The sequence below is a fragment of the Neolamprologus brichardi genome, chromosome 18, assembly GCF_056152115.1.
Source record: "Neolamprologus brichardi isolate AB-2024 chromosome 18, ASM5615211v1, whole genome shotgun sequence".
Taxonomy (NCBI): domain Eukaryota; kingdom Metazoa; phylum Chordata; class Actinopteri; order Cichliformes; family Cichlidae; genus Neolamprologus; species Neolamprologus brichardi.
In genome coordinates, this window is record NC_142121.1 from 20,680,052 (window position 1) to 20,824,230 (window position 144,179).

At 39.5% G+C, this 144,179-nt stretch overlaps 1 protein-coding gene across 2 annotated transcripts; it reads left to right on the forward strand.

Moving 5' to 3' along the window:
• The first annotated feature begins 1,078 nt into the window (after positions 1–1,078).
• On the forward strand, positions 1,079–63,008 carry cdh2 (cadherin 2, type 1, N-cadherin (neuronal)). Of its 2 annotated transcripts, none has more exons than XM_006786441.3 (16): positions 1,079–1,434; positions 3,102–3,210; positions 38,094–38,302; positions 42,806–42,973; positions 43,951–44,106; positions 46,984–47,128; positions 47,393–47,565; positions 48,569–48,706; positions 49,190–49,375; positions 50,100–50,353; positions 51,051–51,193; positions 52,202–52,435; positions 53,251–53,484; positions 53,719–53,858; positions 58,709–58,873; positions 61,429–63,008. In XM_006786441.3, the coding sequence occupies exons 1-16, from the start codon at positions 1,375–1,377 to the stop codon at positions 61,633–61,635; spliced, it is 2,721 nt and encodes a 906-aa protein (XP_006786504.1). In that variant the 5' UTR covers positions 1,079–1,374; the 3' UTR covers positions 61,636–63,008. The 2 variants fall into 2 exon arrangements, with proteins under 2 accessions (XP_006786504.1, XP_087688631.1); XM_087832505.1 differs by having other exon boundaries at positions 42,812–42,973.
• Positions 63,009–144,179: the final 81,171 nt, after the last annotated feature.

Consider the following 144,179-nt stretch of genomic DNA (forward strand, 5'->3'; position numbering starts at 1 on the left):
TTTGTTATTTGCAGGTGGAATAAGTATTTTTTTCCCCCTCTCCCTCATCTACAGAAATAAAATATCTCAGATGTGATCTCTTTTGTGGAGCTATCTCATGATAGTTAATTAGGTGTCAGCAGCACAACCCAGGCGACTTAACCTTCATCAGGCTCTATCACATGAGGAGGCAATTTAAGAGAATTATTCATTGTGTCTTTGAGTGGAACATGAAAAAAATATCTTTGCTTGCAAATTCTAAGCCGAGGAAAGATGAATAGACTGCAGAATTCCAAATTCCAGAACGAGCGAGCCATTTATGAAACAATGAGCTTGTTAGCTTTTGATGGGGTGCTCAGTGTATATGTGTATATGCATGCTCACATGTGTGTGTGTGTGTTAGAGAGAGAGAGAGATCAATAAAGGATAACCAAAGCAGATTCACACCCTAATCGCTGATAAATGATAATCCTTAGGATGTAACATGCAGCAAACAATATTTATCCGAGGGCTGGTGTGATCTGAATGTCACACCTAATGATTGGTAAAATCTGGGCTGTTTTTCATGCCAGCTGACAGACAGCTAACTGGTTTACTGATGCCCATGGCATTCAAAAAGCATTTTCTTTCTCAGAGGAGTCTAGAGCCAATGACCAAAGAGGTTGACTGGGAAACTATAAGGAAATACCAAAATGTTCCACTAAATGTGTGACAATCATCGGCTAAATAACTGTGATTTTTGGTTTGATACACTACTAAAACTTTTTAATACCTATGTATATGAAAACCATATACTGCGTTTGGAATCAGGACACTAATGTCCATTAGCAGTTTTGTAATCGTGTATCTTTTCAGGCTGGAAATGTAAACCTATAGTTATTTCTTCTACGTTTGAAAGCATACTTTCATTGGATGCATACTTTACCTATAAGACAGACAACAAGAACAACAGCAATAAAATGCCATGTCAATAGTCATTAGACGAGATAGCTAAAGAGAACCCGCTCCTTTCCAATAGTGAAATTGGCTGTGTCACCGGCAGGGAGAGACAGTGAGATGGGCGGTTTATAGACTAGTGGCCGGGGCTTTTCTCTTTTTTTTTCGTTTTCGTGTCGGACTGGATGGGAGGGCGCAGCAGCCTCAGTACCAGGCAGTGCTCTTCCCTCCGTCAGCTACGGGCTGGATAGATAGAGACAGAGGAGGAGGCTGCTACATGCTGCCGCCGCTCCTGCCGCTGCTCCTGCCTTTGTCGTAGAAGGATCTCTCTTTTTTTCTCCATCGAGGGCTGTACTTGAGTCAGCGGGATATTCTTTTTTTTTTTAATTTTTCAATTTCTTTTTTTTCTCCCTTTCTTTTCACGGATTCGGAGGGAATTAAGCATTCACGGGCGTCCAAATGTGTTCCTTACACGAGGGCAGCGGTCTGCTTCTGCTGCTGGTCTTGGCAGGACTGCAGGTAATGTACCGTGTAAAGCGGCTTCCAGCAGGAGTTACACCGGACAGTTTCGCAGCTTGTTTTCTTTAGTAGCGACGCTTTTAATGTTGAGTTTGGGGAACCCGGGCACGCTGCTTAGACCCTCCAGCGGCCACTTTACATTGCGTGCAGTTTGATAAAAACAGTACACAAAAATCCGCTGTAAAGTGGCTTTGACTTAAATGGCTTCTTTCTTTCTTTCTTTTCTTCTTTTTCAAGAGATGCTGCGTGCGCATTTTAGCCAAAAAGACAAAACAAAAAATAATCATTTAGATGATTTGCAATCATTTTGCAGGCTAATGTGTTCTCAGTTGGGCGATACAGGCCCACGTTAACCTAGTTATGACTTGGTTATATTTAGTTTGGTTTAATATTTATGTAGATTGCTGCAGCGTGTCCCTGTCCCCCCGGGCGAGTTAATTGCATCTGTGGTAGAAAAGAAAAGTCTTTAAGATTAACAATGAAAAGTAGCCGACTACATGTTATTGTGGTAATTTCACCTCAGTGATGGGATAATGATTGTTGTCCAGCCTTAAGGTTGGAACCCCTCTGTGTAATGGGGTGACTTGTGGAAATGTATTTATTCTCATTAGTCAGACACTTTGAGCAACAGGGAAAAAAGCAATCAGGCAGTTAAATGAAAGCTTTTTGGGATCTGAAAAAGCGGCAACTGTGATTTATATTAACATTTGTATCTAGAAATATACATCCCTTATATACCTCCCTTATTCTAACGTGCCAGACTTCCAGCTCTGCTCCTCCTCCTGCTCCCCCAACCCCTCCTCTCTGCGAGCATTTTCCATTTAAATTCCTCTGATTAAGAATGGCAAGTGGCACGGATACTCACAATGCTCTTTTTCAGCGGGGCTCCTCTCGTCTTACATTCTTTTGAGAGTGCACGCAAAGAAACAGGGCCAGGCCTCCCTTCCTAAGAGCTGTTAGTTGGCTACATTTGGGCATGCCTGGAGACCAGAGCATTTTTTTTCTTAATAAGTATACCTTGCGTGTGTTCTTCACAGTCGCTGTTTTCTTTGTTTCGCGCAAAACTCACTCTTTATGGAAACACAAGTGTCAGTGATTCACATAAGCTTTGTTTTCTTTCTTTACAACAGCCACATTACTCTCTAAATATCTTGTCCCCCCAACTATAGCTTTCTTCTTGAAATTAGGGGGGGGGATAAAAAGGAACATATTGACCAGTCACAACCTCGCAGAGTCTTTAGAAAAAGCTGTGGTTTGAGGGTGTTTATTCAGACATTCACACGTAAATGTTTATTCCCTCAACAGTGGATTGTTAGCATTTACTTTTTATTCCCTTGTTCCTGTACTTCAAAGTGAAGAGTGTTTGTCTAGAGTAGTGTGTTGATCAGAGGGGCTGGCCAAGAGTGTTGGCTATTACCCTGTGCCTGGGCCCCTACACAGAGACAAATGGAGCTTGTTCTTGCCTAGCCATGCTTTTTGGCTAATGCTTAACCCTTTTGGCCTCATTATCCTAATTGCGGTCCCTGCTCTAAAAACAACAGATGCTTTTGTACAACTGTAGGGACTTCAAAACGTGACCAAGGGGTTTCGGAGGCAACAGGAGTGCATTTCTGAAGGTTGATTTATGACATTGTTGCCCCTTTCCCACCCCCACCCCACTATTACAGATTGCAGCAGAGGGCAGGGGTGCCCCACCATGCAGGCCAGGCTTCTCTGAAGATGTGTACAAGGTTGTGGTGCCAGATATCACCGAGAAAGGACAGCCCCTTTTTAACGGTAAGTAGTGAAACATTCCTTGCCCTGTTATGTCTCTCCTTGAGGGTGCGAGTGTGTGCATGCATGCATATCAGTTGAGCGTGCTCACCTACTTCCATGTGGTACAATTCAGGGAGGAGCAGAACAAGCCTGACAGATTTAAACAATTAGCTTTAGTGCTGTTGTGTGGTATTGCAAGTCATGTAGTTTGCCTTGTAAACCAGCTTAAATGTGCCTCAGCTTTTTATGGCTCTTTTCCGCTTTGCTTGCATGGTGGTTTTTTTCTCATCTCAGAGCAAGTTGAAAACCAGGCACATTGTTAGCTGACTGCTGGGCAAACACTGTGGCTACATTAGTATTATTATTATTTTTTTTAGTTTAGCTTTTTAGCAACTAATATCTCTTGGATCAAAACTTGTTGAATCCAGTGAAGATATGACTCCTGTTGCAAAGCGTTGAAACCCAATTACTCACACATTCGAACACTTACACAACGTTAATCAAGCAAATAGTTTAGTTATTAAACATTCCCTGCCTTCCAATGAAGGGATGAATCATTTTCATTATCTTATGCCATTGCATTGCAATGTGTTGTCATAATTTATCATCACTTCTGTACAGATTTCAATCAAACTCGTCAAACACTCAAAAGTTCCTGCTACAATCATAGTGTTCTCAACTACAGGGTGACACTGCTAAGCCCACTCAATAGCAGTAATAACAGCAATTTAAATATCCTGGGGAATGTTTGTTACAGCAGTAGTCCTTCTTTGCTGAACACAGAAGTGGGTTTTATGTTTTTTTTTCCAGCATATAAACTGGTGCAAACAAGAAAGTAGCAGTTCATTACATTGCAGCAGGCATGACCAATACTGCTTCTTTGGAGTTTAATATTGGTGAAATGAGGATGCAGCTACTGTGAAATGGTACGCAGGTCTGGAGATGGTAATAAAAGTGGAATATATCACCGTTGCGCCATCAGAAGGGTTAGAGCCTTGAGGTCATTTGGACTAGTAAACATTCTCGATTTCACAGCGCGTGCCTAAAACTCGCACGCTGCTGTTGGTGTGAGTCTGTGGGGTGGAGGTGGCGGGGTAGCAGTGCCGAGGGAAGAAAGAAAGGAGCGAGGGAAGAGAGTGCTCCGATGGGTGGGTGCAGCTTTCACTGGGCTTTACCTTGTGCACAAGTTCCTGTTTGATCCAGCAGGTGATGGATTTCCCTCCGTTGGCTCGTGGATGAGCCGTGACTGGGGGTAATCAGGTTCTCTTTTGTTTGCCCCCACACTACCCCCCTTACCTCCTCTTTTCTCTGCCCTCCCCTCCCCCAGACACATTGCTGCTCTGTGGAGATTTCCTTGACAGAGTTGGGCACTCCTGTGTCATTGTAATGCAGCAGAGCTCAGCAGCGTGGGATGATGTTAATGAAACTGCATTCTCTAATGAAAATCTCCTGTGGCATGTTTTGAAAGACAAAGCCCCCACAGTGTGAAGAGTATTCCCAAAGTTTTACAACGTTGCTTTCACCATGCTGGTGTAGAATATTGCTTTTCACTAGCAAGCTTTTATTTTTTTTAACTAATGCTTCTTTAGCCACGCTGAGCAGGCTGACGCTTTATGTTTCCTCGCATTTCATTAACGTCGTCAATTGTGAGCCTGGAGGTTTTAAATAACGAATCGGAAAGACACTGGCTGAATTGTGGAGTAGCTGATTAACCAATGAAGGTTCATTTCAGTATGCAAAGTTTTCTCTTTAAGTTGTTGGTGAAGGGTCACCAGATGTCTGATGGTTTGATTAGCTTATTTGAAAGAGGATCTTCTGGAGTGGCCCATGTAATACTATCAGTGCATTGCGTCTGGTGTCAGTAACACGAGTCCTTTGATCATATGATTTTGCATTTGACCCCAGATGCATTAGACACCTCAGAGGTGAGTCGTCTGACATCTTTGTCCCATTTAATTGCAGCGTCGTCTTTGCCATTGAATGACAATACACATCCCGAGGCCTGTAAGAAACTGCTAACATTGTATGCACTAATTTAAAGACATCCTGTGGATTTAATGATAGGAACTGTGGCCAGCCAGTTAACAATGTGTATTTAGTAGTAAGCGTTAATCAGGTTTGTGTAAAGCAGACGTTAACTGTTTGCTAACCGTGTGAAAGCCCATTGATTTCCATTAGATTGGTAACAATTAATTGCATCAAAGTAACATGGCGGAGCAACACACATAAAAATCAGGGAGTACAACTATTCTTTTATTAGGATTCCTCTACAATGAGCCATTCAAGGGAGGCTGTGCTCATTGTTTGTAGATGCCAAACCAGATCAGGCATGGGCAGTTGGGCGCTATGTCTCCACTGGGCTGGATATGACCTTGCTTTTAGGCCGGAATATTTGCTTTGGCCTGATACTACCGAAGAGAAATGACCAAACATAGTTGTTTATTATCAGACCTTCACACACGTGAAGGCAGTGCTTCCCCCTTATCTAGTTTAGTTGTTTGACAAAGTGACTTTACTAAATTGCATTTAATTTCAGGTAGGTTGCGGCTGCGGGTGGTTTGCTCCTGGGTTTCTAATGGAATCCTTGCGGCTTTGGAGAGCTGACACACATTGTGCCGTTTTTTTTCTAGATGAAGCCTTTAAAGCAGGGTTGCAAAGCGAGTTTGTTGAAGCATTATTCAGCAGAGGTTTCCCTCCCTAAAAACTGGGTTAATGAAAAGCCCAAAAGCTTAATTGAGTTTAATACACTCTCTTATGCTGCTGTTCTGCTATCCCCACCCCCTCCCAACCTTCTATGCTGCTTTCATTTTTCTTTCCTCCACCCCTGAGCCCCGAGTTTCACTTATTTTCTTGACAATTATGGGAGCTCTGGTGATGAAAAAGAAGTATGTTTATAGTCAGCTTTGGCCTTGGTTCAAGTGCTTTTAATGTGCTGGTGTCAAGAGGGCCCAGTTGGCTGGCTGGCTCCACGCATGACTTGGAGGATGGATTTACAGTTGACCGGTTTAATGAAGGGATTGAAAAAAGCAGCATCAATATCAGCAAGTAGAATACATCAGGCAAATGTTTCCAGGCTAAATATATCTCAGAATTTGTAGTAAATGTATTATTATGAATAATTGCACCTCTTTGCTATGTTTGCAAACCTTTTAGACAAACCGATTTTACTCTTTTGGCAGAAGAACAAATCTGTTTGGAAATTCTAAGATTCTGAACCAGATGAACCCAGTATGTTGGTTTTTCTGTCTCTCTGCTCTGTGTTAACATTCTAATACAGCCGGGGCCACTCATATGTGTTCAAGGGGCCCCAGTGTTTGGTGAGACATGACCCTGCTCGACCTGCTCTGTAAACTGGACCTAGTGCTCAGCAACACACTCAACCTTTCTGCCTAGCCTCAAATTGGGAATGAGGTTGTCGGGGGTTTCCTGATGAAGTATAGATAAATGGAATACCAGCCAAAAAGGTCCTGACCCATCACCGGGGGAGGCCGCAAATGCATAGCACTTCTACCTTATGTTATTCTGACCTGCAGAGATGATCATTCATCACTTAGAGAGACAAACGCAAATTTAAAACCTAGGGTTTTTGAGATGTATGCAAGTTTCTAAGCATTTGCCCTCCAGCAGCATGATGGACAGTAGGTAACTATTATGGTTTTTGTTGAGTGGACCGAGAGTTGTATGGATCTGCCTTTGGAAAAATCTATAGAGCTCTTTTGTTTGTTGAAATATTTACTGATAACTCCGAAAAACAGGAGAAACAGGATATTTACTGAGCTGTTGAGTATCTGTTTTTGGGATGTGTGAGATAGATATATTTTTTTAAAACTCTGTGGCAGCACTTGGCATTTTAATTGCAAAAAATGACTTTATTGATATTCATATTCATTTTCGAGATGAGATCCATAGGCACAGAGTAACTACCATGCAGTAGATGGGAAAATTAGGAGCACTACGAGGAGACGCTCGTCCTTTTTATTATATTTCCTTTGTATTTCATGTATTTTCTTTGTCGCTGCGGAACAACGGGACCATGGCCATCTTTCTCTTTTTACCTCCCTCCATTTTTTTTAAGCTAAGGCAGCACTTTCACTATAACTTTGTTCAAAAGAGCAGTCCGCTGCCCCCGACTCCCTCTTTTTTTTTCTCAAAGTGAATCAATGAATTCAGGGTCTTTGTTTGCTGAGATCAATATGTTGTAATGAAGGCTGCGCTCCAATTCCCAGCTAAAGAATCACTGTCGGGTTCGGGTTGAATTTGTTTTATTCTTTATTGTTATCAGCCTGCATACATTTGCTTTCATCTGACTTCACTCTACCTTTTCTTTCCTGGGAGCAGCGTGGCCTAGATAACCACCACATATTGTGACGACAGATTGAATCTTGGCAGCAAATGGTTTTGGAGAGTAACCTCTTGTAAGTTGCCTGCAATATAACAGGGAAACAGAGTGACTGGAGTGCCATTGGTAATAACATTGCAGTCATTTGTCAGAACATTATAGCTCCATTGCAATCCTAAGGCTATACTGTAACAGTGAAATACTAGTAATGTTAGCGTATGAAAGCAAATACACCTATTTGTAGCTAAATTGTGTGCGCTTTCTGAGCCTGCTGTGCGGCATGATTTTATAGGATGCATTTTATTGGTATCTGAACTTAGCTGAAGTTTTTCTCCGAATTAAAGCTAGTAGCAAATTAATGCTCCATATTTGGAGGCAAATGGGTAACTTACACAGACACTGGCTTGAAGCTTCTTATCGCCTCAGTTCATGTCCCTCTTATCAGTTAAAGGCCCTGCCCTCTACAATGGGCACCTAACAGCGTACCACTGACACTTGGAAGTAGTTAAGTTGCCCTTCTGTCATGCCTGTGTGTGTGCGTAGGAAGTTCGACCTTGGCATATAATTAGCTTGTTCTGCCCAGAGAGGTCTCGGTGGAGGTGGAGGTGACGAAGTATAATGGTGACTGAAGCTTCTATAACCAGCTAGGTTTAAAGGCTCTGTTAACATAAGATTTGACAGAAAATCGGCTGTCAGGCCGTGCTGTATAATTTTGACCGTGACTGGTGTGTCGTAAATGGTCATTTGCCTCTCGCATAGTGTACACGTGGAACTCAATTTGCCAAATCACAATTTTAATGTCTGTTTTCAAAGCGCAGTGATTGAAGATGGATTTGAGGAGCAGGGATTTCACAGTAAAATTCCTTCACGCGATCATATGAAGGTTAAGGGAGTTTATGAGTTTTTATCTTGCCCCGTTTGCAGTTGGTAGTGACATGAAAAAGATCTGGAACATTCCTAGTTATTGTAATTACGAATGCCTGGCGCAGTGGTTCTGATATGTTTTATTTAATGTGATGAACACCCAGAACGTGCAATAGATGACCCCGCCGTGTAATGAGGCCATGTATAAATAGCTGTATTGACCTGACTTTCTGCATATATGTCTCTATATAACTGGGCTAGTATTATTTTTCATAAGTGAAATGCTAGAACCAGTGTGGAAAAAAAAGAAAATGCCAGCTTGCACCTAGAAGACAATACATCATCACTTTGGAGTGAATTGTTTTCTTTTCTAGGGTCTGATTTGTGGATTTCAGCGTCATTTTTCTTCTGTGGGAGAGCCTTTTTTTTGGCTGGTAGAGCAAACAACTCCACGTCTCTTTCACAGATTCTGTCTCTACAGAGAAAGCGCTCTTTGTAGTGTTTCTCCAGCTGTTTATTGTGCAATAACCCTGTTCGATTTTGCCCACAGTTTCTGTCTGTGCTGTGCTTGTTTTTCTCATTATGTTAAGCTACATGAGTGCACGGAGGACTCTGTCCTCACGTTTACGCTGGCAGGCATGTGAAAGGAAGCCCCTCCCACTAACCCCCGCTGCTTCTCACTCTTGTTAAATCTTTTGTTCGTAAGGCGTTACATGTAACTCCAGCCTTTTTTGCTTTCCACCAGAAAAGTAGGCATTCACTTACTGCTCAGGTGTAAAAGTCGTCGGCATTACCTGTCTTGCATAGCTACGAACGACAGACAGTGGGCAGACAATGCAGTCTTTGAGCGCAGGGTCAAACCAGGAAGCTAATACTCGAATGAATATATTAATGAGATAGTTTGTGCAAAATAAAGACTGAACAAGCCTTGTCTTTAGCCTTTTTTATGTATGCAAGTGACACACATATCTCACATATTTCAAGCCTCAAAATCAAGAGACTACAAGAATTGGCTTTGTATTATTCCTCTGACAAAAGCAAACAAGTGAAATTTGAAGCATGGATAGATTAATTGACCCACATACTGTCGCCGTGTTCACAAAGGCCCAGTATCCTGCTTAGGAAGAGGCCAGTCCAACTATTGTGTTCTGCTGCAAGCTGAAATTTCAATGCACCAGCATTTTTCTGGACACTAGCCTCTTATGACTTGCTAGGTTGTATCTTGTGACATTCTCCATGTTTGATCCAGTCCTCTATCACCTCCACCACTCGCCTGTTTTCCCTTCCCCCTCTGCGTCATGATGAGTGCTTTAAGATGGAGGAACTCCCCTGGCTCTATATAATGATTGATGTGCCTTAATTGGGTAATGCAAGGACAGTACTGCATTTAGTCCTTTTACTTTGTTTTTTTCTTTCTTTCTTGGTTGCAGTGACCTTGGTGTGTTCTTGGTTGAATACATATATATTATATATACATATATATATGCAAACTAGGTCCTAAAGCTTTCAGTTTAATATTGATTTGGACTGGCGATTGTAAATATTTCTTTACATTCTCTCCCCACAAACTGTTGGCTCATCATATGTAGCCCACAGTATTACTCGTCTCAAGTGATCTACTGTTACCAGGCCTTGCTGACACCAGTGTCTGCCAACCCCAGGGATATCATGATTGACCTACAGCAATTTCTTGCCTCCATTTGAGCATGCACTATAGCAGTAAGCAACATATCACTTTGCGGTCTGTGTTGTCTAAGTTTATATTAGCTCTGTCGATATTTACTAAGACGTTAAAGATCTCGGAGAATGTCACCGTTTCCCCCCCAGTTGCACTGCCTCCTCAGCAGAACAGGGTCTGCAAGGGTAATGTTTTTATTTTTTTTTCTAATTGGTTATGCAAACTGCAGGTCTGATAGTTCAAAGCATGTTTAACCAAGATATATGGTGCTTAGGTACGTAAGAACAAAGAACAGGCATGTTTGAATTTGATTTTGATTGGTATCGCTCTTGTTATGAATGTACCTTTTCTGACATTTGTGTGTTTCCTTGCTTTTGTTCTTCCTATTCTTTGTGAATTGAACAGCATTTGCTAGAAAACGTAAGCTAGCTATACAGTCAAGTAGCTACATTAGCAAAGCTTTGCTAGAAGTGGCTGTAAGATTTCTGAGATATAAATGTTACCACAAAACTTACTTATACTTTCATATGAGATCTTAGCTAACAGTGGTGTGGTTTGCACGGAAGAAAACTTGAACAAGGGAAGCTATATAACTCCTTGTTACAATGCAATGCCATACTCTTTGGATGCTGCGTGATTGGAGCTGGTTTCCTCCCACAACAGGACACTGACCCAAAGCAGAGCTTCAAACTTTGCAAAAACTAAAGTTTTAACAAAAGTAGCAGTCAGTTGTACATTGCCTGTAACAATGGCAGATCTCAAATTAATATTAATGAGATATGTTTTGCAAATGTGCAAAATAACGAACAGAGCAAGCCCTGTCTTTAGCCTTTTTATGTATGCAAGTGACACACACAGGTCACACATAGTTTAACCCAGATTTGAACCCCATTTTAAGCAGAGTGCACGAACTGGCGTAATGTATATTTTTTTCACAATACAAGTGAGATTTGAAGCAGAGGTATGTTAATCTGCATGAGTTCAAATCAGCTTTTAAGAATCTATCCATCCCCAGGCGGACTTGGTGATGGGTGTTTAACAAGATTCAGGTGAAATGTGTCTAAACAGGCAGAATTTGCAAGTCCTGCAAGCCTTTGACTTCTGCATTATTCTTCAAGATATTCAAATACAAAAAGCAAAAATATATTTTAGGTGAAACTTAAAACTTCTATTCAGCTACCCTAAAAACAACAACAGCATTGTGATGTAAATTATAGGGCATATTACACATGTCTGCCTATTCTCACCTGTCAAAGCAGCTCAGGTATTGTCACTATTTTAATGGCCACTTTCTTCCAAGTACTGGGCCATGCTTAGTGTCCTTAGTTCTTCCGTACTTGTTCATTTTCTTTATGGCTTTATATCATTTTATCCTGGGCAGATAGAATCTGCCTGTGTCAGAGAGCTGGCAGAAGCTGCCCATTAGATCTGCATGAGCACTAATATTAAAATCAATATTTACATTCCTAACTTTGAAATCTTATTCTGCATGTCAGTGGTTTTTTTTCTTTGTTTAAATTAGCAGGAAACCTGTTGGCACACTTGTCTAGATTCCAAGATGGTGGTGGTGGACAAAAACACATAGCTGGAAGAAGAAAATCATAGCTGCACTAGTGGAAGGTGAGATCAGATAATTTGCCCAATGCCACGAAGCAGTCAAGGCCATGAAACTACTATGAAATCCCAGCTGTTTCCATAGTTTAGTCTCTTGACGCCTGGAGCAGAAAAAGTAGTCTTAACAAAAGCCTTCGGGTCAGACGTTAGGCTGGTGCTGTGCTTTACAGCGTGCAGGTGCTGCTGTTTTCTGGTCACTCATACTGATCTTTTTTAGCCAAGGGAAATGCATGGCAAATACAGTGTATCTGTTTTCCCATACAGGGTGTTGTGTGATTCAAGGTTAAAAAAAAAACAACTCAATAAGGCCTTAAAGAAGTTTCAGAAATCACTCTGTACGCTGTGAATGTGGCTTCGAAAAAGTCAGAATTGGTCGAGGGACTTGCACATCTCTGCTCTTTATCTTTACCCCTTTGTGTATATTTCTAAAGATCAGAAAGTAATGAGTTGAACTATTGCTCAATAAAATTGACGAACTGAACATTCATTGAAAACACAATAGAAGCCCCTCAATAGCTTTTTAGATAGAGTACCAGAAGTTGTTACACTTTGTATGGCCTGGATTTGCTGAACAACATCCCACCTACCTTCCATCTGATTTCTCACAAATAGAATATGCTCGGTCTTACTGTATATAGGTCCTGTGTCAGTTCTTCGCTGTCACACTAAGTGATCTAAATGTTGTGACCTTTGAAGGAGATAAGCTTCCTTTGGCTGACTTGAAGAGTTTGGAATAACACCTTGAACCATTAATTCGCGGCACTGCTAACCATACGAGGGCTATGAGCCAAGGTTATTGACCTTTCACGCCTGTCACTAGTGATAGAGGGACCCACACCCAGAAGGGAAAATAAAATGTGCTTATTAAGGAGCCGAGCTTTGTATCAAACCGAGGGGGCAGCTTTATTCTCCAGATTTTTTTTATTACTTTTTTTGCTTTCATTTAAATCATTACTGTGTTTTTTTAACAGTGTTTCACCAATTGTTTTCAAATAAATTAGACAGCGAGAGCACATACAGCTAGAATTACACAAAATCACAGTGCTTCTATGAATATTTCTGGGAGAGATCGGGGTATGTAATGTGCAGACTCCATGGAGGATTAAAACTTGGAGCACAAAACACATTACAGCAGCCAATCTTAAACTGAGGTCATTATTATCTGATGGATTCAGAGCCACTTGCGAGCCTTTCTGCAAAGATAATTTGAAGGACCTTGGAGTTTTATTTCAATCACAAATCTTTCTTCTTTGTTTTTTTGTTTTTTGTCTTCACAATTCTTGCTTATGCTTTATTGTGGCTGAAAGACAATGGGGTAATCTAACAGGCAGAAAAACCATTTGAATAAAATGAAGCATGTAAAGAATGTTTGTGTGGACTGTGGTGAACCAGAGCTGTGAATAGAGAAGATTGAGTACATGTTATTTCAGCCCTGTCCTCCCTCTGAGCTCCCAGCCTGTAAAATCTTGGGGGAGGGATGCATTTATATTGGATCAACATGCTATGATGTTATTTTGTTTTACAGCCCCGCTGGTTTTGTGTTCATAATCATACCTGTTACCTTACGGGATTCAACTAAAACCGGTTTTATAGTGTGGAGAAGCTCTGTGATGCATTGTTTGTATATAGGTCTGCAATTACATCCCAGGGGAAAAGGAAATAGATAAAAACAAGAGACTTGTCCCATAAATGTATTTTAGTTATTAGACAACTTTCTCAGTGCGGTTTAAAATAAGGGCAATTTTAATATCGTGCATTTGTTTCGTTCACATATGTACCTCAGATATTGCGTGCGTGCTGCACTATAGTCCAATTTAGAGAATCAGTAAAATTATGCTACTTGCGCCATCCTCCAAGGAGGGCTGATATTTTTTCAAGTGTTTGTTTGTTTGTAGGAAGATAGATATAGGTTGAGGTAAAGGGACTAATGCATGAGAATTGCGTGCTTGAGCGTGCTGTCGGTGAGTGCAGTGCCTACTTATGCGTTACGCTGGTGGGGCTTGTTTTTGTGCTTAAATGGACTGTTTATCAAAATGTACAGTATAAAACTGGAAAAAAAATATTATCTTGGCCTGTGGGTAGCAGGGGTGGGTATGAGTGGGAGTGTGTATTTTGGACCTGAAAAGCTCCATATCGCAAGAGCTTATACGTCGAGCTGGTGCTGCAGACAAGTGGGTGGCAGCTGATGGAAAAACATGCACTTAGGGTATGATCACACTGTAGCTAAGCATGGCTGTCACCTAAATCTCAGGTTCACACACAGTTCAGTTACAAAAGAGGAGGAGCACAAAATGCTGGAAATGAAAAAGTAAAGCCCCAAAAAATATATCTGGCTGAATTTCAGCGTGTATTTATTTGAAATTTACAATGTGTGTTGAAAACACAGTGGCGAGAGAGTTTTGCAACATCACTCATAACCTTTTTACTTTCTCCTCATTTCTCTTGGAGGTGTGAGTTGCCTGTGCCCTTTCAGTCGCAGATACAGATATAGAGACGGGAATAAGCTGTAACATCCTAACATTTTCAATCCAGACGGCGTCTTTGCACAGGGGCCGCCTCAGAATGTGGGACATTTTGCAGTCTGTGACCGATTGCAGCACTTCTTTAAAGCATTTCTTCTTTAGAGCATTTCTTTAAAAAAAAAAAAAGCCATGAAATTTGTCAGAAAGAAGAGTCAGTACTGTGCAAAAGTCTTGAGCCACCCCTCATTTCTTTATATTTTACTTCTGATGTTTTAAAGTGGTTCTGAATAAGCATTTCTCAAGGTTTTCTCAAAGTCTTTTACATTTGGGTTTATTCAACTTTGGCTGCTGTTTCACTCATTTTCAGTCCAATCCTTTTACCTAACCTTTTTCAGATGACTGTTTTTTTAATTGTCCAGTTACTTAATACTGGATCGTTCATGGAAAAACAAAAGCCAGCAGCCTGTCACAGTATCTGATATTCATGTCCGTAAGAAATAGGAAAAATACAGCAAAGACCTGACACAGGACCTGAAAGATGCATTTGACCATTTAGTTACCCCCCACTTGCTCTTCACAGATTGTCTTAGTGAAAGAGTGGCTTACAAGAAGCTATTTCTAAGTAAGTGAAAGAGGAACAAAAAGGCTAAAGTATGCCAAATGGCACAAAAGCTGGGCTGAAAATTAGTGGCAACAGGTCTTATGAAAGTTTTTGGTTTAAATTGCCGTCAGTATGTACGAAGCAGGTCAAGAGAGAGGTACAACAGCGGGAGGTACAATCTTCTGTAAAACACGGCGTTGGAGATCTTGTCAAAACTGACGAATTATGAATGCAGAAAAGTACAGCGAGATTTTGATCCGCCATTCAGTACCACCTGGAAAGCGTCTGATTGGCTTCACTTTTCCGCATGACAATAATCCCAAATGCACTTCCAATGCAGTAAAGGCATAGCTGGATAGAAAAACCCACAATGGACCTCAGCGTTATTGAAGCAGTGTGGGGTCAACCTAACAAAGAACAGAACAAAAGGCAGCCAACATCCAGAGAAGAGCTCTTTGAATGTCATTCAGGAAGTTCGGAAAACTAGTCCCAAAGACTACTTAAGGAAAAAACAAAAGAGGTGCTTAAGATCAAGCTTGTGTTGAAGTAAAAAGGTGACCATACCAAACATTGACTTTCAAGCTCTGTAGATTTGTACACGCGCTGTTTTTGTTTTGTTTTTATGTTTTTTTTTCTCAGTAAATTGCAGCACCTATCTGACTTCAGACTTTTGCCCTGTATTGTAAATAATGTCGCTTTAATAAAATGAAAGCGATGTTTATTTGAACTATGCAGCCCTTGCGCTTTTGGCCGTTTGTAACCTTTTAACTTATCATGTTCTGCTCTCATGGAGTTTGCCATTTCTAATCTCGGTTGGCGGTTGATAGGGCTGTCAGTCAGAAACACACAGTCCGAACACTAGCTGGCCACCTTAGTCCATTTGTCATTATTAGTGTTTGAGTCAGGTTTTTACCGGAAATGAGAAATTAGCATTCACTCACATCACTCCTTTGTGGAGCAATGATGGTGAGGTGATTTTGCAAAAACACTGTTCCACTGATTATCCTTTCAAAGAGTAAACAAAGAACTTTTTTTAAACAACAGACAGCTGTTGATGATTTATCAAGAGCATAGAACATCAGGTTGACATGGCATATTAAGTCAGTACTTAGTGTTTGTTTAAAGCGGCTGTCTCCTTTCCCGCCCTTCTCCTCACAGGACACACACACACACACAGCTTGTCTTTTAAAGGAGATCTTATTGGATAAATAGCGGAAAAACAACTGCGGTGAACCCGTTTGAATGTTTCCCCTCTGTCCTACCAAGAATGTGTTGTCTTGGAGAGCTGAGGTCAGACACACAAACAAGGCTTTGTTCTGCATTTACCAGGCTTATTCTGTGCAGAGTGACTGTAGTGGGCGACACTGGCACACATTGTTCATTATGCATCCGCTGAATGATTGGGTAGTTAATTGGAGGAGAATATTTATTTATGAGTGTCAGTGCTGTGTATTAGTTTTATTTAATTTTGACTGTCAACACAGTGGCAAACATCTTCGGAATTACAATATATTGAAGTTTTGCACTCTGAGGCTTTTCCATAGACCAAAAAAAAAAAGCATTCAATTAAATGCACTTATGTTTATCAGAATTTAGACTGTGCATATAGTGCATGCAAGAATGCAGCTGCTATTAGGATATGAGAATTTAGATGTTTTATTTAGAGTGATGCCGTTTCTAAAGGAGAGCTGCATAAATGAATTGCCTGACGATGTCAGCAAATCACGGTGTTATAAAGAAGATTCGTACAAATTTCAGCAACACTTAGTCTCACAGCAACAGTGTGGCTGGTGTTGCTTTTTTACAGACAGAAAGACTAACAACCAAAGCATCTTTGTAGGTATTTAAAAACATCTATGAATCCCGGTCACAGAAAGCGTCCAGCCTTTGTGTCGCCTAAACCCTGGGTTTCATTTATACGTCCTTCATTTATACGATTTGTGTTGATTTGTATCTGTTTGAAACAAGGCAGTTGAGACACAGGTGGCATGCATTGATGTTAGTTTTTTCATTTCATATCAATGTCCATTTCACTGCTATCCACTTCTAGCAGATCCATTGCTAGCATGCCCCACAGGTGAAAACGGTGGTTCCTTAGTTGCTTATCATGCCCTCTACCAGACCAACAAGGGGTCTGAGCATGTGTATACATGCGCCTGTGCACCACCGTTAAATTCCATTCTGTGCTGGCTAAGTGGGGATTGGCATTTTCTCTGCCCGTCAGAGGTGGGTTTCATCTGCTGGAAAACGTGACAGCTGGGCAGAATTATTTCACTCTTCCCATATCAGAAAGAGAGACAGAAATGAGGAGAGTCACGCAGAGAGTGGGGTAGCCACAGTTTCCTGGCTGCGGCTTGAAACGTGGCAAACGTTGGCACATGTGGTATGAGTTAGCGCTAACATAACAGTTTTTTTAAGAGTGGCCTCAAACATAAAAGATGCGGAGCCAACTTCTGTTTTCTTTCGTTTGTCGTGATGCTCTAAACAGTGAGAAGTAATGGGAGGAAGGGTATAAGAAAAGTAATTTATGTGCGGACTAGAAGCATGCGATGAGCCCTCCCTTTGGGATTAATGGGAGTCTCTGTCTCTGTTCACAGGAAATATGAAAGGCCCTTTGTTGGTAAAGGGCTTGCTGCTGCCAGCAAATAACTACCCCCTGTCATATCAAAAAATCCCCCAACCTCTAAATTCATTGCGTCCTCTGCTGCTCATCCTTCACCCCCTTTTCTTTCTATAAGCCAATGCTGTTTTCTGTCAAAGTCGCTCATTTATGATTCTACTCTGCGCCTGCTGTACGGAGGCCAGTGAGACACAAGCTCGCATTGTTAGTATTCACTGTCACTTCCAGGGTTCCGGCCATTGGGTGAGCAGGGCGAAGAGTAGGAGCAATAGTCCTGTACAGGTGGTGATTTATACTTTCACCTGTGACACCCATGTTCACCCCTTTGTCTGTCCTTTTTCTGCCTGTGTTTAATTTCAGGACGCGCTATCTTATCAGGCAGGGAATAGCTGGTTTGCCGTGACCGTGCTGGTGGTAATGGTTTATTTTTAGTGGCGGTGCCGGTGAGTGTCGGTGTGTGTGTGTGTGTGTGTGGTGGTGACTAAGAACACCTCCTTAGGCTGGTCTAAATTAAGAGTGGCCTATCAGTGAGGGGAAATGACTGTTTGCCACTAGACTGGCAGTGTGTCTTTCATCAGGTCACACATTGGTCTCCTCACACCTGCGGCTCAGGACAGGAGGGTGAAAGGCTGTTGGCAGGTGTTAATTGCTAAAAGAAATAAGACAGTGGAAAACGAGGCTTGATGCTGTTTGTGTTTTTGCCATAATTTTGGTTTTTCACCAAGTTGATATTTCACATGTATCATTTCTGTTTTTGCATCTACTCTGGATGACTAAAGAATCTGACCAGCATTTTTTTCTGTTATTTGCTTGCATTTCATTAATTTTCTCTGGTCCTTACAAAAAATCCCTCATTGTTTCAGAGTTTACTACAACTCATTTACCCCCCAACTTTTCATTAAGCTCTTGGCTCACTGTGTATTGTATACACTGCACTTTTTTATATCAAAAAATCTTTTTTCCTTCCACTAAAAACTCTTGCCTTTAAAAAGTTAGTTATTTAAAGCTTTCTGTCATACTCTCGGCAAAGTCTGCCTCAGCATTTAATAAAAAGCGCATAATCTATTGGCTCCATATTGACTTCCCCAGGCTGACTCCAATGGATTTGACATGGATAACATGGTTGTGTTTGTAACGAAAGGGAGGGGAGGGGATTTAATAAAAACAGGAGACCCCCAACTGAAAAAAAGGACGCAGGCAGAGTGAAATAAGAAGAGAGGAACTTAAATTAAGAGGGCTCAACTTGGCAAAAGCCACAGGTTGTTTGGGGCAACTGAAATGGTGCTGTGCAAGCTGCCTCTCTCACACCCTCCCTTCCTGAAAGCTAACATTCAGGCATTCATCAGGACTGAATATGAGCCTGACATTAAAAGACTGAAAGAAAATGTACGCACTGAACGTCTTCCCTATAAGTGATTTATAACTGACTCATCTAATTCTCTTCATGGAGTGTAGATCGTCAATGAGCTTCATTGTTTGATGTTATTCAATGCTTTAATTGTAATACTGGGGACGCCATTCATTTGTTTAATTTACTAGACTGGGTGCTGATGGCTGTGCTGGCATAGTAGGAGGGAGTTTAATGGCCATCTTCTGGAAAGGATAAGGCTTATTAGGTCTGATGGGCCTCCTGTCTCATGTAACCTAATGTGGTCATGATAGACAGAGGATTCTGGGTTTGGATGCATTGGAACTATAAATCGAAGCATATTCCCAGACTCTGGACTTTGTAATTGCCCATTAAGGGCCATGTTTGTAGATGGAGGGGCCAGATGTCCCTGATGTGGCTGAAGGTCCAACGTGTGCTTTGAGGCAGCGTGCAGTTAAAGCGACGAGGAGCATGGACTGGACATTACCCCCTCATTAAAATGACCCATTCTCTGCAAGCAGGCTCATAAAAAACCCTTTAATGTTCTTAACAGAGGAGCTTCACAATTTGCCCACAATTCCACAGCCGTAAAAGAGGAGGAATTGAATTCCATACAAATTCTCTGCTGTCTTAGCTCACAGCACCAGCTGTCTGTCCATGTTTAAATCTAACCCATGGGCGCCACTCCCTCTCAGTTTAGTGTGTTCCATATGCTACATGGATCTTAAAAGCTCAGCTCCCACTGGTCTATTTGAGCAGAAGACTCTGACTGGATTGAAAGAGACATTTGCAAGGACAACATCAGACGTTTTAGTATTTCATGGAAGAAAACAAACGATCCCGGTGATGATAACCTGATGGATTTGTGGTACAAAAAGGAGGCTTCTCATATTACCACTCGCATCATTTGTCCATTATTCTCTCTTTCTTAGTAAATATATGCAAATGTGTACTTGGTTCTGTGAAACCATGTCATGAGATGGATGGTAATTTAATTTACTCCAGGCGCACAGTCAGGCATAGTGTTAGTGTCATATTGTTCATGCACGACAACATCAAACCCCCGCTTTAGACAATAAACTGGCACGATTTGAGGCGACTCCCAAACGTTAGTTAGCATTGTATATTTTTAGCAATGACAATATGGCTCAAAGTAAATACTGAAGTATGTTTATTTGTTTTAGAGCTTCTGCATATATCTGGATCAATATGCAATACTGCTAACAAGGATCTCAAACAAGGATTAGCCTATGCTCACTTAATAATTAATGGACTAATTATATTCAAACTTTTATTGAACATTATGTAGTTTTTGAAAGCTGAGTGCAAATCCATGCCGCACGTAAATAAAGTAAAATTTCTACTTTTGTTCGTATTGCGATGAGAATAAAAATGTGATTTGTTGTAAGCGCTAATGAAATCCTAACTCTGGTTTTTGTTTGGCCTATAAAACGCACTTCACAGCTGCCATTGATCTTCAAGGGGTGGGGGTGAGGGGATCTATGATGCCGATGACCTCCTAATGTGGATTCCAGTGAGGTCAAAAGGCAAATGTTTGTGCTTACAGGTCTTCCCGTTATCCCGGGTTGCTACAGCTGTCACGTTAACCTCCTTTCGCATAAAAACACCAGCTCGAAACGCAACACATTATCTTCAAACATCGCAGCTGCTGACACTTTAACGCGTCTGCTGTTATTTTGACAGAAGTCACGATATTTAATTGTTAGGTTTCCGAAGCAGCCGCCCTCAGACTAACTCAGCTGTAGCTGTTGAGGATGAAATCGTATTTCTAGCTCTTATAACGGCGTGCGCTAACGACAGTGCTGAATGAACATACATTTTTAGGTGGATTGTGTTCTGGAGAAAGTCAATTCTCCGCTATGCTTGTTTAGTGTGCAACAATCCCCCACTCACCATGTCTATAATTTAATTGTTTTCTTTCAGTGGAATGTTAGCCTTGCCTGTATGCTGGCTATAATGAGTGCCAATGGAAATCTTATTTACACTAGCTGGTTTAAAAAGTGTTGGCCAGCACAGTGGAAAGTGTCTGCTCTTTTTCTGATGGATGGGTCTTTTAATGTGACAGCTGAAAGAAGCCCTGCAGTTTCTGAAATGGGCCAGGATACAATAAAACATCTACAAGCAGAGGACTACTTTTACCCCCTCCTCTTTCTCTTTGCTTCACAATGCCTTTGTAGCACATCTTGCTGTCTTGTTCCCTCTGCTCTTCTTGTTTGGCCAAAAAGTAATATGCAATGGACTGCTTCAGGTTACAATGCAGCATGTAAGATACTTTTCAAATGGTTAATATAAGGGGTTATAGTAGAGAGCTGAAGGAACGCAGCGCCGAGGGAGGAGCTACTTTCCCCTTTGCTGCTAGGCTCAAAGCATTCAGCTCCTGCCCATTGTGTGTTCTTCCTGAAAGGGATTTGTTATGGGGGTGATCTTTGACCTCTCTACACCCACATTATGTAAATGAGTGCACAAATGAGAGAGGTGATACTATTAGATTTCTACAAACACAAGGAGCGTTAGTGCGTTAGTGCTTTTTGTGAGTTTGCTGATAAGCCAGATAGTTGCTTGCATGTTAAAGTAGTTATTATACATTTGTCACTGTATTTCTGCAGGGCTTTTGTTTTGTTTTTTTTTGGTAAAAATCGCTGGACAAAAAGCCCCTCAAGCTGTGAAGTAGCACAGATACACATAAAGTAAGCTATACCTGTTGTCATGCAACTGAACTTCTTCCGTATGTTGCTAAGGTAGTGGTTGGGAAGGTAACTGGATCTCTCCTCGACATCCCTCCGATGCCCTCCGCTCAAATGCTGTTATTGTCCCTGTGCACAAAGGATGGTGGGGGGGATGTGTAATGTAAGATGAAGCAACGCGCTGAGGTTCATGGACAACGCCCTTTCCCAGACTGTATCCGAGTATATCAACTAACCATTTCTGGCCTTAGAGGTTTTAGATTTCGCACCAAGGAGACCATCTTGTCAGCTACAAGGGGAATAAACATAATAACAACTGATTGTCTCCACTGTTCAAGCATTTTAATTGATCTCTCTCTATATATATAAAGCTGAATTGTATGAGAAAAAAGGGGTATAATACCGCCTGATGTATTTAGAAAAAGGAGCTGACCCATTAGGCCGATGTTATACTCCAAAGTATTTTTGAATGTCTTCAATAAGCGACTCATCAGTTACTATTTTGCTGTGTTTGTTTAATCAGTCATTAAAAAATCCTGTTGCTCTTCCCCTCCTGCCTTTTGTGTGCAGTGTTAATGATTTTAACAGCCCCCTGGTTGACACTTTAGTAATGCAAGTTACACAGCTGGACTCAATGGTTTTCAGTGTTGCCTTTTTATTCTCTGCTTTTATGTTGATTTTCTTTTCTCTCAGTGCAGTAATGCGCTTGAAAACCGGCATAATGCCTTTCAAAGAAAGTACGGCCTTCGCACTCAATAAACTAAAGTTTTGCATCTGCGTGATTGGCAGTTGTTGTTAATGTGTGTCTACTACTGAAAATGTGCAGGCGATGGCGGGCATTGTAGCCTGTAGTCTAGCATGTTAACGCTACACGCACAATGCTTTCCTGTGCTGATAGAAAGGGTTTGTGGTTTACAGTATTTAATTTGAACCAGTCTGATTTCACCTGAGCTGTTCCAGCTTAAAAGTATTTTTAGAGGTGGAAAATGCATGTTGCTGCTTAAAGGGTCAAACCGAGCGATGCTCACTGTCAAAAGCTATCTAGATTTTAATTTAAAACATTTGCTGGACGCCCATGAAACAGCCGGCTAAGTGTTTTTCTTTTGGTAACACAAGTACGCTGTCAGCATTTCTGCACATCAAGATCCATTTGAAATGTGTTCTTCAGTTTTTTAATTAATTCAGCATTTGCAAATATGCGGGACCTTTTGCTTGTTTTTAAAAACTCAGTCTGACTCTGATGTGCATGATTCAAACCATATGCTGCAGGAGCTTAAAAGGTTTCCACTGCATCAACAGACACAGCTGGCCAGCAGTCTGTGATCTCATAGCATGACATGTTTGCTGTATTTTGCTGCATTGCCAAAGCCCTACCTCTGCTAACAAATTTTTTTTTGCCCGCAGATGCCAAATCGCATGCTGATGAACAACCTTCCAAAGTATCCAGTGTTCTGCTTTCGTTCAAAAACAAGAGCTGGTGAATCAGATACTGTGGTGAGCTTTAGGGCTCCACAAAGACTGTGGTGACGTCACAGAGCTGTTGAGACTGTAAAAATGTCAGCAGAAAGTTATTTATGCGCGCTCGGCTTTGGTGGAGCATCTCTTCGACACCCATGTATAGTGTTAGAATGAGAATTACAGTCTGCTCTGGCATTGAGGTGGAGATGGACAGTGAGTTACAGCTCAAATGTCATCACTGCTGATCATTAGCGGGCCTAACAAACTGAGCTATTAAAGTTTGTTTTAGTGCTCCTCTCAACAACCATGCAGCGCCATAGACATGTGCTATTGAATTCATATAATATGAGTTATTAGGTTGTACATCTTGAGTGTCCATGCATATTGCTGCATCTGTCCTGTGTGGTCCTAGAGAAAATTGAGTAGCACAGGAGATCATATTAGTTCATAAGCAGCTGTGCCATACCCCGACCTCATAAGATATGAAAAAATAAATAAATAAATAAATAAATGTTTATTGTTATCACCCCTGGACTGCTTGTCTGAATCCCTGTATTCATCCGAGGGTGGTCACACACTTTGCGCAGATACACTTTGTTCAAAACAATAAATAATAAGCTTACTTCTACCAGAGAGTTTTATCAGCCAATGGAGGTAATGAGATTAAACTCGTAAAAAAAATAAAAGAAAAAAACTTAATTCCTGTGCCCACTCCAGTGAATCAGAGGCATGTGGATAATTGAGGAGAACAGCCCTAGATGAGAAACAGTGCGAGCAATAAAATCAGCTACACACCACGAGATGCAACCCCATCACTCCTCTTGGTCTGCTCATGTGCTTTAAAAAATAGGATCAATTTTCAGTCTTGAGAACTGCTATTCTCGTACCTGCAGGCCTATCGGAGGAGTTTTAAAGAAAACAGGACCCCACCTGGAACAATTTAATTCCAACACATATTTCCAACAAACAAGCAGTGCTGTATCGCGCCCGCGTCATGTGCCTGCTGGCCAGTTCCTGCCAACGTGATCCGACTTTGGCCTTTTCCCAGTAATGAAAAAGTGGACCAGTGTCCTTAATAAACAAAACCAAAAAACACCCCCAAAAGAATACCTTTTTTGTTAAGTAAGTTGTAATTCTCCTTTAAAAAAAGTCTTACCAGAACTTCTCAAGCACAGGATTCAATGTGAATTAGTTTGTCTTTTCAAATGAAAACATAAAGGAAGAAAGCAAGACAAACAGCGGAACACATCAGGAATTTGGCGTTGGATTAGGGTGCAACAGTGTGGTTTGATGTTTAATCACTTTCTATGCGTAAGCTCTTCTAAGGGAGATAGAAAGGCTTTTCAGTAAGCTCTAATGACAGCGGGATGTTTTCTTGGTGAATCTTGCCTCGGCTGGCATAACACTCTGTAAACCGGCATTTTTAAAATTTATTTATTTATTTATTTTTTCCTGCCCGAGAGGTTCCACTGAAGCAGAATGATCGGACAGCACCAACCAAACATAGCACCTCACTTCTCTCCCTCTCCTCTATGTATCTCGCTCTCTATGTCTCCGGGTCTGTTAGCGTGACTCACGTGGAGGCAGCATGATCGCTTGCATGCTTAAAGTTTGAAAACCATATTTCACATTTGCAACGCACAGAAATAAGAAAGAAAAAGCCCAAACAAAAGAACTGTGCTGACAAATCAGGCTGCTTTTTCCCTTACTTTTAAATAATGGGCGCATGAAGGAAAAAAAAGCAGGGAAACAGCGCTCGTCATTCGCTGTAAAACTCTGGGCAACGATATGTGATACACATGCAGAGACTGGCCGGCGGTGTGAGGAGCTGTCTGCAGTGATTCACATGTTTGTGCCACCTGCTTGTTTGTGCCACCGCTCTCGATGTTAGTGTGACCCTGACGAACATCGCTATCACCATGAGGCAACAGAGTATTCCCACGAGTCCTCGCATTAAAAACCCGAGGTCTGGAAACATTTCCGCAGGCGGCCTTTCCAAGCGAAGACAGATTTGTACATGGCCGTGCTTGCGGTGTGGTGTTTTAGCTGCAGACAAACTGAGGACAGATGTGTTTGTAGCTCCCTTTCCTTCTCTCCCTTGATCATCTATTCCCTTCCTCGCTACTTCCAGCTTCCCTAATCTGGGAGTCATTGTGTGTGTAATAAAGCACAGCTGCACAGATTCTTTTTTTTTTTTTAACCCACTTAGTTCAGCTGATTGCATGGGAGTAAAAAAAAAGAAAAAGAGGGCTCTCGTCTCACAGAGTCCAGTTCACAGACATGCTCCCCACATGGTAATGTTCAACTGTTCCCCTAACACGGATAATGCTTGTGAGAGGAGACACTTCCTTGTGCTGGACCGATGCCAGGACTAATTGTTCACACCTGATGTTGCATTTGCACCGAGCAACTGTTACCACGGAGGGACTTCGAATATGAATTTATATCTGTGATTTGCAAAACAGATTTTTTTTGCGCACAGTAGGGGGAGGAAACTGTGCAAGCGTACACATCTTCATGTCTACACGTTGTTAAAATGGGCACACGTTGTCTGATCAACAGGCTTTTTGGAATGGAACTTTTTTTTGAATTAGACTCTTTTTTTTTTTTTTTTTTTGGTAGGTTTAATCTTGCTCTTGCTGAATAATGTGAAGACTCCAATGCAGCATGTCAATTTTCTAGACTGGATTGTGTTAAATTGCTTCTGCCCAGAAAAAAAAGAGGAAAAGTCATGCATATGAAAGTGAGCAGCTCCAACAGAAAGATGTGTCTCTTTTACAAATTGGTGCCACATTGAGCGACAGAGGCTAAACTTCTGCAATAAAGACAAAAAAAAAAAAAAAAAAAACAGTAACAAAAATCAATAGGAATTCTGAATTCCACCCAAACTGCTTGTCACGCGCAACATACCAACTTTCTACTTAAATGAGATAAACAACTGGTGGCAGCATTGCTTGTGCGGTTTGCTTGCAAATCATATTTTAAAAATCAACAATTTTTAAAAAAAAATTGCTATATTAGAAAAAGTTAAATATCTGCATGATTGCCACATATTTTTCTTTAGTCTTTTTAATATCCATTTACAACAATTGCAGCATTACAGAAAACGACACTTGGACTAATACACAAAATCAGTTCAAGAGATCGCGCCAAGAAACTGTTTCTCCACAGAGAAGTTCATTTTAAAGTAAACTTTTGGCAGACTACTTTAAAACAGAGGTGTATTTCCACTGATGTAATGAAACTGTAGAATTGCCAATAAAAAGCTTGTTGTACAGTATGAGTCGGATGATCTGTGTCTTTCGGGATTTGTAGAAAATGGCCAGTTCGGCAGCTCATTTTAAGGTTGTCGTGCTTTTTTTTTTGCTTCTCTTCTGTTTTTGATCTTGTCAGTGTATGAATTATGCTGTCACCTGCTTGTTTTTGTGCATGTTTGTTAATGCACAAATGTATATTTGCATCCACACAGTCATTTTGCTCTTGTAAATTGCCTTATTTTAAACTCCTTGTTCGCACAAAGGACAGGTTTCTAAGATTTTCTTCTTCCTGCACCTTTTTTATCCGCTTTGATCCAAGTGTGTGTTTGATCCAGGTTTTTTATTTTTATCCTCTATATTCTAACTCAAATAAACTTAAATTCAGCTTTGAGATAAAGATTTGAGATGGATGTTAATTGCCTCGCAGTAAAGGCTTGTGGCTGATACAGCCGTAGAATAACAGCACCCAACCACCCCCACACTCCACTCCATTCCACTTAGCTGATCTCTTTGAGCTCAAACTGAGTGTGGGGGTGCGAAGGTTCAGTCAGGTCAAAAGAAGTTGCACGCATTCACCATCTCAGTTGTGGCTTGATATCCCCAGGAACCAAAAGAAACAGTGCAAAAGGATAAGCTCAGTTGACACACTAAGACACTGTTTGTAAATTCATACAAATGCATGGTTTCCTCGCTGTTTGCTTTCTTCGACTGGTGCAGCAAATAACAAGCTGTCATGTGTTGACGTGCAAGCTTTTGAGGGGAACATCGGACTTACCTTTAATCTTCCTTCTGTGTATTTTCCGTCTTTTTCTTTAAACACGGGCTAATTGTGTTTCAAGCAGAATTTGACACGTATTGATTCAAATGTACCAATTGCAAACGCGCACACTCTGTATATTGGCAGCGGCAGTAATCCCTGTCTTTGAAGAATTTCGGTCCTTACAGGGTTTTTTTTCCCCCTTCCTGTCATTGTTTTGATGGTTAATTTTTGTTTTTACGTTGTCTCTTCTACCCAGCGTTTCAGAAGATGCACGCTAACTCCACAGTGCCGAGATTTTCAAAATCACGTTGGTTTGTTTTTGTTCATGTGAAAGGGTTTCGGAGAGCGAGGGAGAGAGAGATTTCCAAGTGTCTCATGGTGTGTGGCATAGGGTAAGTGAGTAAAATGAGGATAATGGTTGGTAGCTGTGACTGTAATGGTCTGCCTACCACGATGACTCATTTGCTTTGTTTAGGTTGAAAGGGAAGCATTTAAATGTCCTTGTGGCCTTTTTGGCAAAAGAGTGATTTCTTTTTTTCTCTCACCTCCTTTTCTCCTACTCTAATATTTTTGCTTTGAAATGTAAAAATCCACATTCCATCCCTATAGCAACATTTCAGCTGATTAATGCATATTTTTTTTTACAGTTTATAATGATGCATACGTATTTTTCTTTCCTGTGTGGATGACTCTGTAATTCATCTTTCTTTCTTCGAGAGAGATGCAGAAGCAGCCTCGATCTTACAATACAATAGTCTACTCCAGAGGCTGTCAGCCTCATCTTCCTTTGTCTGCTGCTTTGTTTCCCAGCCAAAGCAGATTCACATGCATTCTCCTTGTTTCTCCCTGTGCCCCGACTTCTACACAGCAAAGGCAGAGAAGCAGGAATTCCATTAGCTTTGTTCTCGAAAGCTCAGCATGAACTTGTGACTGTGCTATACGTGACATAATGGCCCCGGAACTGGTCCCATATCCCCACGCATTTTTTTCCCCCAACAGCTTTTATTTTACATGATATTCTGCAGGTAAGTGAATCACATCCCTCCATTTACAGACACTCTCTGTTGTATAAAATCCCCCAACTTGCTGCGCTGGACTGTTGTGAGCATGCACATGGATAAAGGGAAACAGTATATGTGAGAATGTGTAAGCATACTTTTTTTTGGTGTGAATCTTAAGAAGAAAAATCAAAAAAGTGAACAAAAATGACATGTTTGTGTGTGTGGTTAGGTTTGTAATTGGATGCAGTGGACTGTAACAGTCTTTACCTGAACTAGTCATTTGCATGGGTTTGATTGACAACAGAGCTATGCAAAGTAGGCACAGGCTTTATTCCCTGTGAAGGCAGAGACGTTGTAAAAAACAAAATGCATCCTTTTTTTTTATTAGCTATCACTTTTTCGTTGATTAACATTGAGTCATCATTGCTGAGAAAATTGTTAAAATAAAGACATGTACTTTATATTCAGATGCAGTCCTTGAACTGGAGTTGATCATGGTGGATTAGCTCTCAGCATAAGTTGAAGCTATAATGGGCATTTCTGCAAATGCTTGGGAGACATTTGATCTTCCTGCACTCCAAAAAACCCCTAAATGTCCTATTCTGTCCTTACACAAAAAGCAAAGCTAAAAAAAGAAACATCGGGTCGACTTTAGGATGCCATTTGTGCTTGAGATTAGTCAAGCACGAAAACACATCCAGGAAAAAAAAAGCTGAAAGAAGGTGAAAGAAATAAAATTCCTTTGTATGTATGGTGCACACAGAAATAAACCTGGCTTCCCTATTATACCTTGTACATTTTTCTACTGTTGTTTTCCAGTATACAGGATGTTGTTTTTTTATTCCACCCACTTTAAAAGTCTGCTTGACTTCCACTCACTTGTAAATGTGCAATTATGAGTCAACAAACAGATGGGAAGTAGTGCTTCTGAATCGAAGTACAGTGGGGCAAAAAAGTATTTAGTCAGCCACCGATTGTGCAAGTTCCCCCACTTAAAATGATGACAGAGGTCAGTAATTTGCACCAGAGGTACACTTCAACTGTGAGAGACAGAATGTGAAAAAAAAATCCATGAATTCACATGGTAGGATTTGTAAAGAATTTATTCGTAAATCAGGGTGGAAAATAAGTATTTGGTCAATAACAAAAATACAACTCAATACTTTGTAACATAACCTTTGTTGGCAATAACAGAGGTCAAACGTTTACTATAGGTCTTTACCAGGTTTGCACACACCGTAGCTGGTATTTTGGCCCATTCCTCCATGCAGATCTTCTCAAGAGCAGTGATGTTTTGGGGCTGTCGCCGAGCAACACGGACTTTCAACTCCCGCCACAGATTTTCTATGGGGTTGAGGTCTGGAGACTGGCTAGGCCACTCCTTGACTTTCAAATGCTTCTTACGGAGCCACTCCTTTGTTGCCCGGGTGGTGTGTTTTGGATCATTGTCATGTTGGAAGACCCAGCCTCGTTTCATCTTCAAAGTTCTCACTGATGGAAGGAGGTTTTGGCTCAAAATCTCACGATACTTGGCCCCATTCATTCTGTCCTTAACACGGATCAGTCGTCCTGTCCCCTTGGCAGAAAAACAGCCCCATAGCATAATGTTTCCACCCCCATGCTTCACAGTAGGTATGGTGTTCTTGGGATGCAACTCAGTATTCTTCTTCCTCCAAACATGGCGAGTTGAGTTTATACCAAAAAGTTCTACTTTGGTTTCATCTGACCACATGACATTCTCCCAATCCTCTGCTGTATCATCCATGTGCTCTCTGGCAAACTTCAGACGGGCCTGGACATGCACTGGCTTCAGCAGCGGAACACGTCTGGCACTGCGGGATTTGATTCCCTGCCGTTGTAGTGTGTTACTGATGGTGACCTTTGTTACTTTGGTCCCAGCTCTCTGCAGGTCATTCACCAGGTCCCCCCCTGTGGTTCTGGGATCTTTGCTCACCGTTCTCATGATCATTTTGACCCCACGGGATGAGATCTTGCGTGGAGCCCCAGATCGAGGGAGATTATCAGTGGTCTTGTATGTCTTCCATTTTCTGATGATTGCTCCCACAGTTGATTTTTTCACACCAAGCTGCTTGCCTATTGTAGATTCACTCTTCCCAGTCTGGTGCAGGTCTACAATTCTTTTCCTGGTGTCCTTCGAAAGCTCTTTGATCTTGGCCATGGCGGAGTTTGGAGTCTGACTGGTTGAGGCTGTGGACAGGTGTCTTTTATACAGATGATGAGGTCAAACAGGTGCCATTCATACAGGTAACGAGTGGGGGACAGAAAAGCTTCTTACAGAAGACGTTACAGGTCTGTGAGAGCCAGGGATTTTCCTTGTTTGAGGTGACCAAATACTTATTTTCCACCCTGATTTACGAATAAATTCTTTACAAATCCTACCATGTGAATTCATGGATTTTTTTTTTCACATTCTGTCTCTCACAGTTGAAGTGTACCTCTGGTGCAAATTACTGACCTCTGTCATTATTTTAAGTGGGGGAACTTGCACAATCGGTGGCTGACTAAATACTTTTTTGCCCCACTGTATTATTCATTCCATTTTGTTAGGCTCTTTGCAGACATGGGAAAAGTAAGATTGCTTCACCACGCTCCTGTCATCACAAAGGCATTGGTCATTTTCATGTTAATATGCACTACCTGTGACAGAGAGAACTGTCACATATGTGCAATATCATATTTTCTTACCATAGAATTGATACTTCGATCTAGAAAGATTTGCATTGGAGCTTTCACAGAAAAATGACCAGCATTGGCTTTGCCAGTATAAGATTTTTAATGCCGATACTAATGTTTGGTGTTTTAAAAACCCAATATTCTGATATATCTTTCTTTTTTCTGTCAGACACACAAAACACAAGCGTTTCACTATCTGTTATATCTAGTTATTTGTAGTTACCTTGGATTCAGACTCGGATTATTTGCAGCTTTCCGAATGTGCATTGCTATCAGAGACGTTCCAGAGTGCCTTCTTGGTTCTGGTGCAACATTAACACTCATAACATGAAGGGTGTTTCTTCCATCTTGTCTTTAGTTTTTAAACTTTTCATTTATCATCAATGGCACAAAGGTAATATTGGTGAATATTATCAACGTGGCAACAAAAGGTCACATATTCAGTTTAAAATAACTGAATGGTGCGCACGTCTAAAAGGGTAGTCATTCATGTTGGTTGTGCACCGCCATCTATAAAACTATATTAGAACACAGTATTATTAATCTATAGGTATGCATGCAGTGTCTGAAAAGCAGGCGTCTCAGCATCGAGGTCCACTGACTTTCTATATTAAATGAACTCCATGTCATTACTTGACATAGAGAGGTTAGGCAATTTGTCAGACGTTAATCACATTCTAATAAACAACTGGTAATATTATCAAAATTGCAGTCAATCTGCTGGGAAAGCTTTGTCTTGAACATTCATTTGCACAACCTCGGTCCAGTCCAAATCAAAGTTTTAATTAACAGTGTGGTTTGTTGTCTCCGAGTAAAAGTCCTTTCTAGCTTTTTAACTCCCTGCACAACTAAGTGTGTATGTGAAGACGTCTTACTTATCAGATTCTTATTTCTTATTTCACAAACTGCATTGTGACGAGACGATGGCCGCCGTTGTCTCCCGTCAGTGGTTTTAACATTGCGGCTAATTTCTTTGTTACGTCTCTCAGAAACAAATGGTGACAGGAACCAATTTGTTGGTATGATTAAAACAATCTTTCAAAGACCTGAAGCCTGAACATGCCAGCAGAGGTTATCTCATCACTGGCCACTGCTACCTTTTTTTGTCTCTTAGATTTTTATGATGGTGTTTTGACATGAATGATCAAGGGGAAGAATTAAATAGCTTTGAGTATGTGCCTTTGAGATCAAAAGACCCTAATAATGTCACATTACAGGCTGCACTAAGGCAGTTTTAGTGCCTGGCCCTCGTGATCAGCCTCTTCAGAAAATAACAGCTCAGCTTGAAACCCGAGACACGGGGCTCATAGTGATAAGCTGATTCAGTAATAGACTGCTTTACTTTTATACTTTTCTCTTTTGAATATTAACCACCAAATTAAAGCTGTATACCACTCGCTCTTTAGCTTATTCACTAATAGGTTTAATAGTACAGTATCTTAATTGTGTCTGTCAAAATCTAAAGAAATCTAAAAAAGTGAAAATAATAAAACGGATAAGGTTATCTCACCTAAAGATTTATTTGAAGTTCTTGCGTAGTTCATAGCAGCAGATACATAAATGAAAGCAATCAATATCTGATGTTTAATATTTATGGTTATATCTCACCCAACCAGAGCCTCGGGGATGCATTAATTTTCCGTTCAGCTGAAAAAGCCTGCGACGCAGCAGCGCCGTAGCAACACATTGGCGTAGTAGTGATAGATGCAGAGTGCAGTGGAGCATTTGCTAGATTGTGTATTACTGCAGTGTATGGTCACAAGAGAATGACCTCTGTAATAGAGAAACAATAAAAGCTAATGCATGTGAACACCTAAAATGGCGTATTAGGCTTATTACTCACAATCTGATTTCCAAAAACGTTTCTCAGTGTCTCAGTCAACCTCGACCAAATTGTTTATCCTTTTATATTAATTTTTTTAACCCCTCTTCCTTTTTCTATCCTCTGTTCTTCGTCATCAAAGCCTTTGTTGATTGAAAAAAATGACTATTGTTAGTACCTATAAGGAGAAGTAAGTTGTGGTGGTGACTCAAGAATGACAATAAGGTCAAAGGTTAGCTATTACAGACATGAATTGAAAACTTTGGTTTAAATGAGAGGCTCTGCATTGTAGACGTTTGTTTAAGAGATAGGAGTCTGTGTTCTTAATATGTGGTCGTGTACCTAACATTTAGCCTTATCATAGTGTGCAGTAATTATAAGTTTACTTTTTCAGTGTCAATTATAGTTCTTTGATGCTGAAGATGAAGGAAACTATGAACTATGTTTTTGCTTTTTTGTTTTTTTTTATAGAACCATTCTAATTTTAGTTGTTTTATTTTTCGACTTATTAATGCAACAACAATGCAATCAGCTTTACCTCCGGGCATCTACATTGGGGTCACAGAGCTTTCCTCAGAAGGATTGTGATGAGTAAGCGTAATTGACACGTTAGTAATGTGGTCAGCGTGATGGCATACTAAAGCCTGAGTATCAAGCTGCTTGTCTCAATAACTCGCAGAACAAAACCCCAGTAGCTACGCACTGATAACTGCAGAAAGATGCAGCTTAGCCTTATCAGTTCTTCGTTTCACTGACACGGTAATCCACACAATGCTCGGCTGTCATTGTACTGGAAAACACAGGATCGTTTCATTTACCAACAAAGACCTGGACATAATTGTGATGTTCCTTTGCTCGCCCTCTTTCACTACTAACCCAGTGAGATTACTCATCTTCAAAGGCTAATTATTGCTTATTCAAAAGAGACCTACTATCATACATTTTTCTTTTGAAATAACCACCTCTTTTTTTCTTCTGGAATAAGATCATTTTAGGAAGTGGTTGGTTGCGTTTGATTAGCATTTTAGCCTAGTCAGAGCCCAGCGGGTATGTACCAAGCATGCAGTTGATGTGTTCGCATTGGGCAGCCAGTGGAGAGGGGTAATGTTTCCCTGCGGCTCATTGCTGGAATATAACCACTGTATCCTACAGGACTATGGAGAAGTGTTGAGACTCCTGGAGAAAAGGGAGATGATTCTTGTCCTGGTGGGTAGTTTGCTTGCATTGTAATTGTCTTTGTGTACAATAGTTTATAAATGGGATTGCTGTACCCTAGAGAAAAAATGACCAAATGTACAAATGTGATATTAATGCAAGTTAAAAAAAAAACAAGAAGAAGAAGGAAAGAACATCAAAACAAATTAAATTTCCATCTCCTGAGGGCCAGATTGCTAGATCAAGAGAGCTTAAAAACCCCAGTGTGAACGATTAGGCATGCCTGCGCTGTATATTGTCTTCCCCAGTCAGTGTGTACACTAATATGTATGTGTATGTGATAAGGGAAGGTAGTATCAGTGTGTTTTTTGAGAGCCTCTTCATAATTCCCTAATTGAAGTGGCAATTTTAGGGAGAAAAAAAAATGATCTCCAACCATATGCATAAACCAAATACTAGGGGAATGGTCACTGCAATCAAGCTCGGAAAATGAGCCAGATGCTTGTTAAATGTGTTTATGCTCTGATGCAATTCCTCTTTAGTTTCCCTAATTGCTGGAGACACTGAACAGAGAATAAACACTGCAATATTTTTCATGCAAATCCCTTACATATTTTAGGCCTAGCTATAAATGCATGGAATGCTTTTGAGCGTTTGAAGTGCAATGCATTAGTAAAACGCCTTCAAGGGCTTAGTCTGGCAAAAGGCAGTATCATCATTCCCAGATCCAAGCTTGAGCTACATGTTGGTTTCTCTGAAGAATATCCTATTTTTGAAAGAAAGGGGGGAAAAAAACACAAATATACCATGGGCCTCTATGTGCCTTTTAAATGAATCAATATTTAGCTTTTAATATAATGAGTGAGTTGTTGTTTTATGAGAATTTAATATTGCGTGATGCAATCATTTCTGTACTTTTGAGTACAGAAATCCAAAATATCCATCATTTGGCATAATTTATAAAACACATATGTTGCTAGAGATATAGATATTGATAGGAGGGCTTGAAAATAATAAATGAGCTCAGTATATGAAAACAGCTGTATTAAGTTGCACAGTGGTGTTTGTTTACTTACCAGCTTTGAAGGTGTAGTAATAGCGTTAGGAAAAAAAAACAACTAATCTTGCAACAATTTAGAATTGAATATCACAGCAGTTTGAATTGAAGTACAAGAGTGCGAGCTTCAGTGGGGGCTTAACGGGATCTTATAAACAGTGGTGCTGGCATGGATGTCTCTCACGGCACATTCAGTGGAAGCCTCTGCTTCATATCGCATTGTCTCCTTGCCAGTGCCGTGTACTAAACGTGGTCACATTCATTAGTGAGGAATGCATTTTGTCAGAGGTGCAGATTTACCAGTGCTGGGTCAGAGAGGCATTTACCTCAGTATGCAACACCTACGCTGAGTATTTCTCAACTGTCAGTGACCTCACTTCCCATAAAATGAATGATGGCATATTGATATGATCTCACGCGAGAAGTTTCAGTCGTGTCACATTTATAGCGCATTAGGAGGGACTTTCAGCCTGCTCGCTTGCAGCCGATGCATTTGGCAGGCAGGCATAAAAGATGAGATTGTGGAACATATTCTCTGCTTCCGTGAAATCACAGCCTTCACATTGTATGTTTGAAATTAAGTGCATCTCTCGGTGCACCCCCCCGCACCCCCACCCCTTCTCTCCCCAACTATTTGTGTCTGTCTGAGTTGGAGTTGTCACGTGACTCATCAGACAATAGAGAGGCACTCTTGCACTATGGAGAGGTTAGTCGGGGTTTTTGTGTTGTCAGGCAAGAGGGGGGATGGCATCTAAGCTGTGAATGGGATCATTGAGTTGGAGGTAATTTTGGGCCCCGGTGAAGGGCATTAGTCAGAGGGGCCTTTCTGCTGACATGCCTGTTTCCCCAGCTCTCTCTCTCTTGTGCTCCCCCATCTTTTTTAACCCCAATCCACAGTCACCCCCCTCCTTCCATGCTGCATCGGCATTTCTGCCCAATTCCAGCCTTCATCGTTGTGCCCACGATGACATGTGTGTTAGGGCGTGGCAACCAAGACCTCTTTTCACCCTGTACCTTAGGGAGCCAACACACCTAGCTATAGATAAGCAGCAGTGCCACACTACACATTTCTCTGGTTTTATAAGCCACCAGAGCGAGCCTGATAAATGAATAGACACATGCAGGACATTCACATTCATTATCATTGGAAATGGTTGTGCCTGCTGGGAGTTTTTGTAGCAATTGCTGTGGGGCCTGACTGTTGAAGGGCCTCTCAGAGGTGTCCTGATGGCCAAATTTCAGGCAATGTTAAGGAGCTGTAGCTCAGCTCAAGAAGAGGCCTGGGCTTAAAAAAAACTCACGGGGGAAATGCTGCTGTCAAGTGCATGTCTGCACACATTTACAAAAGACTCATTGTTAAAAGTGCCAGTAGGACAGAACATGGAAAATAGGAGGAAATATATGGTATGAACCTCCAAACTGAGAGAGCGAGCAACACCTAGATGTATTTATATGTAAGTGGGGCCATGAATGTTAGGTATTTTTTGGGGGGGAGAGAAGCCAGTTGGGCTAGATAGACATTTATTGTCTATTAATTGCCTTTCATGGTTAGACATACCATTGTTTGTATGTCATTCCTATTTATTGACAAAAACCTGAATGAAGTGTCACTCAGTACAATGAGGAGGGGAGGAAATGGTTAGTTAGTACAGCTGAAAGAATGCAGAGGTGGATAAAAATATTGGAGGGTTTGTTTCAACAATCAACCGAGCACTAGCCTCTCTGTTCCTGCAATTGCGGGTCATTATCTAATCAACAAAATAACCAGCTAATTTGATCAAATCTACTAACATTTGCAGAAAAGGATTATATATTTCTTAATTCACTTCAGTCAGAGCAGTGTGAGACTACCTACCTTACGCAGTGTGAAGCATTTTGAATCTTTTGACTTTGACAGCCTCTTACTCTGTATTCTGCCTCTGAGTAGCTGCTGACTTGGGCTGGATCATGATAGCCTGAAGGCTCTAAGTTTGCGTGTACCTGTCTTTAAGGTAAAACCTTCAGAGGGAGAAGGTCATTTATCTGATGTCAGCAAGAAGAAAACAAATGGTCAAGGGTAATTGAACCAGAAGGGGGAAGGTCAATAGAGAGTATATTCCAGTATGGAAGAAAGGTGGTGTCATTTTTATCTTTATTATTTGAACTGTTGGATATGAACAGCTTGTAATGAAATGCAGAGCATGGTCCTTGCAAAAGATGTTCTCTTCCTATTTTGAAGAACGAATATGTGATTCCACTGCATGCCAATTTTCAAACTTTCCTCGGGCAACCTCATTGATTAATTCTCTCTCTTTCTCTTTTCTTCTCGCTTCTGTCATCACCAAGAGATTTAATAGTTGCAAGATGTGGTGTGCTTGTGGGGATTTCCAGTAGACCTTAAGCAAGTCTGCTGCATCCTCAAAACCCAGAGGAACTCAATGCTCTCCAAGAGCAGATGATGCTCTGAAGACATGAGCAAGTCCCCAGGGAAGCAGCACAAAGGAAGATTAGGCACCCACCTGCAAGGGTTTTGTTAAGTTATTCCACATCTGCTTTAATAATTCAAAGCAGCATCAGCAGAGCGGCCATAGAAATGATATATCTGTTTTTCAAGTACGGGGTGGGGGGTGGGATGTTTGGGGTGTGGGGTGGGTTAACGGGGAAACATACCCATACACAAAGAAATCACACAAAGATGTTCTTAAGTGTCGAAGTATGTCTGTATGTTTGTGTGTATGGGCTTGTGCACGCACCTGCAAGAGCTACATAGGTTGTGCTGGACTGTCACTCACTTGTAACATGAACCGATGTTGTACCACTGCCACTGAGGCACCTGTGGGGCTCGAAAGTCCACCTGTCTGACTCCTCGGTGTGTTTTTTGTGAACTCGCCTATAAAATAAATACTCATACACGCTCCCACACATGCCCACACCCACACGAACACACGCACCTGTCTTCCGAGGATTGCAGTCCCCCACAGAAGGCTTCCATGTGTGTCATCGGGGACAACGCTGCATGGAATGGCTTTAGCTGGAAAGAAAACAGCATTTAACTAGCAGAATAAACCATGTTTATGCACTTGCCTCGTAGTTTCTTAAACACGGGGAAGCATGTAGACTAGTCTAATTTATACATCTCACTGTTAATGTATTGTTGTGGGTTTTGGGGGCTTTTCATTAATAGCCCTTGAGGGGCACTCTTCCTCTCTTTTTCTTTAGTTATTTTTTCCTCCTCCTTCCATCTTTCTCCTCCGCTGCACCTGTTTTGAGCAATACCTTTGGGGCACAGCTTGAAGTGAATAATGTATGAGCATGAGAAGGAGAATCAGAAAACCTTTGTGGACCTTCTGTCTGGCTGCCTGTCTTCCTTCTTCTTTGTCTATATCCCTAGCTCTTTCTTCTTTATTTTCTGGGGTTTTACAGTTAAACTAATTTTGAACTCAAATCTATTTGTCTCTGTCTCTTGCAGTGAGGTTTGTCAGCTGTGGCCGTGGTGGTCTGATGCGGTTTGAATGCAGCAACCCATCTGACTTTCGGATAGAGGCCGACGGAGTCCTCTATGCTGCTAGGACTCTTCAGCGCTCCACACTCCCTGTGTCACCTTTGCTGATCACGGCGAGTGACGCCGCCACTCAGCAGCAATGGGTGGCCCAAGTCACGCTGGTGCCCAGGCAGCAGGTGAATACACCTCAACCCTTTTTATAACATTTTTAACTTGTTTGTTGAGTGTCTGATTGATGTTTAGTGCCATAAAGGAAGGTTGAATGGTCAATTCTCCCCTTGCATCAAATAACTTACACTTATTAGGTGCACTTCACATTCACAGTTGACTACTTCCCTAAATTGTAGCAGGTGTTCCGAAAGACTGGATGGATGCTTGCTAATTAAAAGTTAATGTGTCAATTTACTAGGAGCACAAACATACACTCAACACGGTCAGTGGGTAGCAAGAGCAGATGCCGAATAGCTCCCCATAAAGTTGATTTCACTGAGCATGCCTTGTGATTGTGAGGTTATTGCCTTATCATGCAAAAGGGGCCACACCTCTTTTAGTGCTTTGGAAGATGGGGAGCATCTGCCTGAGCTGTAGTGTGCCGCTCTAACTGTTCCTCTGGATGTGCTGTGCAGTCATCTGCAATTAGTCTGAATGACCATGTGCTCTTACGTCAACATTGTGGTTGGGAGGAGATCAAAGGAATTTTACAAAAAAAGTACTCAATTAGGAAATATCTGCTTACAGTGCAGACATATACAGTAATATATTAAAGACTTGAGCGACTCCTCATATTCTTTTCCCAAAGAGCCAGATGTTTTCCTTCTTTTTTTAAAGAAATATTAAGCAATAGTTCTCATTCTATCTGAAGATTTTTTTAAAGTGTTTTTCAGTCTTTCTATCTGACCATTTTCAGAGGAATGTGATTTTGTTTATAAACCACTTGAAACTGACCTATGAATAATTCAAACATGGCACCTAACCCAAGAGTTGAACTTGGGTTGTGTCTAAATGTAGCAGACATATTAGCAAAGAGACAATTTTTAATTGTATTCTTAGGCACTTTGTTACAGGAAACCTGTCAAGAAAACACATAATATGTCCCTCTTTTTCATGCTTGTTAAATCTATGAAAAATGCCAAAAATAACACAGTGTGACAGATACAAAAAAAGGTTTTTGCACCAACGAGACGATCAGCGTGGAGTTTAGTGTGTCCTTAAAAAAATCTGAGGAAACTGGACAAGTGGAGGACAAACGTAACGGTAGTAGGTCTAAACACTATCTACAGCAGATGAACAGCATCTGTAAGTCATGCCCTTAAGGATGGAAAAAAATCCATCTGACACAGTATCTGAGAGACACATCGGGTCCTTCGGGTTATCTAGCTGCTTGCCTATTGGTGCCTATCAAGAATAGACTCTTAAGGAATGAAAACTGGAAGAAAAGGCTGAGCTATGCAAAATTACACAAGAACCAGACGGAAAATCAATGGTAACAGAGAAAGGAATTTAAATTCAGACAGTATATACAGAGGAAGGTAAATCTAAAGGAATCTGTGAAACCTGGTGGAGCTTCTGTCATGGTTTGGGGTTGTATTTCAGCCAGTGGTGTTGAGGATCTTTTCAAAATTGACTGAATTGCAAACACACACCCTTAAGTACCATCTGGAGAACATCGGATTGGCATTGGCTTCATTTTGCAGCATGACAATGACCCCAAACACACTGTCAGTGCAGAAAAAGGATACCTGGATAGAAAACATACACAATGGAACACTATCAGTCATGGATTGACCTCCCCAGAGCCTGGACCTCAACATTAGTGAAGCAGTGTAGAATCACATTGACAGAGAACAGAAAAAAAGGCAGCCAATGTTCAAAGAACAACTTTGAATGTCCTTCAAGAAATCTGGAAAACTATTCCTGAAGACGTCTTAAAGAAATTACTAGAAAGCTTGCCAAAGAAAATTCAGGCTGTGTTAAAGAATAAAAGTGGTCATACCAAATATTGACTTTCAAGTTTTTTAGAAGTATAAAAACTTTGTTTTTTTTAAATCTTATATATTGCATTTTTAATTTATGTTTGCACGTTTCAATAAATGCAGATATTTCCCATTTTAATAGAAAAATCTAAAGAAATGAGTGGTGGCTCAAGACTTTTGCAAACTACTGTACATAGATACTATTTTCATCTGCTACTGTCCAGTTTAGCCCTTACTATAAGGTTAAAAATGAGCTTTTAAGTGGCTATGTAAGTAGTCATTAAAATCAAGTAGTCAGTAAAAACTTTCATTGGCCTTCTGGAGACGCTTATGAATTTTCCCAAAAGCAAAACTCTTTTCAAAAGACCAATGTTCTTTTAATTTCAATCCCAGTACTGGACTTAAATAAACTCCCAGAAGTATTAATTTCTAAATGTTTAGCAACATGGATAAAAAGTCAATAGTTATTTTGTGTGTTTCTAGAATTAATACTGACAGTTCTGTGTAGTTACTATCAGCGCTGCAGGCATAGTGGTCTGCTTGGCTGAAATTAAACTTAGTGGGCTTTTCAAAACACCATCGTTAGCCACTGACAGTCATTTACTATAGGGACTCCTGCAGGTATATGTGATTTTAATGATACCATTACTCACTGTTGTTGGGTGGTCACAGGTAAATGTATTCTTTTAAATAATCAGGTAAAAATAGACTTTTCGCAGTTTCTGCATTGCTAAATCTGAATCTCACGTGGTCGACACATGTGTATACAAATGATTAACTTTATTATCAGTATCTGAACTCTGATCTGTATCTGGTGAGAGCTGCTGGATTTGGCCTGATTTGCTTGTAATGAAATCAGGGATTGACTTTCCCGTATCTTCCACGTTTACGAGGTCACGAGCGGCTATGTTATCTTCCCCTAGCACAATTATTGTCATGAATCATCACGCATCTCTTAATCACATCAGTGATTACATCTTTTTTTATTAGTGCCCTGAATCCTCCAGCCTTGGGGAAACATTTTAATCAATGACAACAAAACAATATCCTCATTAACATGAGTGTGTACTCGCCCACTGTCTTGACCTCCATTAGAACCTGAGCTCCGCCACAGTCCGTGAGGAGAAAACATTTCAGTATCCGAAAGAAGAATTTCTCCTAAAAGGGGAAACGCACACATATGAAATCCTTTCCACACACTCACAAACACTCAGGCCATCACTCAGCCAAACACTCTCCTGCACTCTGAAGTAGACTCCTAGTCGGAAGATGAAGAGGGGTTCGCGGAGTGTGGATTGGTACAGACCTCCAGCGTACCAGAGATAGATTCGCGTTGGGCAGAACAAACCCACCATGCCATTCATCATTCCAGACACAAGTTGCAAATAATTACTGCTCTCACTCACACCCATTTTAATAGGGTAATAGATATTTCTGAAGCATGCTCCCTCACTATCTGTCCGCTTGCCTCTCTGCATTTCCAATGTGTGAAAGCAGTATAATCGGATTTCAAACATGATTAGTGGAAGCTCGGCAACAGCTCCCCAGATGTTAGAGGAGGGGGAGTGTGGGATATGGGTCATGTTATAAAGGTGAGAAAGTGGTAATTAATTTCTGTGTTTGCATAGGGCACTTTGTAGTTTGTAGGACTTGACTACCTCACGACCGGTCAACATTTAATTAATTACATAAAAATAACAGTGGGGGAGATACTTGAAGGGGCACGGCAGCTCCATTAAAATTCCAGCTATCATAGATTGACATTGACGGATTTCGCATATTGTTTTTCTGTTTTCCTTTCTGCCTTGTTTTGTTCAAGGTTATTTTAACTTTCTCTGGCACTACTTCAGTCTCCTCAGTCTCTGGAGCAGCATAGGCAATTTGAGCCATCTGTGTGTTTAGTGTCTGGCTTTCAGGTACCATCCTCCTTTGTTTCAAATCTCATTCATTACAGCCGAGGGAGGATGGCAGATCCATTATGGAAGCTGCTCTATCTCTGTGGGTGTATTTTATCAGGACATAAGAAGACGTCTGCCATTTAAAGCAAACCAGAACTCGTAGTGTGTTTCCTTATCATGCTTATATTCTGAAATCACCATGTTAGTGTTTGCCAATGAATGCTATTAACCCATAAAATAAATACATGTAATTGCAAAGGAATGTCTTGACAAAAGTGTAAGAATCACTTGCTCTTTTTTATGTCCTGACAGGAATGTACCACATTTTTCTGGCATGCATTAATTGGTCTTTTCAGTTCCCAGATCCTGGTTCTGCCAGAGGTTTCTTCCTGTTAAAATAGAGTTTTTCCTTCCCACTGTTGCCAAGTGCTTGTTCATAATGGGTTATCTGGTTGTTTTTCTGTATTATTTTAGTATCTTTACCTTACAATATAAAACACCTTGAAGTGACTCTTGTTGTAATGCTATATAAACTAAACTGAATTAAATTCATTCGTTCTAACCACATTTTTATGCCTGGTGCTTGTGTCTGAGGTAGAGTCAGGTCACGAAAGTCATCAGGAGTCTAAAATGCAAGAATCTTTGTACAAACCGTCTCTGCATAATGTAAAGTGATTGTTGATAAACTTCTGTGGCATTCAAACTTCAAGCTTTACCGTCCACAGAGCCGTGCGCTGGCAGGGCTAAAAATGTACGTGCTCATACTTGACCGCATACATGTGATCACTAAATCATTTGCTTTTGCCAGGTGCAGGAAGGCGCTGTCCCTCCAGTCATGTCCAAGGATTTAAAGGAAATAGCATTTCCACCACGAAACATGGACAGCCAGCTGAAACGCATGAAGAGAGACTGGGTCATCCCCCCAATCAATGTCCCAGAGAACTCACGAGGCCCATTCCCACAAGAGCTTGTCCGGGTAATGTACTTCACACAAGCACATGCATGTCCACGCACACACACACACACACACACACACACACAAACCAAAAAAGCCTTTTGCTTTATATGACAACCTTGCAGGCTCGTCCTTACCCTGGGCCTTCACTCAAAGGGTCAGAGACAGGATATTTGTGCCTTGAACAAAATGCTTCATATTTACAGCACTTTGCTAAAGGTTAGGGTTTTTTTTTTCCACTGTATTATTTATCTTTTGTTTCAGGGAGCAGTCGGTACCAGTATAACCTGGCATTATTTAGAAGCAGGGAGAAATCTGAAGTGCTCACGAGCATAATTGCTCTTCGGTTGACTGCTGAGATATTACACTCCTTTTTTCATGGCTCAAGGACAGACACAACCCAATTCATTTACACCAATTCTCTAGTCAGGGCTAGGTGTGGGTGGCTGACAGAGGACACTGGAAAGCTCAAGACAGCTAAGAAGTAGATCCTTTCAGCATATTGAGCTTACTTTCTTACAGAGTGTTAAGTACTGTACATTCTCTAAGTATGATTTATTTTTAATCCGGCCATATTTGATGGGATGTTTATTGGCTTTAGTGGGTGATATCAGGAAGAGGAAAAGCTCAGTTTGCTCAGAACGGATCAAGAGTGTAGGAGCTGGGGTCTCAGCTTACATGGCAAGCAGGATAGACAGCCAAGAGAGAATTTCAATACATGTATTTGTTGACACTCATTTTATGTACTATTGTATTCACATTAGAACCGACTTTTAAACCAATATTGTGATTGCTGTTGAAATCATTGATTAGTACTAGAAATAATGATCAATTCAGGGATTATTGGGTGGGTTTCATTCATATATATATATATGTATATATATATATATATATATATATATATATATATGTGTGTGTGTGTGTGTGTGTGTGTGTGTGTGTGTGTGTGTGTGTGTGTGTGTGTGTGCCCTATCATTAACAAATCTTTATACCAACAGATCCGATCAGATCATGATAAAAACCGATCCCTGCGATACAGCGTGACAGGCCCTGGTGCTGACCAGCCTCCCACTGGAATCTTCATCATCGACCCAATTTCCGGAGAGCTGTCTGTCAACAAGCCCCTTGATCGGGAGCACATCTCCAACTTCCATGTGAGTCATGTAAAATAGTTAGAAACAAAGGCCTTCTTCAATAATTCCTTGTGATTTGAAAAGGTTTTTTTCCATTCTGGATTATAAAGAGAAATGTTCTGTGGTAGTGCTGTACGTGCCTGCCAATTGGCATGTGCTCAAGAGTCATGTGTAGCCTTAACAATCTCAGATTCCATAAAGACTGGGGTCTCCCAGGAAATCTGACTTATCCGTCTGAGAATTTCAAGGATTTTGAATAAATTGCATGTGTGTTAGATATATCACAATGAGCTGCGATGCTGCTGTATTAGTGGTTTTTGCATTCCATTAAGTTTGACTTAAATAATGTGCTTGAAAGCAATATGGTAGAAAATCATAAAGGTTGTAGTTTAAATGAAATTATAGCCTTTGACATATTCGTCTTGTAAAGTCTAATCAACTGGCCTTGGAAGGTCACAAAGTCACAGATGTCTATGCTTGTTCAATTTAAGCTATATGTCCGTAATTCTTTTGTAGTTTTTGCAATTTCCTCTATTAATGTTGCTGTCTGCACTTGACACTGTAACATGAAGTCCACTGAATATTTTGCCATTCAAGCACCAGGTATAAGAATCACACAGCAACTTGTGGTAAAAGACTAGTATAATAGATGATGCTATTCTGCTGCTGCACTTGATACATCACATCACCTGAAAGAAAACCGACAAAATCATAAAGATTTTATTTATCCTTTCCTTTGTAGTGTCATTGTGCGTGTATGTGTGTAGAGCTCTGTTATAATGTCAGTCAAGTTGATTTGGCTTCATTTTATATACCATTTCTACCCGTGTGAGTTTCTTCATTACAAGTTGGTGAACTTTATCTTCATTCACTTGATGGGAATTATCACAGTGAGTTAAGAAGTAGCATCTGTTTAGAGAGCTTGCATCTTATAGAGTAACTATATTCACTGCCACAGATATAACTCTGGATTTATATTTTGTTTTTATACTTTTATGCTATAAAAGTATGACAACTCATATATGAGTGAATTTAAATCCCATGTTAGGCATGAAGCATACATTATGTTGGACAAAATGGACTTGAACGGCAAAAAGATGCAGTGAATCAGATTTAGTCTTATAAAACAAATGGGCTTCCATGTTAGGCAGCAGTATAACTATGATAAATGATGAATATGCTACATATGATATGAGTTAAACCAGAATGTATTTGTCTCGCGAGACATCCATGAAACAGCTGTGGCATTTCATTTGAATAAATATAGTCGTCCTTTATCTTTTGCTATACATGCATAGCTATTTTTACAGTGCCTTGAGAAAGTATTCATACTCTTTGAATTTCTCCATGTTTTGTTATGTTACAGCCACAAACATAAATGAATTTTATTGAGATTTTATGTGATAGACTGACACAAAGAAGGGTATAATTGTAAAGTAGCAGAAAAAATATGCATCTTTTTTATAAAGAAACATCTGAAAAGTGTCCCGTGCGTTTGTATTCAGCCCACGTGTGTCAGTACTTTTTTGAACCTTTTGCTGCAATTACAGTTGCAAGTCTTTCGGGGTTTGTGTCTACTAGCTTTGCACATCGACAGACTGCAATTTCTGCCCATTCTTCTTTGCAAAATAGCTCTAGCTCAGTCAGATTGGATGGAGAGTGTCTGTGAACACCAATATTAAAGTCTTTCCAGAGATTCTCAATAGGATTTAGGTTTGGACTTCAAATGGGCCATTCTAATGCATGAATAGGCTTGGACCTAATCCATTTCATTGTAGCTCTGGCTGTATGTTTAGGGTCGTTGTCGCTGTTGGAAGGTGAACCTCCGCCCAGTCTCAAGAATTTTGCAGCCTCAAACAGGTTTCCTTCCAGGATTGCCCAGTATTAAGCTCCATCCACTTTCCCATGATCTCTCGCCAACTTCCCCACAACACGATGATGCTGCCACCACTATGTTTCATAGTTTTTTCAGATGATGGATTGAAAAGTGGTCTGTGAGAAAACCCGAAATATGTTTTCATAATACAACCCTGCTTTAAACTTCTCCACAACTTTATCGCTGACATGTCTGGTATGTTTCCTGGTTTTCATGATGGTTTTTTTGGTCACTAATGCTCTCTGAGGTTCCTAGAATGGGAAGCAGAGCCTTCAGCTCTCAGGCCTCTCTTCTGTGGAACCAGCTCCCAGTTTGGATTCGATAGAAAGACACCCTCTCTACTTTTAGGATTAGACTTAAACTTTCCTTCTAGATAAGGCTTATGGTTATGCCTGGATCAGGTGACCCCAAATCCTCCCTTAGTTATACTGTAACAGGGCCTGGTCTTTTGCAGATTGCTCTCTGATCCTGATTCCTGTAAAAGAGAGTTTTTCCTTCCCACTGTTGCCAAGTGTTTGCTCATAGGAGGTTATTTTAAGGTTGTCTCTGTATTATTGTTGGGTCTTTACCTTAAATCATAAAGCACTTTGAGGCACATGTTGTTTGTTTTGGACCTATATAAATACATTTGAATTAGCAAACCTCTGAAGCCTTCACAGAACAGCTGTATTTATACTGAAGTTAAAGTACACATAGGTGGACTATCCAAGTAAAGGAGGCTGAAAACAAATGCACGCCACACTCTATGTGGCTATCACATATAATCTCTGTTAAAATATGTTGTTGTAACGTGGCAAAATGTGGAAAAGTACTCCAAATACTTTTTCAAGGCACTGTATATGAGCAGCAACCCGCACACAAGTTGGTATAAGACTAATTCTTGTAATGGCTTTAACACAAAGTTTAATAGGTGAGACTGTTTAAGTGCTTTGTGGTTTAAGCCCATATGTTGTTTATGCGTATGAAAACATCCTTTACTTGAACAGTGCTTATAGTACAGATGTGTTTGTATTTTCCTCCAGCTAAGAGCTCATGCAGTAGACCTGAATGGAAACCAAGTTGAAAACCCTATTGATATCGTGATCAATGTGATCGACATGAATGACAACAGACCCGAGTTCACCCATCAGATCTGGAATGGCACCGTTCCAGAGGGTTCCAAGCCAGGTAATAAAGTGTATTCTCTACCACTGTGTTTGCAGATTAAAGAGTATTGATGGCATTTCTGGGGTGGCCACTGTGTTATCACTTTGTCTAGCGATCGGCTGTATTATAAGAAAACAAAAGCATTAAGGATGTATTACAGCAGAGCTATAATTCCGGTTGTGTTCAGCGTAGCGGCGTTCGCTGAACTTCTAATGTATTTTGATTGCCAATTAGAGCGGTGACGTGAAAATATCGACACCCTGTCTCGTTCTCTCTATCCCTTAGGATCATTTGTTATGACAGTGACAGCTGTTGACAAAGATGACCCCAAAACAGCCAATGGGATGCTACGCTACAAGATCTTGTCTCAGAATCCCGAGAGTCCGACCTCCAATATGTTCACCATCAACAACAAAACCGGAGGCATCATTACAGTGGCAGCAGGCCTGGACAGAGAGGTATTTGACACTTTTCTTTCCTTGGTGCCTGTTTAATCTGCTCAAATACTGTTACTACCTTACTCTGACTGTAAAAATAGTGTTTAAGAAGGTTGATTTAATAGGCATACTGCACCTGCATTTAAGTGACACCTTCATTAGCAAGGCCATCCATTATATTCCATGTTCTTCATCTTCTTACTCTGGAGATATATCAGTACATTTGAGGTTTATGTTTCGATTCCTTTTTAAAGGAATGCCAAAGCTGCTTAAACATATATCAAGGCTGTCTGAGAGCTAACAAGCCAACGGGAATATTTCTTATTTAGAATTAAAAGAGAAGTAGAACTGGACTTTCTTCATTTTCACCTTCTCTGTGTTTTTCTTTTCTTTGTTTTTTCTCCTGTCTTTTTTCTAGCCTACGAGCTGTACTTTCATCTTATTTTTCCATCTCTGGAATTGCAGGGATCTATCTCATAATAAATAAAGTAATACATACAGCTAGTTGCCAGTTGGTTCAATTCTAGTGAGGGCAATCTGGCTGAGGTGGCTGCTCAATCACGTCCGCCCTGGGGGCCACCATTTTATGTCCGCCAGTTGCCACCATGAAAGTAATTTGGCCGACTCTCATTACCTAGCAACTGGTCCATCACCTGAGTGGTTTTTAATGTGAAAAGAGTCATTTGTTAGCTTCATGATACTGTCCAGAGCAGAGATGTACTTTTCGCACGCGCACACAGAGACACACAAACAAATTCAGAGTACCTCACAGGAAATAAACCAGATTAATATAAAAAACCCACCATCAGTCACGATAATTATGAAGCTAGCCTGTTCAGTTTGGTTTCACTTTATTTGGACACATTAATACTGATTTACAGTGTGCTGCCTTCTTAATAGGGAGCCTCAATCAATTCAATAGTCTTAAGAATGAATCCTGTTTTTATGAAGCTTCAAATGGAAATTTTTTGATGATGTCGTTGGGAGTGATGCTAATTCAGCCTCTTTCTTTCTTTCCCTTTAGAAAGTGCCACAGTACACACTGATAATCCAGGCCAGTGACATGGAGGGCAATCCCATGTATGGCCTCTCTAACACGGCCACGGCTGTCATCAGAGTCACTGACATTAACGACAACCCGCCAGAGTTTACTGCTGAGACGGTAAGAAACAAGCTCATATCGGAGATGTCAGCACAGCAATCTTAGCGTAAAAGAGACACCACAAGGACTCCTGTTTCACCCCAATGTAGATATATGCACTCAGCTATCAGTTCTGCTCACTTACCTAGTTCTGCTTGCCCTGCATTTCTGAAGCCATACACAGATATACAAGTTACCAGCCATGCGTAAAGTGTTATATCCCCCTCCAAATGTTGACACATGCAAGTACAGGGGATGCCTGCCCGAGTGAAGGAGGCACTTACTGTGCCTGCGAATCACTGAAATTTGTAATGCTACTGTTGTGCTATCAGGGGAGCACGGGGAATGAGATGACCATGACGACATGATAAGTTACCTTAGATATCTATTTACCCAAGATCGGTCCTGCTGTGCCGTGTGAGGCAAGGCTCAGTGTATTTTTCGCTGCCACAGCAGTATCACTAACAGCTCGCTGCTCTCTGTGTTCATGGTTTATTCATGCAGTTTTTCGGCGAGGTGCCTGAAAACCGCGTGAATGTCATTGTGGCTAACCTGACAGTGACTGACAAGGACCAGCCCAACACGCCGGCCTGGAATGCTGTCTACAAAATCACCGGGGGCGACCCCACCGGCAGGTTCTCCGTGCCCACTGATCCAACCACTAATGAGGGCTTGGTAACAGTCGTCAAGGTAAAGCCTCCTATTGAAAAAGCTCTTCAAACAGCCTGTAATCCCATGGAAACGCATAGTATATGTATGCATATATGTTTGCAATGATACATGACATGTGGTCTGGCATGAAAAACATGTGGCATGTTTATTTGATTAGAACATGCATGGATTTAATAGAAGGAAAGTTGCCTCATATGTCATCTTACCTCTTGTCAGTAAAAACCCATTAGCAATCCGTCCTGATTAATTATCTGAAAGTACAAAAATAATTTTGTGTAAAGCATCTGTAGACGAGCACTGATAAATTGCAGCACCTCTCGGATTTTGTTTTTGATTTTTTTTTTACAAAGGTTAATTTAGTGACAGCAATTCATATTTTGTAAAAGCTTTGTTCCTAGCAAATATTGTGCAAAATCAAAATTTTAAAATATAATGAAAGATTAAAATCCTTTTTTTTGTTAATTCCGACCACATTTCAAATGGAAAAGATTGGTTGTGCATCTCTTACACCAGCTCTCCTGCTGTTTTGTATCCTTGAGCTGACCATAAAAGGATTTAGTCTCTTTATCTCGTCCCACTGTCCAATGCAAGTGTTCACTATAACATTTTTCAGTCAAAGACGAAGAAAATGATTTAGTTATTGCTTTCAGATCAGTGACACATAACCACAACTTTCATGTGATTTAGTTTACCCTATATGTTTAAGGTGTGATTCACTCCAATCTCTTTTACTGTTTTTCAGCCTATTGATTATGAAACCAGCAGGACGTATGTGCTGACAGTGGAAGCGAGGAATGAAGTTTCCCTGGCCAAAGGCATCCACACTCCCCGACAGTCCACTGCCACCGTCTCCATCAGAGTGATAGATGTCAATGAGAGTCCTTACTTTGAGCCCAACCCCAAATTCGTTAGGCTTGAAGAGGGAATGATGCCACAGTCAACACTGACCACTTTCAGTGCACAGGATCCTGATCGCTTCATGCAGCAAACCATCAGGTACATTTTACAGTAAAAAGTAAAAAGGAGAGTCTGATTGAAACTTTACACCTCTTCAAAAGATTCGAGTCCACCTTTCAGATGTGGAAATTTGGAAGAATTCCTCTAATCTTTAAAGTTAGCCCAATTTCCTCGAATGTGTTCTCCCCATTTTTAAGTACATCACATCCAGCTTCTAATATGAATAATGCTATTCAGCATGTGTGAAAAATATGGAGTAATATGGTAGGTTGAGGTGACAGCTATTCTCTCCATTAGGCCTGTTAAGATAACACTTAGCAGCCAGCAGCAGTCTCCATCTCATTCTTCAGCCTTATTTTTTTTCCTTTTCATCACAGCTATTTGGCAGTGGAAGTATTTATCTGCTTGAAAACAGTCCATGAGAAATAAGCTAGCTTTGTAATTCCACGGCTTGTCCTACAAATTAGTTTGAGCTACTGAGTTTGGTTTCCCCTGTGAGGCTGCTCTCCAAAGTTAGAATAATTATGTAAAAATTCATGGTCTAAAATATTTATTCCGTGTAAACTAATAAAGACAAAAAGAATAAAATGCCAAGCTGGAAACAGACTTTTTTTTCCAGCAGAATACAAAATTAAACCTTTGAGACATTCTCGTTGCTTTTATCAGAAAACTCGGTAAATAACGCCTGGCTTGAAATAACGAGTCACTGTGTGAATCTCTTTGTATTTCTCTTCAGGTACTCCAAACTCTCAGATCCAGCCAACTGGTTAAGGATCGACACAAACACCGGCCGGATCACAACGATTGCCATTTTGGACCGAGAATCACCTTACGTGAAGAACAATCTGTACAATGCAACATTCCTGGCTACTGACAATGGTACGTATCTATCTAGATGGTAGTATAGTGGTATTCCTTTGTGTTTTAGCCAGGCTGTCACAAGCGCTCTGTTCCAGGCCTTACTGTTAGAGCATGCAGTAAGAGCTAATACTCACTTCTCTAAAGGAAGCCTAGCTGTCTAGTGTAGCCCACCTCTCAAAGATCTATCTTCCACCTTGCATCACTTTGACTACCTCTGTGATGTGTTTCACCTGAAGCCAGTGCACAAGTGCAACGCATCTGCTAAAAAAAAAAAAATCTATCTCGGTTAAAGCCACAAAGACATCCTCAATTCTCGAAGGTCAACCTTAAACCAGGCACTTGGCACATCTGAAACGCCGAGCACCTTATTGGGGGGGTTAATGTGCTAGCAATCCCAGAGCATGTGGATGTATTCACCTCGTCTCTGAACTGGCGGGATTTACCTCTGTTCAGGTTTACCCTGTTCTACGGAGCATAGCTTAGGCCAATAGGCTTAAAAACTCCACCAATAAAGAGGTTTCTCAGCATTAATGGGTCAGGATTGGATGACTAGCTCCTTTGAGCGTGGCCTGAATGGTAAAAAAGCCTCTTAGCTGAGTGAATACATAGAGGAGCCTGAGAGGAGCGACAGTGGGCTCTGTTTGTCTGCTTTAGTATTCCCGACCCGTGCCCTTCGTCAGGAAGACGTTCTTCAGACACACATACAAACATACACACTCAGAGACACACACACACACCAAATGTTCTGATATCCAAGTCTTTCGGCCCATCTCCCCACATAAGATTAAATTCTCAGATCAGTATTCATTTTGTGCGGATCTTCCTCCACTAGAGCAAAAAGCTTTTTAGAGTGGAACCCAAAGTTTAAACTTCATGCTTTATTTTTCTATGTCCACTGTATAATAACTGCGAAATGAGATATGGCATTTCAATAGCAAGTATTGCTTTCCATATGTGATTTTTGGGAAATCTTGCGTCTCGTAAAAAGTTGATGTTAACTATATGTGTGTTTTTTATTTTACACAGGTATACCGCCAGCAAGTGGCACAGGAACTCTCCAAATCTTCCTACTGGATATCAATGACAATGCGCCCCGGGTGTCCCCTCATGAGGTGGAAATATGTGAAAAGCCAGACCCGAATGCCATCAACATCACTGCATTTGATGGAGACCTGAGCCCAAATGCAGGGCCATTCGCCTTTGAGTTAGCCAACAGGCCCACTGATGTTCGGAGAAACTGGACCATAACAAGAATCAGCGGTAAGATACAGACTATGATTTCACCGTGCTGCTCAGGCGCTCGAGCTCTGGGCTAATTCAGTAAAACTAACCTTCGTTTTGCTGTTCCCCAGATAGTGTGTGATAGAAGGCAATTCGGCTGGTTTGCGCTTGCGTGCCCACGTTTGTGTTTGTTGATGTAAAAGAAAAGTAAAAAGTGGCATTTGATGATTAATTAGAAAACTCCAAAGTCTCAAATCATACAGTATTTATAGCATTCACATCTGTTATCCTCCAAAGCACTTGTGAAATTTGTGTATTAGTTACACGCTGTAGAAATCACACAGCGAGATCTGACAATGAAACAATATATTAACCTTACTCAGCAGTCACTAATTGTTTATGCTAATTTACAACAAAACACGAGTGTAGGAACTCATCTGTTGTTTGTTAGCTACTAGATGGTGCAAGTTGAAACGCAGTGAATATATCTTAATAGGATAATGGCATTTGGATTATCGCAGCTGGGAATTTAGCCTAAGCAGCATTATCAAAACGCATTCAGTAGATTTATAAGCTCCAAATCCAAATCAGGACCATGTTTTGGATTAGATATGCTGATGCAACTTCCAGGTAGGAATTTATGTTGCATATTTGTGGTAATAGGAGTGTAATCACGCCGCGAACATAGTCTACACAAACAAGCATTCAGAGTTTAGACTTAATCCCCTATGAAAGGCTTCCTGTCTCTTTTATATTTAAACAGCCTGAGTTATTTAATCGTTAGACTCACCACTCGAAATGTGTTTCCTCTAACAAGGTGCTAAGACAGCTCTTTTCTCCTGTCCGTCTCTCAGGTGACTATGCTCAGGTGAGCCTGAAGATTGGCTTCCTTGAAAGTGGTATCTATGAGATCCCCATCATAATCACAGACTCAGGCAACCTGCCCATGTCTAACACCTCCTACCTGCGGATTAAAGTGTGCCAGTGCGACATCAACGGAGACTGCACTGACCAGCAGCACATCATGGCTGCCGGCCTAGGCACAGGCGCCATCATATCCATTCTGCTCTGCATCATCATCCTCCTCAGTGAGTGTCTCAGTGGCTCTCTCAAACAGCACACCACGCGAACGCACACAGGGATTATAAAGACAGCTAAACATTATCCGAGATATCACTAGATTACCGCAGGATTACCAAAAAGATAGCCTTGATCAGGCCCACGTCCAAGCTCTAAAACACTGGATCCGATTACATTTGAATGAAAATGTGCAAGTTATTATTTTTCATTGTATGAGAGCTGTCTTTCTTTCCGCCTATTAGTTCTCGTGCTGATGTTTGTGGTGTGGATGAAGCGTCGTGATAAAGAACGGCAGGCTAAGCAGCTCCTTATCGATCCTGAGGATGACGTGAGAGACAACATCCTGAAGTATGATGAAGAAGGTGGAGGAGAAGAGGATCAGGTAAGAATCATAACAGTTTGGGTGTGCCTCTGAAGAATCAGAAAACCTGCTGTTCTCAATAGAATCGGTAACAACAGATGTTAATTACTGATTGTGAATTGTACCAGGATTTAAATGATTTTAAGAGAATCTGATGACATTTGTGGCAGTGTCTGCTTTTTTATTCAGCCCCAAACAAACGATATGAAACCCAAACTGTGCTGAATTGAAAAGTTAAATTAATAATAAATAAATGAATCATGGAGTACTGTGCGCAAGCCTTGAGCTACCCCACATTTCTTTATATTTTGTTTACAAGGAGCCAGACGTTCTTGTTTTTAAAATGGTCCTGAGCAATAGTTTCCCTGGATTTCTAGAGGATCTTTCAAAGCAGCAAATGTTTTTATGGATAATTGCTGCTTTTTTCACTCATTTTCAGTCCAGTCCTTGTACCTGATTATTTTCAGAGATTTTTTTTTTGTTTAACTTAATGATGAACCTATTTTTCAGAGTCAAATTTAAAATTTTCATTTAATGCCTTGTATTGGTTACTAGCAAACACCCTCACCCCAATTTAGTTGAATCTACTGAAAATACCACAGACAACACGGGTATTTAACAAAGTATTTTTTGCACCAAGAAGGCCATTCCCAAAGAGCTAGTATCCAAAAACCTGGCATATTTCACCACGATGTGCACTGTGCCCTAAAAAGAACTGAGGAAACTGAAGTAGTGAAGGACAAAATGCAAAATGTTAAGTCTAAAAAACAATCCATATCCATCAGGCAAACAAAGGCTGAGTGATGCAAACTTACACAAGTACTATAATCAAAATTAACAGAAAGTCTTATGGTGTGAAATTTTTAATTCAAATTGTTGTCAGTATGTTCAGAGAAGATCAGGAGAGAAGTACGGCACGAGAGTTACAGCCAACTGTAAAACACGGTGGAGGCTCTGTCATGGTTTGGGTCTGCTCTCACTGTCAAACTTCATGGAATTATGAACGCAGCAAAGTACAATCAGATTTAATCTATCATGCAGTATCATCTGCAAAGCATTTAATTGCAACATGGAAATGTTTCAGCATGACAAAGACCCCAAATACAAGTATACCTGAATAGAAAAACACATGATAGACCACCGTCAATCAGCTTTCAGTGTCCTTCAAGAAGCCTGGAGAACTATTCCTGATGACTGCTTAGGAAAGCTTGCCAGGGAGAGTTCAGGTGTGTCAAAGAGTAAAGATGATTGTACCATATATCGACTTTAAAGTTGGTTATAATTATAGAGACTCTGTTTTTGATTTTTGCACATTACTGTATGTTTTGATGTCTATATAAATTAGGCATTAATAAATAAACTAACAGAGAAATACTTTACAAATGCAAAGTTACTGTTTTTTTTTTGTTGTTGTTTTTTTATTTGGATTGTGTCAGCATAGTTTACTATAGGGAGGTATCAAACAAGAAAACATCTCAGGGGCAATTAATAAACCAGATTTTAATGATCCTAAATAACTGTAATTCTTTGATGTATCCAAAAAGTATCAAAATTCCACAACAGCACATTTTTTAAGTTAATAATAATGACAATAATGCTCAGATTTCTAAAATTCTTTCTGCATTGTAACATGTTTATATGTTTACCCAAACAACATTTTGTTCTTTTTCTTTCTTTTCTTGTTTTGTGGAGAACCTTTGTGTTATTGCAGCTTAGGAGTCTATTCAAACTGCAGAGAAATGCCATGCTATACACATCATCTAGCTGTACAGTGTGTGGTCTTTGTTGGTGTGGAATATTCAGGTCATATTTATGCAGCACGGAAGCAATTTCTGCATAGCTGAAGCTACTGAGGACATAGAGGACCACCTAGATTCTTTTGCAAGCATGCATAGACTTACAATGCTTCATTCTAGCATGAGGTCTGCTCATTGTGCCGCTTTAGGATACACTTCAGCAATTCACAATGAATTGTAAGACGTAAATTGGAAGTTTTTTTTCCTAGGAGGGAGCTGGAAATCGAAAGCTCGAATCAATAAGGCGAACACATTTTGATCCAATTGGTTCCAGAAATATTGGGAATGTCTCTCAACTGGAACTGCTCTCCGCTTCGCAACACCAACACAACAGACATGCATTGCCACAGGCATCGGTAGAGTCACATCTCTGTATCATCCCGCACTGATCAGGCTCACACACAGGCACAAATTCAATTGTCCTAATAACCCCTTGTTAGCAAAATGGAATCATTTCATAAAAAAAGGCAGTAATATACCAAATGGGCTATTTTCTTGCTGCTTGCTGAATTGCTTTGGTGGCTTAGATATAGCAGAAATGTGCAGGAGACCCCAGCCTGACCCAGAGCAGGAGCAAATTAGCCGGGGAGACTTGTAATTGGTAAGCTGATGTCATTTAGAGACAGACATCTGCTGTGGCACAATAATGAAGCCCTGTCTAAGGTAACAATACGACTGGAAAGCCATTACACATCTGCCAGTGATTAGACAGGAGGGACTGAACCACTTGTGTATTCGCGTCCTCACTTTCCAGCACAAAATGCACAAACTTGCGGCCCAAAACATGTTGAAAAGGAAACAGCCACATGATATAACACCCTTCAAAGGCAAACGAGCGGGTGCAGCGATTTATTGAGGGAAAACAAGCTTCCATTTTGAGTGGTGCTGAGAAGGGCAGGGAGCCAGGAGAAAATGGTCTTGTCTGTGGAATCGGCGAAGTCAGTGTTGGGTAAAAAATAGACCTGACTTTCCCAGCAATGTGGACTTTATAATGCCCACCTCTGTTCTCCCTATCTCCCGCTGGGGAGGAAATTGAAGTGTCAGACCATTGGGTGCGCTCAGAGTATATGATTTTAGTTGTTGCTGCCATTGCCCTGGTTTTGTATTGCTCTGCGAAGTACGCATTTCATCAAAGGCAGACAGCTGATCAGGCACCCACTCAGCACCCATTGAAAAAAGTAATAATAAGGAAATAATGACAGATGGACAAGCAGTTGCGGACAGGTTTGCAAGTTAAAAAAATGGGAGAGAAAGAGCCATCTGCTTCCATAAGTGACCTCAGGAAAATTTCCTTCACCTTAACCTAATCCAGCGTGGCTTTGAAGGCATGCTTTGAAAAACCCCGAAAGGTTTTGATTTATTTTTCAATAAATGAAACAAATTAACCACCTGTTACACAGAGAAGAAGACATTCTGCACATCAGAGGAACTATGACTTAACTTCAAGGAGAACTCCAAACTTATTAGAAAATAGCGCTTGCTTTTTTGCACCTTTGGTCATTATTTAAATTTTTTATAACCCTGAGCAAAAGAAAATAATTACCGAACTACATCTACAGCTTTCAAATAGTTTAAAACTTTTGGATTTCTTTTTTTTTTACTCTTGTTTTATTAATATTACTGTATATAAGAAAAGGAAAACTAACTGCTCAAATCTGCACAGTAAGAAGTAACCTCAGCGAAGATGGGGAACTGCTAACAAGCAGACCTATTTCTAGTCTTTATGCTAAGCTAATGATAAGCTTATAATTGCAAGGACATGAGAATGGTAGTAATCTGTCGACCAAACGTTATCACAGTAAAACAGAACGACAAAATAATCCTCTAACAGGCACCTTGCATTTTAAAGCATGTTTTAAATATATATATTATATAGGGTGTATAATGCTTAACAATGTTTAGTCTTCTTTGAATGTGGGTCATGAACGCTGGTGGCAAATATTTCATCAGGCCAGCGTATGTGTGAAGAGTCTGATCCCTGAAGGGGGCTGGTATATCATTAGACCTTCCTGCATAGTTCAGCCATTATATGGCTCCATTGCAATTCCTGTCACTTGTTCCTGACCCTTCTGGAGCACGACCTTAGACAAGGTGAAATGGGAGTTGAACTGAAATGAGCCAAAGATGATGGATACCTTTTTCGTGTGGCATGTGACTGTAATTATACCCCATTCACCAACAGAGCTTTTGTTATTGGGTATTAAATCAAGTAGCAAAAAAAGTAAAGTACTTGTAAACTGACTTCTTGCTTGGTTGTGTTTTTTCTATTCAGGATGTTGGTGCTTCATTTGAGGATTTGTTGTAAAATTGTTTCAAGAATATCTGCACGTTTTTCCCACTCTTTCGAGTGTCTGTGTGTAGGTGCGTGTGCAACTGAGCAAAGACAATTTTGAAGGGGCATATTAGAGATGGATGGATTACGAAAATCTCTTAAAGAGGGACAATCCATCATGCACGCTTATTAGGCACACACTCTGATTCTCAAATGGCATTTTCTCTATCATATCTGCTGTCACTCTGATACCATTCAGTCATTCAGCTCAGCTGGGTTGTTCTTCACCACAGCCTCTTTCTCGCTCTTAACTCCTTTTTTCTCTTCACCCTTTTTTTTCCTCCTTCTTCCTTGCCCATGACTTTGCGCAAACTGCGAGCCATTCAGGTTGCCTTGGTAATGTTAATAGGATTAGGAATGGCTTATGCATATCCACCATCCCGTGTCTGGGCATTGATTAGAGCAAAACAGTCGCCTGCACATCCTTCCTGCAGCACACCGCCCAAGTACAAACACTCTGCAGCGTATGATGTGGTCCTCAGCTTGGCCCCCCCTCAGCGCTGGCGCTTTTTTATGTGTCAAATTGTCCCTGGGCTTGTACTTCACAGACAAGAAGATTAAAGTTTCCCTCGTGTTCCCTCAACTCTTCTTGCAGCATTCTAACTTTAAAATCTCCCCTCCACTGAGCTGAACTCCTTCTTCCTACTTACAGCACAGGATGTGCTTACCTATTTAAATAATCATACTCAGTTTGGGGTCTTGCCACGGTGCTTAGCTAAGTCCCTTCTGTCTGTGTTCCCCAGGATTATGACCTGAGTCAGCTCCAGCAGCCGGACACGATAGAGCCCGATGCCATCAAGCCGGTGGGAATCCGCCGTCTAGACGAGAGGCCCCTCCACCCTGAGCCACAGTACCCAATGAGGTCGGCAGCACCCCACCCCGGAGACATCGGAGACTTCATCAATGAGGTAAAAACGTCAGCCAGTAATGCTGTTGAAATCTGCCATTGTTTTGCGGTGAGGTGAAAATCAAATCCAAGGATAAGAGCTGAAATAAAAGGATCAGAGGTCTCGCAAAGCTTGAATTTCATTTCCAAGCTGACTGGTTTTCTTATAATAAACTTGTGTCTAAATAAACAATTTGGCTCATATGACTGAGCATCAAGGAGTTGCTCGCTCCCTTGTAGTTGACACGGAAGTACTTTAAATTGAATCAGTCGTTATGAGAATTGTTTTCATCTTTTCCCAGCAGAAAGTTGAAACTTTTTTCATTTCAGAAATATCCACTCAGACATGTATAAAGCCCAAAAAGTACATGATGCTAACTCACTTGGATATAATTGTTTTTCTCCTCACTTTCTGCCAAAGAAGAGTTATAGATGTGTCAGCATAGAAATAGGAGATGAGAGAAGCAATACATTGGCTTTCTATCGCAGTGAACTGTTCGGCGTGCCCTCGTTTGCCTCAGGCCATCATTGACTCCAGCATGAAGGGAGAATGTAAAATGAAAAGAGCAGTCATATATTTTTCACAAGCTCCAACAGACAAGAGTTTCACAGCATTACAAATGGAGTTCTCCCCTAGTTTTTGGATGGTGCCCATGTTTTTAGATTAGAGCTAGCTCTCTCTGCACTGCCCCCGAACATCTATCTCTCAGATCCCTTTACTCAGGCACCTCTTATTTTAATCTCACCGTGAGCCATGTTACTTGTCGTAACAGCTAATATGTGATGAAATGTAATAGTCTGTGCTGTCCCGCGAGTAGCAGCCTGACAGTTTAAACCATTCTTGATCACCTATTTTTTTTTAAACATATCATTTTATAGTGCTTGCAAGACCTTTGAGACATTTCCGAGCACCCTGACCTGTTTTTAGTTCCAAATTTGACTGCCACTAAAGCTCTGTCATGGTAGCTTCAGCGTGCACATGGAGCTGGAATCCGACCTAACTGATAGGGCTATCTGCCAGAGGAGCAGGGAGACAGCGAGGGCTGGGGAGGGGGAGTGTGTCTGATCTCCATCCTGAATGGTCTCCACATGCCCCAGGAGCTTGTGTCTCCTAATTAAATTAGATGGACAAAAAATAGGAATAGGTTTAGCAGAAGGACTTTAACTTGACAATCTGACAAACAAAGGTCTATTACTGAACTCCTGCTTTGTTCTGACAGAGGGGGAGGGGGTAGTTTAAATACAATAGCACCAACTTCAAATGACCTTTGTTGTCCACAGGTGGGACGTCTCTCCACAGAGGGACGCAAACCTTAAATGATTGCATTCATTGTTTTACATAGAGCCTGGCGGGGTTAGGTGTGCCTAGACATTACAGTGGATTGATTGCACATCTCTTTGTTAACCGTGGCACAAAAAAGAGACAGCGAGTTCACCATTTTACTAAGAGTGGTTATTATCTTCGGTGCGGTGTATGACTCAGTTAACAATGAAATTACAGTGAGTTCCGTGATTGACTAACCTTATGAAACTGCCAGTGGGGTTGTGGTTGTAGATGGAGGGGGCTATAACCAGCAGAGCGAATATGGTTGTAATTGTAATGAACGATCCATCTGTCATATTTCCCACAAAATTATCAGCACCACAGCCCTGAGCAAATACTTAACAAAAAGCTAACAAGTGGAAAATAATCGCTAAGTGCCCGGGCACTTTAATTCAGTACATCTTTTTATTTGAGAGCATTTCAGCACTGTAATGGCAGTGCGGAGGAAACTATAAATCTTCCACAAGTTCCCAGCGAGCTGAGGTCTCGTTTTTCTGCGTTATGTTGCTCCACTTTATTTTTAATTCATTTATTATTTGTTGGGTGTCCTCAGTTCCGGGGGGTAAAAGGGAGAAACGAAGCCTGGATCCACATGGTTCATGGCCAAAGCGCATCTCAACTCCTAGATTGGCAATCCATCAACTCTCCCAAGTCCCGTTAAGGAAGGAGGCTGGAAATCAATAACAATCCATGAGGACTTTTCACACCGGTGTGAGGTTTTCTTGGAATGTCAAACATGATCTTGAAAGTAGAACCGCTCCCACCAGCACTGCGGGCTTCACAATAACACACAGAGACACGTTCTCGCTGGTTGCCACAGTTAGGCGTAGTGTTTAGGCCACATTCAGATATAAAATGTTACAAATATTTTGATCTGATGATAGACGACCATGTGTCGGTGCCAGAGTCGTGCTCCCTGTACAAAGCCAGAGGAGTGTTAGTTGGGGGAAGGGGAGATGGAACTGTCATCTGAGGCTACTAGTCATGCTCAATCTTGGCTTTCGATCAAGCCAGCAGCCTAGAAACATCAGGAGAATCCCAATGAAAAAACACAGAGGAAACACACAGGAACAGTAGAGCCTGATTAATCCAGACAAGAACCTTATTTCCTGAACAAGTGCGGAGGGAGCGACCGACTGTTTTTAGTACAGCCGTTTGTGTGCGGTAGTGGGTGGGAGAGAGTTATTTTTTACGTGACTCACGCCTCGTTGGAGACGGTGTTTAATCTTCTCATCTAACGTTTTTTTGTACAGGGACTCAAGGCAGCAGACAATGACCCCACCGCTCCTCCCTACGACTCCCTGCTAGTGTTCGACTACGAGGGCAGCGGCTCCACAGCTGGCTCCCTAAGCTCCCTCAACTCCTCCAGCAGCGGGGGCGACCAGGACTACGATTACCTCAACGACTGGGGCCCTCGCTTTAGAAAACTGGCAGACATGTACGGTGGAAGTGACGACTAGGACACACAGTCACGCCTTGAAGGATATAAAGATGAGAGAGAAAAAAAATGAAGAAAAGGAAAGATTTCCTGTTGATGGACATGGACAGCTGATATTCCCTGAGAGAGAGAAAGGTAGAACCATGACAGAAAATAAACAAAAAAATAAACATTGATTCAGAATTTTTTTCAAAAAACAACCAACCTAGGCTTATTGTTGTAGTCTACGCATACATATGCTTGTTGAAAGCTTAGGCATAGACTGTGGTCCAGTTACGGAGGAAGTGGGAGGGAACACTGGTGGACTGTCACCATTCAGATTGTTGGTATTGAATGCGCTCAGTTACACTTGAATTTCACAGTACAGAAGCACTGGGATATAATGTGCCTTTTTGTACATTTTTTTGGATCTAAATGATTAGTTTTATGTTCAAGGCTTTAATGGTACTGACTTTTGGAGTGATTTCAAACAAAGTATGTTACACTCTGGTATGCTTCTACATGCTTTTTTTTCCTCCTTTGGTTACAAAAATGCTCCTGTTTGTTGAGGATTATTTAAATGAACCACAACGATGAAGAAATGAAGGATCATTTGTTAGTTTGGTTGGAAAAGAAAAACAGTTATGAGCAACACTGTACAGTATGCTAGACATCTAGACTTTCTCACTAAAAAAACACAAAAAAAAATTAAAAAATTATGCAGCTGGTTGCAAATAAAGGGAGTTATGAATCATACTTTTGTAGCAGCTTTTTGTTCTCTTTTTTTGAAGTGATGTAGTGTTTTACAAAAACAACAAAAAACTTTTTTGGTCTAATCTATGTACACTTCATTTGCCTTAGTCATCATCTGGTATTTTCAAGTTTTACTTCACTGTAAAAAGATAAGATAATGTGTACATAATGTTTTTTTTTCTTTATCCTTTCTTTTGATGTAGTATATGAAGAAGTGCAAAAAGTTCCAAACTTGTAAATGTATAATTTGAACTACAAATTCAAGTTTTTTGCATGTTTTTATCTTTTCATGACAACAGAAAGGAAAAAAAAAATGTTGTTTCCCAAATTTATTTACAAAGTGGAAAGAAAAAAATAAAAATCTGGGTGACATTAAATGTGTAGAAGTTAAGAGAGTTTTTTGTAAGAAAAAAAAAAGAAAAAAAAACACACACTTTAAAAAAAAAAGAAATTAAAGTAGTGATCTTGTCAGCACAACTGTTGAATTTGTACCAAAAAGGGTTGGGGGTGGGATGTTATGCTCGGCACTAATTACGGAATCAGCTTTAAGACTGGAAAAAGGTGTTGGACTTAAGCTTTGTGGATAACCATGTGTACTGGAACACAAATTATACATCTCTGACCCCAACCTTCCAAATAAAATGCTAATTTTGGAGCTAAAAACTGCCTCTTCATTTGTTCTTACTGAAACTCAACGTTGTTGCAGAGGCTTAATTAGATTGCGAATTATGTAAGCTATCTCAAAGGACAATAGTGTTAAACAAAAACAAAAAGAAATAATAATTCTACAACATTCTGCCAGAAGCAAGAATTAAATCATTTAAATCCTTATTTATTTGTTTCTCGCATATACATATAAAATTAAATCGCTTAAGGCCAATATAAGGCTATAGATGATAAGTTGTGTGGCTGGAAGGGTACACGCTAAACAATAAGCTCATTCTGGAACACTGTGTGTGTCCCTAAAGCAAGTCAAGGTCAAAGGCTCATGGCAAACTCAAATCCATCCAGCACCTCTCTGCCATCAGGGATTTGTACTGTTGAGTACTGTAGGTCAGATTGGACTTGACCTCAAAATGAAGAACGCCTCCAAAAACTGCCTCTAGGGACTCTGCGTGTATCTTGACTCTGGGGACATTTGGGAGGATGAACAAGAACAGCTGTGCATGTGTGTGTGTGTGCTCTACGTGGGGGTTGCGGCAGTAACGATGTGTTCAGTTGTCACGTGCAAGTTGTTTGGCCTTCACCTGCCTTTCGTTTCCACTCTCTCCTCTATTACATTGGGACTTGTAATTCACAGCCACCATTTGCCAAGTTGAATGGATGTGGACATGGCTTATTAATTCAACCAAATTAGACAGGAGCGGGTTTGGTTTTGTAGTCGTCACACAAAGCACAATGAATGTCTGTTAGAGAATAACCAGTGAACCGTACCTGGCTTTTGTTTTTCAGTTGGTGTAATCAGTGTGCTGATCTGTGTTAATCAGTTCCACATCCTGTACCTCTTAGCAGTCTTTCATATATCCTGCGTGAGCCACGGCGTTATTCTTGCAGACCTCAAATGACCTTGTGCGGTGTGTATCATTTATCTTGCTGTATGCATAACCCTGCCCTCCATTTGCCAGAAGCAACATAACATTTTACAGTGCCCAGTCAGATGAAATGTTTAACGATGAACTGCCTGACCTCAAAGTGTTGTTTCATCTGCGACCGAATCGAATTTGCTTTTCCAAATTACTCCCTTTAACTTTCAAGTTTTTAAGCCAGATGGCTGGTGGGTTTTTTTTGTATATCCCTTTGTTTCTGCTCTCCTGATAGAAGGCTTACACCACTTAAACCTTTGGTTAACTGTTTTTCTTTACTTTGATCTTGAGCAGGGACAGATGTGGTTAGTGAATCAACGTCTTAGAAGGGTTTTCATAAAATCCTTTTGATTGCGCTGATGTGCCCAAACTGTGTATCCATAGTTTTTCAGTCCTTAAAAGAAAAAAAAAAACTCATTTGTTTCCCATAAAATAAACATAGAGTCCAAAAGTTCCGACTCATCTGCTGTTTCTATATATTCTGCTAGGAAAATAGGGAATGGGAACCGCTATTTATTGAAATGTGCAAAGATACCTGGAAAAATAAAAGGTAAAAGCAAAGTTTGTACAATACCAACGAGCTTGAAAGTCAATATTTGGTATGACCACCTTTATTCTTCAACATACCGTGAACTCTCCTTGACATGTGTTCTTTATGTTAGTAGTCCTTTGGAATAGTTCTCCTGGCTTCATGAAGGACATTCAAAGTTCTTCTTTGCTGGCTGATTTTTGTTCTGTTGTCTGTTAAGATGATCCCGCACTGCTTCAATAATGTTGAGGTCCAGACTCTGAGCAAGCCAATCAATTTTATTTTGTTCTATCCTGATATGCTTTTGCTGTAGTGGCAGTGTGTGGGTTCATGCTGAAAAATGAAGCCATTGCCAATCAGATGCTTTCAAGATGGTACTGCAAGGTACATCAAAATCTGACCATCCTTGTGTGCATTTAAAATGTAATCAATTTTGACAAGATCCCCAGCAGTGTGGGATCATCTTGAAATGCAACCCTAAACCATGACAGGACCTCTGCTAGGTTTTACAGATTGCAGTAGATACTCCCTGTTTTACTGATCTCCTGGCCTTCCTCCATACAGACTGTCTGAATTTCGATTCATCACTCTGCCACAGACCTGTTGCCACTGATTTTCAGTCTAGTCTTGGGTTATTTTGCATAACTCAAAATCTGATTGTATTACTCTGCATTACTAATTTGACAAGAGCCCCAACATTCCTGGCTGAAACGCAGCCCCAAACCACGACAGATCCTCCTCTGTGTTTTACAGATGACTGGAGACCTTCACTGCTATGGATCAACTAAAAGGCTAGATGTATATCTCAGGTCCTGTCTCAAGTCTTTGCTCCTCAAAGACAGGACTTAGATACTGTTCATCTGTTATAGACAGTTTTTTTAGGCCTGCTACTTCTTCATTAATCCTGCACTTGTCAGTTTTCTGATATTTCTAAAAGGGGACACTGCACACCATATCTTAGATATACCAGATAAGTCAAGTTTTGGCTAATAGCTCTTGGGAAATCACCAACAAGCTATGCCAAAATACTATTATACGCCTGTCAAACTGTGTTATCATGTTTTTGTGATAGGCTGATAGTAACACAGTGCCTGAAGACACAATTTAATATTAGTTCCTTGCTAAATTGTCTCTTATGTGTAGCCAATGATTCATACCATGATTCAGGTGCCTTTTTTATGGTTGGAATGAATCATCGTTAAGTGTTAATTTGCTTAAAAAAAACAACATTCCTCTGGAAATGGTAAAGACGTAATTACTTACTGAATAAATGAATGAGTTGCTTTCCTTGTTATATTACTTTTATTTTACTCTGAAGAAAATTACCTAAAACTCATTGCCACATAATTATTAGTTAACGATATAAAACTTATACAGGGTACACTTATGCACACATCCGTATCCTAATGAGGACACACACACAATCTTTTTTTCTTTTTTTTTGGTTTATATGTATGAACATAAAGCTGGCAACACAAAGCAAAGATGAAAACCAAATAGACAAAGATCAAATGGACTTCAAAGTGATCACTACAATGATTCTACTGAAACATATACAGGTATAAATGGAGACTGCAAGCCTGACTCCTCATTACTCCCTTTGTTAAAGTTCAGGGTCTGCCTGCTAGTCTACAGTCGGCATGGACTCAGCTTTAATACTATTCTGGGTTCCTTGCTAGTTTTGTGTTAGCATGTCTGTGCAGTTGGTTGCAAGAAGTCGAAGTTGTATTAGCAATATTATGCAGATGTTTCTATCCCAAATGCAGTTTGCATTTCATCATTATGCACTTCTTTTGTGCAATAAAAATAAAAATGGTAAATGGTAAAATGGCCTGTATTTGTATAGCACTTTACTTAGTCCCTAAGGACCCCAAAGTGCTTTACACTACATTCAGTCATCCACCCATTCACACACACATTCACACACTGGTGATAGCAAGCTACATTGTAGCCACAGCTGCCCTGGGGCGCACTGACAGAGGCAAAAAGAAATGACTATATCACCACTTCTCAAAAGCTGTAGATCACTTCACAGTTTTCCTCCTTTAAGCACATCAACTAAAAAAGTTGATTGTTGCACAAACGAACAGGAAAAAAAAAGTGTTATTTTTTCTGTCCGGTGTGAAAAACTGCAGATTATGTAACGCATAAAACAACATACTGAAATTACAGTTAATTATATTGTTATATTATTACCGAGATTAGTACAGTAACACGTCACATTACTGCATTACTGGAAAATGTAATGTGATTACAATAACACGTTAAGTTGGAATGAGTTCGATCCTAATAGAATATATTGTTTGCTTATCATGTTATGCTTACCATGCTTGTAGTTTTTATGCTAAGCTAGCTCTTGCTAATCTCTACAATGTACACTAGAAAATAAATAGCTGTTGCCTTTTTTAGCCACTTTTTTTAAAAAAATTGACACTATGCATTTTTTTAACATTACTGTCTCATTTATGCCTCCTCTCCAGCAATATCTCCTCCACAGCACCTCCCATCCTGCCATATTGCCATCTTGATGTTTACATTGCTCCAGCCGGCTCCAAGAAGTCAAATTCTGTTCCATTTTTTTAAAGTCCCAGTAGGGAGGGAAAAAAAGCATTGATATTCCAGCACTGCACTTCAATTTCACAACATGGATTATCCCCTAAGGTACCTGGCATAGGACATAAAGGCAGCTGCTAGACAGTGCCTTCAGTATCCTCACCCAAAACATATAGCTTTGTACCATTTATAGACATGTACTGTTAGAGACTGTGGACTAATGCAAGGAAAGTTGTTTGCTATAGTTGGAGTGCAGCAGGAGTATGTTTTAAAAGAAAGTGAAAAGGATGTTATAGAGTATTTGGAAGATTCTTTTCACTGACATTGAGTGATTTTCATCATTAATATACCATATGTTCTTGCAAGGTTGAGTGAAATTAATGTTCAAAACATTATCTCATTTGCACATTTTTAGCTAGCTGACAAATGGGTGCAAACACCCATTTAAAATGGATTATATATGGATATGAATGACAGCAGTTTCTTCTGCCAGTTTATGCAAATGTCACACAAAATGTATGCTAAAAAAAACACCTCAGCAACACTAAACAATAAATAATGAATGTGCTATTAATTGCTGGCTAGCTTTATGGGCTTTGCTGTCCCTCCTGGGGTGAGATTTGGCTCTCGAGTGCATGTTGCTTTCCAGTGACACCATATCTTTTCCCATTAGATTCTGCAATATGTGGCGGGCACATTATTATTTTAGGTTTTATCCGAAAAATTAACTCCAAATACGAGGTGGGACTCAACTTAAACCCCCCTTGGGTACTCCCAAGATGTTGTCTTGGAAAACTGCTGCAGATTGCTGTTCTTACAAGCACCCCAGGGCCACTTTTATTGACTGTGAAACAATGCTTTTACCATCACCCCCTACACCATAGCAGATTTACAAGACAGCCATCTCAGCTCCTCGGTGTGTGTGTGTGTGGATGGCTGCGCAAGTGTCACAGAGCCACCCAGCCTCCATGGGGGGACTGTCAGTAAACATGCAGAATACAGACTAGAATCCAATGCAAACCAGCTTCTAAGTTATGCTGCTCCTGACCTTTGGTGGACTTTGGGAAGATGGATGCTACCCAGGCTATCGATAGAAATTTCTGGCCTGGAGGAGAAAGAACATATTTCTTATGGTTTCCCAGCTCCTGCAAGCTACCTTGAATGAATAAGTAAGCAGGCTGGATGACAGAGAATGCACAGTGGGCCACATGAAGTCTTTAATGTATTTGTGTAGTGTCAGCGGCGTAGAATAAGTCAAATTCATTTCCATGCGATTGTTCACTAAGTATAATATGAGATCATTTTTGCTTGTGTTGTCTCACTAGCAGAGAGTGTAAGAGAACTGCTCTGGAGTCCCAGGTTTTGGTTGGGGTTTTTTTGCGGTTGCACCAGCCTTGATCTATACCTCCCTGTGTTCACACTGACGGCAGACCGATATCTCTCGAATGGGTTTCCCTCTGTTTCAGCAGATATTGTTCTTCCTCTGTTCGTGATACTGATTTATCGGCTCTCATTTATCAGCTTCCACCCTGCCATTATTCTCAGTCAACACAGTTGTGTCACTGGTCACAGAACTGAGAGATGGAGGGACGGCTGATTACGTGATTGGGAGTGAGCTTGGTGGTGTGGACTGACATGAATATGATGAAAGCTATTTTCTTTTTCTCCATAACATGCATATCAGCTGAGCATGAGACTTTCAGGTTGTATATGAACGTTCAATGTCACTTGTTCTTGCCTGCGAGTGCACTGAAGGCATTTCTCATCTTGCTCTGGTCTCTCTTGCATGACTGGTTGATGCGATCCACAGAGGACATGTAATCGTAAACCATGCACATGCACAGAAAGACACCCAGGCCATCACTTTGTCTTTCTCCCTCTCTCAAATGCACACACAGCAGCACTAGCCATCTCACGCACAACCTGAAACTGACTAAAAGGAGCAATTACATCAAGCAACTGCAACTCACTCCAGAGAAATACTTTTGAGATTTTAATTTTCAAATGAAATAGAATATGCAAAACTTGAGCTGGAAAAAGAGAACAGCAAGCAAAAAAGGAGCGAAACAAAGAATCCCCCGAGTACTGTTAGATTTATTCATGCTTTCAAATGCTTGACATTCCATCACCCTCTTGTCATTAAGGCTTTGGGTCCCTTGGCCACATTCGCACAATAAGTGGATAATTTCTTCCAATAAGCACAAATATGTTACTGGGATCTTGGTGCTGACTACACAGGGAGTTCCATGATCACTGGCTAATAAATGTAGAGAGTCCTGAGATCAATGTTATATTATGGTCTATATGGAGGGGGAAAAGAGGCCACTGGCTAGTCAAGTCTTTCCTGTCTGCTGACTCTATTGTAGTCAGTCATTCACATAGATAGCCGAGAGCTAAAGTGACAAGCGACTCATGAACAAAGCTCCGGAGCATAGACAGTCTAAGGAGCATTGGTTTTCATTCACGCGTTGTCAAAGAATGCTGGACTTGATATGAGAGTGCAAATCAATTCAAGAGTGTTTTATACACCATCTTATTTCTTTGGTATCTGTAAAATGTCTGTAATAACATGAAGAACATTACTGAATAGTAATAAAAAAGTGGTAGTCAGCTCTGACAGATGTGTCAAATAATCTACTGTGATGAGCTAAACAGCAATTATGAAATCCCTTTACTCTTTTTTTGCTTCTTTAGATTCAATTTAAATTCTTTTAAAAAATAAATTGCTCAAACTGGCATTAGATAATAATATATAGTGCAATACAATAACACCTTAATATCAACACTTTACTCGATGATAGGTGTTTGAGAGCAAACATTTCCAAAGGGGCTGTATTTAATTGAAATCAGGTTACCGTGAAGGCAATTTAAGTACAGTGAACTGGTTGTGATGTCAAGAAACCAGTTTGAACTTTGTAACTTGGTGCTTTATTCTACTGGAAGCGTCCATGATGATAAAAAAATAGAAATGGTCAGCGACAATACTCAGGTGGGAGTATGACTGTGAAGTTTAAACAATGCACTATGCACAATGTTCGTTGCTGACAGAATTGGTAGCCGGTGCAGTCTTCTGCTGCTGTAGTCCATCTGTTTCAAGTTTTCACATACTGTACGTTCAGAGATGCTCTTCTGTAAACCTTGGTTGTAATGTGTGTTTATTTGAGTTACTGCTGACCTCCAGACTCAAAGCAGTCTGGCCTTTCTCCTCTGACCTCTGGCATCAATTAGATATTTTCATTCAGAGAGCTGCTACTCAATGGTTATTTTCTGTATTTCAAGCCATCCATCCATTCTCTTCCACTTATCCTTGTCAGGGTTGCAGGGGGCTGGAAACTATCCCTGGACACCCTGGACAGGTCGGCAGTCTGTCGCAGGGTTAACACTGTATTTCAAACCATTCTCTGTAAACTCTGGAGACACTTTTAGGGAAAAAAATCACAGTAGATCAACAGTTTCTGAAATAGACCAGCCTTCTAGGCACTAACAACCATGCCCAGTCACCTAGTCATCTCTCTTTACGATTCTTAACTTTATTAGGGCGTCTTGAGCATCTCCTTATGGCTAAATGGATGGACTTATAGCCATGTGACAGGCTGATTAGATATTTGTTTTAAGAGGCAATTCTGTCTCAATTTTTTTGGTTTTGTGTTTTTGAAACAAATATTTTTAGCTAGAAAAAGAAGAAAGGGTTTAAGATGGTTAGAACCATCATCTCACTGTAAGAAGGTTGTGGGTTCAAATCCAGCAGCTGATCTGTGTGGAGTAAGCATGTACTCAGGTACAGGTACACTGGCTTCCTCAACACACAATCCAAAGACATGCATGTTAGGTTAACTGGCAATTTTAAACTGGCTGTAGGTGAGTGTGAATTGTTATCTACGTCTGTGTGGTTTAACCGTGTGACAGACCGTGATCTGTGCAGGGTGTGCCCTGCCTCTCACTCCATGACAACTGGGATAAGTTCCAACTCTCCTGTGACCTGAACTGGATAAGTGGGAGAAAATGGATGGATATACTGATGGAAAAAAAGAACAGAGTAACAGGACTAAGAGAAATCATGAACCTAAAGCAGTGAGGGGACTATCAAGCCGTGATTTGGAAGCAATTAATACAGCACCAGAAAATTTAGGATACTGCAACACTTAACCAGGTACCAGAATTTATATTTGTGCTTATACATCTACTCCCATCCATGCCAAAAAAACATTATTTAGATTTGTTTTATTCTCCTGCATCACAGAGACAGATTCAAAAGGAAAGCAGTACCAAATGCCAGACAAAGACAACAGTGACAAACAAAAAGACAAAAAAACTAAGACCCCCCATAAACTCTTCATTTTATAAACAAGTAGCAACACATGGCTGCCAAAATGGATAAATCATCTTCATGCTTTTAAAACCCCAAACACAGAATTCACAATACCAAAAATGACTTTATTATAAACGTGTGCAGCATGCTGGAAGGTTTTAGTCAGTTACACAAACAATAACAATGCTCAGTAGAAAGAAATGACAATAACCGTGTGCCCTTTCATACTGCTGTTTCAGTATCCCCATTTCTGGCAGCAAGTACAGCGCGCGACAGTCAAGATGATCAAGTATGCTACATACAGAACAGTGCGGCGAAGTAAATGCAAGTGCACAAACAGATTCAGCCTGGCATCATGTGGTAATAAATGACTGGTTAGACGAAGTTAAATGAACAAAAGTAGCCATTCATTAATCTTTTAATCAATCAACTTCTAAATACAGTATATTGCAGATGTAATGAGAGGGTGTGTGACCTCGCAAATGCCTTTACACTCATAATTCTTTGTTTAATTAGACAACCAACGTGCTACAATAAGACTAATTAATTCCAATTAAGTGTAAAATCTGCTCACCCTTAATTGATAACATAACAATTTCAGCTCATTATTTCCATCTATTGATACCAAGGCCAGGCCAGTCATTGCACATGCTGCTCTTTGTGCGTTTTTCATTGATTTCCCTCGTTTCAGTATGGACAACAAACTGCAGATGAGCACGCTCTCTTTAATTATGAAGGCCCACTATGCACTTTTGCTCCAGACCTACTGGAGCAAAAGTGCATCAATGAAAAATACATCAATAACAAGACAGGTATGAGACAGATATTGCATATGAGGCTAAGATCTATCATTAATTAGATGTTACACACCACAATTTGAGATCTGTTACTGCCGATTAGCGTCTTGAATAGGAACTATAGAGATACCATTAACACACATTAGTCATGAATTGGCTATGCAAAGCCAATAATTCCTTGGTTATAGCTGCCTGGGTGCGAGCCATTAAACATTCATATGCAAAGGTGTTTTTTTTTTTTAAAGATGTACTATTATTATATGGTAGAATCTGAATTTGTCCAATAGTGAAAATCAATTACAGTGAAAAGTTTTTGTAGTACAAGTCACAAGCAGATATTTCGACCCTGTCAAGGATCAGCACTGGTCATAATATGGCAGCAAGACCTTATTATCCAGTAGTCTCGGATTGAGCTCCACCATCACTGACGGCAGGATACTGTGATCAGTCACACTTTATAATATGGAAGAGTCAAGGCTTACTTTAGTGCTTCGGCTGATTCCTTCTTTTATCTGTGTCTCTCTTGCGTTTTCCTGACAAATAAGACAGTTTTATAGTTGCAGTGTGCTGCTTTGGTTTTAGCAGTCAGTCAGTCGTTCTTATGCAGCATCATTTATATGCAGCAGGTACTGGTGTCATTTTAAGACCTAGACCTGCCATGATGTTCAGGTTTACTGTAGGAGGGCTGTTTTAACTCATGACTTGAGAGAAATGTGACACTCAGCAAAATTTGGATATCAAGACAGAAAGATGCTTTTTAACTTTTAACTATAAGCTATGTGTTTATATGGCTCAGCTTGTTTTATTATTTCCAGCACACAAATGTTTATATTAGATATATTTAGTGTATTTTCCTGAAAAATAGAGACTGAAAAGGGATTATACATATAATCTCTTTTGACAAAATCTCCACCAGCTGAAAAATGAGCTACTGTACAACATGGATAATCTTATCTGCAACCGAATGCACACAATGGAGTTCCCACACTCTAAGAATTAATTTAATGGAGCACACTGTATGCACGAGTGATCGTAAAATCATTACCAAACAGCATCCAACAGGTAGACGTGAATATTTGTCTTTATTTAGTTATTCGCTTGCCTGCTTTATTTGCATATGTATTTAATATTTTGTGGAGCCCCTGCTTTTAGTCCAGGCACACAGAGGAAGCAGGACATCAGCAGAATATCAATCCCCCAAGGCTGATGAGCACGTATGGAGGAGTGTTGAAAAACACACGGGCGGCACACTGGCCATCTATCATCTTCACCGGACTATTCGGCACATCCTTACCAAGGACAACACTCATGTTTACACAATGGAAATGATCTCAGATGAATATCTGATAAGGCTTTCCCTGGTGCATTACTCCACATGCTTCACTGATAATAAAGTGTTAGTGTGAAGATTACAGCAGAGAAAACATTTTCTTAAACCTTTGACACAGTGTCGTAAATCGAAAAGAGCGCAATGCATCATTGGAGTTGCTTTTAGTGATGATTGCATACATGTGTGTATATTTATGGGCCAGATTCTATGTAAAGAGGTCAGATTGACAATGTTAACAAAACTGCAGCATACTAAAATATATTTTTCTTTTTGAATGATCTTTACTTCTAAGCCAAGCAGAGCAGAGAAAGAAATCATATAGAGTGCACCATATCTGTCGTTGCCGTCACCAAATCATGTTTTCTAGTGATTCCTAATGTCTCAAAGAGAGATAAGTAGAAAATAATCACGTAGTGGGCCTGTCACAGGCTGAAAGTCAAGTAACATTAGATGCACAATGGAGTATGAGGTTTTGTGAGCTTCTGATCTTCATGTAAAAGCCATGCTAGATTGTAAAATACCGCTTAGATGGTGTGCTAATCCCTTCATGTTTTTATTGAACCATTAATATTAAATGTCCCCTGCTTATTAAATGTAGTAGGTTATTTACTATATTGCTTACATTATGCTGAATACCTGCGTTACTTGGTACTAGAAGTATACAGCTGTTGGGGGGCAGACTACAGAAATTAGAAAACAAAGGAACACATTTCATATGCAGATTTTGAATGACAGCTTGCTTTTTTGCTTGAGAAATACCAGGTGTCACGCAGTGCCACTCAAGATGGTGTGTTTGACCACCATTTTTATTCACTGGGCGGCATCTGGCACTGAATAAACAGTGTTTAACAAGCTCTGAATGACATATTGTGAAGAAAAAAACCCAGATATTAAAACACACTTGTACAGAGAGGCCAACAAGCTCGAAGGCAGCGTGTCTGCTTTGCTTCTGCTGAACTTGTTTGTTCCTGTCACTCATCTGCTAAATTTAGCCGGTTAGCCCGTAGCTAGAACAACCAACAATGCCAATGTAACTCTTCATCAACCAACAATACAGCGCCCCTCCAATTAAACAGAGTACACAGGCAGATTAACGAGTAACTTTGCTTATTAATAAGAATCCATATGCATAAAAAGCTCAAGTTTATAGGTCATATTTTACATAGCTGTAATTTTTAAATGACATATTATGATAGGAAATGCATTTTTATAAGAAAAAAAGTTTCTAATTTGAAATCTAACTGGAAATGTACAGATGCCAAAACAAAAAGAGCAAAAAGTTAGGAAAGATGTCTGTGAAGGTTCTCAGTCATCCAGGTCAACGTAGTCAAAGGAGCTTGCAAAGAAAAGCGTCTGGACTTCTTTAAGTTACTTGAAGACGTTTCACCTCTCATCCGAGAAGCTTCTTCAGTTCTAAGGTCAAAAGGTTCTTCAGTTCTAAGGTCAAATGGTGGAGAGTCCCAGATATAAACCTGGTGGGAGTGTCCCCCCCACAGAGGGACAAAAGGACCCCCTACGAAGCCTTAAAGCGAGACCCCACAAGCAGCTACAAAAAGAAAGTTATAGCTTGCCCTCAAGACTTGGAAAAGGACAAAATCATTGACCGCCTTACTTATCACCGCCTTTACCCAGGGGATGCCATACCCTGCATTTACGGACTTCCAAAAATCCACAAGGAAGCTGTCCCACTCAGACCCATAGTCAGTAGCATAAACTCAGCCACTTATAACATTGCAAAACACCTTGCTACCATCCTTGCTCCTCTCGTGGGGAACACCCCACACCACATCAAGAACTCCACCGACTTCACTGACAAGGTCCAGAAACTTACCCTGGATCCAGATGAAACCATGGTGTCCTTAGATGTAGTCTCTCTCTTCACGTGCATACCCACCATGGAGGCAGTGGAGACTGTCAGAAAACGACTACAAGAAGACAACTCCTTGGAGGACAGGACCAACTTCACACCCGATCAGATTTGCACACTGTTAGACCTCTGCCTCACCACTACATATTTCAAATACAACGAAGGCTATTACAGACAAAAACATGGCTGTGCCATGGGCTCCCCCGTGTCACCTAGTAGCCAACCTTTACATGGAGGAAGTGGAAAGGAAGGCTCTTGGCTCTTTCAAAGGAAGAGTACCCAGCCACTGGTACAGATATGTAGACAACACCTGGGTCAAAATCAAGACACAAGAAGTGGAATCCTTCACTACGCACATTAACGCTGTGGATAAAAACATCAAGTTCACCAGGGAAGACACAAAGGATAACTGTTTGCCTTTCCTGGACTGCGCTGTGCACATTGAAGAGAATGGCAACCTCAACATCGAAGTTTACCGGAAGCCCACACACATGGACCAGTACCTCCTGTTTGACTCCCATCACCCTCTGGAACACAAACTTGGAGTAATTAGGACCCTACACCACCGGGCAGAACATGTTCCCTCTAAGCCTGAAGGAAAAAAGAAGGAACACACGCATGCAAAGGAAGCACTCAAAACGTGCGGCTATCCTAAATGGGCATTCTTAAAGTCAGCAAAGAGGCACAGAAAAGAAGATCAGACACCAGCGAGGGAGGATAAGAAGGACAGACGCAACAACATTGTCATCCCCTATGTAGCCGGTGTATCAGAGAAACTCAGGAGGGTTTTCTCCAAGCATGACATCCCGGTGTACTTCAGACCCAGCAACACGCTCAGACAAAAACTGGTTCACCCGAAAGACAAAATGCCAAAACACAGACTTAACAATGTGGTGTATGCTGTACAGTGCAGCGAGGAATGCCCAGACCTCTACATTGGAGAGACCAAACAGCCACTTCACAAGCGCATGGCACAACATAGAAGAGCCACCTCCACAGGACAAGATTCAGCAGTCCATCTGCATCTTAAGGATAAAGGTCACTCTTTCGAGGATGCCAATGTTCACATTTTGGACAGAGAGGACAGATGGTTTGAAAGAGGAGTGAAAGAAGCCATCTATGTCCACTGTGAGCGACCATCTTTGAAAAGAGGTGGTGGTTTATGACACCAACTGTCTGCCATCTATAATCCAGTTTTGAGATCCCTTCCCAGACGCCTTAAGGCCCACTCACATCCTGGGCCATCTGACCTCAGGAATTCACATGATAAGGTGGGGCCAGGTTTCACAATGAACTCACCCGAAACTCTGGCTGATTGGGACCCACACCCAGTTTCACACCTTGGCTCAGGCGATTAGAGGATCATCAGGGGGTCCTTTTGTCCCTCTGTGGGGGGACACTCCCACCAGGTTTATATCTGGGACTCTCCACCATTTGACCTTAGAACTGAAGAAGCCTCTCGGATGAGAGGTGAAACGTCTTCAAGTAACTTAAAGAAGTCCAGACGCTTTTCTTTGCAAGCTCCTTTGACAAAAGTTAGGAAAGGATTTTCTTAAATGTTCCAGAAATAATTGGTATTAGTACAGGACTCTGCTCTTCGGGGCTTCACAAGTATGATTGGACAACAAGCATTGTACATAGTCTGTTATCTGAATGGTGTAATTGATGTGAGAATTTGACTGGCTACAGTCCACCAGTAACCCTGCAGTTTTTCTGAGAAAAAAGCCTTTGTTTTCCCAGCACTTGACTTGAATCTTCATCTGAGGTTTGATCACCCTCCCAATGAAGGAAAGAGGAGGACTGGAGGGGGCCTCGAGCAGGGGCACTTTTCTCTTTATGCCAGTACCAGCTGCATCTCTGGGCACACAGAAACAGTATTAAGGTAGACACGTTTCTTTTGTGTTTCAGACACTGTGATGACTGCCAGTATTCACAGGTACTGCCTGGGATAGAGAGGGGAACCTTTGGATGTGTGTGGGTAGGATGCACCAACAGGAGCTCCTTTTACTTGAGAGGACACCCACAGGCTCCAGTGGGAGATGTTCTGACTGTGAGATGCCTACAAAGCTGGAGGTGGTGAGCAGAGGAAAAAAAAAAAAAAAAAAGCAAAGAAATGTAAATTATTTTGCTCATTTGAAAAAAGGACAGACTGTGGGATACAGAGTGTTAAAAATCAGTTTACATCCTGCTTAGCTTTCTCAAAATAACCCAGTTTAGACAATGTTCTACAGCACAAGGGAATTAATCGGGCCCTGCAGGCAAATTAGTGGGACACTTGTACCTGCATGGCAATGTTTACAGGGATTCTGCTCAGCATTCAGAGCACAGGGAAACACATTAAACAAGGTAACTTCTGACTTTGGTACGAATGCCAGTTTTCATTCTTTGCACAGCTTTATTCATAATGCTCTCATAAAAAGACAGTGGAAAACATTTCTGAAAAGGCCATTTTTCTGGAAGCCTGTGCCACAGCATTAAAACCACTCACAGTTAATATTGATCACATTATTACAATCCAAACTTCTTCTGGGGAATGCTAAGTACTGACATTCATTTGGATTTTATTTTAACATGTACCAAACTTCAACAGACCAAACATCCCACAAGAAATTTTTAAAAACAGCCAAGAAAATTTACACCAAAACTTCCCATATCCCAGTCAGATTGTACGTCTCTGTGTGCCATTACAAGGTTGTTCCACAGGTATAAAACATCCTTAGATGTCCATGTCCAGACAAGTCCGATCTATTTTGGTGAAATAAGGGGAGGTAACTGGTTTTAATCTTTGGGCTGATAGTTTTTTTTTTAAAACATTTCTTTTAACTATGAAATGTTAAAAATTTTTGAATTGGCTAATTTTTTATAATACGCTTAAATTTGGTGCTGTGATCAGCGGTCAGTACGCATGAACATCAACCAACATATTAAACCGCAGGATTAAAAATTTTAAGAATTGTATAGCAAGAAAAAACTGCCTACGAGTCTAATAGAGCAAGCACAGACACAAAACACAACACTGAAGGTCTCTTCTTCTATACGAGTCCATTAACCCTGCAGTTCTCTCCAGCCCTATATGTTTTTCCCCAGTTAAGCAAAGAGGTGAGGAGGCACTGACCCACTTCAATAATGAGGACGGGGTTTGACCATCCCTTGTACGCAGCCTATATTTTATTAATATGGGTATTAACGCTGTGCTAGAGTGGAGATAGAGACAATGATTAATATAAATATCTTGACAAAGGAAATGTACTAAAACGGTGGACCAATTTGCAATTTTTCGGAAATACTTTTATGGAAAAAACTAAAAGCTAGGTGATTAGTCAGGGCTCATTGGTCTCTGAGCTGCTTTGAAATAAATGAATAATGCTTGATACAGCCTGCCCCCTCTTAAGCCCCCAACACCCATCACACAAACACACACCTCCCCTCCATCCCACCCAAGAAGTGGTACCAGCGATTAGAGCACCATTAACGGAGCACAGGGGGGGCTGAGGTCTGGACCGCACCAGATTTATGATGGCTGAGGCCCACGCACCAGTGACCCTCTTCAAGCTGGCCCTTTGTAAGGCTTCACCATAGATACAGTTAATGGATGCACACAATGAGCCTCAATGGCCCTGCAATGATGGATCTGGGGCATTGTGAAAAGCTCTACAGACAAGGTATTTCAGAGGCCTGTCACCCAAACTTAGAAGTAGGAAGGAGAGGGAGTAGAGTGCACACTGCAGAAATGTTGCTGGGAACATCTGGAGGAAAGTAATTGGGACACGGTGTAGTATTCCTTACTTTTGTCTTTCTTTTAATTGTACATAGAGGGATAGAATGGACTAAATTAGAATCTGACACTGGAGTGTCTAATTTTGTGCCAGCTTAGATAAAATGAACATTCACACGCACACAGACACTTACACAATAATGCATGTTAGAACAAAACAGACACTTAGGTGTCAGATTCAAATGTAGTCCATTCCCTCTATGTACAGTTAAAAGAAAGACAAAAGTAAGGAATACTACACCGTGTCCCAATTATATTTCTCCAAGTGTTCCATCAAAAAAGACCAGAGAGGAACATTTAAAAAAAAAAAAGTGTGGTGACAGCTTGTGTTTTTTTAAGTAATCAATTAACAGATATGCTACTGGCATTTTGGTAGAAACAAATTTGATTCTGAAGCTATTGTCTTTGAAGGCAAGCAGGACCAGACTGGTATTCACAAAAACTATTAGATGTAAGTGACACAGTGAGTTACATTTATGCATTTTTGTGATATTATTTAAGCATTTTTTTTAACTTGTCAAACCACTGTTTTCTGAAATTATCATTATCACTTTTTTTTTTACCTTATTAAACCTTAAACCACCTATAACTTTAAGTGTTTTAAATATTTACCATGAACCCCCAAAAATGTTTGAAATTCTACATTTGTTGCAATGATTTATCTGCATGTGCACAATCTATAGGCAAGGGACACGCTTGTTGGTACTGGAAGGTTCTTGGTGTCTGCTTGCAGTCAGTGCATTTGTAAATAATAATGACAAAAAAAAAAGTATTGAAATGAAGATTATCTCAGAGTTCATTAAGGAAGATCTGTAATCACTCATCTGCCTGCTTTCATGGGCGTTCGCCTTCTTGTTTATTCTTTTCCACACTTCTGTGTTTTCCACGCTGCCAAACTCAGTGCTGACATCATTGCTCTTGGCCAATCATTTTCTTGCCCACTTTCTCTGAGCCAATCAGTCTCCGTTCTGCATGCTTTAAATCTCAGTGCGCTTGTGCCATTCTGCCTTTCAGACTGTCATTCGTGCAACTCACTTCGTCCCCGTCTCCGCCTCATTCGGGTGACTCAGAGCCCCATCCAAGCATTCATCTTAATCTTCACTACCAGCAGCATCTAGACTCCAGGGGGTCCTGTCCTAATTCCTAAAACCTCTGCTATCCAGTTCTGCTGTGATGGGTCATCTGAGTCTAATGACCAAATAACTGAATTCTGCATCTCAATAAATCATGTTCAGTTCTTCCAAATGATCTCTATCCTTATTGAACTGGATATTCATTATTCTCTAGATGGCTATGTTAGAGGTCCTGAAAAAAACCGAACCAAGAGCCAAAGTCATCAGACCAGCTGATCAGTTCTGAGGCTGAATTTTGTCTGGTTGCATTTCTGTAATTGTATTCACAGTAAAAAAAAAAGAAAAGAAGCTTCATTCCCAGATCAAAATATGCATTCAGAATTATTCAGCAGATTGCACTTAAAAATAAGGGCCTGCTCTCCAATGTAAACAAACTGTTAGCAAGAAAAATGATTACAAAATGTTGTTGTCCAGTTATCAACAGAGCAGTCAATAAATGTGCGAGATCCATTGTTGCGTTGTGAATTAATTTTTCATTTGCTTCATTATTGTCTTGCCTTTAAATACAGAAAAAAAAAAATAAACAAACACTGGTAACTGACAGAGTGACAACAAAACTAATTCTGTGGCTCATTGATTCACGGGGAAAGCTCCACGCTGCTCCATTGTGAGGAGGAACAATGACATCATACAGTGGGATTTGAATCAGTGAGCATCACTTACAGCTTTGCAGTCTGCAACACAATTTGGATAGCTCTAAATTACACCCATTTAACTAGCTCCATTTAATTCCACCACCCCTTTACGGGTTTCTACTCGCCCCGTCCAATTCAGCTCCTTTCCTGAGCATACAGCCATTACGTGGTAGCTGTCTGCTGATCCTTGCCTCCACCCAGTGTCTGATGACAGTGGTTGGTGTCACACGTCTATCTCCCTCTACAGGGATGCAGCTCCTACCGGTAATACTCACTACAGGGGAGAAATGCGGTAATTATGTACAAGTAGGGAGACTGTAAATGGAGACGGAGATTGCAAGTGTGCTACAGAATGGAGGTTGTTCCCTTGACAGTTTGATTACAATGTACAGTGTTGACCGGGCCTCACGCTCTGACATGTGTTTTTCTTTTGACGGATCTGTCTTTTGTCACACCTTAGGTAATAATACGATTACTGAAGACGCAGCGGCTACTGTTTAATTACAACGCAGCTGCAGACACAGTATCACATCTCGACTGGTTGTGAGGTTACGCCATGAGACTATAAGGGTATTGACTGGTTATGATTAATGGATTGCAACAGCACGCCCATTTCATCCCACGAACTGCAGCGCAAGAGAAACTTTGTGTCGAGGTGATCTGTTTCACTACGCTACATACTGTCCTCCACACCCCCACTCCAATCAGTGTTTCTTCCACTCAGCAGCTTTGATCATGCTGAGATTGTTTTGCTCAAGCCTGTCCCAGTCCCCCCCACACTGAATTTCAGTGTCGGCAGTGCTGTCCTCCTGAACTCTGGTAACATAGAGAAAAAGAAATTAACAATGGGCCCCATTAGCCAAATAAGAGGCAGAAGCAATAAGCATTAGGAGATTTGCTAATAATGCACATTCTAAAAAATAATTAAACTGTCAGATAGACTGTGGGGAGTCATTACAAACATCTGGCTAGAAGGTTTTGTGTTATGAATTACTGAATAGGTTGTGATGCCAGCTTGTCTTTCAAAAAAAGAGTCTTTGTTACTTCTGAATATTTTAAGCAAAAAAATATTCAGAAAGCTTAAGATAAATAAAACGATAAATACAAGTGACAATATTGATCTATTTGTTCTTGACTTCCTTCTATATATTGGGGTCATGGCTAAAGAAAACAAACAGTACACAAAATTGTACCATTTCTAGTACCTGTGCGACGACAAGTGTATTTCATATTACTCTAAATCGTGCAGCCCAAGGCACATGATCAAGAAACACCAGTGCTTTGGACCGTTCCCAAAGCAAGTTCATGGTCACCTTGTGTACACACAGCTTGAGAAAAATGCCAAAGCGGGATGTAACAGTCAGGAAGAAGAAAAGAGGAATGTAAGACAGAAAGGTCACATTGACTCCACAGCTAATCTCCATCCTCCCCAGTCAAGTGTACACGGTGACAGACAAATGAGCTCCTCTCCGATACATTAACACCATAAATAAATCTGCCGTTATGCATCCTATTTCGATGTGCAGGTGCCGCCGTCACCTCGGACAATCTCTCTCCTTTGTACCCGATGGGTGATCTCTCCATTAGCCCTGTGATTTGGAGTGTGATGAGTCTATCGCAGGTGACAGTGACAAGGAGATCCCTCATTATACTTCATATATGAGCACACAGCTGCGAATTTCCTTTTTGTCCTTTTTGCTGCTTTCAGTCACTTTATCATCCAGACACAATGACACCATATGGCCAGTGAATTACAAGCAAAAGCGGATACTATAAAAGCGTGTCTCATGAATTATTCTTCACATATATTTAGCCTAAAGAGGAGAAATTGAGCCATTTACCAAGGAAATATTCCCTTCTGATCTTGCGGACCAAAAAAAAAAACATCAGCCAGAAGCCAGGAAACACACACACACACACGCACACACACACACGCGCGTGCAAAAACACAAATGCTTTTCGAAGTGTCATAACAATTAGGCACCTGGAGCTGAAATACAGATTCATGAGTCACTCATCTGCAACTAAATGCTTAAAATGACCTTGATATCAATAAATGCCATATTGTAACCGCGGAAAAGAATTGTTATTGTGGCAAATGCGCTTTTCATTCCACATTAGGCTGCAGGTTTGCCTATGTTAAATCTAAAGGGCATAAAGTTGCAGAGGTTCATATTTAAAAACTGGAAATCAATCGCGCTTCCTCCAAATAATTGTGTCCGCGTGCATGTGCAGAGTTGTGCTTGTGTAACAAGAATGATCTGGCACAGAGCATATGGCCACTCTGCCAGTCCTAGTTTCACAGTTTCGTTATTGCCAGAGTAGTCAAACGGATTTCTACTGTGCCATGCGATCCAATTGTTCTCAATTTGCAATTCCTGAAACACAATGAAGAAAGGGAAGAAAAAGAAGAAAAAAAAATGTGTAGACAGCACATTATCCTGTCCATCTACCTTATTTTCTCTCAGATTTGTTGAACTAAGCAGCTTAAAGTGCACACAGGGAAAACTTTTCCTACATTATGAGTTGCTTGGTACTGAGGCATTCTGACAATCCATATATCTCTGTCTATCCTTTTGGCTGCAGCGTTGTGCTGACCTGATGCTTCTCTCTGCCGCATAGAGGCCCGGTCGAGATAAACAGTAATTCTCTTTCAGTTCACTGGACCCACACTTAAATTAAACAGCTACTGTTTAAAAGAACTCAGTGGAGTCTGTGGCCTGCAGGGATCCTGAGAAACTCACAGACGCAACTTAACTTCTGTTAGGGCAATTGCTTTTTCGCTGGATTGATTTTTGTACCACAGAGACATGGCTACTGCCCTTTCCCCCGTGCGACTTGTACTCCATTTTCAGTTGTGTGTGTGAGACAAGCATTTCTGATATTTTTCTTCATGAGGTGTCACAGTAATGTCTGAACATGCATTTGTTGACCAAAAAATGCCCCCAAAACATCTTCGCATTTACACCATATTTCCCACAACACGATATGAAGTAGCACTCTTACTTTGCTTCTTGCTGAGAAATTGATAACATGACTTGTGCTTGTACATTAAACGAAAAGCAATAAGCTGCCTGTTATCTTAGCTTAGCAGAAAGACTCGCTTTGTCCAAAAGTAAACTGCACGACAGCACCTATAAGCTTCACTAGTTACATGATATCCTGTTTGTTTAATATGTAGCTACAAAAAGAAGAGCGTTAAAGCCACTGTGAGTTTTTAAAAGGTTATTCACAGGACAGAATTTTGGCTTGGAGGCAGTCACCTCTCCTGATTGCTTTGTAGCTGCAAGTTGATAACATTTTATCTTTGGACATGCCAGGCTGGCTGTTTGCCTTGCAGTCTTTGTGCTAATCTGAGCTAAGTTGCTGCTGGCTATAGTGGGTTCATATACTGTACAGACATGGCATTGGTTTTGATGCTTTCATCTTACTTTCAGCGAGAAAGTGAATTAAAAAAAAACTTGCTGAAATGTCAGTCTTTTAATGATGGTTTTCGTTTTGCAGAAAACATGGCACAGCTAATTTATTTTCTGATTGACTGCGAGTGATAATAAAGAGGAATCTGTTTTTCACTTCGACTTCAAGGAGTTTTAAAGGGCTTCCTTTAGATGTGTGAGGTTAGAGATGTGTGAGGCTAGGCTCCAGACAAAGACTAGAGCATCGCTGATGAGCACAATGAGCCGCTACAATGTCAACCTGCAAAGAAATGGCGAGTGCACACAATAAAAATTTCCACAAGCTGAAGCATTGTTAGGTCATATGAATGTATTTGTGCAGTTTGAATGTGTGTCAGTGTGAGTCGGTTCATGTGCCTATAAGCAGTTACTCTTTAGGCACTTTAGTGCAGAAGCGTATGCATAACAATTCTCTGTCTCTCTGTCTCTCCCTTGCTGCTCAGTGGAGATCAGCAGACTGTCACAAGGGAAATAAACAGCAGCAGCTCAGCAGGACAGGCCTAATTAAACAAAGCGCCATAGCACTGTACCTAACAGGCTGCTGCAGCTTGGACCGATCTAGACCTGAGCGGTCCCGCCAAAGACTATTCGTTGCCATGATCACCGGCTGCCACAGCAAGTGAATGCCAGGAAGAAAGAGGAGGACGAGCCGGAAGGCACATACAGTAGTTCATTCCTGCTCTGTGCAGCAGCTATGGACAGCACTCAGTCAGCACTTTAATGAGGTAGTCCTGAGGAAATGGACCTAGGACTTTGCTTTTTCTTCCATTATGACTTGAAAAGAAAGCTGAATCTGGGGATAAAGACCTAACATGAGATTTTGTTAGAGGTTTAAAGGCGTTAGACAAGTTTCGAAATTGAATTACTATATCTGTGATACTAGGGGGGAAAAACTTCATCTTTTAAAATTCTGCCCACGTTTAAGAGAGATTTTAACTAACTATTGTACCTCCTTTTGCTTAAACCTACAGTATAGCTGCCAAAAATTACTGAATGTCTCACCCTGAATGCTGGAATGAGTTAGCCTGTAAATGTTGCTGGTTAAGCTGCTTATTTATTTATCCATTTCTTCCACTTATTCAGGTCAGAATTGCTGCTGGGGGGATGGAGCCTATCCCAGCTGTCATATAGTGAAAGGGAGTGTAAACCCTTGACAAGTCATGAGTCTGTTGCAGAACTAACCCAGAGACAGACAACCATTCATGCTCAAATTCACACCTATGGCCAGTTTAGAAATGGTAGTTAACCATCTACTGTGAGAGGAAGCAGGAGAACACAGAGAGAAGTCACGGCAGCCATTTGTCTGTTAAAGCTTTTTCTTTTCATTACAGGTTTAATTAGTGTCATGTTAAAAGGTATTTATCTCATTTACAAACATTATAAAGTTAAATCAAAAGTGGTGATGAACTAACAATATGTAAAAATGGAGTTTTTGACTAAATGAGAGTTGTGGGCAAAATAAGGCAGAACTCTGTAGGCCAAGATCTACATACAAAGGCATTGTTGTTTATGTTGTGTTTATCAGCTAAAACACCTTTTCTTAAAATAAACATGTAATTTAGAGCGACAATGATCATTTAAAAAAAAAAAATCAAGTGGCTTATCTTACTCTCTCAGCTGGCCAACATAATCCTTTGCATTAGGCAAGTTGAGCCAATTGCTATTGACAGTTAACAACCTTGAGTTCAGTTGTGTGTGTTATTTTTATTAATGTGTCATTCAGCTACACTTACATGAAAACTATCATTTTGCATCTCACTCTACATTGCAAGTGACTATTTTTAATCATTAGTTGAAGAACTCTTTTATGGAAAAACTTGTATGGATGTTTTAACGAAAACAGCTCTTCAGCTGCAAGATGTTTGTTTACTGTCTGTTTCCACAACACCTGCCTGTTTCTTATTTTTTGACATAAGAAACAAATGGATTGCCAGAGTGCTAGGAGTAATTGTCCTGTTGAAAGGTTCACTTTCATTCCACGCTAATCTCATATTAACACTTAAAAAATCATTTTATTAACATAAAATGTACAGATGAATCAACGACCATGACGTTGTCGGCCACTAAGGCAGAAAAATAACCCAAGATGAGAACATTTCCACCAGCAAAATGCACAGTTTGTATACTCCTGGTCTGTTGCTACTGTTGTCAAACTGTTCTTTCTTTGACTTGACTTTCCACAGCAAAGTTTGTTCCAAAAAAGCTCTTTTCCCCCTCATTGGCTCATTGGCAAAACTGTAGTTCTGCTCTGGTGGTTGTTTGGAAGGCGCGGGGTTTTTCTTGGCACATCAACAATTCGAGTCAACTTCAGGTAATCTCTTTCTTACTGTGGATGTATGTGTGTTGACACTAACAGTTCCAAGGGTTCGGTGCAGATCTGGTGATGAAATTTTGAGGGCCCTTTGAAAATTATTTTTACATCAAATTGTCTGCTCTAGGGCTGAATTTGCTGGAATGGCCAGACAGGGACAAATTGGCATGGCATCCTAGCCAGTTGTAGTTTATTCATTACAGTGGAATGATTTATTTCAAATAAATTTTTTAATCTTCTGCTAGACTCATGGGCATCCACAGCCTTTTTCTCAGATGGTGGATGGCAGCATACTAAGGAAGAATTAAGAGAGCCTAGATGTCAGAGTGTCAGATATAATGCGTGCCACCTGTTACTCCTTGAGGAGGCTCTAATCATTGCCAGCTAATCCAAAGATTTTTTTTGATGTGACTGATTTGTGATTTCATCAAGGCTACTTCCAGCTGCTGGGTCTTCTATTTCTTCTACACGTATTAATTTCCGCTAATCTACTATCTCTGATTAACAAAAGGTTAGAACTTGTGCAATATGTCATGAAATTAGAAGAAATTTTTCACAGGATACTTTCTCCCACTGGTCGATGAGCCAAGAGATGTTCAACAAAAATGAAATATCAGAGCTGCCCTTGTGTGATTTAAAACAGCAGACTGCGTAAGAGCTATTCCTGACTGTGTCTTTTAAGGTCTCACAGGAAATTACGATAAGCTTTTGTGAATGTTTGTGTGAAAGTGTGAATTGGATGGAAGCCAGAGTAAAATCACAAGGCAGTGTAGCTCTAGCAGGACTCTGAGCACTGACTCAGGTTTCAGCTCTGTTTCCTTTCTGCTTCACACAGACTTGCTTCCTTTATTGCGTCGTACATAATAGAAGATGACAGCAAAGACGTCGGTGAGACAGCATAACATGCAGAGTGGCATTTGAATCTAAGCACAACCCACAGCATTACCCTAGCATGTGCCTCAGTCATCTAATCTACTGAGCACCTTTTTCGTCTGTTCCATCCTTGTATGTTCCATTTGACCTTTTGGCTCTCATGGTGTCACTTAAAATAAGCAGCTCCATCTCTTGTGCTATTCTTAAACCACTTAAACTGCCAGAGCGAGAAGACGGGGAGAGGGAGGAAGCTCATTCCCAGTTTGATGTTTATCTGGCATTTTCCACTGGCCTGTGACTCGGAGTGCTGTGATTGCTAGCAGAACACATCAGGTTGGCAGAGGCTCTCCCAGCGCTGGCTGTAGGGCACCACACACTGGATGATGAATTCCCGTAACCTCGCTCACACAGGAGACAGTAACGGCAAAATATTCCAGTAGGATTAGAGGAGGAATTTGGACCCATTCATGCTTCTTGTTTCCTGCATCTGCATTGTGTGCGCATTTGTTTTGAGCGCATTCATGTGCATCTGTGCTTTTATTGTCTTGGCGAGAGCGCTGTCAGTTCTGTGGTGTCTAGATCCTGAGCCAAAATGATCATTTTTCTATTAAGTAACAATTCAGATATTTGAAAGTTTTTTTCCACAAAAAAATAAACAAACAAAAGAAAACACCTGATCACTTGGTGATTAATGTAGTATAAAAAATAGAAGAAAGTATGCTTGTCTTTGGTGTACTGCCTGATGTGTATGAACTTCCACTATGTAAACCTTTATTTCAAGATTGTAGCTTTCATCCTAATCCTCTCACTGCTTGCCTGTAATAACGGGAAGAAAGCAGCTATGCAACACCCTTGAGATTATTCTTGTAGCAAAATGTATGAGATTCTTTATTGCTTTTTAAAGCTGTGCAGTCTATACATATGCAACTTTCAAGAAACTTCTGTTAGTAGCTGTGATGTGACAGCATAACATCCAGGTGTCCTGAAATAGGAAATACAGATGTCATTCCTCCATATTCAGATTTCATACAGCGAAACAGTGATTAGCATACATATCACATCACGACCACCTGCTGATTGAGTTACATTTTTGTGCCGCACCGATTCAAAAACTCTCTCACCTACACTCCCCCCCCCCCCCCCCCCCCCACACACACACACACACACACACGAGTAAAATTTAATTATTCCAGATGTTGCACTCTAATGTATTCAGTAACTGTGCATGCAGTGTGGGATTCAGAGCCTCTTGGTGACGATATTAAGATATTTTAGAACATGTGGCAAAGAGCGGGCAAATACACACTTTGGGAAACATATTTCCTCATTCTTGATTCAGAACAGCTTTTAAGCATTTAGGGTCACCAGTTTTCAAAACCACAAGGCCCCTCATAATAAGAGCCACATGTGAACCGGGGGCAGAGTCTGGTCACCAGAATCAGCAGTGCTAACAACCCAGAGCATTAGCCATGACACATTTTTCATCAGTTTGATCTAATCTTGTTTGTCTGCATTCAGAAGAAGGTTCCCAGATCATTTTTCACAGCAGCAGGCAGAAAAAAACCCTCCTTCCATTCATTTCATTCATTTTCTTCTCTCTGTAGACTGAAATTACCAATCCACATAAGCACAGCCTGCCTTTAGGTTCCCTGTTTCTATACTTGTTCTTTGCAGTGTAACTCTGACGGGAATGTTAAATACTAGGGCATTAAATAATGTAGGGGATTCACTCAAATGCAAAATTTAATTGCCAAAGTGCAGTAAGTGTTAAGGCTATTCACTGGGTGAAATGACTTAACAGCACAATTTAATGAAATGACAGCTTCGTATATAATCTTTCAAAAAAAAAAAAAAAATTCAGTAAAATTACATTTTTATTTCAATTTTCTCTTTTTATTCAAGATCAGAAAAGTCATTTTAGATATGGGCCCTGTTCTGTGACATTACATGACTTATACTCATTTGTTTTCTTAATCTCACTTCAAACACTTTGTTATTAGACTTTTCCAAGCAGAGATTTGAACTGTTAACAGGACACCATATGTCATACTGCGTCTATCAGTTCATAATTCAGTTCAATTCAATTTTATTTATATAGCACCAAATCAACACAACAGTTACCTCAATGTGATTTATATTGGGAGATAAAAGCCCTACAATAATACAGAGAAAACCCCAATAATCAGATGACCCCCTATGAGCAAGCACTTGGTGCTGCTAATTTTCAGCTTTTATGTAATTTGACATACCTCAGCATTCTGTCCCTGTCCCCCGTCCTTAAAACTGCCTTCTTGACACTCACTCTTCCATTGGGTCCATTTGTGATGAGTGCTCAGAGATCATTAGAGCAGCTGCATCTCTCTCATTAGGTCTTTGGTGGATTATGTGTTTCTGCATCAGGCGATTAGTAACAAAGTGCCTAAAGTTACAATTTGAACATTTGTTCTTTGTCTTTTATGTGCAGATACAATACTTATTCATCCGTGTTGATATTTAGTTGAATGATTCGTGGGTCAGTGATAAATGGTTTAACAAACAAACAAAGAAAAAGCTATCAGGACTGGACTGAAAAAGCAGCCAGTGTCTAAAAACCTAAAAGACCTTCAGAAAGCCTGGAGAACTATTGCGCAACACCACATCAAAAGACTAAAAAACTAAGTCTGATGTCTTAGAAGCAAATATAAAGAAATGAGGAGTGGCTCAACATATTTCCACAGTATTGTAGAGAAGAATAACATTTAATAGAATATGATGTTATGAATGTATGTTTTCTGTCTCTAATAACGTAATTATGCTGTGAATATAAAGCAGATTTATTTTGTGAAGAGGAAAACAAAATAATATTTATGGGACTGTAAATGCATGGAAGAATAATATAATTTTGGGAGTGCAGTGAGGCGTTATTAGTCCCTTTTTATGGTCATATAGCACAAAAATATGATTTCTGTCTTTGTGTCTTGGATTTTGGATGACATGCACAGTCTGCCATAGATGAGTTTACAGGCAGCAGGAAAAGGATATAACGGCGGACAGTCAGGCAGGCAGTGACTTAATTTTAAGGATAAATGAAGGCAAATAAATGTACGGGAACTGATATAGACTGGATTGCAACCAAGGGGGTATTAGATTGCAAAAATCAGTCCATGTCATAAGAAAAAAAACTATAAATGATATAACAAACCATCAGCAAGTTCACTCTGTGTAACACACGCACACACACTTGTGTTCATATCTTAGTGAGGACATCTGCTGCTTACTCTAACCATCAAAAATGAATGCCTAACACTTAGCCTAAACCTAACCAAAACCTGATTGTAACCCTGACACTAAAACCACATTTTGAGCCTCAATAATGTCTTCGAACTCATGGGGACGGGCATTTTGTCCCCATAAGTGATTGTTGATCCCCACAAGTGTAGTGGCATGCCAATTAGCTGTCCTCACAAAGATGTCTAAACATGTACACACATGCACACAAACACGCAAACACACACACACAAGACAAGTGCTTGAGTGGGTGGGGAATGGAACAGAAATGCTAGGGGCATCTGGTGAGTAGTGGCATCTAGTGGCAGGTTCAGAGGTCAAGTTAAAATCTGTAAAAGAGGCAGAGAACTCGTAACACTGCCCTATAATACACTGATCATATAAGTTATCATTATATTGCACTTGACATTGAAAGCACATTTCTTTGCAGATTCCACAGCATTAAGTAGCCATTGCTGCTGACTGTTGTTTCATCTCAAGAGACCGTACTCTCTTCCCTCTGTGTTGCCTGGTTTCATCTGCGGTATTTTTATATTTTCATTTTCAGCTTTATTGATTCACTTATTTTGGAATCCAGTCTGACAGAAATGATCTGATACGATAAAAAAAAAAAAAGCAGATGGAAGTCCAAGCTCCTTCAGTATTAATCATTACTGAGAGATGTTTTTGGTTTGTGTTTGTCCTCCACTCTTCTCTAATCAAACGGTCAGGCTTTCTTGCTGACAGCCTGAGACACAGTGCTCATTGACAATGTTGTGTCAGGGCTCCCTCCTTCAGAGACTTCTGCACCAGTGAACAGAGAACCGTGCTTACTAAAGAATTTTAATTTTTCACACATGTAAGATCTTGTTGTGCAAATAGCAGGGAACTGCAGCAAACAGAAGGAATTTTAAATGTCCAGTGAAATAAATTACATGTGCATAAACTGCCAGTGACTCACAAGAAATATGCCTATAATATGCCTATATATTTTTTTTCTCTTTAATATATATATATATATATATATATATATATATATATATATATATATATATATATATATATATTAAAGAAAATTCAAACAATTCTATTAAAAAACAATCCTGTTTTATTTCAGCTAAAAAAGCCTGTAAGCCACTTCTGGCAGGCAACTTAAAATGCAGTGCCACCTCCCACATGATTTACACTCCTAGCTGAAGTATACATCCAAGGCATCCTTTGCTGTGGCCAAAGATCTGTTTTGTGCAGCCTTAATGCTACAGTTTTTTGTGCTGCTCTGCCCATTTGGTAAGTTTTCCCTAACACTTGCTGCTACAGCTTCTTCTCATGTTAGCTTTCAAAAGAAGATATGTCACCAACTTCAGTGTGACTTTAAGGCAAAAAAAAAAAAAGAAGGAGGAAAAAAAAACAGATGTCGAGCAATAATAATGCTTTGGACCTTGCTCGCCACTGCTGTGACTTCCACAACACCATTCATTGTTTTCTTTATTACTTCTCAGCCACAGGATGCTTTAGAAGCCAGTGGACTGTTTTTCTGTCATTGGTGTGTCATTTGAGATCAATGCTGCTAACAAGTGGTTGTTTACTGAGATGCCAGGTATCGCCACTGTTTCTTATCAAGATCAAGCACAGTTCACTTTACCAAACCGGTTATGTCTTTGCGGCCTTGCTCTGTTTCTATGTTTTTTGCACTTAGTAATATGAAACCATGATCTGCTCCTAAGCAAACTCTTAGTTTCTGCTTTCACAGTGCTTTATGTTGCTTCCTGCTTAAACTAGCTGCAGCAAAAGCCAGCTAATAATGATTCTAGGATTAGAGAAGGTCTTTAATATACTTTATAACCAAAATATACATTTTATGATTGGAAATGTCTACTAAAATCCCTTTCTCATGACAGATAGCCCACATTTTCTTTCCATGGAGACTTCAGCCATCCATCTATTGTCTATACCAGCTTATCTATTTAGGATCCCAGCAGGGCTGAATCCACCTCAGCATGCACTGGCCAATGGAGTACTGGATACCCTCAGGTTTCAACTGTATCTGTTCTAAAAATAAACATAAGGAAATGTGAAAAAGACTTGGTTTCACTAAACATCAGCCATGGACGTTTGACATGAAAGCACATGTTACAAATGCAGTAAAAGTGTTAGGTTATGGTTTTCTATTTCCCAGGTCTTTGTAAACTGCGTTTTATAGTTGTGATGTCTTTCCTGTGTTTTTGTGTTTTGCCTCTTGGCATTGTCAAACATTTGTGCAGATCTACTCTGTGATAGTAGCTGCTCTTCATTGTGTGCTGACCTTGCCGTGTTCGATTAAAACTGATAAACTCACACAAGCCATTGTTCGGATTGAGTAGAGGGTAGAAGAGAGGTGCAAGGTTATTCATCAAGCCATCTAAGAAATAGGCAAATTTTTAGCTGTGTTAAAAAAAAAAAAAAAAGTCGGGATAGAACATCCTTCCTTTGTTTTTGTTTTTTTGTTTTGTTTTTTACAGAGTTCTGAAAGAAGAATCACTTTTCACCTTTCTTAGGGAGACTTTGGATAATAAAGAGTGACGCACGTAATGTTTACAGTTACATCCCAGGAAAGTAACAACCTGGCTTTCTGGCTTTCTGGCTTTCTCAGAAATATGGGCAATTAAAAGTAATAAAGAGTAACATTTTGTTGAATATTTAACACTATTAATGGAAGAATATGTATTCCCAAAGGCTTGGTCAGATAAACAACTGCTGCAGATTTATGCTGTTATTTTTTAAATGATTTTATTTCCCCCCCATCATTAAATTTACCATATGCTCACAACACATAAGAAGCTGATGGCTCTCAATAGAGCTGCACATCATCCTGTAGAGGATGGAAGAGGCGATATACAGCTAATGAGTATAATTACAATCATAATGGCCTCACTATTGTACAGTGTTAATAAAGGTTCAGAGTTCTATTAATTCTGACCTCCAGCTCTCACTTTCCTCTTTTGTGCCTTCCTCTAAATCATCTCCTCGTGTTGCTCTGTGCACAGGATGTGAACCCACACACATATGTTTGACTAACTTGTGCATAAATATGTGTAGATGATTTGTGGCTGGATATGCCGTTACCCCTGTTTATTTGTCTTTCCCGGTCATTATGGAGGAGATTTACTGTGAACACATGGCACCATAATAATTTGTGTGCAATGCCAGTGCAGGAAAAACAAAATGAATGGTGTGGCATTTCAAGTTTATTATTGTTAATATAACAAGAGGTAAAGACATTTCAAAGAAATACAAACAGACATGGAGAGAATGCAACAAGTTTATTCTAGAAACTTGTACTCACCAGCAAAATTTTGAGAATTAAATGCACTTTTTGTTGCAAAAATATTGTAGTAAAAAAGTCATGGGCCAAAGTGACCAATTGTACTGTGTCCTCAATTTAAGGGCACCACATAAGATGCTGTTGTTATTGACTGTGTTTAATGATGATTCCTCAGGACCTCCTCATTTCCAACAACCTTGCCTGGTCTGCTGACTCTACAGCTGCACTTAAGGCTCGACGGTGCCTTCACTTCTTGAGGTTGCTGAAGAAGAGCTGTCTGGATGAGAAACTGCTGGTGGCCTTCTATTGCTCCACCATAGAAAGTATCCTGGTTTACTATGTAACAGTGCGGTATGCCAGATGCGCTGCAGCAGATAAAAAGGCTATCCAGAACATCCTGAACACAGAAAAAAGACCACTAGCTGTGCTCTATCTTCCCTGGAAGAGATGCCACTCAGGAGCCTACTACAGGTTCATCACAACAAGGACCAACAGATTAAAGAAGAGTTCTTATCTGAGTGCAGTGACCATCCTAAATCAAACATGATTACTGTAATGCACCATGGCACCTTTGATTTAATTCTTGATTCCTTCATATTAATAACTGTTTTGTATTGTCTGCTGAAAGATCTTGGTTTAATATGTGAATGACTTTGTTGTTTTGTGACTGGCTTGTTATTTATTTTGAGATTGCTACAGGACTAGTTCCAGATTTTTTTTTCCTTTCGAATGAGCGTGAAACAAACTCTGATTCAAACTAAATATAAATGAAAATAGATGCTTCATAAAAATAGTTATAAAGATAAACCATATGATCTTCTTCTGCGAGGCAATAACGACTCACGAAGACCAGCATCAAGGTAGCCATAGCAACATCAACTGGGACTAAAATGCTAAAATTAGAACTTTCAAAGTTATTTTTCAAGTGAACACCCAGCAGTACCCCTTTCTTTTCTTTCTTCTTTTTTTTTTCACCTCAGGGATTCATGGACCAAACCAGGACTGACATGTGGTGACTCAATATTGGGCTTATATTTGACAGGTAGAAGGAAAATAAAGACTCCAGTGGGATGCTGTGGTAGCTCGGTGTTTGTTGAATGTGTAAACAGCCAAATTTCTGCTAATACTTTAGCCCTAAGCACTTGCTAAGCCGATAGTATATCAAGGCTCTGTTGATTCTGTTTTGGAGGCTCCCCTCTCTCGTGGTAAAAACTTAATGCAGATTTAGGAGACATTCATTAGTGCACGACAGTACATGACAGACTTTCCTGGGGGACATCTTATTTGTACTCTTAAATTTTATGTTTAATTTATCATTAGACTAGAGGCATTTCGCAATACCAATACTGTCAATGGAAGACAGTAAGCACAAAGAAGAGGCTGATCCTGTCACGTTCCTGAGAGTAGTGCAGATATTTACCAAATGTTTTTTGTAAAATGCCCCAAACTTCATGTGTCGAAACACTTATGATTTATGAAGCCTTCACTCTATTGGTCCAGTATAGTTCATGACAGCTTGGAAAGCCATTAATCATGTGATGTGCATCTTGCACTTCCCACGGGGCCGATCTACTGTCATTGATCATTTTTATGTCAACAGGCCTGAAACTCAGCCTGGAGATATTAAACTTTAAATAAAGATGATGGGAGCATTTCTTAACATTACTTAATGGGAGTGACTATTATGACTCTTGTCCGGGCTATCCTGTAACTCAACAGGACTGTGAATGTATTACATGAATGGTCACTCTCGGTGAGGGGAGATAATCCCTTCTTGGATTAACCTGAATGTTCACTGATGTAGTAAATATGAAAAGGCAGTTTGTGCTTTCATCTTAATTAAACATGGAGGTTCACATTTCAAGCAGATTAGATGGAGGTAACACGTTGGATCACATGAAATGTATTATGACCTCAGGTAACTTAGTGAAGAAGTTTAAGTCAGACTAGAGAACAACAATAAAAGTGAGATATTGCTAATTGATATATTTATGTCTCTATATATGGAAAAGAGATCAATTCATCAATTGAAACTGCACTACAAAGACATTTGTCTAAACCAATATTGATTCTTTTTACAAACATGGGCACTTTGCAGCTTGGGCGTATGACTAATCAAAGACTTCCTCATAGCTTCACTACAGTTAATAAATATCATCAAACCAAGACAGAACACACACTGCAGGTGCAGTGTACAAATTGTTAAGCCACTTAACACTGACCTATGAATCATTCAAGCATAAAAAAGTATCTGACTCAAGAGATTAACCAGTGTTGTGTCCACAAATAACTATAAAATATTAAATGGTAAATTAAATGGTATCTGGCAGCCTGATGTTCCCGCTTATTTTGCCAAATTAGCAAAAAAACAAAAAAACCCAAATTACACAGTTTGACAGGCATAAAAAAAGCATCTTTGGACCAACAAGGTAATTCCCAAAGAACTATTAGCCAAAAAATGTATATCTTGGCATGGTTTGCAGCGTGTCATTAAAAATTGAGGAAAATGGGAATTGGGAGACTTAAACAGGACCTACATCAGATGAACAGTATCTGAAAGTTATGTCATTAAGAAATAGAAACATTCCAGCACAGTCTGGTCACAGGACCCAAGAGATGCATCTGACCCTTCAGTTAATCCACCCACTATTTGGATATAGAAAATTCCCCCCAGTCTTTATTAAGCTTGGGTCCTCTAACACGGGCCTGGAAGCTTGAGGGTCCTGCGCTGTATCTTTGCTGTTTCTAGGACTTCGCTCTTCTGGAAAGAGGTCTCAGATGTTGTTCCTGGGATCTGCTGGAGCAACTCGCCTAGCTTGCACCAAGTGCTCTGACTACCACTGGGACCCTGTTGCCTTCACCCTCCACATCTTCTCGAGCTGTCTTTCAGTCCAGCTTTGTCCAGCCACTTTTAGGATTTCTGGATGTCAGCCACTTCCTCTATCTGCCGGTGGTACATACCGTGCAGGGGCCTGTCCTTCCATGATGATTCCTCCTCTTGCTCCTCTTCCTTAGGTTTCTGCTGTCTTAGGTATTCACTGAGCACGCGGTCGGGTTGGGGCCATCTTTTTGATGTACTCGTGAATGTTTGGTGTCTCATCCTGAAATGTGGCACTGACACTCACTAGTCCCCAGCCTCCTTCCTTCCACTTGGCATATACAGTCTCAGGGTGCTGCACTTGGGGTGAAACCCTCTATGCATGGTCAGGAGCTTCCTCATCTTGATGTCAGTTGCTTATATCTCCTCGTTTGGCCAACTTATTATCCCAGCAGGGTACGTAATCATGGGCAGGGTATAGGTGTTGATAGCCCGGATCTTGTGCTTGCCGTTCAGCTGACTCCTCAGGACTTACCTGACACTTTGCAGGTACTTGGTGGTTGCAGCCTCTTCACGGTGCCCATTTGACTGTGGGATCCCCAGCTATTTGTCAATGTCTGTTTATGTATATATATTGGTGTTTATTAATGGTAATTGTAAAAGGTGCAATCACAAAGCCATCCTTATCACTATATTCTTTTGAATTTGATTATCTAGCATTCATTAACTGCTAATGGAAGTCCACCCACCCCCTTAAAAACCAGGTAATTTTGCAGAGCCTGACATTGATTGAACTAAACAGTGTGAGAAGTAAAACTGTCACTGGCAACTGTAACAGATTGCTTCACTGCCCGGTTAAGGTTCAAAGAATATCAATAGCTCGTAGAAACATGGTAATCAAGCTTCACACTGTACACATAGTATAGACAGCCACCCATTTTCAGAGGAGATTGTGAGTAAAGCCTAAAGCGCTCAATGGCAATACTGTTTTAATCACTCTGTCACAGACTGGAAGCCAGCTTTAAGAGCACGCTAAAACATGATGAATGAGGGCTTAGGCTCAGTACAAATATGAAGTCTGCAGGATTGCTATGATACTACAGTAGAAAAAGCTGATTAGTGGCATCTGTGGACATGATTAATTGATGCAAACACATTTCAATTTAACGGCTCTTTGATCAATTATTAATTAACAGATATCCCTGCCTCCCCTACCCACACCCCTCAACCCCTTCTTTTATTATGTACAACTTCAATTAACAGTCCCGCTGCTTTGACCCATCACTGCCCTCTCTTGCAATTCTAAAACACTGGAAGCAAGAATATCTCAAAGAGCAAATAGTTCATGCAGATTCTTATTTGGGAGAAATCGCCACTTTTACACGTGTAAATCTCACTGAGAGTTGTATGCGGTTTTATTTGACACTGTGATCTTTGCCTGAAGCTGGTTTTCACCCAAAATTAATGAAATTTAACAACGAGCTGATTCCTGATTCTTGTGGAAGCAGTAAACTGGAGCACAGATTTCTCTAAGGACTTCTAGGTGAATGTGTTGCAGGTACGCTCAAAATTGTTCCCCTTAGGGCATCACTCATGATTTCGCTTGTCTCACAGACTAGTAGGAAAAAAAGAAAAAAAGGAAGAAAAAATACCTTTTGAGGATTATCCTGGGGCAAATGTTAAAATGCTTCCAGTAACATGTGGATTTTATTGTTGTTTCTGATTGCCAGGTAGCCATGGGTACTATCTGACACCCACTTAAAACTGGCAGAAACCTGAAACTGGAGTAGAAATATAATGACTATGTTTGCTCTCACTCCACTGAGGTCAAATTGCACCTGAAAATGATATATTTAGAGGGATTTGATTTATTTTAATTCATGCAGCAGAGTGGATTATTACAGTTAAGATCAACTGTTTGCACAAAATTCATAAAATAACAAAGTGATGCTAAATCTTTTTAATCAAAATTCATAATAATAATGGATTGGATTTATATAGCGCTTTTCAAGGCACCCAAAGCGCTTTACAATGCCAGTATTCATGCACTCTCGCATTCACACACTGGTGGAGGCAAGCTACGGTTGTAGCCACAGCTGCCCTGGGGCAGACTGACAGAAGCGAGGCTGCCATATCGCGCCATCGGCTCCTCTGGCCATCACCAGTAGGCAGTAGGGTAAAGTGTCTCGCCCAAGGACACAACGACCAGGACAGAGAGCCCGGGGACCAAACCGACGACCTTCCGGTTACAGATACGCTTCCCAACCCCCTGAGCCACGGTCGCCCATGTAGCTCATTGTTTTCCATTTTGGAAAAAAAACAATTGCTGCAAAATTTTGAAATTTAAGATGGTGCACGACTTATAATTTTTTAAAACCTATTTTGGTAAAAGGGCAAATGATGGTTTCCATATCATTTTATTGCAGTCATCGCTCCTTTTATTGATATGTTTACTCCGAGGTAAATGCGCTACCCCCTTGCTCTCCGTACTATAAATAATTTATTAAGGAACTGAGGATAGCAAGGATATAACAAAAAATATATGCATTGCTAGTGATCTGGGAGTACAGCCAAAGGATATGTCAGACATAGTTATGGGGAAAGGGGTGAATAATTCCTTCCATGTACTGATTTGGCCCACTTGTCCCTTTGGCTCTGTTCTCAGCTCTTCTAGCCAGTGTGGATGGGTACATTAAGACACAGGTGGACTGATAGGGGTTGAAAGTGACCCTCTGCTCTTAACACTTGTGCAATGCTGCAGTGCATCAGGCTAAGCCACTTTGACTCTACCAGCTCGCTTAATTGCTCAGTGAACCTGGCTGCAGCATTGAGCTGGCTGACTTGCTGGTCCCCTGAGAATGTATTACGAGTGCTCTGTCCAACTAATTGCCTCCTTTGTCCCCCATCATCCCAACACGGTTTGTCCACACATGGTGACAGACCAGTCATGGCCATACCAGCATCATCACGTTCCTCATGTTCCCCGGGATCCCAGTCACTATCTTATTTCCCCAATACACCATCATATACAGATATATGCAAGTGGAGACGATAAAAGAAAATTGGATTTTCCCTGTTCTAAAGTCATAAAAATATTCTGCACGGACTTCTTCTGCAAACACTCGCTACAGTTCGACACTCTAACACACACTGGAAATTTTTGCATTCATTTTACATTCTTTTCTCTCTGTACAAGCCATCAGCATTCAAGGACACTGGATAATTTGATTTATAAAGATTGCTGTAGATCGAGGGCTTCTTTCTTCTACAAGGTGCACTTACAAATTAATATATTAGCTGTAGATTTAAGTAACCCTTGGGAAAGACACAGATATACAACAGTGAGTGGGGCATGTTTTTGAAAGGACTGGATATCACAAATTAGGGAAAAAGATAACGACTGCCAGGATGTGTTATCAACGTCTAAGGTATTTAAATATACTATTAAATGACCTTGACACAGATTAAATTAGATATTTGATTTGCATTAAGTCATGCGGAAAAATATCTGAATCTATTATAAAATTGTGTGCTAATATTATTAACATTATAATAGAGCAATATTTTACAGGATATTAGGCTACCTTTGTGAACTGACAGCCTAAGTCTGCATCCAGAACAAGAGGGGTAGAAAATGTAGATCTATTAAATACTTTTACAGCACTTTTTCTATAATTTCAATGTCATTTATATTGTCAAGAGACCTCTGAAGTGATTCCGGTTTATTTTTAGTGCAATAGTTCAAATATAATCTTTGATTTAGATAGTTAAAATGCATTTTCATGTTGTGACCTTAGAAAACATTCAACTCTTCATTTCCTGTTATTGTTTAAAGTTTGATTTAAAAAAAAAAAAAAAACAGAATATACTGGCAAGGTTCAGGAAGAAAGAGGACCTGAAAGCAGGACTTTCAGCAAACCAGGGAAACATAAAGTTGACCTTTTTATGAAAGTAGGAATCAAAAATCCCCAAAGTGCAAAGAAAAAGAAAAAAACACACAAAAAAACTGAATTAAGTAGAGTCTAATTTAAAAACAGGAACTGGTCATCACAAGGGAGGTTAAACAGACACACTGACTGAAGAAGAGTAAGGCTATAAATACACACATGAGGCAAAAAAAGAGGAGATAAGAAACACCTAGGAAACAAGAGATAGCGCAAAATAATCACGGCAATGACAAAAGGTAGCAAAATTAAATGCAAGACACAAGCATGTGATAACACAAATAGGAAGTGAATAACTGAAACACTGAATACATAGACATTGACTCAGGAGGGAGAATAAAGGGAACAAACACTCGCAGAAAAGAAACTGTAACCAACTGGAACTAAAAGCACAGCTTACAGGAAAATATACACCGGTAGCTAAGAAACCATTACTGAATAAAAAGAAATCACACACTTGGTAACAATTAAACTCTTGAATGATTCTATTAACACAATGATTGCTGTTTACCTGATCAGGTTTATTAAATGTATAATGTTCATAGTATCTTGCGATACGCTAAAAAGTATTTAACCACAACTTTACTGGATACTTATATATTTTGTCTGATAAAAAAATCAGACAAAAATGCTCTTAAGTATTGTTTGTTTGTTGTTGCTTTGCATCTTAGAGTTGGCTTTTAAGTTTTAACAAATTAAATTGAATATAGCCAAAGTAATTTTCACCTGGCAAGCAACGGCTAGAAAGTAATAAATTTATGATTTATTTTTGCTAATATGTTTCTCATTAGAATAAATTTTACTTACTATTTGCTCGCCACCTTAAGTAGAACTGCAACATCATTTTTAATTGATAATAGCTAGTTTTGTTTGTTTGTTTTTTCTTTACCTAAGTGTTCATTTTTTAATATATTGTTAATAGACATTTTAAAATACAATAAGAAATTCAATTCATTTGCTTTCTTACTTCTAGTTTGTGTGTGTGTGTGTGTATGTTCATCTTCATCTAGTTATGAGCAGTATGTTTGATTTGGTGGTTTTGCTGGCCACTTTTGGGGGATACATATAAAATCTCACTTAGGGTCACTAAAATCCAAGCACAAAATGTTAACCTGGGCTTTATCAATCTAGCTACTAGCACATTCACATGATTAGGGTGGTGTTGGTGGCATCTGCCCAATCAAAAACACAGATAAGTGTACTAGAATCAGAGCAAATGATTTTCCAAGTGAAGATGAAAGTGTAATACTGCAAAAAATATGAAGATGTTAAACAAATAAACCAGAACGAAAAGAACAGAACTGATGCAAACACATCAGCCTGTCTGTAACAGGAAAAGCATTGCATACTAGTATCATTTTAAAAATGTTGTAGGAGTGAGTGTGTGCTTTACATGCTTTGGTCGGTAAAACTGGAAATGAACTACTATATTAATAAGGTTTAGTAGATTTGAAGTCAGGAGGGAATGTTGGTAAGTGTAGGTTAACAGAATAATAATGCTCTACCAGTATGACACATTTGATGCATTACAGTTGATCTTCTTCTTTCATGTTCTTCTTTACTACATCCACAAATTTCCTCTGAGATCTTGGCAGCTCCATCTTCCACATTCTTTGCCCAATTGCCAAATCATCTCCACCTTGCCTCTTCAAACTGTTCATCCTAACCTGTCCCTCTGGTGTTCTAATGTCTAATCTTGTCCATTTTGGTCATTCTTATTGCCACCATCTCCAAACCCTAAATTGCAGCAGGTCTCGCTACTGTGCTGCAAAACCTTCCCTTTCACTCTTGCTGCCTTCTGTCACAAATTACACCAGACAGTCGTTTCCACTCTCTCCACCCTGTCTGCACTTTTTCCCCTCACCTTTATTGAGCCCTTTCGAACGCTTCTACTACTTTCTTCTACTGACTTTCATTCCTCTTCTCTCCAGAACATGCCTCCACCTCTTCAGACTCTCTTCAACCTACTCCCTGCTCTCACTACAGATCACAGTGTCATTTTCAAACATCCTAGTCCATGGAGACTTCATGTCTCGGCCTGTCCTTCACAATCACAAACAAGAAGAGGCTCAGAGACGATTCCTAATGTAATCCCACCCCCACTTTGAACCCATCTGTCTTGCTGTCCTAATGCATTTTGTGCACTAGTTTCACATACTTCTCTTCCACTCCTGAATTGCTCACACATTACCACAGTTCCTTTCTATCATATACTTTCTCTAGATCCACAAAGACACACTGTATTTCCTTCCGACCTTCTCTATGCCTTCCCATCAACACTCTCATAGAAAATATAGCATTTACAGTGCTCTTTTTCAGCATGGAACCATAGTACTGCTTGCCGACTGTCACCTTTCTCTTTAACCTATCTTCAACAACTTCTTGATATAATTTAAAATAATAATCTTCATGGTATGGCTCATCACTTTTATCTCTCTATAGTTACAGGTATGCATATCACTCTTGTTCTTGAAAGTCTGTGTCACTATTCATCTCCATTTTTGCTGGTGTCTAAGCCAGATGCCGAACCACAGTGAGGCAGAACGAGCGTCAGCATCTCGATGGAGGTTGCTAGGCAGGAGGACAGGGCCGGAGACTTTCTAGCTGTTGCCGAACAAAAGAACTCAAAGTTGCATACATAATGGTGGCATTTTAAATGCAAAGTTTTGGGGGCAAATTCAAAGAAGCATCTGAGCAATGACAAATGTGTTTATCATTCAAGGGAGGTGTTCGTGTTGACTGTCTTCTTTGGACAGCCCCATGAAGGGTTCAGAGGCTATTCACAAGAAAAGGTGGCTTTAGAGGTGACTTTTAATGCAGCTGTTAGAGAATTTTAACCACACTGAGTACATATTTGCTGTCTTGATACCAGCAGGATTCTTATGACACAAAACATCCTGTTTGAAGCACACCAACATATAAAAAAAACAAATAAAAGTCATGAAGTAATATCATCCTGGATTATATACATTTCTGTAGAAAAAGGTTAGAGCAAAGAAGAGGAGACAATCAGGCTCAAGAACAGAAACAACAAAGAAGTTAAATTGCTGTGCTGTTTCTGGGGTTTGGGGTGTGTAGCTGTTAACAGGTTTAGGGGCTAAACGAGTTTTTAGGCATTGTAATCAAAAAGAGTGTGATGTTCCCAGCTTTTAGTAATATTTCAGTGTTCTACATCTAGTGTCCAGTTCTGTCTGAGTGGGAAACTTAAGGTTCTTTATTTCAGATGCTGAATGGGGGAGGAATGCAGCTTTACCGTCTTGTTGTTCTTGAATTTACTCCTGATAAGAGGTGTCATAATGTCCCATCCTGTGGCTCTCTAGGGTCATAAAATGCATATCTTTGTGGCCACTGGTGGTCTGTTTCAACAGGATAATCTATATTAGGGAGGCTGACAAAGTATAGGCCTTTAGGTAGTCCTTGTTTTATCACAAATTCTTCTGAGCTCCACCAGCAGTTTCCTGCATTGATGTTCAAAAGATGATGTTTAGATAGATAACAACAGATAAGCCCAATGGGTGGCAGGAAGATAACAGACACTACGCACTGATGGATATTACTCTGTGCAAATGACCTCTCATTCAAGAACATCTGCCCTTTCGCATAAGCTATGGGCCAGTATTTGGAACATGACCTTTACAAACAATGAGATATTTACCCAAAGGAAGGTGCTGGCATATTAGAAGGACTAAAGAGATGAAAATATCCGCATACAGTATGAGACTGGCACAAGGAATTAAAGATAATGGCTGTCTAAATAGCCATTTAAACGGCTGAATCTTTCAATTATAACATAAAGCCTCCCTCGCATTTCTTATATCTCACTCTTTTCACCATTTTCCTCCTTTTTTTCATTCCATATTATCATGTGTACATAATTTATTCATCCATCTTCACCAGCTTTCAAAGTGACCCATCCCCCTCTCAAACATTTACCATTAATAAAACATTAAGTGTGCGCGGAAATGTAAACAAATCTGGTTTTCATGTGAACATGACGTCAATGAAGGACAATGTTGTTAAATAGAAATCTAACATAAATTGTGTTGTACAATATGTGCTTGCTGTATGCGTGGCTTTTCTTAATAAAGGCTTCTAATGCAAAGTGCTCTTTGTGTTCTCGCCTGCGCCTTGAATCAACAATGTTAATGAAGCCTCTTTCCTGCACATTGCCACACATCAGTAACACGTGGCTATGAGAGATGTGCTTCTCCCTTCCCCGTGTGGCTTTCTGCCTGTCTCTTTGTGTTTCTTTCGTCTTTTCCCTCCCCTCCCGCTTCGTCTCTCCTCCCCCTCTCGCTCTTTTCCTCTTCTGGTCTGTCTCCCTTTCGCTGGCATCAAAGATGTGCATAACCTGAAATGAATGCATGTGTTAATCACTATCTCCTAAGAATTAAATGATCTCCAACCACGCTGACAATTCATGTGCAAAAGAGAGCTCTCAGTATTCATAAGCACTGTGCAGAGCATTTACATGGATAACGGTGTCAAAACATTAAGTAGGAGGTTCAGAGAAAATGGCTCTTGCAGGAGATGAAAACCTTTCACTGTTCTGTGTGAATTGGTTTTCCCATATGTCTCTATTGCAGCCTAGGAGTGTGTTTTGTAACCTAGATATGTTCCAGAAACGAAGCTTTTCATGAGATTTTTAAGGTTTCACTTCTCCGCGGAGTTCATGCTGCATGAGTAATTAACAGGAAACATCAACATCACATAACCAAGCTAATAATACTTTCATGAGCATTAAACAATGATGTTTAGGCTGGCCGTGTGATGTTATTAACTAGACGCATCTATATCTTTGAAATCTGCAGCTAGGAAAATAAGAAAAAAGATCAATGAAAATAAAAGAATGATCCAGCTTTAGCAATTTTTTTTTTGGCCTATTGGAAACAATCTAAATAAGCTGTGAAGAAAACAGTGAAATATTCTCACCCTTTACTGCACATCCATCTGGAACAAAGTAGCATTAGCATTTATTTATAGTCACTTTCCTTTTAGCCCTGCTTTTGGTCTCAACTCACTTCTCATGAAATTACCTGTCAGCGAAAAGTTCCTGCTAATGTTTTATGTCTGCAGTTTGGTCCAGAGTGGATTTCTGCAGCTTTGTCACTGAAAACATCTGCCTGCTGCATCAAGGGGCGTAATATGAATTCCCCAAATTCTACATTAAACAGTATTTCCATTTAGTGCCATCCAAGATCCAAGATCCAGGGATGAGGACCAAAAGTAATTACACTTATATCCTTGTTTTACTCAGAGAGTTGAATTCATTTTAAACTTAAGATGCCAACTTGTGATCACAGAGTTATGACACGTCCCTGCGAATTGTCACACAGCGGTTCTAAATTCTGTAAGTATGAAATGAGGGATGTGTCTGTTTTTGGAGCGGGTTAACATTGTTAGAAAGACACTTATCATCTTTAGAAGTAACAGCAGTAGGTAAATGAGAAGGAAGTGCTTTTCCTGATTTATGTAAATGGCTTTGTTGAAAAGCAGATGTAACTGTGGAGTGGAAATGTTTGCACTGTTTGCTTTCAAATACACAAAAGAATTTTGAACTCAAGGAACTCCAAAAATCCTGCTGCTGATGAGTATTCACAAGTAACTCAAAATATTATGTGGGTTCGTGATATAACATTAAGCCATCCACTCTACTGAAGTGGCTTCATTTAGTCATGACAAGTATTTTTGTTGTTGATCGTTTCGTTTTTAAAAGGAGCACCAGCATCAAGAGAACTGATGCAAGTGATGCTAAAGCAATCAAAAAACTCTTCAGAAGTGAGCGAAAGCCCTGAAGTAGTGTTGGAAGAGAAAATGGGCTTAAAAGGCTTCCGTAAAATGGTTGGCTGATGCAGAGTTAAACCTTTAGGAGTAGACGAGTGTATAAGAGACTGGGAAACCATTTAAAAGGTTAGCATATGGTAGGCTACACACAGAGTACTTTGAACAGCATTAAATCTGTCACACAGTCAGGCAACCTCAAAAAATGTTGTGGATACAATATGAATAAAATAGGCTATGCACCTTAAGCATAGTCCAGTGTTTCTAGAGCATGTGTCAAAACAACTTAAGCTGTCACCACATCAGAAATCTCCTCAAACCAGTGCTTTTCCTCATGTTTGCTTTGCAGTTTCTATGGAGTGAGATTCTTTTACTTGACTGCCCTGGGGCTGAAAAATGAAGCCAACCCAAAAGGTAAGTCAAACCCAATAGACTCTCATGTTAAAACGGTTACATTCTCAGCAAAAATAACAACAAATAATTCGCTTTGGTGTTTGTAAGATAAGTTGCACCTTACCTTCAAACTACATATTTCTAAAGCCAGAACTTTTACTTTAAAGGTATTTTGCCACCACTTCTGGTTCACTATTTAACTATTCCTTGGAGAGCAGTTGCATAGAGTTTGTAGGCAAATCTAAGTCCGTTCTGCAATGACCAAAACAATCAAAATCATGTTTTTATAGTAGCACTATGTGTCACTTTGCAACAAATTTCATGTCGGAAATGGCAGAGCCCTCCAGCAACTCCTCGTCAACCAGTCAGGGAATGCATTTCTTTTTCTTTAGCAACCTATGGTTGCCAGGTTACCGACTGGTGTCTACTGCAGATATTACTCATTGAACTCTATGTCTTGATGGTGTTTCTGGTACCTTTTGCAGCATTTTTGCAGCACAGTTAATATTATCAAGCACTATCAAACAACTACTTACTGATAAACCTGGCTAATGAAACATTTTTACATATAATAAAAAACAAATCACCAGCGGTAGGTCTGAGAGGCGGTTAACTCGTTGATATTTTGTAACTTGCACGAGAGATACAGTTTCAACAACTGCCACAAGTGTCGAAGCTCTTTCCCTTTAAATCAAAATGTTGTGGTCTTAAGCAAAATAAAGAGAATCAGCCTGACAAAGTCAAGTGCTAAAAATCACTGGAAAACTCAATAACACAGAGAAGAATTTGATCATTACTCAGCCAACCCAATTTCTAAAATGAGAGGTAAAAAATGACCAAGTGGAGTGATATCATTTGAAATCAATTTGGTTTATAACTGCATTTTCATCAGCATGAACAAACAGCCTTAATGGTTAAGGTATGAGTAGTTTCAATCAATATGGAAAATCCCCCGCCTCTCGGCCGCAAAGCTATTATCTGGAATCCATATTGAATTTGGAGATAATGAAGTCTTGATAAAAGATCAGACATGCATTTGACACGGGATTGTGTTTAATAGTCCAAAGTTGTCATTAGCAGTTGTTGCATTGAAGAGAGCCAAAAAATAAATGAGTGTGAAGTATGAGTCGCTGTAAAACACACTAAGAAAGGAAACAATGAAAATTAAGGAGAGAGATGACAAGTGTCTATGGATTTTGAAGACCACAAAGCTCTTGTTAATTAGTGTCGAGGCAATTTAAGAATAAGAGGAAGCAGAGAAAAAATAATGTCATACACAATAAAAGGCTTTCCTCATACCAGCCATCATTTAAGCCTTTGGTGCCTCTGTTTTTGTTTTACCGGAGCCTGTTTGTATAGCTATACAAGCAAATAACCAGTTTGTTCTGCAGAACCTGAGCTATCTGAATACAAATGCTGTCAGATTACCATGTTACATTAGAAATAGCTACAAAAAAGAAAAGAGAAAAAAACAGTGCTTTTTAAATTATTTCTAAATGCTATACAAAAAAAGACCTTGAATATTTATCCAAACAATTACTGCAACATAACCCACTTCTTCATATTATGCTATTTCACATATTACCAGCAGTCCATAATTGGTGAAAAATAATATATATTATACTGTCTACAATAGGAACATCAACAGCAGCATTTCTTAGCATGGTGCATCATGTGAACTAGTCCTCAAAGATGCAAGAACTTTATAAAACAAACTAACTAACAAAACAGTCCTAGTAGGACCATTGTGTCAGCATCACTCCAAAACATACTTAAAAACCACTTTAACTAATTTAATCCTCCAGGTGTACGTCTTGTTGACACAGGATTAAAGAGTTAATACAGAGAAGATACTTAAGGCAAACCCCAGAAACCTCCCTCAAATCCTCCTTATTTCAAAAAACAATTAGCCCAGCAGCAAGTGCATGCCCTCACTCTTTCCTCGTGTTGATACATTTCTTTCCATGTGATTCAATTGATACTTTGTTTTTAATGTTTTCTGACATTTCACTCTTTTGATTTTATAGTGCTTTTATTTCATTACTTTCATCCTGTTATACTGTAGAAACTCAACAAAGGTTAAATGGAATATATCTACACATCTATAAAGGATCAGAATCTAGTGGTGCATTCAAGGACTTTGCAGATCCCAAAGCAGACCTTTTTTGGCTAAAAAGGAGCTCATAGGCTCTATTATCAGAAAATGTTCAAATGAAGTCAGCAAACTGCTATGAGAATGACATGAATTAAGTTCATTTCTTTCTGCTTATTCACGTTAAACATCCTTGAACATGTCAACAAGTTTTCTGTTTTCACAATGTGAAGGCTTTATAATACGAAAGAAAAAACCAAAACAAAAAAGTTGGATGATAACATAACCATTCAAAACAAGTTTCAGATTTTTCACATGTTTGCAGTTCATAATGAAGAAAGAGAAAAACAAACAGCCCAATCATAAAATGCATTCTTGGCAACAATGTGAAATATACCACTCTTCGCTATTACCATTTGTATAATGTATTATATATATTTTATATATATATAACAAACAAATCCCGGCTGTCTAAAGATTTCTCTTGATGCCTCTTATGTGAAACATTTTCTGACGTGAAGTTTACTTTTGCAGATTTACTTCTAAGCCTAATCTCGAAAGTTCTGTGCTTCTATCAAAGTTCCACAACATTAAAATGAATAATGGGCTGCGAAAGCTTGTGCAGTGTCAGGCTCCCAAGGCAGAGTGTCTGTCTATTTCCCAAAGTACAGTTTGTAAAGGAAATTGGTTTATACTTATGAGCCATTGATCCACAGAGAACGGTATAGTTTGTCATTCAGCAGATCTCTGGCACAGAGGATGGAGAGATAGTGGAAACTCCAGGGAGAGCTTGATCTAGGCAGGTTACATCCACAATAGCTATCAGCGCAGTCTAGGAGATAAAGCTAAAAAGAATGTCTCAGTGCTTAAAAACTGTTTACCTGCATTGCTAATTCCACTGGTTTATCTGCTGAGATCGTAATCCACAGTGTCTGACAAAAAAAGAACCAAATGACATGGCTCTTAAAGCTGTTTTGCCAGTGTTATTTGTCTACATTTAGAATATTTTACACTGGTTTAATTTGTACCATGAGATGCTTTAAATGCGTTCCCCCCCCCCCCCCCCCCCCCTCTTAATCTTTCTCTAAAATGGCTCACTAGTTTTATTTAAATACTTGCTTAACTAAAGATTTAGAGGATTTTTTTTTTAAAGAAGATAGTAGCACCGTTCATCAAAGGTTATAAAAACACTGTTTTGATGTGAAATACAGTAAATGTAAGGCATGTTTTGCTGTAGTGGTGTTTTGACATGTTTCTATGAGCTTCTCCTGTTTTTTTTTAATTGTAGAAACCTAGAAGCTATTGTAATCCTCGTGCTTTCGAGGCATAATTCCAAGGTCACCACCTAAAGTGCTCACAAATGAGAAAACAACACGTTGTGTTAGAGCTGCCTTTTGAGTCTGTTGAGTGAATATTTTATACCAGAAAAGAAAAACAAAACAAGGCATGCTTCTATCCTATTTATAATGCATAATAACATTTGAATGCTTCAAGTTACTGAAAATAAAAAATACTTAAGATAAGAAAATAATGATAAAAAATTTATTCCATCTTCCTCTTCTAAAACTCATGGTTCAAGGCAACAAGAAGATCAACCTAAGCAAGGATTCAGTGATAAAATAAAAGATTCAGAACAGATGTGGCATTTTGGCTATTGCTGTAAATCATTGAAGATAATGTGGCAACAATCTAAACTTCATTTTGTGCTGGTAGAACAGTTGACTAGGGAATTGCATCAACTTTAGTTCACATTTTGCCCCAAAGCTGACATTATATTCATTTTTTGTGCTCTGATAACGACTAATAAACTCAATAAATACCTTATTTTCTTCAAATGGCGTCAAACTCTTTTGAAAGGGAAGATTCGAGCGCTTTTGATGCCCATGCTCCACTATCTGCATTCACAATTTATATGTCATCACATACTCAAGTTTTAGAAGAGCAATTCATGCTAATGGAAGTAATTATACAGAAATTACAACCTGTCTGATTGAAAGACTACAAATGAGCAGGCATGTGGCTGAAATAGGTGCTTGTCATACAATTAACACATCTATCTGTGTATGACATACTTAACCACTGTGCTCTCACTGTTCTTAACTACCGAGATGAGAGGAAGGAAATAGACTGACATTTCCATAATCTTACATGAACACTGAATTTGACCTTGTGTTACTTAATACCCTGCACAGCTCAACACTTGAAAGAACTCTTATCTCGATTTTGATGAATTTCAGAGGGGGAAGTGGATACATCCTTTTCCCCTGTGTAAATCCCAAAGGTTTAAATCTACTCTCTTGATTTTTAATATATGATAGTGAATCTGATATCACAGATAATAAAGATATCATTTTTGTAATATCATGAAGCTCAGTACATTTTAAGGTAGCCAGAATTTGTTCCATTGGTGAAACGCTGGTGATGTATATGTATTTGAAGTCTTAAAGTAATAATCAAAGATTTTTCTACAAAATCTTAAATTCTTTGTTCATTTCTACAGCACTTTAGCTGACACTGCAAACTTTCTATGTAAGCTGAAACATGTGAAATGGTGAAAAGACTGGACAAACAGCAAAAAGCTAAGATAAACAATATGGCATAAAATAATATTTAATATATATTCACCATACAAGAAAATATCCCCTACCTGCCTACATAACCACCAGAGAGGCCCCTAACCTGTTGATACAAGACAGAATGGATCAATACCTTTATCTTTATGTTATTTACATCAAATTCTGATCAAACCATTCAAATATCAAGTCCTTTTTTGTGAGACCATGTGGATAGTAGCCTCATTTTTCTGTTCTAAGAGGAATGGGGCCTGGCGTGGTCTTCTGCATTCAGAGACGCTTTTCTGCAAACCTTGGTTGTAAAAAGTGGTTATTTAAGCTATTGTTATCTTCTTATCAGGTTAAAGCATCCTGGGTATTTTCCTCTGATGTCTGACACACACAAGGTATTTTGTTGAAGAGAACTGCTGCTGGTCATTAAGCATTATCTCTTGTTCATACTATTCTTTGTAAAACCTTAAAATGATTGTGTAGGAAAATCCCAGCAGATCAGCAGTTTCTGGAGTACTCGGACCAGGCTGTCTGGCACCAACAGCCATATTACATTCAACGTCACTTAAATCACCTTTGCTCGCTTTGAACTTCAGCAGTTCGTGATTTCGACACGCTTAAGCATTGACTCGCTGCTACGTGACCGGCCAAGATATTTCCGTTGGCAAGCAGTTGAATTGCTGTAACTAATGAAGTGACCAGTGTGTGTAATGTGGTGTGATAATAAAAACAGTAACAATTATTGTAAGTAACACGGTTGCATAATTCATAAGACACTTTGTACTATGTTAGATGGTGAAATTATAAAAAACAAACATGAACTGCCATTACAGATTAGGTATTGGATCATTAATATTCATTCTTTTTTGTCCTTTTGAATATTTGATAGATGGTCATGCATAGTTTTTAGATTTATAATGAGCACAAGAGCCATATATCTATGTGTAATTTACTCAAGCATGGAGCTTATTAGAATAAATAGAAAGGCTTTTGACAATTGCACAGAGTTCGATGTATATCATGACTAATTGGAGGTGACAATACCTCTACTGTCAGTAGTTTGAACTGTGAACCTGGCATTTTCAGCGAGAACAATCTCTGAACCAAATCCCAAACCTTTTCCGGTGGAGTTATGTGATGTTTTAAAGAGCTCCATAATGACTGATTGAGTTTAAAAGCTGAGGGACCTGGGTACCATTGAACCCCCAACCCTGACTGATATAACACAGTTAAATTATTCATTTGAAGTAATAGTCTTGCTGATGAAATATTCATCATTCTGTAATGAGGGATGTATTGATTTAAATAGTAGCGCTTTGTTGAAAGACCCAGCTTCAGCCAGTGCAAAAAGCATAAAGAATGAAAGGTATTCCGCTGATCATCGTTTTGTATTTGATCAGCACTGAGCACTCATACTGATTACTAATTAGGCACTCTTATGTAGAAACTATTTGGAGGAAATCATAGTTCCTTCATACAGTAGATTAGAAATCAGCAGTTACTGATAATGAAAACATTGTTACTCTTTATTGCATCATTTCATTCTGAACTTCATTTGCCTGAAGCATGAAATTGTGCAGACTGTTCAATGACCACTTGTTGAAGCTGTGTTACACTCTTTTTTTCAATTTTTTAAAGGCAAATTTAGAGAACCAAATTAATTATCCATGGTGGTAATATTTAATAATACTGGGGTATTAAAGAATGTGCTTCTTGCTTAGGTACACTGTTGTGCAGCTGCAGATGAAAATGATTAACCACCACACTACAAACTGCAATTCAAATTTTCTAAAAAGTTCAACACTGAAACTATGGCACCGGAGCCTTTCACAGATCTAAGAAAACAGCAATTTACATATCATATTGGATGGTTTGACCCTGATGGACAACTTCCTCTTTGTCACAGCCTATATGACTATTTTGGAAATAAAATAAAGTATGGAATAAACAAAAGGAAAGCTGCAGATTTAACACATTTTAATACCTCAACATGTACAATAGTAACTATTTGCAGTCTTTTAACCGCTATTTATTTGAAGCAACAACATTTAAAATGTGAAGTTGCTGTCATATAGCACCATTGATGTTCTAATGAAGCAATAAACAGCTTTCACTGAAACAGGCAACATGAAAAGCTTTTTTTTTCCCTACCATGTTCCTGCACAGCCTGATACTAGCTTTGATCTTTGTGCAGTATGGTCGTCATTATAAACGAATCCTGTCAAGAAATCGCTATTTGTGTGAAAACACAGTATTGGAGGGGCTGTCAGACAGTTTATGGCAGAAACGAATGCCTTAGGATAACTTTGTTTACATCAGTGGAGAACGTGATAGCGTAGCATAACAGGTTTGAGTGCCAGTTTAGAGGATGCGTGTTAAGGATAAAAGAAGCACCATTTGTCTTGGGTAAGCACCGGCCTACGTCTGCTTCATGGCATAAACTGATGATTGAACATGACATATTGAGGGGGCTGAACAGGGCTTTGGAGAATTATGACACAATCATAAACACATAAGAAAACGTGTCCCTGCTGGCTAGCATTAATTAAAATACAATACTAGAGCACTTCTTTATTTAGCTGAAAAAAATCTTGGGACAAAAACTTGGAGTACTGTGATTTTATAGGAACAGATGATTAGGTTTAAATTATTAAGTATGACTTCATTTGTGATATTTTGTAAAATTATACTGGACAGATACACAATACAAAATTTTAAGTTATTAGTTACAGCAGTTTTTATCTTTATCTTTGCCCAAAGACAAATCTCCACTAAAAATGGTGAGTAACAAAGGTCTACACTGTATGCAAAATGTTGAGGGTAAAGTTATATCAGGCACTACTACTAAGACACTAATGGATTCAGATTCATCTATAGTTCACGGGATGAGTAAAAAGACAAAGTAGAAATGGCAGTGGATGTCTATTCTGCTGAACTGATCATTATTGATTGATTGATTGAATCTTTATTTTGAACATGTTAAAAAAGTACAACAACATAGAATTAAAAGAGACAAATAAACAAAGCAAAACAAAAAGAAAACGAGCAACCACAACTACAAATAACTTTCATGTTCAAAAAGGAGCAGGAAGAAGCATAAGCTTATTTAATCCCACCCCTTTTCCACTATTTAGTAATCAATAGACTACAGAAATACCTCCTTGCATTTACATTATATGTCATGTGTATTTTTATTTTTTTTATTATTATTCTTTATATATATATATATATATATATATATGTTTCTATCTATCCATACATACGTATATACACATACGCACATATACACATTTTCAATAACCCCATTAACACCTCAAAAGATACACAACCTACAAATATATATATACCCATACCAACATACCCGTGCACCCGCACACACATGAAAATATTAGACAAGAACACCCTATCAAATCTCTACCTCTTCCCTGTACCCTGTAAAAACCATCTCCTTAAACCGCTTTTTAAACTGCGCCATGCTCGGACATTGACATTGGACATTATTGTCTATTGCAGAAAGTCCTGTAACTTAAAAGTAAGTTCAGTTATATGGAATAATCGTCTGAGTATTCGTCACAATATGAAGATTTTCATGTCTTTGGTGTTGTTAACCCATTCTATTAATGGCAAATATAATTAATTTTCAGCTCCTGTTAAATATTTATTGAGCGGCAACAAATATGACAAAGTCATGAAAAAGTTACACCAATTAAATTATGATGACAAAAGTCTGGAATATTCATCAGAAAACACTTTGACTGTCATTACTGTTGAGTTTTTGGCCTGCCCCAAGCACTGAAGACTTCACTGTGAAGAAGACGTGAAAATGATTAATGACTATACCTTACTGCTTCCATTAATTACGGTATTGCTTTTACATTGTGCCATGCATGAGATTATTTCCAATCATGTCTGTTCCTGATATTTAATGAGGTTTTTTGCAAGTAATTAATGCTTAATATAACAAATATTTTTCTACCAATCCCCAAAGAAAGAGACATCCATTGATGTTCTTTTGCTTTGATGTTCACCTTTCTTTTTTTTTTTTGTTTTTTTGTTTTTTTGTGAGATGTGAAAAGTTCCATTCACAAATATCCCAGTTCATTCATTCCCATTGATTAGTGGTCTAAAATACCTTTAAATAGTATATCCAGGGTAAAAATTGCATAATATTTGGTTGAATGTTGAAAGTTAAATTACTGCCTTGATTACATCTAGTCATTATTTTTAAAATGCAAAGATGTGTTGTTGTTATTTACTTACTAACACAACATTTGAAATAGTTAACAGCCACATGATGTCCACTGCAGGACATCATGCAGTGGACTAATGTTATCTTACAGCACTTTTTTTAATCATAAAAAAGTATTTATGTCATTTATTTAGAGCTTTGTATGTATTATGAACTGTTCTCACATGGAGTGGTGAAGTAATTGTCACTGCTGCCTCACAAACATATTGTGTTGGTTGTTTGAAGGGTTTACAGAGAAGCTGAGAAGTAAAAGCATCCTTTCACCTTCTAAAGAACTGAAGGCGGTTTTATTCAACAAAATCATGTTTAGTGTCTTCTCATTGCGTTTTTGCTAGGTTGAGATGTTTAACATTTATTTGTAATTACTGTTTCATCACTATAAAGGGGTTAGCACAATTCGATTTATTTCTCAATTAAACAATACTGAAAACATATATACAACAATATGTAGCTGAATATGTAACTGTTTACTGGGGTTTCCATTAGATTTAAACTTTTTTTTACAGAGAAAAGTTGCAATTTTCAGCAAATCCTTGTAAGTCCCAGTGGGAAAAAGTATTAAGAGAGTGCAACTCCCCCAAAAGAGCAAGGGTTATCCTAAAACTTTGATGTTTTATGATGTTTTTATTACAACATGAATTGTTGATGTCTGTTTTTATTATAGTATGATGATGTCAGCTTGTTATGGCATCATTGTGGCGTTGTAGGGCACTGTATTGATATTTTTTTTAAAGTGTCTTGTACATCTTGCTCCATGACGTTCACTTGATATATTTTTCATTGTCCTGGATCTTTGACCCAGTGTTTTGAGTTTTTTGTTCTGGAGTCCTCTGGAGTTATAAAATGCTTGTGTTCAAGTTCTGCATTAGTTATCTTGAATTTAGTATTCTCTCTCTAGCTCTTTTGAGCTTGTTATTGTTTGTTAGTTGTTCCTTGGTTCCTTTGGTGATTATGTTAGTTGCCCTTTATATCCAGTCTGTCCCAGTCTTCAGCGTCTCCTGTGGTATTCAGTCTTTCTCTCCAAGTTTGTTTACCTTTTGTCACCGCAGTCGTGTCCCTGTATCTGTCCAACCCAGTATCACGACAAAATATTTAACAGATACACCAGTTCCCCCATGTCCATGCAAAAGTTGCAGTACTGTATATCAAAGTTGCAGTTACAAGGGGAAGTAATACGTTTTAGCTGTGTTCCCAGGTGTGTTCACTCTGCCCTAATCCCCCAGTCTGCGTCTCTCTCTGTTCTTTGTCATGTCCTCCTTCAGTATGAGCGTAGCCTCTGCAAGTCTGTTTTACCTCTCTGTTCATACTAAGCTCAGTTATAGTGTTTGCTTTTTGACCAGCATTGAATAAAGCTGCATTTTGAGTTTAATTCTGTCTGGTCCACGCTCTGTTCTTTACACCGCCACCTCATGACAGTATTACTCGATATGGTTTCTTGAAATTCTTTTTCAAGGTCAGCTTCCATCATGGAAGCCACACCACTTATAATGAATGTCAAGGTCAAACACTTAGGTGTTCATGAACCCTAAGGTCTGCATTGTTGTAAAGTTTGAAGACAATCCATAGAAAATGTTGGATAATATAAAACTTGTACTTACTGTACATTTACTATCAAATAAAATTTGAAAATGGCATCTTGAAAACTGTGGTTGTTATCAAGATGCCAAACAAACAAAATGAACCATTTACATACTTCCTCTCTTTGGGGGAAGAATAATTGAGCACCACAAATTTAAAAGAAAACATAGCTGCATTTAACCAGCTGATGGAAGAGTCCCTTATTTTGTAATCGTTACCTGTAGGTCACTTTCTTTACTTTTTCTTGTCTTTTTCTTGACTTTCGTTACTGGCACTCAACAAGGTAAAAAAAAAAAGAAGAAGAATTACACCTGAGAAGATGAAAGCTGACATGATGATTTAATTTCCCATTCATTTTATAAAATATTTACAGTGCCATGAAAAAGTATTTACCTCATTCCTGATATCTTAGTTTTTTCATAACTGACATGGAAATTCTAATATCAGACAACATTATCCCAAGTTAATACAAAATGATTTTATTTATTAGGGGAAAATGGCAAACCTATACCTGGCTCTATGTGAAAAAGAAATATGAAACAAAGTTATTGACATCTATCATTCTGGAAAGGGTTACAAAGCCATTTCTAAGGCTTTGGGATTCTTATAATACATAGAACTAACAGCATTTCGTGAAAAGAAAACCATACCAAATATCAAACATTGTGATGGTAGTGTGATGGTCGGACCTGGTCGACTCTCCATAATGGACGGAACCATGTATTCCTCTCTTTACCGGAAAATCGTGAAGAAGAATATTCAGTTATTAGTATGTGCCCATGTGTCTGAAGCACGTGGGCACTTGGGTAGTGCAAGTTTACCTCTAAATGGCTCAAAAAAAAAAATTAAAAAGAAGAAGAAGGGTTTGAAGTGGCCCAGTCAGGCCCAGACTTCATGGGTGTTGCTTTCACATGACCTTGAAACTCTTGAAATTGAATTGAAAACCCTCCTGTGTGGCTGAATTAAAACAATTCTGCAAAGAAGGCTCAGCAAAAAATCCTTCACAGTGATTTGAAAGACTTACTGCTAGTTTTCAGAAACACTTGATTGCAGTTCTTGCTGCCAAGCAAGGCAAAACCAGTTATTAGGTTTAGGGCAAAATAATGTCTATTAAATTTGTTTGATGATCCGAAACATGTCAGTGTGAAAAATTTGCCCAAAAAATGAATTCCAAATATTTTTTCACAGCACTGTACCCTCACTTTAAATGTTCAATAACCCACTATCTTATATAAACAAAAGGCAAAAAGTAAAATATTTCTATTTATGCTCTGTTTTTTTTATTGTAGCAAAGTAAATAGTTTAACAGGCTATAGCTACACTGTATTTACTATATTTACTTGTCAGTAACATTTATGCCGCATTGAAAAACAAATCAAAAAGAAACAAAACAAAGAGATAAACACACTTTGACTTGGCAGTATATCATTCTGCTTTTTGTGTTGCTCCCTGCTGAGACAACATGGCAAAGCAGCACAGAAAAGCAATAGCATAATAAATAATACGCAGGGGGTACTGCAAACAGTCCTCAAATTGGATCATAATCATAAAACAACACAAACAAACGTTGTAAAAGAAAAGGTGTCTTCTAAGGTCTGCTGGGTTATTTGGACTGTCAAAGTTGCACTTTTGACATTAATAACTTGTCAGGAACTGTACTGAAGACCAGCGTTGTAGTTCTGGAGTTGTTTCGTCTTTCACAGATTTGAGCTATAAAAATGTATCTTGGTTTAAAGATCATGCTTGCAGGTTTCCTGTTTCTAATTTGGTTGACATTTCAGCTAACATCTGTTGGGAGACTTAGGATGGGTTTAGCAGGCTAAAGTACAATCAGTTGATTGCTCAAAGCTAAAGTAGAGGAGGCTGAGTTGAAGAGCCATGAAACATGCTGCAGCGGGATGGATTGATATTCTGCTCTACACGAATATGTGATTACAGCAAAGCAATACTCAAAAAGAGATATAGGACCACAGCAGGAGAGGTTGAGGACAGTGTCCATTCAGTTACTGACATTAATATGTACAACAATACAGAGCAGTCACTTGCAAAATTACACATAAATTATACTGCTATTAAATTCAATTTGCAAAAGGTTAACTATGGTTAAAAGAGGTGACTTTGTATAAAAGTGTAGCAAATCATAAAGGACTCTTGCTAAGCAGCTGCAATTACAAAAGAGAGCACAATCATTAAGTCATCATTAAATAATTTAAAAATAACCCACTAATGTATGTATAACACCAGACAAAAGCTTTGACAAAACCAGCTGTTTGATTGAATTGATCCAATGTGCCAATGTAAATTCACTGTTAATGAATTTAATTTTTCACTTGTTCCATCCGTTTCTGTCCACAATTCACAAGAATTCACAAGAATCGCTGCCACTCTGAGAATTTAAGTTACGTACAATGATCACCCAATGGGTCTTTATCCAAATTGTGCTCAAGATCAACATCACGTTTGTCATTTTCTTTTCATTTTCACTTTTCCAACTAGAGGGCTGGTCAAATTTTATAGAAACAGTGCAGAGTGACCACCCGATGGGTGCTTTTGTTGTGCTTAAATTCAAGTCAAGATTTGTCATTTTACAGGCAATAACTTGTTAAGTGAGGTTCATGACCAGGAAGAGCTATTATGTCTTCTGATTTTAATTATTTTCAATAATTTTACCATTAACAATACATTTTTCATTCAAATGCTATGTTAAATGTGTGAATTCCAAAAACACACAGTTACGTATTGGTGATTCTAAATTGCCCATAGGTGTGAATATTTGTACTTTAAAATCTGCAAATGCAAATATTAAATGGGAGGCATGCTTTAGCACTGAAAACTGCACCAGAGATTTCATACAAAATTGTATTATATCATGCCAAACTTAATCTAACATATTTTCTTCAAAAATCGAGGCTGCATGCTATCTTCATGTGGTAATGATAATGATAAACCATGATAATTTATACAGTGTCTGAGGTGGTGCTGCAGACTGTGGCACGTAGTCAGTGATACAATGTGGGTGGCTGTATTAATCTTTTTAAACATTATTTATTTATTTATTTACATTTTGTTGCCTGGAGGATATACAAATGTTAATATTTGAGTTAAAGTTATGATGCTTACAAAAAAACTGTTTGTCAATCTGCTACATGAAAACGAAATGTAAATCTTCCCCCATAACATCCGAGCAAAGGCAGATGAGTCTTAAAATTTTATTTTTCCCATTTCTGCAACGACACCATCTTGGAAGCAGCTCTGTGTGGGCAGAGGACACAGCAAAAGTGCAAAATAGCATTTCATCTTTTTAACTGCCTGTGAAAAGCGAGGTGTTATCTAATGAAATCTAATGAAAATGAGAAACACTATTCCCCCCGCAGAGTCAACGCCAGAAGAATGTCAGAACAACTGAGCTCTTGCCCCCACTGCCGCTCCTGCTTCCTTCTTTCATAATGAATTTAACAAGCTTCCATAACGAGGCTATTATAGACTCGAGCCTCCCAGCCGAAGAGAGAATTAGATAAGAGGGCACCTGGACACTTCAGCAGCCATCAAAATAGATGCCAATCACATTAGCCAAGGTCTGTGTTCTCCCTTGTTTTTCTCCCAAAAGACAAGCCTATACAATCATCCAAAGGATTTATCACTCTGATTTACTGTTTTCATTTTCTTCAGACAATATGCTGTCATCAAAAATAACTTTATAGTATATTAAAATCTAAATAAAGAAAGACACCTCTTTGTCTTATTAAGTGTCTTTATAAATATAAGAGAAAGCTGAGACATCTCTGGGAGAGCACAGCAACTGACGTCCTCTGATAGATTTAATAATAATAATAAAACATTTTAAAAATGCTCTGAGGATTTGCATCAGCAGTAAACCTTAATTTAAATGTGTAAAATAGATGAAGACTCAATGGAACAGGACTTGGAGCTGACCATCGGTGAGGCAATACTTAGAAAAGGTTTGAACTAAATGTTATCATGGCAACATGTCACCAAGCCCGATACCAATCCTCCCCCAGAAAACAAGCCCTTGTTTAAACCGCTATTAAGATCTACTCTTTAAAGTGGCTCTAGTGGCTGTGCACTGCAAAAGCCTATTTATTTTGTAGTTCTGTGACCGCTAACCACGTGACAATAACTTCCCTGGCTTTTTGGATGCGTTATAATATAGGATCAAATTAACAAAGCCCTGGTAACAGAGGGGTCAGTTACTCCTTGGAAACCACCAGTCACTAGGAAAAAATGTTTATTTCCTCAATGTTTGGCAATAGCCTCCTCCGTGGTCACCCATAGTTTGCATGAAAACCACTGACCTGTCTGGAAACACTGACCAAATCTCGTAGCAGTGGTGAAATTGAAAAAATGTGACAAAAACTGGAAAATGAAGCCAGTTGTGGTTTTTGAAAAGTATTGGCGATAGGGCTGAGGCACAATTTTCATTTTTAAGGTAAACATTCTTCTTTTCTGGTTTGCACTTTTTCAAGTTAGTAGTGAGCAGATTATTCATTGTCTTCCAAATTACAGGCAACCACCTCCTAGTGGCCTAAGCAATCACATGGAAGTTTTTGGTACAGTACCCTCTTTGTAAACAATTTCACCCAGCAAAAGCCAGCAACCTCAAAGAGCCACACAACAAGCAGTCAAAGAATACACAGAGCTTTTCTAAAATGTGTTAAACTTTAGATAAGTGTGTCCGATTGGTTAATGATGATGTAAACATCATCATTATATGGTGAGCGCAAAGCTCTGTGCAGTTGCCCACATGTCAAACCATTTTTTGTGAGCTCTTGTTCATGGAGAATTTACTTTATAATGCACTAGACATGCAAACACCTCAAGAGGTGGATTTCAGCGAAGTATAACAGGAATGACCGCTCAGCCATGGTGAGCTATCCAGCTATCTGTGTCCACAACAGAGTCTAACAAAGGCTTAAGGACCTTTGCATGTTGGACCCCTAGCCCCAACATGTGTGTGAAGCATGCCAACACAAAATACAGTTAGTGTAGGTAGTGTAGATTTCTGATCCATTATAGTCAGGGATGGACTGGTAACCTAGTTATCTTAGTAAACTTCTCAGGCCACATACTCCAGCTAGAACACTTAAATCTACTACTCAACTACTTCTGACGCAACCCAGATCTCGGCTGAAGTCTCGGGGTGACCGTGTGTTTGCTCTGGCTGCCCTGGTACTGTGGAATAACCTCCCTCTCGCTATCCGCGCCTCTGATTCTATTGCACTTTTTAAATCATGACTAAAGACCCACTTATTCAATCTTGCCTTTCATTCTAGTTAACATTTCACTTGTGATTTTATATCATGCAATTTTATGCTCGTTTAATTCCTTGTTTGTTCTGTATCTGCCTCTTCTCCTATGTATGAGTGACAATTATCTGCTTGCATACCTAGTACTTGCTTTGGTCCTATTTCTATGTCTATTATCTTCCTTGTATTCTCCATGTTACTTTTTAAGCACCTTGGTATACCCTTGTGGTAAAAACAAAAATAAAGATGGATTAGGGAGGGAAAGTAAGCAAAATGAATAGCTGCTTTGACCATAAGCCACTGCTAACAGCTAAAACTTTTACAATCCTGATTAAAAACAAAAACTGGAAAAAAAAAACTGGACCCAAACGCAGGACTTTCTGGTTAGTGACAGCAAGTCTATTTAGACTGAATAAACAATCAATGAAGTACAAACAGTTTCCCAATAACGGTTTCCTCTGTGACAAGTTCCCATGCATTGAATTTCAGAATTCCAGACACAATATTTACAGATAGTGCTCAGCTCCAGACACACTCTCCTCACAGGTTTACCGGTAAAAACAAGACATGGCGATTAGTTGACGTTTCTCAAAAACGAAGGCCAAAGACAGCTTCACCTTAGTGAGCCAGGGCCTTACTGACCGTGTCACTCAACAATCCAGCTTTGACTAAAGCTCTGTTAAAAAGTGAGTTCCTGATGAGGATAACCAACAGCAGGTAAGCTTGATTTTAGACAGGTGTGGCTGGCTTAAGGGCCTCTCAAGGCCTAGTGTAGCCTGTAAACTGGCACACACACACACACACACACACACACACACACACACACACACACAAACACACATGGGGGAAACGAGGGACATGGAGCAAACAACAAGACAAAACAAAAAGAAAACAAAAATGCAGGTCGAACCGGTGAGGACCAACAGACCATGACAATATCATTACTGGGTCTTTATGATGCTGATTAACAAATGGTGACAACTGTCAGGATGAGGGGACAAAAGATTAAACTTTTCACCTGAGGCATTCCGGCTGACATCAGAAAGGAAGAAAGAAAGAAGACTGCCAAACAAAGCAAGCACTAGCCTGTGGGCAATAACTAGTCATACAATCCCATCAACACAACTGTCAATTTTGGGACTTCTTCTTAAGGATGAGGTGGGAAGATGGAGAGAAGCAAAAAAAAAGGAGAAATAGGATTATTAACAAAAATATACTTCTTGACAGAGCTTGACACTGCATATGCTGTAATTAAGACGGGAAATGGTCTGCATGATAGCATTGTGCTTCAAAATGTCATTTTGAAAGTGTGTACTCACTCAACAGTGTCTTATTGGGAATTTGTTTTCCCCAAGATACATGTCTGGATCTGGTATTAAACCAGCTTTAGTTAAATGTCACTGCCTCAGTGATTGTTGATTATATTATTGATCTCGGATCTTACTTCTTCTTCAGGGTCCTTCATCATTTGTCCTTGGTAGCCCTATGGCCTGTATAGCCACCACCCACAGCTTAGTCAGAATCTCCGCAGCCTCTCTTTCTTTTTTCTGTGTTCAGGAGAACTTGATTTCCTTCCTTAATGCTTTATAACCCTGCCACTGTCTCCAGGCAACTCAAAGGCTGTTGAGCTCGTTAAGTCTCTATCCCCTGAAGAGGCAGAGTTCCTTTAAGATTTTATGCTCTTATAGAACCTCAGTGTGTTTCTGGTGAAGATCAAATGATATTCAAAGACTGAGTACTTTAAAAATAATTGGAGCAATAGTAAAATAGGCAGTCTAAATCTTCATTAAGTTCCTGTTAATGTGGATATTTGAAACAGCTGTTTCTGACAGAACCATATAAAAGAGGAGAGATGGAAGACGGTCATTAATAGATGTATGACAGTTGACAAACACAGCCTTATGTCACATATTTTAGCATTTCCATCATGAGACAGTTGAAAAGACATTTAAAGTCAAATGCAGCATATTTTTCTTACAATACAAAGGATAATAGAATATTTATAATTAGAATATAATGATGTTTTACATTCTCTCATATTCTGTCCCATTAATCTTGGTAGTTGGGCCTCTTCTTGTTCCTTTATTTTCTTCATCACTTTGTTTTCCCAACAAATTCACCTTATTCAAAATTAAAAAACCACCAGTCCTTGTTAAATAATATATCTGCCCACATTTTCTGAACCAGACAACCTCTAGTTGCCATTCCTTACATTCATTGTGATCCGTCACTTTCCCTATTAGGCTGTCTGTTGTGCAGTCCTCCTCCCCATCTCTGCCTCGTCCGGATTGTCCAGAGCAACTGAGCCAAACTCTCCATCAGCCATCTGCCTACTGTGCCTGCCACCATCAGCATTTGGACCACAGGGGATCCAGGTAGTTTCTCTTACTTTCATTTGGGATTCTGATCTATGATGTTAATTCTTATAAGAAATAATTAATTTTACAACTTTATGTTTTTGAAAAAATATTTACTTTTTCTTCCAAATAATTTCCTCTAATTGAATTAATAACATTTATCAATAAAATCTTTGTGGATAGTGTTGCAAAATATTTTATGGACTTTGTGGCACTTAAATATCTTTTTTATATTTGTTTGTAACACATCCACTATTTTTAATGCAAATATCTATAACTGATGTTGAGATGAGCTGCTCCAATATTCAGATGGTAGGGTAGGAATTAAGCGAGAGTGCAGTTTAGAGGTGTTTCTATCCATCAAGGACAGGAAACCATTGCAGTATCAAGCTCCTTCAGCAGGACCTAGATCCTGGTTCTGAAAGACCACTGTAGACACTGTTTTCTGACTTAATACTGAGAGATAACAGAAATGTCTGAACAGTGGCAAAAGATTTTATCTTGCAAATACTAGAAAAAAAATGCAATCTGAGGTCAAATGTTGATGAATTTTAACCTAAAACAAAACAAAACTAAGAAACAGAAGTTTAAGAGATTTTATATTTGAGAACAGAGACAGAGAACTAAAATAAATCTTGTAGAAACTCTCTCATATAAGCAGACACAAGAAGGTAAAGACTGCTGCCAAAAAGCTGGCACCAGTACAGCACGAAAAACACTGGTGCTTTAAGTTGGAACTACTGGTACCACTGGATGTGAAAAGAGCTACAGTAAGAAATTCAAACATGATTCAAAGAAAAGAAAAAAAAGACCCAGATTCTCTTCCCATGTAAACTACCCCTACCTCCCACTTTGTAAATGTCAGCTCTCAGATCTGTTGAAATGTGGGCTGGTTCTCAGTGGGAACCAAGACAGAACTGCCTGTGCAATTCTAGCAGATGCAGAAACATAAAAATAAAATAAAAAAGGGGGAATAAAGTTGTCACAGCCAAAACAAAACCACACTATTTCAATCCATGTAATCGCTTATTTTATACTGAAAATGGGGAAAATCTGACAGGAGTTGCCAAAATTATAGTTTTATGAGCTACACTGGTATCTCGTGGACCATTAATGTGCAACAAGAAATTTTCATTTTTGAAATGGAGGTTTTTGGAAAGATTCTTACAGCTTTAACATTGAGTCTCGCTGATATTGTGATGTAGTATAAATAAGTATTTAAAAATTTCCCCTTGTGGGACTAATAAAGGTATATCAAAAATCAAAAAATCAAAAAAAAAAAACAACACAGACTGCATCTGCCAATTTTCCAATTCAAAAAATTTTTGTGGTGCTATTGCTGAATTTGATCCAGTCTACGTCTCTCCCAGAAGGGTGGTATATTAATTGTATATTAGTTATAAAAGGGAAGTATTCATACCTGTTTAACCAACCAGAAAATGACAGTTGAAGACATCCACATTCAATTGCCAGGTTCAAAAAAATGTATCCACTTTCCTACAGACAAAATACATCAGACTAGTTTTCTTGTCTTATCAGAAAACACTGCTTTTGCTCATCTGGGACACATTATGTATGATTCAACAGTGTTTTCAAGCATGTTTGACATTTCCATTTTCAAACATGAGTCATCAGTCTCACCTGAATGGTTGTGTGATTGTGGTAGTTTCTTCTTTCCTATTTACCAACACAGATGGCTTCCATAACCTTCCTTTTATCTTGCGTAACAGTAGCAGAGATACATAAACTTCACTGTATATTTTTGCAGGTAACATCTTTATAGTTTTTTTTTCTGATGTTTTCCTGTAAGGTGTGTGTATTGCTCTTCCAACAACACACATCAAACACATCTGTGAGAATCGACAGGGCCACATTTGTTTACACCACCGACGGAAAAAATTCACAGTAACACAGACGTCTCAGGTGGCTTCTGACAGCTCTGAATATCAAAGTTCATGCAAGATCACTCATATCTGCAGTGTGTGAGTGGCGTTGCTATTAAGCAAATGTGTCATTTCATATAAAGTTATTTTCCAACCTAGATAGTCTGCATCGGTTTCCCCAGAAACTGTAACATATTGTTCTGCATCTCAATATCAGAATACAAGCCATTAGACAGGGGCAATTGAGTTGAATTGTCAAATTTAGGAAGATCTATTGTGTTGATGGAGACAGATACGTGGTGCTATTCCCAACAGACGTAAATAAAGATGTAATCTGTGTCCAGCTTACTCCTATAGCTTGATGGTGTTGCTTTTTGAAAGGTATTTTTATAGTCTTCGTTAAAAAAAAAAAATGCTAGGATGGACAAAATATTGCCTGATAGCTTCCCCTAAAATCAATGACAGCCAGCATAACATACAAGCAATGTTGTCACATGACCACATTCTCATTGCCAGATAGGTAAATGATGCAGAGTACACTTGGGGAAGCCTCTAGATATGCAGTATAATATGCATCATAGTCAGAGCAGAGATCACATGCAATCAGTGTTGCTGCATTATTAGAGGACTGCTGTCTTTTGTGACAACCTCACCCGTGCAATTCAGTTTGATTACGTTCTATTCACTGAGGGAAAACATTCAGACTGTAATCGTGCACATTCAAACCTCATAGTGAAATGCATCTATTATGATAAAATTGAGGAAGATGATGAATTTAAACTATGAGCAACGGTTGATTGAGGCTTTGATTATTAAGTCTAATTAGATCATCAAATTTCCATGTCATGCAGAAAAAAACTATCACTTGTGGATGTCTCTGCAGCTTGCAAATGATTTCAATACTTCAAAATTACAAAGCCCTCTTCAGGCAGCCTGATGTGATTTGCACCATGCGTCTACTGTGTCGAACATATTTCTTTATAAAAAGCTGTCTGTCCCACACCTTTCCCAGGGCTGTGCAGTCTGTCACCCAAACAGAGCGTGTCCATCTGTCCCTTCCCATTTATGGTATGTTGTTCTCACTACTGCTGAGCCCCGTCAATATAACGCAGGGATGGTTGACAGCTGTTTGTTGATTCAATGCCACGGCTTATTTCCTCTGTCGGTTTGTTTCGATGTCAGCATTCAGCGGCATCGCTGCATGAGTCAACGTGCTTTCAGTTTCAAGGCCCATTCCCGACATTAGGACATATACTGCAAAGTTAGTCTTTTTCCTGTCACAGCTGAACAATTTCAGCAGGTCATCACAGCGACCGAATCCTCTTTCTTGCAATAGCAATTATGGGCTCGTCATTTGAGGAACTGTGTGTAGATGACTTGCTAAGTTTAGTGACATGTAGGTATTTTCAAGTTGTGTTTTAGATAAATTACAAAGGTAGACCACTGATGAATTACTTAGCCTTAACCAAATTGTTTGCCTTTCCTACTTAAAGCCTTGCCAACCAATGCCCCTCATGCACACTATTTTTGTTATATATTTAGAGGTTTTAATTCCATAAATCATCACTAACATTAAGGTCAAACAAAGCTCTAAGATACTCTATAAACATTTAAAAAGGTAGAGCCCCCAAGGTAAGTTTTAAAATTCAATGTGCCTAGATTTTTTTATGGCAGGGTTGGTAGAAAAGGTCTCTAGTACACATGGTATCCACTTTATTAAGAACACATTCTCAGAAACACAAACAGCTTGTTCCTCCAGACAGTGAGTCATGATGTACATTAATAATGCATGAGTGTGAAGCATGCAAACAGAGTTGAAAGGTTCAGTTACTGTTTGACTAAACCGTAGAAAGGGCAGGATATGATCTAAGAAACTCTGAATGCGGTGTGATGTGTGATCCCACATGTGCTAATTCCAGCATAAACACCTTCACCATTCAGGGAAGTTTATTCTGGACGGTAGCTTTAGTTTAACCGGCACAGTGCCGTGAGCAAAACCTATGAGCAAACAGAAAGTGTCCAGTCAGTGACAGGTTTGTGGACAAAGACGCCCCGTTGCCAGGCGAGGTCACAGAAGAATGACAAGATTTGTTCAAGCACACAGATGGCCCACAAAAAAACGATTCAGTGCCAGGGTGATGTGCAGGAGGGCATCTTAAATCAGACAACTAGACAAATCTTAATGGAAGGACTAGCAGCAAAACATGATGCTAGGTTCCACTCTGTCGACTCAAAACAAATGAGGAGAAGCCATAGCGGGGATGTCATCACCACTGCACAGTGGGACGCTCTGCCACAAGGATAACGGTTTGTGTTGAGACATGGTCACGGCAGGGTAACAATTTAGCATAAACTACATGAAACCATGGGTCCATCCTTGTATGGAGGCTGTGCAGGCTGCTTGTCGGTGCTTTCATGGTGCAATGTCTCTTTGGTGCCAACTGAGCAACATTTTAATGACACAGCGTGCCTAAACATTTCTGACAAAATTCATTTCATTTTCTTTTGCACAGCTCACACTTGTTTTGGGGTTTTTTTTCGTTGTTTTTTAAAAGGAATGCTTCCAGCAAGATGACGAGTCATATCATTTTAAAACATTTCCTGAAATGTCAGAGATGCCAGTTTCCAGATCTCAACCCAATAAGCTACATTTGTTTTGTGGTGTTAAATTTTGCTGTAGTCCCATTACAGATCTACTGTTTAATCCTGGCTTAAAAATAGTCAATTTTCTACAACATAAACAGCATATTTTGCATTTACCACAGGATTTACTGTTTTTCAGACATTAATAGCAATGCAATGCTATGAAACCAATTTATGATGTGCTGCAAGCCCATTAACTGGCCATTATTGAAGTGGCTGCGAGGAAAAGAAGAAGAAAAAAAAAGCTTTTGCCGGCCAGTTTGTTTTGGTGTTCATCAACAAGCTGCTTGTTTGGTGAGTATTTGCAAATTGTAAAACTGCCTTACGCTCACACACACTTCTGTTCAGCGTTTTTTTCCTGGTACAATCTGCAATCACAGAGCATTTTATCATGTCTGACTTTCAGGGTTCATAAAAAAAGAAGAAGAAAAAAAGAATTCAAAACCAGTATGGGGTACACTTTAATATCAATCAGTTATTCACAGCTCCCAGAAGGCAACACTGTGAATATGATAATGAAAGCTATGACAGGTAGACACTTATTGTCACAGGAAATTTAGAAAGCCACATAACTGGCATTTCTTCATCATATGATACTGCCATTAATCTTTATTAAGTGATTTTTAAAAGTCTTTTTTTTAACAAATTTTCTGAATAGGCAAAAATAAATCAGTCCCTATACTGCAGGAAAAAAAACCTGGGAAACGATGAATCTTTTGAAGCTTCCTTGCATTTTGACAAAGGCCTACAAAAATTAAAGTGAACATGACTTGTCATCCCCAATAAGCGCAGCTAGTTCATCTTATACCCTGATGCCTCATGTGAGAAAAAGAGTAGAGCCACTCCCTGACGAGGTGCTGATCAGAGTCATTCTGACAGGCATCCTGTGCATTCGTAGGTGAGCTCAATTTATCACGTAGTTCCAAACTAAAACCGTTTGCACCTTTGTTATTGCTGGCTGTTAGTGCTGTCTGTCATTTCTCTTATGTCATCACACGGATGAGGAAATCACTTGCAACAAAAACAACAAACCCTAACACTCCAAATGCCTTCGGCTAAATAGTTAAAGAGAAAAGATATTAAGACTTGTTCGGGTTCTTGTTGGCTTTATATTGTTGTACAATTACAATTTGTTTATTTTGGTCTGGTCCATCAGGTTGGAACTAACTCTTAGTCTTGGAAATGCCTGTTTTAAACACCTAACTAGTAAAATATCCTAGTATTGGAGTCACTGAAAAAGCAACAATGTGGATTTTTAAGACACCTACCATACTCAAGGAAGGATTTCCTATTATATTCTTCACATCTGATAAAATACTATTTATCCTGTGCTGGTCTCATAAAGAGCTAAGCTGGGGTCTGCCCCAGCCTTGACTGTATTGTCTATAAACTATAGATTTTGATGACTCTGTACCAAAACTTCATGCATAGAGAAGTGGCTTCTGGTTGACATATATTAATTTTCTATTTTTCTATGCAGTGAAACACTTTTTTTTCATCTATGAGAAATCTGGTTTCTTTAGGGTGTGGCCACATTTTGTATTTAAATATTTATTTAAATACCATATAACAAGTTTTTATTCAGGATTTTAAAAAATTTATACATAGTATTGAAAAGAAGGAATGGGTGGGATTTAAATGGAGTGTATTTCAATGTATAGTCAGACTATGGTGTTGTTGGATGAGCTATCTAACCCTCATTGGAGGATTGCTTCTCCTTCTTTCTTTTCACTTTACAGCCACTCTCAAATTTTGTCTTTACTAAGTTACACAATGAGTACACATTTTGTAGGTGTGCACATTACATAACTAAAACTAGGGGGGAAATTTTAGAAATCTTCCTCTTTCCAGTGTTTCAAATCATCCAACAGAAAGGTCAGTTACACAAAATGAAAGCTTCTTAAGTCAAGCCAAGAAGATTGCTTTGATTTCACTCCTCTCACAAGCCGAGTTGGATCTTCTGGATACACCATCACTGTTGCACCAAATGGTCCACCGGTTATGTCTTAAAACAAGCTCAAACTCTTTTCATCCCAAAGTAGTGCAGAGAGTAAGCTGTGACTGGGTATACTGCATATGTAATTACTAGATATATGGACAATAAAGGGAAAAAATGTCAGATAGTCTGCATGGAGCTAGTTGTCTAAAATGCATGCTAATGACACAGGGCTAAACATGTGTGGTTATCATTACTTAAAGGTGAAACAGGAGCGTGAGTGACATCAGCCTGAGAGTATGTGGAATGTAAATAAATATGTAATCCAAAGAGAAAGGCTGGTTTTTCAATGCATGTTTAAATCTTTGAGAAATGTGGTTGAATTCCCGCTGTGTGGGGTTTGCATGGTTAATGTGATGCAATTATGAGCACATACTGTATGCTGATTTCTAACCAGTCATGAGCTAGTCATTGTCTAAAGGGGGAGGCTGACTAAAGCTGTCTTTGAAGATTCAACACTGTCCGTTTTACAGAATGCCATACTCAAAAAGGATGGCAAGAGAGTAGTTTGTTAAGGCTTAGGGCTGGATAGTAGCACTGAAACTGACTGGGTTATACTGTGTTTTGAACTGCAATTATAGCAGTGCTCTTAGCCTAGTCAACACAATTGTTAAAGCTTGGGAAAGCTAAACAGGGATACAGCAACATCATAGAACCTTAAAATTTTTTTAATTAGTGCTGTCAGCGTTAATCTCGTTAAAATGACGTTAACGCCATAACTGCATTAACATGGCAAATCTCCGTTAGCGAGTTAGTGCGGATCGCCCCGTGCGGGGCTACACGGCATCAACGCATTAGCTCGTTAACGCGCTGTACAGCCCCACGCATGGGGAGATCAGCACGAACTCACTAACGGAGATTCGCTGCATTAATGCGGTTAAGACGTTAAAGTCGTTTTAAAGAGATTAACGCTGAAAGCACCAATTTGAATACACCATTTTTGCTTTTTTATCAATACAAGCAAATTTCGGGTCCTCGAGCAAGAGAAGAGCTTGAGGGTCCTGCACAGAATCTTTGCTGTTCTTAGAACTGTGTTCTTCTGAACAGAGATCTTGTGTATCTACTCTGGTCAAAAGATTCCACGCTTCATACTGATGTCCACAATTCTTTTTTATTCCTCTCACAATCATGGCGCACAGTGAAAACTAGGAACAAGTAAAATAATATCAATAGCACACAAGACATCCATCTCAGCCACTTATTTCTTTTCACAAAGTGCACAAGTGCTTAACAAATTAACCAGCATAATGTGTTTTCCGTGTACGTCTTGTAAAACCAGCAGCAGAAAACTTGTAGATTCCGAAGTCTGCCGTGTTACCGTTCTGTCTTGTCTCTCCCGCACACAACTTCCGGTTCCTGCGACTCACAGGAAGTGACTACTTCACAATCATTTTTAACAGAAACATTTTTTATAAGAAAAATGGATCACGGGTCTCATAGATTATCTCTTTCTACTGCAAGTGTACACAAATATGAGTACCAAATAAAAGAAAACAAATAGAAAACAATATAACGATCTCAGACGCGCTTCTGGTGTTGTCATGGAAACCCACACAAACATTTCAGCATCAGCTACATCTTGGATGTCATATCTTGGATCTGTTGGAGCCAATCACCAGTTTTGGCGTTACTGCCCTGAGTGTGCTGATTACCATGGGAACAGCTGTTGTCTGTAGGTACTTTCTCAGTCCTCGTTATTTTCTGGAGCTTCTCGTGATCCCACTTTCTGATGTCATCTTTCTGATCTATCATTATGGCCTTCTTCCTCTGCTTGTCTACCAGTACTGTCTGGTTAGCCATCACAGTTTTGTCCTTTTCTATCTGGAAGTCCCATATGATCTCAGCTTGGTCTTTCTCAACTATCCTAGGGGGCTTTTAACCTCGAGACTTCCACTTGGAACAAATATTCCTGCATACTTTGAGAGACATTTGGTTATGCTGTTCCATGTATATCCTGAATGCTAGAGTCTTACACCCTACTGTTATGTGCTGGATTGTCTCAAGGGCATCCGTACACAGCCTGCACCTGGGATCTTGTCTGGTAGACCTCAGCCTATAGCGATCTTGTACTCAGAATTTGTTCTTGTGCTGCCATAATTAGTGTAATGTGTGCTGTCCTTCAGACCAGCTTTCTCGATATCAGCTACTCATACTATGTGCTGATGGCACATGCTGAGCAGGGTCCTGTCCTTCCAAGATGGTTCCTTTTCTTCCTCCACCTTCTATCTTGGGTTTTTGCTTCCTGAGGTATTCACTAAGCATTAAGCTCATGGATCTGTGCTGATTCATCATGGATAGTGGTTCTGACACTCACTAGCCCGCTTTCTTCCACTTAGCGTACAATCCTAGGGTGCTAGACTTTTTTTTTGTGAAATCTCCATGCATGGTAAGGAACTTTCTTGTCTTGATGTCAGTAGCTTCTATCTCCTCCTTTGGCCAGTTTAGTATCCCTATCAGGTGGCTGTCAGGGCGTAGGTGGAAATTGCCTGGATTTTGTTCTTCCCATTCAGATGACTCCTCAGGACTTACCTTGCTCTCTGCATGTATTTTCCTAGCAACCTCCTTTGTGGTTCCTATTTGCCTGTGGTAATCAAAGGTACTTGTAGCTATCCTCGACTTCTGCAATGTTGCCTTTTGATAGTCTGAGGTAGGCTTGGGTTACATGGGGGGATCCAACCTTGGGCCCTGGACGGGATTCAAATCTCCAACCTATTGTTCCAAAGAATGTTACCACTACACAAATTATTACATATTTATATATTACAATAAAAGACTGAATATACTGAATGAAAATAGAAAATATAGAATGAACGTCAAAGATATAAACAGTACAGTCTGATTTCCAAGTACCAAATATTTATGACCACAATTTGAGCTCATAGATAGTATGTGATGTGTGATGCTGAATTAAAGACAGTTTATTACAGTGTCTTTTAAAACATGCAAGAAGAAGAGCTATGCAAAGCTAGGCCCTCTCAATATTTCCAGTGACTTTAGCACTGCTAAAGGGCAGCTAAAGGTTCTGACTGATTTACTGACTAAATTTAATCACAACTGGTGCAATACTGAACCCTGTTACTAGTATTAGTTTGGACAGGGCATGCATTTTCCATAGTATTATGTCATCATTACTTAGGAATGCTGCTTCACTGCTGACTTATTTATAGTGCTACTTCTTGTAGTGATATTGCATGCTATATTACACATCTAAAACAAGTTGTCACCAGAGTCTCTGTAACATCAGTTAAAAATAACTCTATATCCTACTTTTCTTACCCTACCCTAATTTACATACATATACATATATATGTGTATATATATATATATATATATATATATATATATATATATATATATATATATATATATATATATTTCAACAAAGTAACTGTAATCTAAATACCACCTTTTTAAACGGTAACTGTAACGGAATACAGTTACTCATATTTTGTATTTTAAATACGTAACGGCGGTACATGTACTCCATTACTCCCCAACACTGTATGTATGTATATATATATATATATATATATATATATATATATATATATATATATATATATATATATATATATATATATATATATATATATATATATATATATATAAGGTAAGTCCTGAGGAGTCATCTGAATGGGAAGAAGAAAAAAAAAAAAAAATATATATATATATATATATATATATATATATATATATATATATATATGCACACACAAATATAAAACCCATGAAAATCTATATGTGTATGTCTAAGCAATAACAAGACTAATGATGCACAGGCAGACATAAAGTTATTGTTTGAAAAAAAACATCTAAACATGTTATTAGACGCAGTGTCTTGCCCACTTGTTTTGATTAGAACATAGTTCAACAGAGTGTTACTCTACCTGAAACCATCATGTAGGTGTTAACACTTCTGGTATTGCTGCTTAACATTTATAAGCCTTATTGATTGATTTTCCAGCCCAGGGGAATCCTCTGTTATATGTGATTCTAATTCCATATAATTGTGTTATTTCACCTGGTCATTGCAGATGTAAACAAATTACTGAATTATGGTACATAGCATGCTGAGCACAGCTTGTAGCCACTGGCAGTTGTTGTGCATGGAAACAAAGACCACAGTGACGTACTTATTGATTTTGCTGTAAAGCACACACTCAGAGTGAGTATTCAAATAAAAGGTCAAGAAAAGATGAAATAGAACTTTCTTATTATAATACTGACAGTCCCTATTATGTCCAGCCATTTAGTGAATCCATAGTCACCACTACTCCAAAGAGAGAAATGCAACACTTTGATTGCATTAATGTTTGTGGCTCAAGGGCACTCTGTTTTACATTATTGCAATAATCAAAAACATTTATATACAGTTTCTATTATTACAATATCAGATACTAAAGGTTTACAGTTAGGTGAAAACTTCAAGCTATCCAAAGGCAGTGTAGCTTTTGTTTGAAGTTTAAAGGAAGTATATGACACTATAAAGGACAGAGGGGGATTATTGGCGCATTCTCAGTAAGACTGTTTTTTGGAACATAAATACAGAATAGGCACTTTCCTTGATGAGGATAATTATACTGGGTTTTTTTTTTCTTCAATCAGCTTTTCAGCTCAGCATGGGACCCAGGAGTCTAACTTGGATGAATTTTTCACAGCCTTTCAACAGCTTTCAGTTTCAGCCAGTGAGCAACTGACATAAGAGGAACTGGGTACTTAGCTAACCTAAATAAACAGCATCACTGAGCACAACTCAACAGGAGGACACAGTAATGTGCTGCAGCACTCTGGTATTGTTTTTTCTGAAGAGACAGGCTCCTCTTCAACCACTTTGTGGCAATGCAACACAGCCAACAGAGACAGGGGTAAAACTGTCACTGGCACTTTCATAAATGCATCCCCATGAATGTCTCGTCTAAGCTATGCAAAGTTTTTTTTGTTTTGTTTTTTACACAGAAACAACTGCGGCCAGCAGATATTGCACCAGTTTAAGTCAGGAACTGTTACTCGTCCAAAAAAGCAAGGGACCGATTTTATATTCACTGACTATAAATCATTCTACAGGAGTCCAACATAATAAAGGCAAACCTTATCAATTTGGCTAGATAGTATAAAACATTAAAAAACAAACAAATCAAAACTGTAGGAAAGCCAAAAACTGTTATATGGTAAGCTGAAATAATACAGCCAGTGAGAACCAGTTCTTAATGTTTTAATTAGGGATGCAACGATACCAATTTTTTCAAACCGATACGATACCGATACTTGGATCTGAGTACTTGCCGATACAGAGTACAAAAACCGATACTTCTACCACACACACAAATACAATTAATTGGAAGACAGGTTATATTATATTCCCTGCCGATAAAAAATAAAATCTTAATAAAAATGACCACAAAAATTTCAAGTGAAAAATAAGCACTTCTGTTAAATTATTGCAGAGTCTCCACATTGTAATTTTACAAAATATCATTGAACTATTGGCACTGTCTGGGCGGTTGGGAATTTCATATCGCAGCTCGAGTATGCTGAGAAGACGGTGCAATCCTATGTTTTCCACGGCCGGCATTGGCTGGTCATCCAGAGTGATAAAATGAGTCAGAGCCTCTGTTATTTTAACTGCCCGTGGATTTTCTCTTGACATTTTTCATCGTTTTTCCAAAACCTGAGTTAAAGTTGGCTGTTCTGGTCCACACTGCTGACATTTTGTTTAGCCTAGCTACAGTAGCCTCCAGTTTCTCTTTTTTATCTGGAGTCGCCAGTCTCACTCGCCTAACCCTGTCCCGGTTTAGCGCGGGATGTCCCCCTAGTGGCCAATCTAAAAAACTACAACAGAAATGACAAGCCACCCTCTGATTAATGAAATAAGTTGGTATCGGTTCATGGTATCGGTTAACTTTTACGAGTATGAGTACACACACATTTTACAGTATCGGTATCGGTGCATCCCTAGTTTTAATAGTTTCACTACTGTAGTTAATGCAATAGAAGATGTACACTGGTAACATGAGTTTGTACTTTTACTATATCAGGACCACTTTGACCAAAATAGGAATATTATTGTATCTACATATTTCAAATTATGGTTCTGTGCTGGGAAGAACCTTAAATAGAGACTATATCATGACTTCATCATTGATTCTGACTTTATTTATGACATCATATTGACAGAGTGAGAATTAGCATGAAATGAAAGCGCTAGAATGGAGGGGAGTTTGTAAAGCAGCTTTCAGAGGCTGTAGCAACGGTCCATATGAAATCTGATGAAAAGATTCAGAAAGAGGTTTCAGCTGAAGCATATGCTGAAACTTGGGCTAGCGTTAAGATCGGCTAATCTGAGCTGAAGTTCACATTTTTATTTTAGCAGATAAAGGAGAAACTTCTCAAGTCAGTTCTACAGGCCACAGGAATTAAATAGTGTGCTATGTTTGAAATTTTATTTAAACAAATATCACTTATAACAAGATTGTGAAAATAAAATGATGGAAGCTATTCCTTTAATTTCTCCTGTTCCAATGTGGTGCAAGCAGCTGCTCTCTACTTGATTTTTACTTTCAGTAAGTTAGTGCTATTGCTCTTGTTCTCAATTTCCATAAAAAGAAAATGTTAACTTCAACTGAAAAATGCTAACGATTGATTTTTCATCCTTCCTTACAGAATGATGACCTTTGTTGATAGGATTTTGAACATCATTCCTTGATCTTTTTTAATTAACGGCCACAAAGATTAGCCCACGACACCATATAAATACACCACATTAAATTTGCTGCCCAAGAAAAGGCTTCTTGCTTCAAAGTTTCATTCATCTAGTTTATGTGTCATATTTAGGACATAATTTCTCATTGCTTAATGTGCTCCTGGAGACACTTTGTATAGCAGGAACTACCACAGCACTGTGGTTCTGTGGTTGATGTTTATCATTCTCTGTCTTTCTGGGGACAGATTTTGTCATCAAGACAGAACTGTAACTGAGCATGAAACAGTCGCAAAACTTTGACATTACCTTACTTTTCGAAATGAAGGTCAAGCTTGAAGATAGCTGTGGTCTGACCCACGGATACTGAATAACAGGGAGATGGACGAGGAAAGCCATAGGGGCAGTGGCACCCCAGCATTAACCCTAACCCTTTGTTCTTTTTACATTTCTAATATATTTTTAAGCGCCCACTATACTTTTACTATATAAATTTGATTTATCATGTGCATAAACATGCATAATAATGCATGTACATAACGAGTGTGCATCAAGCATGAGCATTGCAGCTGGTTAAATTCGATTGAATAGAGGTCTCTAGTTTGTTACTGTCTGAAGTGTTGTCCATTTCATTTTCTTAAACTGTTTGATCACTTCACTGTGAACAGTGACTTTCATTTGTTTTGACATTTCCCTTCGTTCTGCGGATAGGATGGAAACTGTTGCCATAATGTGTCGCCATGTGGGAAGAGTCATGAAGCCAGAGGCTAACAGCCGAGCCCGTCAAAGGCAAAGTCGGAGCCACGTCCGCCCTTCACATGCACCCACAATACACACATCAGGCCTACGTGTGCATTTCAGCCACTGACTTTCGCTGCAAATGAGTGTTCTCTGAATGTTTCCAGGCTAATTTCAAGCTCACATAAAAAGGATTTGAAAAAAAGAAAAATAAAAGAATGCATTATACAGTAATAAAAATATGGTACAGATGCCCATCAATCCTTGACTGTTTTCCCATAAGAAGTATGTTTTAGCCCATAAATTCATATCTATATACAATAGCTTGCGCCTATAGTGCATTAAGGGAAGGGTTTACTCCTACAGGGACCAGCCTTTGGCAGCCACACTAATGGGATATGGTCCACAGCACCACCTGTTCCAATGAATTTCTCTCTCTGGATCAGCTAGACAGCATCACGTGAGAGGCTGCAGAACGGGAGTAATGGAGGGGTAGTGATTTGTGAGACAGCAACGATCATCCCTGATTTCATGGATATTATTCCTGCAGCCATTTAAAAATCAAACATCATCACTACTCTCTCTGCAGGGACAGAGACGGGGGGCAAGAAGTTAAAAAAAGACAAAAAGGCTTCAAGGACAGGAACCAAAGAGCCCTGCCAGCATAACTTTAGTGGTTTTCAAGTTGATGTGGCTGTGTCACATATGATTAAGATTTTTTTGATCACAACAGAGTGACAGTGTTGACAAAAAAAGAAGAAAAAAAAAACCTCTGGCTGTCCTATTCCAGAGGGGGTATCCCTGCACATTAAATAAGTTATATTATGTATAAACAGTGTTTGACGGGTCATTATTTTAGACTATAAGATAATAAAAAGTCACAAGCAGAAGACCTGAAAGGCGAGTTAAGTGTGCCTTTCACCTCTACTTGAAGCTCATTTGTAATACAGATGATTCTGTTTGAACACTTTTCCTATCAAATGCACTGTACGTGTCAGGGTACACAATTTACTGCCAATCCATCTTAATAATTGTCATATGCCAAGTGGAGTGTTGACAGGATGAAACATGGTTATGCACCACCTCGCAAGTATTAAGAAGGACATTTTGTTTTATCACAACACACAACCTATATGTAAAGTAAATCATATTAAGGGGAAATGTTCAATGTGGACTGTTGTGACAAGCAGGGTATACTGTGGAGAACAGGATCGTTAAAATGTGCATTGATGTCAAATGGGGCTTTCAATCTACTCTTGTCTTACCCCTCACCCTATTTATTGTCTTCCTACCAAGTCGCTTTACATTTACAGCTCCATTCGCATATTCACTTTGAACGCGTGTGCTTGCGTTCATGCATGTTTGTGTAAGTGTGTGTGGTCGGTGCATGTGTGTGTGTCATCCCTGGGTGTTTGTTTGCTAATAGAGTTCTTTAGTCACAGATCTATGTGACAGGTGGCCCTGCTGGCCTCTAGTGAGTGCTCAGTACAAGTGCTCTCCTGGGTGAGGATCTGTCACATTCACTTACATGAGGGAACAATGCCACCCCCACCCCCTCCCAAAACTCAGTGTCCTCCCACACTTTTCTTGAACAGTTTTACAACTTTAAATTCACACTGTTTCCTCTTTTTTTCAGCAAAGTCTACTATGTGCACAAATATCCTCGGAAAACATGATAAGAAAATCCTGACAAACTACCCTAAAGTTTATTGGAAAGTCTGTGACTGCACACAGAAATAACATTAGTACACATAAAATAACTCACTCTGCTGGTGTCTGGAAGATCTGTTAGATTTAAGCAATGACCATACATACACACGGGTGTGTGTGTGTTTTTGTGTACAAACATGCTGCATGCTCTTTCTCTAGGAAAAAGTTGTTTTGACTTAGCGACTGAAGTGAAGGAAATAAGTTTTCTACTTCATATTCTTTCTATGCAGCCTCTCCAGAACTTTTTATTCTAAGGTCACAATTATGCATTTTGAACTTAGACAGGCAGTGTGGCTGTGGAAACTCAGATAAACATGCATCTGAGTTTCCACAGCCACACTGTCTTCTTGATGTTGGCGATAACAGTGGTTCTTAAGCCAAAGGTGTGGTCATCTCTACTACTGTCAGATTAATTTTCACCACTGTTCTGACTTTGTTAAAGGAATAGTCTGACATTATTATCATCATCATCATCATCATCATCATCATCAGTAGTACTAGTAGTACTAGTAGTAGTAGTAGTAGAGTAGTAGTAGTAGTTGATAGATAGACACTGGCTCTACCCTACATTAACAATACAGAAATTATAATATTCAAATCAAGAAAGCAATAAGAACATTTCCCCACCTGTACTCTGTTCTCCATATTATGACAGTGCTGGTTTACCCAACAAACTGTGGTAACCTGTAGCAGGGTGCTTTATTAAATTTTAATGCTTTCCAGTTGGCTTGGCTTGTTTTATCTTGTTGATTACCACAAGATCAACAACAACAACAACAACAACAACAACAAGCTTTTTTATGTCATATCAATGCAGCTATTATATAGATGCACTCAAGGGTTGGACATATCATACATTGGACAATATGTCAGTGTGCACCTTCATGACAAAACGGACTGGTCTGTCAACACTGAGACCCTCTGCAACAAAGGGTAGAGCTTTATTCTCAGGAGACTTGAATCCTTTAATATGCGTCATGAAATATTGATATTATACTGCTTTCATCATGCACTTGTTTTCAGTGTCTTTTTCTTTGCTTTGGTTTGTTGGGTTAAAAACATCACTCATAAAGACAGTAAGAAGTGGGACAAGCTGGTTAAAATGGCCAGCTCAGCTAGGAGCCAACTAGGAGAGACTGGACTTTGTGCGTGCTGTGCAGGAGAGCTGTATAAGGATCATGTTGCAGGTCATCCTCAGCAACCCCCCACGTAACACTGGTCAGGCAGAGAAGCACACTAAACAAACGTCTCCTGTTCCTGTACTGCAGGACTGAGCAGTAAAGATTATTACTCTTACAGGGATGATTCACACTTATCTATTGATCTATCTATGTATCTATAGTAACTTCTCAAGCCATTTTCCCAATATTTTTGCATGCAGACATTGCTTGAGTTGCCACAAGCTGGGATGTTGACACAACTGGAAAAGCTCTGAAGATTTTTTTTTTTTAAGCATGCTTTTCTTATTAAGTCATCATCCTGGGATAAGACTGATAGAAATATTAATATCAGAAAGCTGAAAGAGAGCTCATACTGTGTCACAGCATTCGCTGTTAAGTTAATGTCATACTGTATGATGCCACTAAGACTGTCACTCAGACTGTAAAGCTGAGGATCTGTTTTTAATCTGTAGGTGGCCATGGTCTCAGTGTTTCAAAGCACACTGGCACCATCCTGAGGCTTCACTCAGCACCTACATCAGTTTAGAAAAGCCCAACAAACATTTCGTCAGGTCTATTGCTGTAAACAAGTGAAATACCCATTCGCCGTGTTCATCACAACTCTTTTATGATTCTAAAAACCGCTGTTGTGTGTGACACTAAATTAAAAAAACATTTTGCACATTTATCATACAGCTACTATTATTCATGCCGTGTTGACAAAAATATAGGTTTTGCTTTTTACAGTGTTGTGCTAGATGATTTTGTCTTTCTGGAGGTGTGACTTCTCTTTCTTGGCCTGAAGCAAAATCCATATTGTAAATGATGTATGCAGACAGAAACTCTGCATGCTCTGTTTCCTAAACCAAAACCAGTACTTAAAAATTAACATCTGTAGGGAGTGTATCCAGTCTATACACCAAATACGTTCTTGTAACTACAGGTTATATCTAAGGAGCATCCCACTGTTTTGCTTTGATCAGACTAAAAAGAGCTCAAAATTGGTGGAGGAGACACTAAAGTATGCTAGAGTTTGAGTCAAGTCCATAAGTCAAGGGTAGAAATCATGGATCTTTCACTTCCAATATTGCGTCTGAATTGCATCTTCCTCTGCCTAGCAGAGCTTACATCTTTAAAATTGTGAATCTCCTCTCTGTATGCAGACTCTCTGCAAAATTTCACTTTTAGACTAGATTAATTTCTCAGACCTCTGAAAGATCTCTCCCCAGGCACAGACCCTGTTTTTTTCAGAAACTAAACAGTAACAATTATAACAATTATACTTGTGATATAATCCTTTCCGGAAAAAGAACACTCTACTTTAGTTATCTCATCCATTTTATTTTAATCTATTTTCATGTTTTCTGTTGTTTTATCATTGGCCTGATTGCCTGGGATCTAGGGTAATCATTGACCTGTGGGCAGTCCATACATTACCTTGCTGTTCTTTTGGGCCCAACAGGCAGCTCCTTTCTCTATGAGTGAGGTGATCGATGAAAAAAAAAAAAAAACAACGGGTATATTTCTTTCTACTGGCCCGACTACAACACCAGCCTGTTTTTGGCAAATGGAAAGGAGTGAAATGTTTCCAGGACCGAGCTGATGAATGACTGCCATCAAAGAGTATATTTTAAAAAAAGGAGCACAATGAAAAGAGCAGAGTTGGCACTGAGGCCAAAGAGGCAACATTCAGTAGCAAATCTGCCAGAGGCTGATTTATAAGTGGAAGTGCCCTAGAATTACAAAAGAAGGAGAGAGACACACACAGAGAGAAAGAGAAAATATAACTATAACTAATGAATTACACATTTTAAATGAAACTGGTGGAACATAAGCTAGCTGACGAGATTTGGTATTTTCCTTTTGTTCTCTGTAAAAATGTGGTCTACTCCTAAAGGAGGTTTTATGAAACAACAGATAAAGGAGAAGCATTTTTACTTGAAAAGCTACAGAATCCAGACAAAAATCCCCATCACACCCTTGGGTTTTCTGCTCTGTAGAAGTCTCATTTATTGAAGTTTTTTCAAGTCTTTTGTCTTTTCTACTTTTTATTTCTTTGCTGTGTGGATTTGCCTTTCTTAGAAACCCCTAATATAAGACCTCATGACTTAAAAAAGTGTTGGCTTTGAGAGTTGGTGTCACATAAGTATTAAGGCACTGGTGGAGTGGTAAAGCCCTCACCTTTTGACTTGACAAATAAGTGAATGTCTTCCTATTTGCCTCAGTAACTTTAAGATGTTTTCCTCATTGACAAGTTTTAGTTTCCACTT

Bases quoted from the DNA above. Each gene is read 5' to 3' on its own strand.
- cdh2 (XM_006786441.3), top strand. From the start codon at position 1,375: ATGTGTTCCTTACACGAGGGCAGCGGTCTGCTTCTGCTGCTGGTCTTG. The intron at 38,303-42,805 runs GTGAATACACCT...TGCTTTTGCCAG, and splicing joins CGCTGGTGCCCAGGCAGCAG to GTGCAGGAAGGCGCTGTCCC. The intron at 58,874-61,428 runs GTAAAAACGTCA...TTTTTTGTACAG, and splicing joins TCGGAGACTTCATCAATGAG to GGACTCAAGGCAGCAGACAA.